The sequence below is a fragment of the Meriones unguiculatus genome, chromosome 7 (assembly GCF_030254825.1).
Source record: "Meriones unguiculatus strain TT.TT164.6M chromosome 7, Bangor_MerUng_6.1, whole genome shotgun sequence".
Taxonomy (NCBI): Eukaryota; Metazoa; Chordata; class Mammalia; order Rodentia; family Muridae; genus Meriones; species Meriones unguiculatus.
The window spans coordinates 115,656,726-115,785,230 of NC_083355.1; the positions used below are offsets into that span (position 1 = coordinate 115,656,726).

Below are 128,505 nucleotides of genomic sequence, written 5' to 3' on the forward strand. Positions count from 1 at the left end.
AAACTGAAGTAGAGCCCTTAAAAGAATGCTGCTTTCTTCCTTGCTTGCTCAAATATATATAATATATATAACATATATATTATATAATAAATATATATATTTTTTACTATAGCTCAGGCTTTCTTGCCCAGGGTTGAGACTGCCCCTAGTGGGCTGCATTCTTTCATGTATCAGCAGTGAAAGGTTTTCTCCTTTGCTGGTGGGTCCAGGCTGTGTCTAGCTAACAAAACCAGCACATCTTAATTTTTTTTTTTCCAGACAGGGTTTCTCTGTGTAGCCTTGGCTGTCCTGGAACTCACTCCATAGACCAGGCTGGTCTTGAACTCAGAGATCCACCTGTCTCTGCCTTCTGAGTGCTGGGATTAAAGGTGTGTGTGCCACCGACCCACTGGAAGCTGTCCGGCCAGCTGTCCTGGAGTATGCTAAGCAAAGGCAGGAACAAAAGCTCTTGTCTCAACCAGGTGGAAAGCAAGAGCTGACTTTTGGGAGTCACATGAGCTACCATAAGGCACCCCACATGCGGAAGGCATGCAGTCACTGCTGGAGGTGCAGTGGGTTGGGGCGGCTCTGAGGTGCCAGGCAGCTGGGTCTGCCCCTGTGGGCAAGAGGGGGACCCATGGGATCCAGGCTGTCCGCTGCCACCCTCACTTTTTCGTGCAATCAGCTACTGGAGGCAGCTTGGCAAAGGCTGCCCAGCAGGCTGGGCTGTGGCAGAATTATTCGGCTCATGGGCCCTGTGCTCAGGACCCTCAGACCCCTCTCATGGTTTCCCTGCCCTTCGGCTTTGAGGTAGACTCCTTTTAAGCTGGCACAAAAGTCTCTGTGGCACCTGGAGTTGAGACGGAAAACATAACTGGTATACCTAGCATGCACGCAGCCTTGAGTTTAATCTCAGTGCCAAAGACAAAACAGACAACACTACACCAAATAGGCTGGCAAGGCCTGCCACTGGGTATCCACTGTGGGGTTTGGAAGCCCACTAGGTCAGCTCTTGGGTAAAGGACAGCTTCATCACCCGTCCTCTGGCTTTAAGGAAGGGCCCAAGGGTTTCCAGTGCTGAGATGCGTGCTAGGTGCTTGTTTCTGTCAAGATGGAGTTGCCTCTCTTCTGAAGGCTCTAGATCCTGTCAAGATGGAGATGCCTCTTTCCTGAGGCTCTAGATGCTGGCCCACACCCGCATCTATCTGCAACTTCTCTGTTTCCCAGCTTCCACTTGCCAGAGCTGACTTCTTGTGGCACAGTAAGATAATGTACCATTGTTGTTCCAGTCTCTATGTGTGTTTATTGGATGAGAGAAAAAGAGCATAAGGTTGATTTTAATGGCCTGCAGGTTGGCACTTGAACTGGACAGTGGACACCTGCATCCCACATTGGAGGGAAACCAAAGGCCTGTCTGTAACCTGCAGGCCCCCTGCCCTGCACCCCTGGCTTTGCCTCTCCTCTTCCTTGGATTCCTGCCCCCCCACTCCTGGCTGTAGTCACTCTGGCCTCCCTGAATGCTTTGGTTTTCATGCCATAGTTTTCATGTGGTTTTCATACCACACCTTGTCTGGTTCCTTCAGGTCCACATTCTGCCCATTCTCTGCCTCCTTCCCTGACCCTTGCTCAGGCCTCCTCTCCCTGCCCTCCCTCAGCTTCTCGTCATGGAGCAACTTGTGGTTGGTTTATTTTTGTTTCTACCCACTAGACGGTAAGCTCAAAGGAACCAGTAAATCCTTGGCTTTGAGCTAGCAGGACTGGGCAGGGTCACTGCTGGGCGAGCAGGTACAGGCAGACTACATTAGGAAAGGAGGAGGTGGGAGAAGGCACTTCCATCTGCAGCGACGTGGCATTTCAAACTCCGAAGATGAGGAAAGGCACCATTCCCCCGTGTTTGCAGGGAGGAGGAATGTTGTGATGCCCAGGGTCAGAATGATTCTTGCAATTTCTAGATGCTTCTTTTCTTTTTTTCCTGGGCTTTCTGTGGATGCTGTAGCTCCTCCCTCCTCACTTCCTTGGCTGCTGCTGTGTGGGAGGAGCCGTGCCTTTTCCAGGACCGTTTTTCAGCAGCCATCGGCTTTTGTTTGCTAAGGGCTTGGGGAAAGCCAAAGGAGCCAGCATGGGCCTGTGGGGAGGGGAGAGGACCAGCAGGGAGGGAGGGATAAACCTCTGGGATCCTAAGGAAGGCTTCGAGATGGGAGCTGCCAGTCGTCTTCTGGGGCTTGCTGTGGGGGGGCTTGCAAATAACGCCCCTGCTTCCCATGACACCCATTGAAGATTGCTTTTTCTTGGGAGTGGTGGGGTGGGACCTATCTTCAGAAAGTGTTAAAGATAGAGGCAGGTGGAGACAGGCCACAGACTCTTCCGGTGTACAATTCCAGGCAAGTGTTTGAGAAGGCACAGATGGTATATATGTGTGCACACGTGCACACATGACTCCTAGGGTGGACCCCTCAAACAAGGACCCCTTTGTTCCTGATTGGCCCACGGAGATGAGAAAAATAATGGAACTTTTTATGTGGCCCATTTCCCAACCTCCCACTTTCTCTCTCCCATCTCCTCCGCATCCTGCAGACCCCGGAATGTGCTCTCATCTTTAGGCCTGCTCTGTGTCTCCTGTGTCAACTGTCCTGGCCTGCAGCCTGCTCCTTTGGTGGTGTGTCTCTTCTGTGCAGTGGTCCATTGAGGGACAGGGATGGGATGCTGAGTCACCTCAGAGCTGGGACCTTTCCACCACACCAGCACCTTTTAGTCTAAAGTGCTGTTTTGGTCATGAATTGAAAGTAAGTTTAGAGGGTCATGATCACCATTAAAAGAATAAACAGGGGCCTCTGAGATGGCTCAGTGTGTCAAGGCACTCAGCCTCATCCCTTTTGACCTGAATTTGATAACCAGGACTTACATGGTGGAAGGAAAGAATGGACTCTCCTAAGTTGTCCTTTGACCTCCAGAAGTATGCTTTGACATATGTGACACACCTCAAATAAAAATAAGTTAAAATATAATAAAAATAAGTAGTGGAGGCTGAATATAGTGAAGCATGCCTGTAATTTCAGCACTTGGGAGGCAGAGGCAGAAGTTCAAGGTCATCCTCAGCTACATAGTTAGCCTGGGTTAAAGGAGAGAGAGAAAGAGAGAGAGAGAAAGAGAGAGAGACCTTTAGAGCATTCCAGAGACCCAAGCTTGCTCCGGAGCAGAGTGGCATTTCCTGTAACTCTAGCTCTTGGGAAGCTGAGATAGAAGGAGTTCAAGTTTGAGGCAAGCGTGGACTACATAGTGGAAGCCTGCATTAAAATTAATAAATAGGTAGGGCCAGCAATCGGCTCAGTGGGTGGCTGTCACGCTGGGCAATCTGAGTTCCATCCCAGGGACCACACGGTAGAAGGAGAGAACTGACTTTTTCAGGTTGTCGTCTGACCTCCACACTCTGTCATCGCGGGTGCATGAATGCACTGCCCTCCCACGCACACAAAATAGACACACAAGCAATTCAAATTATTTAAAAATTAACAAGTGGAACAGAAATATCAGAGCACATCTTATGCTTGGGATTAAGCATTGATGTGTATGTGGTTATATGTCTGCCATGTATTCAACAGGTTTGAAAGCTACTTGCTGGGAACCCTTACCGCAGCTATAATTTTGCTGTGTGTTCCTCCTGTGGCATTATTTAATGTGTTTTAGTGAACGAACTGTCAGCTCACTTCACCCACATGTGCCGCGCAGGGGCAGGCGGCTTCTGTCCCGTGAGCTGTCATTTGAGGCGCTGGGAGGGCCCTGAGACACCTGTTCACAGGCACGAAGCCCCCAACACCACGCAAAGAATACTTGTCCTCCTTAGCCCAACAGATGGGAGCCGCCTTCTGGGTGACTGCGCCTCCGAGAGTCACCCCAAGATCTGCATGCACTCTCAAATGCAGCAAACTGAACATGTTGGGCCACATAAATTCCTGAGAGAAATTTCTTTGTCCAGAAACAGTGTCAGCGTGTTGTTCAGCGTTGCCATAGGGAACAGCCAGCTTTGCTTTTGAAATACCCAGAGGAGCGTGCTCTGATTGGCTCTCCGCGTTGCTCATCACTTCTGCCCAGCAACCGGCGCTGCCGCGGCCAGAACACCCGCCCCCAAAGCCCTGGCCCTGTTTGGGGCAAACTTCTTTATGCTGCCCGCCCTGGTTCCCCAAAGCTGGGGGTCTGCAGCTGCTGAGTGGGAGAAGAAGGACCCGGGGCGGGGAGAGAGACGCCCAGGAGCTGGTCTCAGCCGCCGAGGGCTCCACGCGGGTGACTCAACCTCCTCTTTCTGAACGAGGCTTACTAGTGCCTTGGCAGAGAATAAAAGGAGCCACGCAGCCACAGGGAGCCCCACGCACGGGTCTTTGTAGCTCCTGCCTTGTGGCTTCTTTGAAAAGAATCCAAACGGTGCAGCCTAGAGAAGGGAGCCTCTCTGGATCTGGGCAGTTCCCTGTGCACACAGTGTGAGGAGAGGAGCACAGGCACGCTGCGCGCGGACTGCGCCCTGGCCAGGGCTGGGCTGCACAGCCGAGGCCTGAGCACGCCTGTAGGAGGCAGGGCACCTGAGCCTTCCGGGTCACTAAAGATACCCTCGAGCCAGAAGAAGCGACCCCTCTGACCAGGGCTCGGCCCTGAGCCCCGGAGGCCGCGGAGGTGGGACTGTCCCTCCAGCTGCTGCCTCGGCGTGACCCTCCATCAAGCCTCCTGACTCTCAACTGTGGCCTTGTGGCCCAGGCGGGGGCGCCGCTGGCCTGACTGAGCGCGGCTGAGCCCGGCTGGCGAGGCCTGTCCACTGGGCTCTGGTACAGGCACCTACCCCTTGGGCTCATGTACTCAGAGATGTCCTGTCAGAGCATGTAGGCTTCTAGAACATTCCATGAGGTCAGCTGGACAGAAGATGCTGGACTTCCTGCCTCTGTTCACTGCAGAACACGAGGAGAGGGACGGCCAGCCCGGCACACTAGCGTCAGCTTCGGCCTGGGGATCCTACGGGCTTTGAAGGGCGCTTTGAAGGGCAGGCAGTGTGAATTTTTGGCCTGACCCTCCTAAGGATAGGCCCTCGCTCGCTCCCATCTTGCCAGGGCAGTGGGGACCATCTGGGGGAGCCCTGCGAGCCCTTGGTGACCCAGAGCAGGATGAAGCCTCTGGAGATCTAGAGAAGTGCCCTGGGCAAAGTGGCCGCCCCGTCCATGCTGGGCCAGCGTCGCTTTCCTGGGTGGGTGTAGGTGGGGAGCCAGGGAGGAACTCTGCTAAATCTCCGAGAGCTGGGTCAGATGGTGCCAGGCCCGCCGGTGAGCACGCGAGGGGCACGCGTGGAGGTGGCGAGCCTGGGAGCGAGGACGGCCTGTGTGCGAGCTCTGTCGGTGAAGGCGTCCGTGTGTCCCCGAGCAGGGGGCGCGAGGGACGAAGTCTGCCCGCGTGTCGGTGGGTGCCCGCGAGCGAGTGCCGCCTGGAGGTGCGAGGACGTGAGCGCCACGGTAGGCGAGGGTGTCGGGGCCGCCCGTCGAGGCGGCACCGCGAGGAACCTCCTCCACCTCGCTCTGCTTGGCTGGCTTTTTGACCCGGAAAGACCGCGAGGCGGGCGGGGCGCGAGGGCGCAGGCGCGCGCGGGCGGAGGGGCCCGGGCCCCGAGGGCCTGGGGCGCGCGCGCCGCCGTTGCTAAGGCCGGCGGCGAGCGCGGGGCCGAGGGTCCCTAGCAACGGGCGCGGGCGCGCGCCGGCCGAGGGGAACGGGGGGGAGGCGGGGAGGCGCGCGCGGGCGGCGGGGGCGGGTGCGCCGGGGCGCGCGCCAGCGGCCCGCGGGGATTTCCAGCGCGCGAGAGGAAGTGCCAGCGCGAGGGTGCGTGAGGCGGCGCGGCCGGCGGCCGCCGCGTGCGCGAGCCGGGTTGCAGCCCAGCAGGGACTTTCCAGCCGGCGGCGGCGGCGGCGGCGGCCGCCGGCCCTTCCCCGCCCCCCGACATGGGGCTGCCCGGGGAGCTGGACGCCGCAGACGGCGGCGGAGGATGCGCGCGGCGCCCCTGAGCCGGCCGAGCGGGCGGGCCGCGGGGTAAGGTCGGCGGGCCGGGGCGGCGGGGCGGCGGGGCGGCGGGGCGGCTGCATCCCGGCGGCGGCCCGGGGCCCGGCGGCTCCTGCGCGGCCAGGCCCGGCCGCCTCCCCGTCTGCGGTGCGGCCCGCCCGCCGCCCCTACTTTGGAAACTTTGTGTGTGGGGCCGGCCCCGGGCCCGAGGCGCCGGCGCTCCGGGCGGACGGGGCGGCCAGGCCTCGCGCCCCGAGGTGCCCGCCCCGAGGGGCGCTGAGCCGTCGGCGCCCGGGGCTCTGGCGCGGTGCGGAACGGCGGAGCCAGGGTGCCCGCATAGACGAGCGTGCTCGCCCTGGCCGGTGGAGGTGGGTTTTGAGCCATTATTTAAAAGTTTATACTGAGTCATTGCTCTGCAGATGAATGACTGATTCATAGTCGAGAGCTGCAGAGAGGCTGGAAGGCAGGCGGCTCCGGGATCCGGCTGGGGCCGAATGCACACCTTCCACCTTCGGTTAACACCAAAGGTCAGAGTGGGCTCCCACGAGCGAGTCGTTAAGACGATCCCTGCCGCGGGCTTGCAGGTTCTGGAGGCGCCAGGCTGTGGCTCACGTAGGTTTCGCCACGTTTCCACACTGTCATCACCCCCGGGTTAGGGACGCGGGTTTCAGGATCAGACCTTTAGAGAGGATTCTGCGTGGAAATTCTTTACCTTTAATTTGAAACGGCAACAAAATGCAAATGGGTGAAGTGCTGTGGACGTGCTCTGAAATCTAAGAAGCCTTCAGATTAATGATCGGTTGAAGGAACTGATTTTATTTTCACGGCTTTTGTACTGAGCTCTGACTCAGTTTTGAGAATGAAATAGAAGGGTGTGTGTGTGTGTGTGTGTGTGTGTGTGTGTACACATTTGTAAGTATGCTCTTTTTTGTGGAGTCTTAAAGGGTATATCGAGTGTTGTATTGTCGTCTTAATTTACATTCACAGCATACAACTGAAGAGGAGCCATAATTTTTTTTTTTGGTAGCATTACTGTGACTAGGTGAAATCTTTAGAAATGCCGATTTGTGTTGTGTGTAAAATGCTTATGTGGAGAAATGGCCAGGTGGACCCTCAGCTGGGCTTTAAAATCTTTTCCCGTTTTTCAGGTCTTGGAAAATGGCCTGTTGAAAATACTGCATCATTGTAGGGTGTCTGGCTAAATAGTGTACAGCCATCCTTTACTCAGAGGAGAGGAAATGTTTCCCTTTTCGCCATATTGTGACATCTTATATATTAAGAATTAGTCTGAAGGTGAAAATTCTCTGGCCAAAGCAAATTGAACCTTTAAAGTGTGAAAACTGGGAAAAATTTCACAGGAGTCAGAAATCCCTGTGAGTAGGTGCTGGTGATAAATCTTGACAACCGAGGGTTCCAGCCTCACTGGTCCAAATCAGACCTCATCACCGACAGGGTTTAAGATGTAAGGTGTCTCACCCAGACACCATCTGTTCCAGCTGTCACAATGCAGAAGCCAGGCAGGCAGAGAGCTGGATGGGTAGAATTCCAGCATTTTTTAAAACAAGACATTCATGTGAATTTTTCTGTGAGGGGAAAGAAGACCAATTATTTTTCTTGGATGCTATCCATTCTTTTTGGAATTAATAAGATGGCCTCAGTGAGAAGACTGCGGAGGCATTCCGGTGCAAACAGGCAGTGGCAGCAGTCAGTTTCTGCTACTCTAGCTGGTGCTGTGAAGGAAGTCCTTCGTTTAACTGGAATCTTTGCGCTAATGCTTGTTTTCCCTCAATTAACTGAATCTTTGAGCTAATGCTTGTTTTCCCTTCTAAATACTTCTGAATTCCTTAGAAAAATTCAGTGTGTAAATGAAGAAGGACTTTCTGGGGTATTGTCAGGATAGGAATGCTAATGAGCCAAAAAAGATGAGCATGATTTATCATTCCCTTAAAATCCTTTTCTGTAATGCTGCAACTACTTCGGGAGAGATGAAACTGCCACTGTGGTGTTTCAAGCCTGAGCTAGCTCAGACACACAAAGGAAACTGCTTTAAATGTGCCCATCTTTGTTTTCTCATCTTGGATAGTAAGACTCTCAAACAGCAAATGAGCTAACCTGTCAAATATTATGCAATAGCTCAATTTCTTCTCAATGGTCAATTTCAGAATTATTAACAGAAGTCTCATAACCCAAGGCCATAGTATGATTTTGTGGAATTTTGTTTTGCAAGTAGTAACTGAAGAAAAATTAGGGTTTTTTTTGTTGTTGTTGTTGATGTTTGTATATGTATATGTTTATTACATTTTAGATAGGGAGGAAAGCTGAGAAGAAAGCTAAAATGAGGAGGGAGGTGAGGCAGGAGGATTTGGAAGGTGACCAGAGAGAGGCAGCCAAGGCCTGAGAGTGGGATGATGCTTAGGCTCAGAGCCAGAGTGAGGGCGGCCCAGAGGCCTGCAGACAAGAAGGCAGCAGAGAGGTAGCTAGGAATTGGTGCGGTCCCAGAGGAGGTAACAGAAAGAAAAGAAGATTCAATTTTAAAAAGAAAAGTATAGGAGAAACATTAAATGTATTTGTGTAATTTCTGTGATAATTAATAAAAATATAAAATGCCATTTTGTTTTGGAAAACTAAATTATTTTGCATATTTCAGGAATGAATTGGGATGGCAGGCCAGTCTAGGAAGAAGAAGGTGAGGTTCCTATCAAACATGGAACCTTTGTTTAGTGAGACTTGTTGGTGCTTACAGACTTGAGGCCATCTGTCAAGGAGTGGGACGTCACCAGCGCAGGTGACTGTTGGCTTCCTGCCCCCCAGCAGTCAGGTTGGCATTCTTGCTGCGTTCAGACAAGGACATTATTAACCGGGGCTTGGGAGTCTTCTGCTCATTTAATTAATGTTCAATTAATGTGCCCCGAGTTCCCGTAATCTAGTTACTACGCTGCGAAGAGTGAGACATAGCACCTGCTTTTAGGGTTGTGATCTGTAGAAATCTGGGACATCTGGGTCCCTGTGCACAGTGAAGGACAGTGCCAGAACTCACCTAAGATTGCCTGAAACACCAGGACAGGAACTTTCCACAGGAAGAGTGAAGAAAAAAAAAAAAAAATCAAGTCATTGTCTAGCCCTCAGAGAGCTGATTCTTTGCACAACTGAAGACGTACCAGGAAAAGCAAGGAAAGTCATCCACTTATGAAGGAGGAAGTGTACAGAGGTGTACAGAGGTCTGCAAGTGTCGGGGTTCTGACTGGAAGCGAAGAGCTCCTTGCTTCCTGGACTAGTCAGGGAGGCCTCTGGGAAAGGCACCCCAGTTGAGCACAGCCTTAGGAAGTCTGGCCCCACGTGTAGGGTGCTGAGAATGGCAGTAAGAGGACCCGCCCTTCCTACTGTGTGAGATGCTGTCCTGATGCTCCCTGCTGTTGTGAGTGATGCTGCTGGCCAGAGTTCTGTGCTGTGCTGCCCTGCAGCTCCCACACGCTCTTGTGGGACTTGGAGCTGCCCTGGTCTAGCTGGCTGACTGAAGGGCATGGTTTGTGGAAGGGGAGAGAGCAATGGCACCAGTTGGCCTGTAGCACATTGCTGTGCCTGTTGTTTCCTTTTGTAGGTCAGTGCTTCTCAGCCTTCCTAATGCTGCGACCCTTTCATACAGTTTCTCATGTGGTGTGACCCCAACCTTAAAATTACTTCATTGCTACTTTATAACTATAGTCTCGCTACCATTATGAATCTTAATGTAACTATCATATATGCAGGATATTCCATACAGTACCCCAAAAGGGTCATGACCCACAGGTTGAGAACCACTGTTGTGGGTAGAAAATTTGAAAAAGCTGTGGTGGTAGGGAAAGCATTTCTCCCAAACTTACCACTCTGGTCCTTACTGGTGAACTTGAAACATTTTAATTTTCAAGAAATGAAATATTAGACCCTGTGTTTCACTTTTTAAAAATTATTCTATTTATTATTATTATTGTATGTGCATGAAGTGTGTGTGTGGCAAGGGGACATGTAGTGGTCAGAGGACAACTTTGTGGAGTCAGTTCTGTCCTTCATAGTCACATGGGTCCTGTTGCTTGAGCTCAGGTGGTCACACTTACATCTTTGGATGGCAAGTGTCTTTACCCACTGAGCTGTCTCACAGTCCCCAGCGCTTCTTTCTTTCTCCTCCCACCCCTTATTTTTTTTTTGGGGGGGGGGGTTTCAAGACAGGGTTTTCTCTGTGTAGCCTTTGCTGTTCTGGACTCGCTTTGTAGACCCAGTCTGGCCTGGAACTCACAGCAATCCACCTGCCTCTGCTTCCCAAGTGCTGGATTAAAAGCGTGCCCAGCCAGTGTTTCATTTTTAAAAGATTGGTTTTATGTTGATTTTAACCCTTTGAAAATCAAATAGAGTAGTGAGAGTGCTCAACAGAAAAGGGTGGCTGCCACCAAGCCAGGTGACCTGAGCGTGGACCCTGGAAGTTATGATCAAAGGGAAGGGTTGGGGGAAGGAGAGTTGGTGGAAGGGTTGGTGGAAGGGTTGGGGGAAGGGTGGATTACCCTCTGACCTCCACACATGTGCCTCTCAACTCCACAAAAAATGTAAAGGAAAAAAAAAAGAGATGGAGGTATTTCGTGACTTCTCATGAGGCCATTTTATAGAGAAAGGTGTCAGGGACTGTAGTTCTGATGCCAATTTCATCTCCAATTCAAACACACTGATTATACATCCAGACCATTAAATTTTCATGTTAATGAAAAGCTTGATATCTTTTTCGTGGTGAGAAAGGCTACATTGAATAACCAAGTGGAATGATACAGCCTTTCATACAGTCCTAAGTAGCATTCCAGTGGTGAAATATATCTCTAGGAGTCATGATGATTTTTGTCTGTTTTTGAGACAGGTTCTCACGTATAGCCCAGGATGTCTTTGAACTTGTGGTCCTCCTGCATAAGCCTCCCTAGGACTAGGTGAACCACCATGTCTGGTTAGTCATAATCCTGTGTTGTTTTTTTTCCTAAGCAGGGTTTCTCTGTGTAGCCCTGGCTGACCTGAAACTCACTCTGTAGATCAGGCTGGCCTGCCTCTTCCTTCTGAGTGCTAGAATTAAAGGCCTGTATCACCACCACCCGGCTGAGCCATAATATTTTTGAAGAGGTTTTCCAAGGTTAACTTTTACTCTGGAAGGCTAATGGGCATTTGGAGACCTGCATGCCAGGCACATAGTAAGTGCTTGGTAAATGTTTGTGTTCAGATTCTGTAAGGTGGGAGGGAAGGGAAGAAGGACATGACAGATGACCACAGTGTTCCACTGGGCTTGGAGTCTGTGTGCAGTAGGGCAAGTCTAATGTCTCCCTTGGTTATTTTTCTCAGTGCTATTCTCTTATCCTGCTGCCCTGATACATTAGAGGTAGTTACACAGTGCCCTTTTGTTGTTGTTTTGAAACAGGGGTTCTCTATGTAGCCCCAGCTGTCCTGGAACTTGCTGTACTCACACTCACTAGAGAGCTACCTGTCTCTGTCTCTGCCTCCAGAGTGCTGGGATCAAGGGTGTGCACCATCAACCTGGTAGGGAAGCCTCTTGATACAAAGTAATAATTTTCTTGGAAGAATAGGGAAATGAATTCTGGAGCACTTTGCCCATTAATGCTTAGAAGTTGTAACTTTATACTGGAAATTAAATTCTGTGCTTTTGAATTAATGCAGTCTGCTGTAGCCTTATTATGGGTGTATGTATTAAATTATAAGTGTATAGGTTTCAGAAGGCTGCTTTTCTGTGGGACTTTACCCCCAGAGGATGGGGCAAGCCCTTGAAGTTTTAATGTAAATTACACATTGTATTCAGTAATCTGTTTTAATATCAACATATTCTACTCCTAAATCTTTTGGTAGAATTTATTCTCCAGAAGATGCATTGTGTTTATTCGTGGCTTTTTGGAGCCCCAGGATCTGAGTGCTCCTCTGAAATACTCTTCTTTCCAGGGGTTTTGAAGAAGGGATTTTCAACCTATATTTAATCAAAGTACATTTTTTTTCTTTCTCTTTATTTCCTTTTTCTCCCCTTCCTCCTCTTTCTTCTTTCCTTCCTCCTCCTCCTCTTCTTCCTCTTTCTCCTCTGTTATTTTTTTCTTCTTCTTGAGCATGTACTATGCTGGTGGCTAAAACTAAAAGTTAGGTAAGATGCTGTGTGATCCCTGGCCTCATGGAGTTTCCATGCCATAACCAACCAAGAAGAACACTTTGGTAACACAACATGGAAGAACACTTTGGTAGTAACACAACGTGGTAGGTGCCGTGACAGGTGAACAGAAGTGCCTTGGGGTTTGGAGCCCGTGCTATGCAGGAATTTTCTTGGAGTTTAACTGGAGTAAGATGAGAGAAATGAAGAGGACTTGTGCGCTAAGTCCCCTGAGGCTGAAGTGATTCAATGGCTGCCCTTCACAGGAAAGGGAACTGACCAGTTGTCAAGGCTGGAGCTGCACCCCTTCACAGGGGAGGAAAGGAAGAGCGAGAGGTGTTTCTAGAGGTCCTGTTTTCACCTCAGCTCTGTGGGCCTGCAACCAGGCAGTTTGTTGTGCTTGTGTTTGGATTTGGAGTCTCCTGTGTAGTTCACTTTGGCCTTGCACTCAGTGGATTATATGGAACTCCCAATCCTCCTGTCTGAGCCTCCAAGTGCTGGGGTTTACAGGCCTGTGTTACTGCATCTGGCTACAGTGCAGGTGTAGGTTTCATTCAGTTGTAGGTTTTTTGGTTTTGTTTTGTGAATGTAGATTTTGTTTCTTTATAGTGTTTTTCAAATACATTGTGGATTGTTTGAGAAGTTTTTCAATTGCTTGCCGGTGTGGGCTCCCCCTCCCTAGTCAGTTTTCATTCCTTTTCTGTGTTTTAGGCTAGTTTCTTAGAGCAGCAGCAGTGTTGTATCCTTTAACAAGCCTAGCTGGGGCCTGGGGTTGTAGATCAGTGGTAGAGCCCAGCACATGCAAGGCCCTGGGCTTCATCCCCAGCTGTGAAGACAAATCAGTTAGGATACTCTTTACCCTTGTGGTTCACATATTGCATACATCTTGCTGTGTGTAGCAGTCCCTAGCCTGATTTACTAATGTGTTTTCTTTCTTCTTTATCTCTCCTAATTTACATGTAAACCAGTAGTCTACTAATAATGATAGTATTTAGTCATCATGTCTTTACAGAGTTTTACAAACATTAGCTTGTTAGTGGTGAACAAGTCCCCGAGGCCTGGTCACTCTGTGGAGAGCATCATGGTTTATACCCAGCACCCGTTTATCTCAACTTAATTATAACTACAGACAGCTTATGGGAATATAAGTTAAAAGCAAAGAAGCCTTTTCCCCAATTAGCAGGGAAGTGATGTTGGTTGTTTCAGAGGATCTGGCTTTCCAGCTAGAACCACTGTGAAGTTTTTGATGTGGAACCAGGAATAGTCAGAGACTGCTGGGCCAGAGGTGTAGGGCTTGTTTTATGGCCATGTTCCTACTCCAGGGAGGGCTGGACTCCAGCGCTCAGCCCAAGCCCCTTAGTTGACAGGGGATTAATTTTTTTGTTTTGTTTCAGACAAAAGTAGGTTACAGGCAGTCATATGTGAACCAGGTGTCTGAAATCCTCCCTGCCTTTTCCAGGCTTGGGGAAATTCTGGTTTACCCTGACTGATCTCTAGGTTGAGATGACAAAGTTTTTTTAATTGTTTTTTCAAGACAGGGTTTCTTTGTGGAGCCCTGGCTGTCCTGGAACTGTCCAGACTGGCCTCTAAATCAGAGATCCACCTGCTTCTGTCTCCTGGGTTCTGGGATTAAAGGTGTGCACCACCATTGCTCACTTGTGAGATGACAAACTTTTTTTTTTAAAGCTTTATTTATTTGTTATGTATACAGTGTTCTGTCTGCATGTACACGTGCATACCAGAAGAGGGCACCAGATCTCATTGATGATTATGAGTCACCATGTGGTTGCTGGGAATTGAACTCAGGACCTCTGGAAGAGCAGCCAGTGCTCTTACCCTCTGAGCCATTTCTCCAGCCCCCTTGTCAAACTTTTTAAGGGGTTTGTTTTTCCACAGTTCAGTCTGTAGTGTAAATGAAAACGAGACACATTTTGGGCTAGAGAGATGGTCCAGTGGCTAAGAGCACTGACTTGTCCAATCCTTCCAGAGGACTGGAGTCAATTTCCTGTGTCTATGATGTCTTGCAGCCATTCTTTTTTTTTTTTTTCGTAGCAGCTTTTTTTTTTTTTTTAATTTTATTTTTTTCTTATCAGTTACATTTTATTAACTATTGCAGCCATTCTTAACTCCAGTTCCAGGGATTCTGGTCTCCATGAGCACCAGGCATATATACAGTGCATATACATGCAAACAAGTAAAACACATACATGGAATAAAAAGATCTTTTTAAAACAGCCACGTTCTTGTATGGAAGGAGTCAGAGACCGTTTGGATACTGGTTACTTCTTTAGCTGACAATGGTGTCAAGTTACTTATCTTCTGTGGAAAGCAGAGCCCTGGTGATGGAGCCTGGTGATAGCATTATGACTGATTTCACATCATTAAACTATATGCTTAAGATAGCTGAGATGATAAATTTTATATTCTGTGTGTTTTACAACAATAGAAAAGTAATAGTGAGGTGTAAAAATGAGATGTCATGGGGGTGCTGGAGAGATGGCTTAGCAGTTAAGAGCACGCACTGCTCGAGCAGAGGACCAGAGCTCAATTCCCAGCACCTGTGCCAGGTCTCTCACAACTGCTTGCCACTCCAGCTCCAGGAGGATCTGACACAATTGTCTTCTAAGGGCATCTTCACCTGTCTGTGTATACCCACACAGACATGCTAAAAAGAAGTGCTAAGTAGTGGAGTGTGAGAAACTAGCACATGACAAGTAATACTTTCTACTCTTGTTATTGCAATCCTAGGACTTGGGGGGCAGAGGCAAGGGGGTCAAGAGATTGTGTAGCCTAGGCTGGCCAGTTTGAGGCCAGCTTGGGATAGTTAAAGACCTGTCTCAAGAAAGAAAATAATTTAAAAGTGATAATTGCACTCTCTGTTTTTCCTTTTCTCATGTTTTCAACAAGGTAACAGGCAGGCTCTCTTGGAGTACATGGGCTGGGCCGGAAGAATACCATATATGTGGGGGTTGAAGTAGAGCATTATTGGACTATGAAAAGTCCCCCTTTCTTTTCTTTTTTTTCTTTTTCTTTTGGAGACACGGTCCCACTTTGTAGCTGAGGCTGACCTTGCCTTTGTAGTTGTTTTGCTTCATCCTCCTGAAGTTGACTGGTGGTGTTAAAGACATAAGCTACCAAGCCCAGCTAAGAAAGTCTTTAGAACAGAAGAGAAAATATCTGGAAACCAAAGTCGTATTTTATTTGCATACAAGGAACATTTATATTTAGGTATTTCTTTTTTTTTTTTAGAAAGCATTTTTTGTAGATGATTGTTGTTTTTTTTTGTTTTGTTCTTGAGACAGGATTACTCTGTTTATTCTTGGCTGTCCTGGACTTGCTTTGTAGACCAGGCTGGCCTCGAACTCACAGAGATCTGCCTGCCTCTGGGGTTTACAGGCACTTGGCAATAAGTTGTATTTTAACCTTCTTCATTATTTATTAGGAATGATGTTTTTTGATTTATTAGGTCTCTTTAAAAATATTTGAAGGGTCTTCTTTAAATTCTCTTAAAATAGCCCATGTCTCTCATAATCTCTTAGCTTGCTTTTTTTTTTTTTTTTTTTTTTTTTGTAGAAAAAAAATGTTTATCACCTTAGTGAAGAGAGTTTCTGGTATATCATTGGTAGTCAATTATTTTGTATAAACGAATCCATAATTATAGTCCAACATTTTCTTCCATTGAGATAAAATTCACATGACATATAATTAACCATTCTATAGCTCAATGGTATTTAATGTACTCAAAATTCCATTCAACTATTGCTCTTTCTAGGTCAAAACTTGTGTTCCATACCCATTGCGTAATCACTTCCCCCCCCTCCCAGGCCCTGACCTAGCCTGCTGTCTGTGTCCATGGAGTTGCTTCTTAATATGTCATGTGAGAGGGATCATGCAATAAGTATGTGACCATTCATGTCTGTGTAATGTCTTTGAGGCATATCCAAGTTGTAGTATGTATTGTTATTCTTTTAGAGGCAGAATAATAATCTGTTGTGTCTGTTCTTGCATACATGTGTGCATCCGTGTTTGTACTTTGTTTATCTATTCATCTGTTGGTGAACATTTAGTGTTTGTCCTCTTTACTGTTAGGAATAATGCTGCTTTAAGTTGGTGTTTAGGGTGTGTGTGTTCCCTTTTCTCCTGGATGTATCTCACAGAGCAGTTGTTGGTAAAACTTATTCCCTCCGGCAGTGATCCAGTTTCTGCACATCTTCATCAAAACTAACTTCTTTTAATGTAGTATGTGAATTAATGTGCCAGTGTCATTTTGATTTGTTATTTCTTGATGACCAGTCATATGTCTCTCTGTGCTTGATGACCATTGGTATATATTTTTCAAATGTCTGAGCCCTTTCTCTCTGCTTTAGTAGGGCTGATTTTTTTCTTGTTTAGTCATAAGAGCTCTTATTATAGACTAGACATGAAACCCTTTAGCTACACGATTTGCAACTATTTTCTCCCATTTAGTAGAATGCTTCATAAATGTGGTGGTAGTATCCTTCGCACAAAAGTTTTAATTGGAGTTCTTTTTTTTTTCTTTTTTTACTTGTGTTTTTGGTGTCAAGTCTAAGAATCTACTGCTCAACCATTAAGATTTTTACCACTGTTTTACAAGTTTTGTAATTTTAGGCTCTATGTTTAGGTCTTTGTTCCATTTTGAGTTCATTTTTGTATATAGTTAGGAGGCCCCCCCCCTTTTTTTGGTTATCCAGTTCTTCCAGTACTACTTTTGAAGAGAATATTTTTTTCCCTGATGAAAGGTCTTGCCTCCTGTTTATAGTATATTGGTTATAGTTATTTTCATTTGTTCTGGACTCTTGTTTCTGTTCTCTTAATCTGTATACCTATTCTTACTGTCAGCACCTCACTAATTTGATTGCTGTAGCTTTGTAGTAAGCTTTGAAAATTAGAGTATTTCAACTTTTTCATTTTCAATATTGTTTTGACAGTTTTGAGCCCCTTGATGTTTTATGTGAATTGTAAGGGTTGCTTTTCTGTTTGTTTATGAATGGTCATTGGAATTTTAATTGGAATTGCACTGAATCGGGTTGCGTTGGAGTTACAGTCTTAATTCTGCCTTCCATTCCATGAACATGGGTGTGTTCCCACTTGTTTCCTCAGTTCCCCTCTTTCCTCCCCCCTTCTCTTCTCTTACGGTGCTAGGGATTGACTGAGGTCCTCATGAAAGGTGGACAAACATCCTACCACTGAGCCACATCCCAGCCTTCTCTCGTTCATTTTCCATCATCACCCTGTAGGTTCAGTGTACAAATACTCACCTCCTTGGGTAATTTTATTCCTTAATTAGTTTTGTTCTTGTGGCTTCTACTATAAATAGAATTATTTTATTTTGGATTGCTGTAGCACAACTTTTTTTTTCTTTTCTTTCTGTTTTGATGTACTACAACTATACTGAGTTTATGTGTTATGGGACATTATTCCTTTTCCCCCTGCCCCCTTCGAGAAGATTTCTTTGTGTAGTCCTGCCTGTCCTGGAACTTTTTCTGTAGACCAGGCTGGTCTTGAACTCAGAGATCCACCTGCCTCTGCCTCTCCAGTGCTGGGATTAAAGGTGTGCGTCACCACCATCTGGCTTTTTTTTTAATGTGTTTGGGAATTTTGCTTGTGTGCATATCTGTGCATTGTGTATGTACATGCCTACTGTTTACAGAGGCCAGAAGAGAATATCAGATTCCCTGGGACTAGAGTTACAGATGGTTGTGGGTTCTGGGCATTGAACTTAGATCCTCTGGAAGAGATCTTAACCTCTTAGCCATCTCTCTAGGTCCTTGTGGGACATTTGTGAGTCATTTTGTATGTAAATGGAGATCCTTTGCATCTACTTTCTAGCCTGATGCTTTATCTTTTTTTTCTTACCTAATTTCTGAATCTTTAGTATCCAGGATAGGGATGAAGGTCGTAGTGGAAATGAACATCCTTGTATTGTTTCTGATCTTAGAGGGAGCTTTCGGTCTCTCACTGGTTCAGTGCTTACCCTATGTAAGGCCCTGGACTTGATTGCCAGTTTGAGACAGGGGTTAGTGCAAATACTTAAAGCCTCTATTATATAAGGAAGTTCTTGTCTGTTCCTAGTTTGCTCGTTTAGTTTTGTTTTTGAGACAGTCTCTCTGTGGAGTCTTGGTTATCCTAGAGCTTACTTTGTAGACCAGGCTGCCCTTGAACTCACAGAAAACCTCCTGCATACTGGGATTAAAGGTGTGTACCACTACTCCCAGCTTTTAGTTTTCTGTTTTTAATCACAAAACGTTGTTGAATTTGTCACGTTCTTCTGTAGTTTGAGAATGGACGTCTATTTTTTTGTCGTATTAATATACTGTGTTATATAGTGATGTGTGTGTGTGTGTGTGTTTACAAGTCTGCATATTTGTTTGTATAGGAACACTGAAAACATGAAAAAGGCTTGGAACACACTTAGCTGTAATTTCTCAGGAGCAGCCTGCCTTCTTGTTTGAACCAAGATCTCTTACTGGAACTTGAGTTTTGCTAGTTAGCCTTCACTGGCTGGCCAGCGAGTCACCTGCTTCTCTGCCTGCTTTTCCACCTGCCTTGTGTGTGGTAGGGATCAAATTCAGGTACTCATGCTTGCGTGGCAAGCTCTCTTACTGACTGAAGTGTTTCTCTAGCTCCTGTGGTTCTGTTGAATCATCTGTGCGTTTTTGGGATAAATCCTGATTGTCATGTATGCAGTCCTTTTAACAGAGACTGGATTGTGTGCCACAGTTCTGCTGAGGATGTTTGTGCTTGTGTTCATAAGGAATATTGTTTCGTAATTTTCTTTTCTTGTGATATCTTTAGCTTTGTTATCGAGGCACCAAAAGGAATATCATGTTTGTATAGAATTTTGTTACCTGGTCTCCCATATTCCCAATCATTGTTGTAAACAATAATTAAAAAAAAAAACCAAAAAACGACTGTTGGGCTGTATAATGTTTATTATTAGCCCTAAGATTATCACGGCAGTATTATTTAACCTGCACAAATAAGACACAGACACCTGTTAGATTTTATAATTGCTTTATTTACCTTGGGCCAGGCAGATATTTCACCTACGCTGGCTCAGTAACCTCACCATCCATCTCCTAGCTCCGATCCAGTGCCATCCACCTTAATCCTCCTTACCTACCTTCCATCCATAATCTCATGGTACTTGCTTGTATTCTTTATCTGGGCCTTTTCACACCATTATTGGAGTCCCTCCTGTTGGCCCACGTGTTTTTTTGTTTTTTTCTCCACACTAGCACATTGTGACGTTCTCCTTCCCTCCTCTCCTCCCATCATCTCTCCCATGATTCTCCTGTCGTCTCCCAGCCTGGGACCCTTAGCCACATCTACTCAGTCTAACCTGCCAGGTATAGGCCTTTTAATCAACCAAAAAGGTGTGTCTTAGGCAGATTTACAAAACAAGGATAGGTGAAACCATATCTTTAGGGCCAGTAACATACATCAGACCAACCTCCAACAGATCATATAGAAAAATTTAGGAGGATTTCAAAGCAGACATGGTGATAATATCACATAGCTTCTTATTTCCCATACTTCTCAGCACATGACTGTAGTGTTGGCTCTAAGGTCAGGAGTTCATGTAACAGCTGGCAAAATCATGGTTGGCATTACCTCTGTTACCCTGTGCTACCAATAGAGATTCAGGAAGGGAGTGTGGTCCTTGATGCCTCGATAGCAGAAACATGTTCTTCATTTATTTGGTTCTCAAGGATCCAAGATGTTTGCATTCACGTGCCTGTGAGTCAGAAGGTCTAGCTAGCTCAGTGTTTACTTTCTCTTTGTGGTCTCAGGTCTGTTGTTACTGATGTTGATGTCGTTGCTGAGTGTGGATGCTCAGAACTCTTAGTGAGCTCTTTCTCTAAAGAGCAGCTGAGTTTGGTTCTTCATGGTCTGAGGTCTCTTGCCACAATAAAGTTACAAATGTAATTTTTGACTCCCCCCCCCCCCCAGTTTTTCTAGACAGAATTTCTCGAGACAAGACAGCCTTGGCTCACTTTGTAGACCAGGCTGTCCTCAAACTCACAGAGATCCGCCTGCCTCTGCTAGGATTAAAGGTATGTGCCACTAAGCCCAGCTGGGTGGCTGCTTTTCATTTTGTCTTATTTTTATTTTTATTTTTAATTCCTTAAATTTACCAGTTTTTGGAATATCGTATGGGACAAAATAATCTACTCTCTGTAAGCCTCTGGCCATGTCATTTGATCCCATGTTCCTTCCTTAGCCACTGTTATCTTAACGGTTTCCTATACCACAGTGTGGTGACTGTGGCCCAGGGCTGACCAGAGTTGGGGCCAAGGTTGGGTAATTAGTCTTTGGGGAGGATGGCAACTGAGGTATGAGGACAACAGCGTTTCACAGAGTTGATGCAATGACTTAACTTCCTCCTGCAGTCAGGTGTTCTAGCCCTGAGCTACCCCAGCTAACTTGCTGTACTTATTTCTCAGTTCTGGTTCTTACAGCATGGTTTGCCTTGTCTTAGGATGTATCAATATAGTTAACCTTTTGTTTTTTTTCCCAGGTTCTTAGGAATTGCTTCAGGTTTTAGTCACTTATGCTTAAAATGAAATCCCTCAGATATGGTTTACCCTTAAGAAACTTTCTGAGTAGTCTTCCTTGAGCCCACACTTCCATATATAAAGCTTTGGCCATCTGTTTTTCTAGGCATTATTATTTTTCTTTTTCTTTTTTCTTTTTTTACTCTTTGAGATATGGCCTCATTTAGCCTAGGCTGGCCTTGGACTCAGTATGTAGCCAAGAATCACCCTAAATTCCTCCTGAATCTATTTTCCAAGGATCACAGGTGTGCCCCACCAAGCTCTGTTTGTTTTGCTTTTTAAGACAAGCACAAAAAAAAAAAAAAAAAAAAAAAAAAGACAAGGTCTCACTGTGTAGTCCTGGCTCATACGGAACTTGTTATGTTCATGAGGCTGGCTTTAAATTCAGGGGATCTTGTGTCAGCCTCTGCCTCTGAGTGCTGAGATTAAAGGTATGTGCCACCATGTCCCGTTTATTTAATGGACCTGTTTCTGAGTGTTGACATGTTGGGGTAGAAGGTGTGATGGTTAGCCATGGTGTTAGCTTTGACTGGGTTTAGAGTCACCTAGGAAACACACCTCTGGGTGGATCTGTTTAACTGAGAAGACAACAACCACTCTGAATGTGGGTGACACCAACACATGGCCTTGGGGCCTTGGGCTGAACAAAACAGAAAAGGAAGAAACCAGAGCACCAGTGTTCATCTCTTTCTGCCTCGCTACTGCAGATGTTCTGTGATTGTCATGGTCTAAGTGATGGACACATCGAAGTCCCACCATGTGACAGAGCTCACGTGGGAGGCTTTTTGGGGAGGGCTTTACAGAGGCTGCCTTTGGGCCAGGGTGGAGGGAGAGAGAGCAGGGGAGGAGAAACTGGCTTTTTATATGGGGATATAGCGCATTAGCATAGGGAGGACAAGTGACTCAGCTAGTGATGATGTATCCTGCTGTCACTAGGTCCCTGGGGCAGGCCTGGTTGCTAACAGTGACCAGGTACCTTACTATGCTGCCACCTGTGCCTTCTGTGCCAAGATGTACTGTACCCTTAAACCATTAACTAAAATGCTTTTTTTTTTTTTTTTTTTTTTTCAAATTTTTTTTCAGGTCTTTGATGACAGCAATAAGAAAGTAGTCAGTACAGAAAAATAATGCCAAGGAGTGGGGCTGTTGCCATGGGTAGATCTGGCTATGTGGTTCATAGGCCTTTGTAACTAATTTGGGGGAAGAATGTGGAAGAGTTTGGAGTTGTGGGCTAGAGAAGCCCTGGAGTGTTGTAAGCAGGACTTAATGGGACCTGCTGGTAAAGTTGTGGAAGATGAAATCCTTCTAGAAAGGCCGATGGTAAAGACTCTGCCACTAGGATCCATGGGAGCCAAGGACCCTATTGGAAACTGGGCTAGTGATCATTCTTGTCATATTCTGGGGGGAAAAAAATCTAGCTACTTTTTTCCATGCTCTAAAAACTTGAGTGAGGCTGCATTCAAAGGCAATAAATTGTTTGGTGTAGGTATTTAGAGATGGGATCTCTCTGTGTAGGCTGGCTGTCCTCAAGCTCACTGCGTAGATCAAACTGGCCACTGAGATCCTTCTACCTTTGTCTTCCTAGTGCTGGGATTCAAGGCATTCGCCACCAAGCCTCGCCAGTACAGGAAGTTTTAAGACAGTGTATCAAGGCTGGCACCATTACTGCTTACTACTCAAAGAACCCTCAAAGTAAATGTCCCTCCCTTCTCCTTATCCATCCTTTTGATTTCCTTACTCTCCTATGTTGTTGTTGTTTTTCTTCTACATTCACTTCCTGTCCGTTGATTGCTTGTTCCACTTGTTGGCCTATGGTTGACGCTATGTAATCCTGTTTACAGTATTCAAGCAGAAAGCTCTTGGACTAAAGGTGTGTGATAGAGCTGAGCCACACCACAACTAGAAACAAGTTTTTTCAGTAAACAACACAATCTTGGGGTTCATAGTGTGATTAGATATCTTGTAACACTTCCCCCCTTTTGTCTAAATAAAAAGAAAAGATTTCAACTCTCACACAGTAAAACCATTTACAATAATGAAGCTGTTTCTGCCAAGCATTCCAGGGTCCAGCGTGGTTGTATTCGGCAGTCTTAGGATTAAGTATTTTTGAGTTAAAAGTTCTGTAAAAGTTCATGACTGTTTCCTATGAACTCAGCAATTGAAATGTCCTGAGCAGTTGATAGGCTGAACTTGTTCTTTGGGTGGGTTTGTTAGCTTAGTGACAATCCAGGCGAGGTAGAACACAGCAGTCAGCCCAAAGGTGCCCACTGTTTGCACAGAGCCTGGCAGCAGAAGAGGCCTGGGGTAGTTTTTCCCAGTGGTTAGTGTTACCACAGTTAAGGTGGAGTCTTCATGGCAGGGCCCCATCTTCTTCATGGAGACCTTAAAGGTTACTGTTAGGAATGTCACTGTTTCTTGTAAAAAATGTAAATGTTCTAAGTGCCATTTTCAGCATATGTCCAAAAGGTTTGAGGACCACAGCCTGTTAAGTACATCTGGGGTTCACAAACTTTGTTCCTGGTTACATGCTAAAGACTCAAACCTGAAAACATATCCAGAAGCTAGATGGAGCTTATTTGTAGAATGAGTGAGTGAGTGCTAGTGTCATGACAGAAAATTTATGTATACACAGTAATCTTATAAATTTTGAGATAATATTTATATTTCTTTTTAAAAATATATTTCTTAAAGACATATTATACCTTATGAAAAGTTTTAGAGAGTCAAATGAAAACCAAAAGATTATGAGACTGGTGGCAATAGACTAGTCCCTTATTTTTTGTTTTTCTCTGCTCCATACCAGGTGGCTCTTCTGACATGAGACAGATTTTGGATTTTCTTAGTCAAGCATGAGTGGGTTTAGAGAAGGATCGAGCCACACTCCAACCCCAAAGCCAGCTTTAATTGTTAATTGAATTGGGACCACATAAAGACCACTTGGCACATTTGTCTGTAGATGGCAGCAGAGACGAGCTGGAGGTGGGTGATACCACTTGGCCAGTTTACTCTTTTTCTTGGGACATTTTCTCTGGATGACCCATCCTTTTTCTTCAGATGTTTCACTTGTCCCATGGTCTCCGGATTCCTTAGTTGGATGCTTTTATTTTCCTGGAAAGATAAACCCACCCAACCCTAACTCTGGGGGGGGGGGACCTTTTTTGGCAGGTTATGGCTTTTCTAGGGTAAAATTTTTTTGGCAACCAGAAAAGTATTACCTTTCGATTGGAATTTAAAAAAAAATCTTGAAAATTTGACACTAAATAAATCTTAGTTTGTGTAGATTGACATATCTATACTCCCCTTTCTCTTTATATAGAAATTTAAGGCTCAAGTGTATTTATTTCTAGATCACGAAGGACATTCACTTTGAACTTCAGCCTGCCTTTTGCATGCAGATTTTAAGTTTAAATCACTGTAACTCTTCTGTGTCTGCCTCTGCCTCTCAAGTGCTGGGACTAAAGGTGTGAACACCACCTGGCTGTGGATTCCTTATAATAGTTATCCTCCTAGGGTTGTTCTGGTTTAATTTGGCTCTTCATTTCCCCTTATTTTTTACTGTTAGGGGTAAACTTTCAGGTTTTTCGAATGTGTGATTTATCGTTCTTGCTGATTTATTATGAAATTGTTCCCTGAAAAATTTTAATATTCTAGTCTTAATTAAACATGGTGCCAATTTGTTCACTGCTTCATTATTTTCAGACATTTTGTCTGTCTTGCTTGTATGAGCTACATAAAATTTGATGTCTTTGCTAAGCTCTGCTAGGTTTCGCCATTTCCATTCATGCCTCCCATGACCAGTTATCTTTGCCATTTATCTGCCAGTTAAAGGCTTTTCATTTTGATGACCATATAGCCATACCGTTGCACACACATGATGGATTGAAGAAGACAAGAGATTTTCCTTCTGCTTTCCTAGTTGTTTGTCTTATATCCAGTAGTGATGCACTGATTTTGCGGTTCTTTCGTCTGTGTTGGCCATTCCATCCCCTGGTCTATAGCTCCTGTTTTCTGTTAGTTTTGATTCTATTGGTGGTTGATGAACCATCAGTAAACCATGCATTAGCCAAGGATTGTGACTGGTCTGTCCATTCCCACAGTTTAGTGGCTGTGTCTTTTGGGAGCGGGTTGAGTGGTTTAGGGATGAGGATTACAGATAACTGAGCTGTTTTCCTTACCAGTTCTTCTGGAGGCACGGTCCATGAACCCCACTGGTAGTCTCTTCAAAAATTACTTGATGCACTTTGCCAATGTTCATTTTCTGTCCATAACGAGGCAGTCTCAGCATTAGCAAAAGGTACCACAGTTTCTGCTGGGTCTATTTCTGTTAATTGATGAAGTCTCATTTTTCTTTCAGAATCAGAAACCTTTTCTTCACAGGTCTTTAATTTTTTATTCTGTTTGTGTGCTAAAAATATCCACTCTATTATGTTCTCTGCATAAGAATTTCTTTGGGAAGATCAGTAGAAGGCAAGATCACTAAAATAATTGGCTTGTATTTTAGGTCCAAGAGATCCACATGTGCATCTTGTAATCTCTTTTCTACCAGATCCAGTTCTTTTTTAGCTGCAGGCGATACGTTTCTTGAACTGTCTTGAACCTTATTACCTTGTAAGGTTTGAACTAATTACTTAGTTTGTAATCCAGTTGTGGTCTATAGCCAGTTAATATCTCCCAGGAATTTTTAAAAATCATTAAGAATTTGTGATTGATCCCTCCTGCTTTGTACTTTAATTAATTAATCAATCAGTCAATTAATTAATTATAATTTTGGCTTTTCAAGGCAGGGTTTCTTTGTGTAACTTTGGCTGTCCTAGACTCACTTTGTAGACTAGGCTGGCCTCAAACTCACAGAGATCTGCCTGCCTCTGCCTCTTTGAGTGCTGGGATTACAGGTGTGGGCCACTGCACCTGGCTGATTTCTACTTTCTGTAGTTGAATTTTCTATAAAGCTATCTTATATCCTAGATAATTGATAGAACCCTCCTCTTTGTATTTTTTTAGGCACAGCTTCTAATCCCTAGCAACACAAAATTCTCTTTACGTCATCAAACATTTTTCTTAAGGTAGCTACATCTGAATCATACAGTAAGATAATGTCCACATAATAAATTTTATATTGAGGAAACTTTATGAATTATTTCTGATTACAGTTGTACGAAATGTTGGTACATGTAAGACTTTCCAATGATATCTCTTTATTGGACAACTATTTTTATAATTAGGTACTGAGAAGGCAAACTTTTCCCTATCATGCTCATGCAATGGGATTATGAAAAAACAATCTTTTGAATCAATTACTGTTAAAGGTTATTACTGACTTAGGTAGTGAAGGGCAGTGGGATTTCAGGCTGTAAAGAACTCATTGGCTGAATCATCTTATTTATGGTTCTTAAATCTTTTTAACATCCTCCATTTTCCTGATTTCTTGATTATAACAAACACAGGGGAATTCCATGGGCTGGTAGATTTCTTAATGTGTTGAGCATTTAGCTTTTCTGGTATCAGCTGTCCTAGTGTGTGTAATTTTTCTTCCATCATAGGCCATTGTTTTACCCATACAGGTTTGTCAGTTAACCATTTTAAAAGTAGGGTGGTTGGTACCTTTGTAAGGCTAATAGCTGTTGTGTCCTGCTTATGTACAACCTGGACAGCCTGTGATTGTTCTTGATAGTACCTTTTAATATTTTTTTTCAGAATCATAATTTTATGGTTTGTTTCTAAGATTGGAGGAATGTCAATCTGTGTTTTGCATTGCTGCAACAAATCATGTCTTCATAAATTCATGGATATACTAGCTACATATGGCTTTAATTTTCCTATTTGTCCTTCTGGCCAAATACACTTTGACCCATCTTGCACTTTGTTTTACTTGAGATAAAGTTACAGTTCCTAGAAGATGACTGTTTATCTCCTGAAATGCCAATCTGGATGCCAAAATTTTGGTGAAATTATTGTTACATCTGCTCCTGTGTCTCACATATAGTTGATCCACATTCATTAATCCAGTGCCTGCTTTTGCCATACCTTCTGCATACTCCAGAAGAGCTTTTGAATTATATCTAGAAAAAAACATTATTTCTAGAAACACCTTGCCTAAAATATCTTTTCAAATGATCTGGCTTACCACAGTTAAAACATCTGACATTTGATTTTTCTTATAACTTTTAGGAATTACTTCCCTTACCATAGTAGCATGATAAACATGAGATCCATTATCAGCCATACTTCAAATCCATTCATCAGTTGGTGCTGATCTTGCCTTTAAAGATCTAATCACCCTTTTGCATTCGGAATTAACATTTTCAAAAGCCAAAGATCCAAATAGTATTTTCCTGACTTCTAAATCTGATACTATTCTATTTATAGTTGAAGTCAGTCTGAAAAAAAAAATCATTGAAGGCCTTTTTGAGGTCTTGTATAATTTTAGTAAATAATTCAGACCTCTTTTTTGATTCTTTAGCCTTGTCCCAAACATTTAGAGCTACTAAACAACATAGTGCCAAAGTGTGATCATCAAATTCAAGCTGTCTTTGTAACTCACTATATTGGCCTTCACTTAGCAAGTGATCTTGAGAAATACTAATACCTCTAGCCCTATTTCTTTGTTCTATGCCCCTAGCTTCCTCTTTCCACCATGTTTACCAGGGTAACTGAGGACCAGCTTCCAATATTGCTGTTATCTAATATTTCCAGCTTTGGGGGGATAATTCTGTTCTGAGTTGCTCACTCATGAATTTAATATCTGCTTCACATAGGGTGAATGCATACTATAAGAAATGTGTGCTTCTCCACAAGGAGAGCAACAGAACAAGAAAATTTGAACACAGGGAACTTCCCAGAGACTCATACTCCAACCAAGGACTATTCATGGAGATAACCTAGAACCCCTGCACAGATGTAGCCCATGGCAGTTCAGTGTCCAAATGGGTTACATAGTAATGTGAAGAGGGACTGCCTCTGACATAATCTGATTGGCCTGCTCTTTGATCACCTCCCCCTGAGGGGGGAGCAGCCTTACCAGGCCACAGTAGAGGACAATGCAGCCACTTTTGATGTGAACTGATAGACTAAGATCAGAAAGGAGAGGAGAACCTCCCCTATCAGTGGACTTGGGGAGTGGCATACATGCAGAAAGTGGAGGGAGGGTGGGATCAGGAGGGGAGGAGGGAGGGGCTTATGGGGGGATACAAAATGAATAAAATGTAATTAATAAAAAGAAAAAAAAGATGTATGCTTGTTTAAATCTCTGCAGATCTAATATTTCTCTAGGATTCCATGTAACTTCTTCATAATCTTGGGGGTACCTATTGTCTTCTGGTAGTTCTTGTATAGTAACTGGGTAAACTAAGGTTGGTTTTCTTTTTCTTTCTTTCTTTCTCTCTCTCTTCTTTTCTTTTTTTCTTTTCTTTTTTGAGACAGAGTTTCTCTGTGTAATAGAGCCCTGGCTGTCCTGGGCTCAAACTCACAGAGATCTGCCTTCCTCTGCCTCCTGAGTCTGGGATTAATCTGTCTCGCTTTTTTTTTTTTCTCATTCTCTTTTTATTCTTTTTGTTTCATCCTTTAAGAGTTTATTGTTGGGAGCTGGAGAGATGGCTCAGAGGTTAAGAGCACTGGCTGTTCTTCCAAAGGTCCTGAGTTCAATTCCCAGCAACCACATGGTGGTTCACTACCATCTGTAATGAGATCTGGTTCCCTCTTCTGGCCTGCAGGCAGATTACTGTATAAATAATAAATAAATCTTAAAAAAAAAAAGTTTATTTTTGAGAGATGGCTCTTGGGCAAGTGACTTCATCTCTGGTATGTGTTTCTCTATATAGAAGCAGAGGTAACAGTGCCCGCCTCTTAGAGAAATAAGATGGAAAAAAAAAGTGTCTAAGCTATGTGTGATGGCGTATACTTATAATCTCCATACTTGGGAGGACGAGGCAGGAAAATAGTGGGTTTGAAACTAGGCTGAGCAGTATAGCAGATTTCAGGACGGCCTTGGCTATACAGTAAGAGCCTGTCTCAAAATAAATAAGTAAAATAAAATAAAATAGTATTTAGCACAAGTAAGTGTTTAATTGTAAACTAGTGGCCTTCTGGTGTAAGAATAGTAATAGAGACTAGTGACCAATTTGGGACTCTAAGTGGAATATTCTTGCTGGGATTGGGGCTGAAAGCTAGAGCCAGTAGGCCTCCTGGCTTGTCTCTTACATCTCTCTGCTTTTGTAAGTTCATATTTTACAGTTAATTAATTAGCAGCAGAGTCTCTTGTATCCCAAGCTGTCCTTGCACTCATGTAGCTGAAGAAGACCTTGACGGGCCTCTTTGCTTTTGAGTACTGAGATTGTATATGTGGGGTCTGTAGGTTGAATTGAGGGGCCTCATGCATGCTAAGTACTTCTTGAGCTGAACTCTGTCTCTAGCCTAGTTTGTCTTTGAGCATCTGATGATGGCTCCATGTACTACAAAAATATGCATTAATAATTCTTGCATTTGAGGAGGTAACCACATGAGGTTCACTGAAGAGCTGATTGAAATTTCAGAAATACTAGCATTTATTTATATGTGTTTTTACAGATTTACTGATTTTCTCTATAGAGACTTGGACTCTTCAGTTCCCTGGAGTATCCTTCAGATTCTTTACTCTGTAATTGACCTGGATTGGGAAAATAATTGGGACATTTTCATTGCATTGAAAATGACTATAAGTATCTCCTAAACTGCCCACTGTGGGGGCCTCCAGTGACAGAGGAAGGTAAACATGTGACCTGTGCTCTTGCAGAGGGCCAAGAACACAACATTCTAAAGTAGCTTTTTCTTCATACTGGGTTCTGAGGACTCTTATTTAAAACGTGTGAATTTTTCACTCTGGTGTTGTAAATGTGTATTTTTATCGTTACAAACATTTGAAATCGTCCTGTGTGCTGCAATGGATCTTTTAGGACAAGACATAGCCCTGTGCTCACCATACAGTCCACACTTTTTAAACTAGCGCCAGGGAGGCTTTTGGCTTTTCTTGAGCACAGGGGACTGCACTGAGATCAACACTTCTAATCTCGTAATCATTTGTCTTCTGTTTTCCTTTGGCCTTTAAGGGTATATTTGTTTAAATAATTTAGATAATTGGCAACTAGTTTTGATTCCATCAAAAATTTTAATCACCAGCCCTAGTCCTGTCAAGGGAAATGTGGAAGTCCAAAAGGCTCACAAATGCCTGATTTGTGTGATGTCTCTTCTTAGATAGTGGAGGGAAAAGTTAAAACCTTTAAAAATGGTAAGCTGGAAAAAACAAAACAAACAAAAGGTAAGATGATGTGGGCATCTTGATACTACAGATGTCTCAAGTGAGATCAATTATACAAGAGATACTGAGTTTTCTGCAGTGGTGTTCATGGAAATGATGGCAGAGAGGAGAGTACCTGCGTGAGACTCATGCTCTTGATCTGTGGATTCTGGGGTACCTAAGCTCCTTGAGTAGAATTCCACACTAAATTCAGACAAGTGCCCCTGTGGGTGTTGCTGGGGCTAAAGGTGTAGACTTGTACTGACTCTCGAGGCCTGTCACCTCTGTGATTCCACCCAGTGTTACTTGTGGAGAGAGAATGATCTTCAGAGCTTTGCTTTCCAGTGTATCTGTCAGCCTTAAAAGGCTGTGGTCAGCCAAGTGGTTGGTGTATTTGAGGGCCTTCATCCTGTAGCATTGAAAAGACCACAGCCTGTTAACTTCAGACGAACTCTCCAGAGGACTTGTCAGCTGTTCTGACACGGTCTCATTAAGATGGTATGTGTCTGTGGGCTTTCACTTTCATCAGAGGCTGTAGTTCAGCTGGTTTCTTTAGTTGGTATATTAACATAGTGTGGGCTGGCCAACTACTCTCTTAAGTAGTGGTGACTAGCTTTGAACTCATGGTCCATCTACCTCCACCTCCCAAGTGCTCATCTGGTTGTCTTTAAGGGACACTTAAATTTTAACTGAGATGATCACTGTCCTCATACTTTGGATTATACAAAACATCACTTGGGGGACTGGGGATGTACCTCAGTTGGTATAGTATTTGCCTAGGATGCACAAAGCATATATTGAATGTAGTGGCACATACCCATAATTCCAGCACTCAGGAGATAGAGGTAGGGGGATTTGAAGTTTAATCCTTGGTTACTTAGCAAGTTTGGGGCCAGCCTGGGTTACATGAAGTCCTGTCTCAAAAAAAAAAAAAATTTTTTTTTTTTTTAACTTGTCCACAGCAGTCATTCTCATTCGGGGGCTCCAGAGGATGGCTGGGATTATTTGAGAATCTTCTGAATTAGAGGATATTCTTGTAATAGCTAGTAAGAGGCTAAGGATGTTTTAATACATACAGTTCATGAATTGTCATTAGTGCCAGTGTGAGAAACCTTGTTCTAGAAATTGTTCAAGGACATCTTTTCTTGCATCTGTCAAATGTGTGACCTGGGGCTAATGTATACAGGGTCTCACTGTGTAGCCTTGGTTTGTCCTGGAACGCAGAGCTCAGCCTGCCTCTGGCTCTTGAGATCTGGGATTAAAGGTATGCATCACCACACCAGGCCTCAGTTTATTGATGTTTTGAGGTGAAGTGTTTCTGATAGAAATTCCATCTATAGTCATTAAATGACGTCAGCATTAAAACTATTTTAAATATAGCAGAGCTGGAGTGAGTTTGTGTTAAAACTGGTAGGGGGGTGGGGAGGAGGCTATAAAGGTGGTTTAGCGTTTAAGAACACATGCTGCTCTTTTATTTTGTCTTTTTTTTTTTTTTCCAGAGCTGAGGACCGAACTCAGGGCCTTGCGCTTGCTAGGCAAGCGCTCTACCACTGAGCTAAATCCCCAACCCCCACATGCTGCTCTTTTAAGAGAGTTCAGTTTCCAACACACAAGTTGAGTGGATCACAACTGTCTCTAACTCTTAGCTCCAGGGGAATCTAAATTTTCTGGCTTCCACAGGCCCCTGCACTCATGTATACCTACCTGTGTTCAGATACACATCATATATATAATGAAACTAAAATTAAAAAAATTAAATTAGCAGAGGGAACTGGAGGTTAGAGTGCCTGGGATAGAAGCCCAGATGTCTGTAAATTCACCTGGATTCTCGGCTAAGATTGTGTAGTCTAGAGCAAAACTTAGCTTAGTAGAGTGGGAATTTTTGAGTAGGCACTATTAGAAAGATAATAAATTTCCATCTGTGGTTCCAAGTTCCCCAAATGTGTGTTTCTTAGCTTGTACCCATGAATTTTGCTGTTGGACTATTGCTAGAGCCCTGAGTATGTACTAGGCACCACCTAAGTACAGCATGTTCAGGAAGCCATGTAGACAGCTTGTTATGAAGGACAAAAAGTGTAGTGCTCACTCAGAAAGTAGAGGGGGATTGGCAGGGTTGTGACAGATCAAATGAACGTTTCACACAGTTGATCTGGGAGGAGTCAGCTAACTGGGATCTGTAGGAGAAATGGTTTTTTGTTTATTTTGTTTTGTTTTATTTTATTTTAGTGTATGGGTATTTTGCTTGCTTGTGCATCTGTGCACCATGTGCATACAGTGCTTTCAGAAGCCAGAAGAGGGAATCAAGATTCCCTGGCACTGAAGTTACAGAAACTTATGAGCACCAGTGTGTACTGGGAATTGAATCTGGACCTCTGAAGAGCAGCCTGCTATAACCACCGAGCCATCTGTCTAGCCCTAAGAAGGAATTGTTTCACACACAAGCTCCAGAGGGAGTGATCAGGCAAAGACTACCTGGGTGTTCACTTGTCTTTTCCTGCCTCCTTTCTGTCCAGAAGCAGTTGCTAGGGTTCTTCATTGACCCCTCCTCTTCCCTTCTGTTTGGTTCTTGGTACTGTTTTTAACCCTGCTACTCTAACCAGTCTGGTCCCTCAGTCCAAATGACCCCTTTTGTCATGCTTGTGCTCTTAACTTCTCTCCACTCTAGTCCTGCCTCATTGTCTTCATGATGTGTCCTCCTGCCCAGAACACCATTTTCATTCAGCCTGCCTGCTGTGCCCATGGCTTCATTTTTCCTGTGGAGTCTTTATCCATCTGCACTCAGGCCTACTGATTTGCTTAGTGCAGGAGCGCTTCAGATTCTTCCCTCACCTCGGTTCTGTGTCCCTGGCTGTTGGCCTCTTCAGATACAAAACCACTTACCTGTGCCACCTTTCAGTAGAGGAGGGATGATTCACAGGGACCCACCCTCCTTCCCGCAGAGTTGGGACTTTTGCATAAGGGGATTTTCTGTCATCTGCTTTTTCTTCACCATTTGGAGTATGAAAAGAACCGAGGCTTAAGTGATGAGGGATGGGGAAAGTGACTGCACTTCTCTGATCCCTACAGCTGGCCTGTAGTTCTCCTGTCTTCAGAATGGAGTTGTGTGATGTTAGAGGCTTTTGAAGTTGCCTTTCTCATTACCAACAAGGAAATGGAAACTCAAGACACTGCATTGCCATAATTACTCCAGCATGTAAATCGCTTTGCCAACAAAGTTGAGGTGTTGTATTTATGTCCTCTGCTGATCTTTTAGTCTTAACTCGAATGTGTGGTGCCATTGTTTTAGAATGCCAGTGCACAGTCCAGTCTGTGCTTAAAATGGCACTTGTTTGGCTCAGTGTCTTAGGTGGGTAGGACTTGAAAAGGGACAAAGAGACACTTTGTTTTGCCCCTTGTTTCTGACAGGCTGTGCTGTAGCATTGTGAAATCTCTAAAGGAGGAGAACAAGATATAGTTGATACAGGAATCCTGAGGGGCTTCAGAGAGAAGAAACTGGGAGACATTTAAGATGATTTGTAGGTCATAGGAATTTCCAGATTGATTTAAGAGGTAGGTCTTGGGTGGACACACACAGAGACCTTTTATAAAAAGGGCTGGAGATACTGAAGGTAATTTTCCTACTGGGAAAATACACATTGTAAGTGTAATGGTTGGTTGCTGTATTCTAGGCTACTCTGTCGCTATAGCTGAAGTTACCTTTGAACACCTAATCCTCCTGCTTCCATCTTGCAAGTGTTAAGATTACAGGGTGCTCCACCACATCCTAGGTTTTCTTTTTTTCAATCTTTTGATACAGTACCTTTTTACATTTTTATTTCTGGTCGTACTGGGGACTGAACCTCAGGCCTCATGCATATTAGGCAAGCACTTTACTACTGAGCTATGGCTTCACTCTTAACTTTTTAAAAACTTCTGTATAGTCTAGAAACTGTGTGTACCAAGTATGGATGATTTATAGTTCAATTTTTTTAATGTTTAATTTTATGTATATACATAAAAGTATTTGCCTGCATTATGCTGTATAGCATGTATATATACCTGGTAACTATGAAGGCTAGTTTTGGGCTCTCAGTGATTTCATAAACTGAGGAGCTTGAGAGAACATAGAGACACATGGAAATATTCTTGCTGAACTCATTATCAGCTTCAGCTGCTTCTGTGTGTAGAGTATCCATGATGGTGTGTTGGGGTCAGCACACCTGTGCAGCTGGTTCTGCTCTTTCAGAGGAAGAAAAGATGCTGTCAGACCAGGAGACGGTCTGACTTTTTAGTGATGGGCCATTTCTTGAGGACAGAGCCTTTACGGTCACTTATGTCAAGTTTCTCCCCAGAGAAGCTGATAGAGGAACCACCACCTTCTGTAGCTACCTTTGTGGGAGTGGCCTTGAGCAGGGTCTTCATGCAGACTGTGGCAGCTGTTAGAGTAGGCTTCATAAGGCACAGACGATACAAATAAACAAAGGCCTCAAAAATTAAAGATACGTGAAATATTATGTCAGGTTAGATAATATTCATTAAATAATCTTGTAGATTATTTCAATATGCCCAATAAAAGATGTAAAATTATGTGAATAGTAAGTAGTGAAATGGCTTAGAGAGTAAAGGTGCTTTTGGAGAAAGTTTGGTGATGGGAACCCATGTAAAGGCAAAAGGAAAAAAACTGACTCCAAAGTTGTCCATTGACCTTCATGCATTTTGCATATATATATATATATATATATATGCACACATAAATAATAATAATAATAAACAAAAATATGTCCTTATCATTTCTGTCAAACAGAAATTTTACCTTAAAAAAGAAAAGCTACAAGCTGGGTGTGATGGCACATACCTTTAATCCCAGTACTCAGGAGGCAGAGGCAATTCCATCTCTGTGAGTTTGAGACCAGCCTGGTCTTCAAAGTGAGTCCAGGACAGCCAAGGCCACACAGAGAAACCCTGTCTCGAAAAACAAAACAACACAACACAACACATGCTGGAGCTAGAATTCAGGGTGCAGTAAGAAATCGATATACCGTTGAAGTACATCCCAGTCCTTTAGAAGTGTTCTCTTCTAATTATCATTTTATTCTTAAATTTTTTGAGCTCACATAATTACATAATTTTCCTCTTCTATTTTCAGTCTCCAAGCCCTCTCATTTATATACCCCCTTTCTTCCTTTTTAAATTTTTTTTCTTGTTCTCCCCAAGACAGGGTCTCACTACATACGTAGTCCTCGCTGTTCTGGAGTCCCAAACTCACAGAGATCCTCCTGCCTCTGCCTCCCAAGTGCTGGGATTAAAAGTGCCATCACACCTGGCCCTTTTTTTCTTTCAAATTCATGACCTCTATTTTTTTAACTGTTACATGTGTGTACATGTGTTTGTATATTTTCTTGAATACGCAAGTATAACCTGCTTAGTCTGTATAATGTCACTTGTATTTATATATGTTCTGGACTGACCATTTGGTATTGAATAGTCAATTGCTGTGCTTTTCCCAGCAACCCCTGCAAGACCACTTCTCCTGCTTTCAGCATTTGTTCCTTGCCTATAGTTCTTTTTCTAAGGTTGAGGGCCAGAGGTATTTCTTAATAATGTGGTTGGTTATGTAATGGCAGTGCCATGGTTTCATGACTAAGTTCTGTATTGTTGGACATGTAGGTTGTTTCCAGTTTTCTCTACTTGACATAGTGCTGTGGTCTTCAGCCTCCTGTGACTGCTTTCAGGACACTGAATAAACATGTTTGTGTACTGGTCTGTGTCATATAGTCTCTTCCTAATGCTAAAAAAATTGTAGATGTTTTCATTTTTAACAAAAAACTGGTTTTAAAATAAGGCTCTGCATTGAATCACTAAATGTGTAGAGTCCCTATGAGGGTTAGGAACAATTTACTGAGTCCAAATTCTGGTCTTCTTGAAGTTGATCTTTTGATGAATGAAAGACTGGTCAACAAGCAGTAAATCAGTTCATACTAAAGGCGGCACTAAGAAAAGGAAGCAGTTTGTGATTAGACTGGGCAGTGCTGGCTCTCTTGGTACATTTGCCCGGTTTCTGAGCAGATCGTGTTTGAATGGGCTAAGGGCAAGGGGTGCATGCGAAGACCTGAAAGCAGAAAGGTGTAGGCAGAGGGAGCAGGAAGTGTGAAAACTCTGAGGTGAGAGTGTGCTTGTTTGGGTGTTTGGTTTTGGGCATGTAAGAAAGGGGAGCCTTTCTTGTCTGAGCAGTTCTGTGGTTCTGTTTATCTGAGCAGGGGTAGCTAGAGACAGATGAGAGAGAAGAGGGTACTGAGGTCAGTGTTTGACCTACGACGTTGGAAGAGCCTTTTGAGTGCTTAGTTGGAGATGCTGATGTGGTCATTGGATCTGGGAGAGTTGTGGCTCATAACTGGAAGAGGGTGGAGCAAGAAGGAGAGGAGGGGATACAAAGAGCAAGCACAGCAGGAAGGCAAGCTGCCCATTTGGCAGCCAGTGGGAGGGGAGAACATCTGCCTGCTGCCTCTCTTTCCAAGAGGGTAAGGATGACAGGGGTGGGCTTGAGGGGGTATATTTCAGTTCATTGTAAACTGTGAATTTTTAATAAAAAAGGTAGGGATTCATGTCAATTGAGTTGCTTCAAAGTGCTTCCTCTGAGGGTTTTCTCTTCTGTGCCTTGGGGGTGCTTTGATGGAAAAGTTTGAGAAGTCACTTCATTATTGTAGTCTGTTGTTGTGTTATTAAATCTTACCCCAGTGAGTGTTTAACCTTAAAGACTTTGAGATTCACTTACCCATTTTGTTATCCCTAATAGAGCTTTTGCAGCTGCTCCAAATATCCCTCCAGTTGTGCATCTTAATGGTTAAGCTAAACATTCCAGATGCATTTTATATGTATTTTTAAAAGTTGGAGCAAGGTGCAGGGTTCCCAAGTGCTGGAGAGGAGAAATTGGCAAGCCATTTCATTCTGTACTGGGGAAGGTCTGCATGACATGCTACAGTGGCCTTTCAAGAGTCCCCCCAGCCCCCAGGTAAGGATGTGAAGGGAGTGGGTCCTGTCTAGGCTACAGAGTGCATGGCTCCGTGTGGACAATCTTAGGGGCTCTTTTTTTCTGTGTTCTCACTTTTAATAGAGATGTTGTTGCTCCTAATTCTGGCAGGAGGTTTGGGTGAGCCAAGTACAGGGTTCCTAGCTATAGTTTACAATAGTTAATACAAAGCAGTGATTAAAAGTTGTTGGCAAAGCTTGATTTTTTTTTTTTTTTCTTTCTATACAGTTAATGTGAGTAGTTTCCCTGGCCATTGAAGTCTAGCCTGATGTGGTACATGCCTGTTACTTCAGCACTTAGGAAGCTAAGGCAGAACGATTTAGAATTTAAGACCAGCCTGGATTATACAGTGAGACCCTGTCTTAAAATTTTGGAGCCTTTATAGTAGAAAATGCTAGCTGGGCAGTAGTGGTACACACCATTAATCCCAGCATTTGGGAGGCAGAGGTAGGTGGAACTCTGAGTTGGATCTACAGAGCAAGTTCCAAAAAGAAAGGGAGAGAGTGAGAACAAGAGCAAGAGAGCTGTGAACAGTTTGAGCTAGTCACAGAGAGCAAATATCTGGCCTGTTTCCTTTTATTTTTCGAGAAAGGGTCTCACATAGCAGAGGCCCTCCTGGAGCTCCAAATCCTCCTACCTCCATCTCCCTCCTCACTGGGAAGGAATACAGTGAGTGACTGGACTGCCACATCAACTTTGTCCTTGTTCCTTTTGAAAGATAACATGACAGAGGCTTGGAGGGGGGTTGGTTAGTAATTAATTAGTCCATATATGTGTAGCTAGGTCAATAGCCCTTTACTTTTATCACATTAATCAAGTCTCAATGCTAACTGAAATTTTGTGCCCCTGTGACTCATATTTCTCCTCTCCAGCACTTGGGAACCCTGCACCTTGCTCCAACTTTTAAAAATACATATAAAATGCATCTGGAATGTTTAGCTTAATATTTGTAAGATTCCTCCATGGCCATGTTACTAATAATGGCAGTTGCTAAAAGAATAGATAGTGAATGGTTTTACAAAAAAAAAAGGTGACATGATGGGTATGCCAATCTTTTCACAGTGAGAACATATATACCAAGACATTGTTTGAATCCTTAAACGTCTACATTTTTCATTGGTAGTTAAAATTTAATTTAAAACTCTAGTTGGTGGGATGCATACCTGTAATCTCAGCACTCAGGAGGTGGAGGGAGGATTCCAAGTTCAGGGCCAATCTGGCCTATATATAGTGAGACTGTCTCTTTCCACAGAAATTCTAACTGCTCTACCACCTCCCAAACGAACATGCTTCTCCACTCCAGGTGCCTCCAAGTTGGGCTATCCTGGGCTCTAGAGGTTTTACCTGCTCTGGCACACCTTTTGCCCACTGTAGTCTGTGATCCTCACAGTTGTCTGTCCTGGAGAGGCCTTCCATGCCTCTCTCTGCCAGCTCCTTTCTAGTGATTCATCAGCCCCTCTCCTTGCTGTCCTATACTAGGAACAGCTGTGTGAGACCAGTGCAGCCTCCTCATTCAGGGTCTCTCCAGCCAGGTACGGATATAACCAACATCTCCCAGGTACATGCAATATATATACTTTTGCCTGACTATCTCCACCCGCCAGCTCCCAGTAACGACATGGAGACCTTTTATTCTTTAGGAAAGCTTAGGCCTATAGCTTAAGCTTGTTCCCAATTAGCTTGTATAGCTTAATTAACCCATTTATTCTAGCCACATTTGCCATGTGGCTTGCTACCTCTCTTCAGTCCCAGTATGTCCACCTTCCTCCATGGCTGGTTAAGCTCTGCTCTCTCAATTCTTCTCTCAGTTTCTATCCCTGCTGTGATGTCCCACTTTTCCTCTTCTGCCTAGCTGTTACCTGTCAACTCTTTATTAAACCAATCAGAAGGGTTTACGAAATACTAAGGTAGGTGGTGCTTCATAGAAAGAACAATACCAAAGTCTGGCCAGTACACAGCTCTCTGCTGGTACAGGAATCAACATTTGAAGACTACAGCCTTTACCCAGTGCACAAAAATATTATCCCAGTGTATTCCAACATAAACTGGTACTGTTTCATGGCCAGTAAAGTGCACATCCTCATGTTGTCCTTGGCATCTCTAGTGTATCATGACTCAGCCAGAGCTTGTCTTGCTGTTGCCGAATGCTCTAGAACCACAGTCCTTTAACTGCAGGTTTTATGAGTAGGTATCCTAAAGTTTGGAATTTTTAAGTTTCTGAAGAAAATTAATGAATATTGCATATATTGTAGACTATCCTAGATAGAACCTTGTCATCAAACAGATACACACAATTAAAAAGTAGTTTACACTACAGAATTTCCCTTTATTGTACATTCTGACTTTTAAGTAATGATGCTAGGGTAAGGAGGTGCCATTGTGACTTTATGGTTGATACTTGCAAACAGTTTATTCAGCTGGGTTAAAGAGTCTTGCTGGGACTGGTAGATACTGTAATCTCAACATTTCTGTGGGGAGGAGATCAGGAGTTCAAAGTCATTCTCTGCTATATCGTGCTAAAGGCAAACCTGGGTTATGTGAGATTCTGTCTCAAAAATAGTAAATGTTTAAAACGGGCATAGGCTTTACTCTTTCCTGGGATCTAACCTCCAGGGTAGAGGTTATGGGATTGCTGTGCATATGGTGCAGATGATTGCCTTCTGACTCTCGGAGTGCACAGTAAGCTGTGTAGTATGGAGTGCCTGTCTCTGTGCTGTGCATGGACATGGCTTTTAAAGAAGAACAGAAACGGTCCATGTCTTTAATTGCTTAAGTATCTGCTTTCATTGGTACTGGAAATGATGAAGCCAGCATGTGGAATGCTGAATGGCTACAGTATCACAGGAGTCTCCATAACAATGCTTTGCGGTGAAGCACCATGGGAAGGCTCTATTGATATTTCTTATGGGATCACAGTTTTGGAAAATCATGTCACCATTTTGTTGTTCAGTAGCCAGGCATTGTGCTAGATGCATCTATAACCCTCGTACTTGTGAGGCTGAGGCTGAGGCTGAGGCTGAGGCTGAGGCTGAGGCTGAGGCTGAGGCTGGAGGATGGTTAGTTTGAGGCTGTCTGGGCAATGTAGTGAGATCCTGTCTCAGAAACAGAAAACAGAATCTGAAGCCATCTCAAGGTTTTACTTTGCCTCACTGCAGGGATAGATAGCAAGCAACATAGTGTCTAAACCAAGTTTAAATTATCTGTGTTACCAACAAGTAGGTTTTAAAAATATTAATTTACTAATGTGAATAATTAGGAATACAGCCACAAAAGAATTTGGTATATGGGACCAAAAGTGTGCGTATCTGAAGTAGTTTTTTTTTTTTTTTTTCTTGATTTTTGCCTCAGTTAACTTAACACAGAAGTAGCTCTACATCTGAAACTTCTGGTAACTTAATGAGAAAACCCTGAACTTTCAGGTCACAATAAATTTTCCCATTATGTAAAATATTTTAGCACACTGGCTGACTCATTTTGAGTTGTGAGTAGATGTGATTTTTTTTTTCCTCCACCAGAAAGTCGAAGCACATTATTGTAATGATGATTTGAGCCAATTACAAAATTACACTTAAGTTACCAAGTGGCTCAGTTTTTGTTGTTGTTGCTGGGTTTTTTGTTTGTTATTTTGGTTGAGGTTTTTTTTTTTTTGTTTTCTTTAAGATTTCTTTTTGTTTCTTTAAGATTTAGTTTGTTTGTTTGTTTTTATGTATATGAGTATATTGCCATATTTTATGTATATGAGTATATGTATGTGTGTACGTTGGATCTCCTGGAACTGGTAATACAGATGGTGGGGTCATCGGGTGAGTGCTGAGATCAAACGGGTCCTCTGCAAGAGCAGCCAGTGCTTTTAACTGCTGAGCTGTCTCTGTCTTCTGTTTTGCTTTTTGAGACAGAGCTTCTTGTAGCCCAGGCTTGTTTCATTCTCCCTTCCGAGCGCTAGAATGACAGACATGAATCAGATTTTATGTGCTTTCTATTCAGGCAGTGTACCACTGAGTCCTATCTTTTTCCGGGTTAATCTTGGTAACTTGAGTTGTGGTTTGGAGTTATAAGATAATAGCAATGCATTTTTTAGCTTTTGTTTTGTTTTGTTTTTAGACAGGGTTTCTTCTTGTAGCCCTGCCTGTCTTGGAACTCATTCTATAGACCAGGTTGGCCTTGAGCTCACTGAGATCCACCTCCCTCTGCCTCCCAGGCGCTGGAATCAAAGGCGTGCACCACCACTTCCCAGTGCATTTTATTCTTTATGTAGCTACCTATTTTGCTTGCATGCATGTGGCACTGCATTGAGTGCCTCTTAGTTGTGAGCCACTGTGTGGATGCTGGGAACTGAGCCCGTGTCCTCTGAAAGACCAGCAAGTGCTTAATCACTTAGCCATGTCTCTAACTGCCTTTAGCATTTTTTTAAAGTATCTCAATGAAACCTCCGTCTAGGAATTATAAATTCATATCCAGTCCACATAAATGTGTACTAATAATAATTTGCCTGAGTTAGAGTATTAATTTCAGTATGACTGTTTAGTGAAGGGGTGGGTCTTACTGTGGTCATTCCAAGGACTCTCATGTGTTTAAACCAAGCTAGACTGGGAAAAATAACCCAGTTTTCCAATTGTATTTTGGGACAATTGGACTCCATTTTGAGACAGCCTGACCTTTCACACCCACTGTCAACTGAAAGTCAGGGCATCTCCATGGCGTTGATAGTGTATGCCTCATTCCTTTCCTGGACAAGGAGCCTGGGAGTTAGCATAGGAGCAGTTGTTTGAGGAGCCAGCTCACCAGCATGGTGAGGGCCCTTTCTGCTCTACCTACAGTGTAGACCAGCGGGTCGGGAGCTGCTTTCCTGCCACAGGTGGTGGCACACAGAGCTGAAGTGAAGATGCACTGCTTGAGTGCTGGCACACCTGGAAAGCTCTTCCTCTGTTGGAGCTCTCTGTAGAGCACAGGTAGCAGGGAGCCACCAGCACAGACCTGTGGGCCCAGGCACACCCACACTGAATGTCCCTACCCTAGGCCTCCCCAGCAGTGGGCCACAAGATGAGAAGCTCTTTGTTTTCCGTCCCCATGTACTGTACACTGACTAGCTGTTGGCTCCAACCCGTACGTGTTCCCAGGAGGCTCAAGAGTCTTGATATAAGACATTGGCCAGTCCCTGCAGTACCCTGTGGGGACATCCCAGTCAGCTTGCATTGGGGGGCATTGGGCTGCATTGGGCTGGTCAGTTCAGTGGGGAAGTTAAGCTATGCTACAGCTGACGGTAGCTGGTGGGATTAAGACGACCACAGAGCGTAAGTAAGCCTTGATCCCTGACTTGAAAGGTAGAGCTCTACTGGGACTTCAGTGGGGAGTGCCCAAAGTGGCACCTGAATTTGCCCAGCTGTGTGTGATGAGAGCTCTGAGGGTTTAAATACTCCAGTGAGTCTCTAACGCACAGTGATAACAAAGACATTTCCTCATGTGGTCTCTGCTCATTGCCTACGTGCTGTGAGATTTTCCAGGTCAGTCTGCAATTTACTGTTGAGTCAAATCAATGGTCATGCATCCCAAGAAGATGGAAGAGATGTTGGCAGAATGTGCCAGTGGTTAAAGAGCGAGCATCATAGAGTGCTCACTTCAAGACAGCCAGCACACACTATGAATGTGGCCCTGGGACACAGCTCTCCAGTGGTGCATTGCTGACCAAACATTGTCTTGTGGGGAGACTGTATTCATTTATTTGTAGCTTGCCTGGAAAAAGACACAGAGCAGGAAGATAAGAAAACATTCTTGTAGCTGGGGGCCGTGGCGCATGCCTGTAATCCCAGTACTGTAGGGATTTTGTTATTATCTCTGAGTTTGAGGCCAGCCTGGTCTACAGAGTGAGTTCCAGAACAGCCAAGGCTATACAGAGAAACCCTATCTTGAAAAACCAAAAGGAAAAAGAAAAAAGAACTGAAGTTTTTTTGTTTTTGTTTTCCATTAGGCCAACATCCTCTGTTCTAGTTAGTATAATCAGCCCCTGCAAATGCCCATACAAGCAGGAAAGACCCTGGGTTTCAATACTGGCTCCCACTTAGACCATAATTTAGGGCCCTTGTGCCTCATTTCCCTCTCTGTCAGGTGAGGGTGGCACTAGAAGCAACCTCACATGGAGCAGTTGAGTTCCCTGAGTGGGATTGATAGTGTCTTCTGCAAATGGCAGCAGTACACATGGACATACATGTCACAAGCACCGTGTGCTAAACCTTTGGGATGACAGAAGGGGCCTTGCTGCGGGGCTTGGGAAAGGAGTTTCTGAAATTTTTCTGGAAGTGTTCTTGGAGCCTGTGGATAAAGCACAGGCAGGTAGACAAGAGAGGTGAAGGAGTGCTTTCATGATGCCTGCAGGAATGCGTGGGAGTGGCCAGCAGAGCTTCAGTTGTTTATTCATCCACCCAGTCCTTGACCTACTGCCTGTTCAAGTTAGACTAGGCCAGACACAAAATAGAACAAAGAACGCCTAGACAGAAGCCACTGCAGACAGGAATCCCTTCCAGGGGTCATTCACCAGAATCACCAGAAACCACCAGCCTGCTGAGGGCAATAGGGTAAGATTGCCCTCTGCCTGCTAGGCTCACATTCTGGCCCTCCCACTTAATCCTCAGGAGTGTTGAGTGTATGCCGTACGGTATAGATATTCTGATACCTTGTCAGCTGTGGGCGCACAGAGCTGCTCAGGGCTCAGGGCTGCTGTGAGTTTAGAAGAATGTAGTGCTTTGAATGAAAGTGGCCTCCATAGACTCTTAGGCTGTTAGGAAGTGTGGTCTTGTGGGAGGAAGTGTGTCACTAGGGTTGGGTTTTGAGGTCTTAGGTACTCAAGCCAGGTCCACTGTCTCACTCTCTTCCTGCTGTCTGCTGATTGGGGTATAGAACTTTCAGCTACCTCTCCAGCAACATGTCTGCCTGCATGCCACCATGCATCCCGCCATGATGACAGTGTGCTAAACCTTGAACTGTAAGCAACTCTAAGTTGAATACCTTCCTTTATAAGACCTGCCGTGGTCATGGTGTCTCAGCACAGCAAGAGAAACCCTAACTAAGACAGAGAACTCAGGCCCTAGCAGTGGAGTGGAGCTCATGAACCCTTGCTGAGGGCCCATTTTCTCATACCAGGATGCAGAGCTGTCTGGAGAATGCATCCTCTCATCCTTGCTCTTCGCAGTTAGCCCACTCCTTCAGCTCCACCATAGGTTTCTTTCTTATAGGACCTTGTCCTGATCCTTGTCTGGATCCCCAGAGTAGCTCCTGTTCTCAATTGTGGTATGCTGTCCTCACACTTGGAATAACTTGTTCTTCAGTTGCATTCTTACTGGATGGCCTGTCACCATCAAAGTGGTAAAGGTGTCATTCACATCCCTTTACATATAGTACATAGTTAGCATTCACCAAATGATTTAGTGAATGAATAAGTTAATTAATGCAAAGTAAAAATCATTAGGAAACTGTGTGTTCAGTGGTTTAACAGTTCAGGTCTTCTGAGCACATACTGGTTTTTAGGATACTGGGTGTCTGGGGTGAAAGCAGCTTGTACAGGAGCTGGACATGCTTTCTGTGTTGTGCTTTGTAATGAAAGCTGTGGTTCATTCTCATAGTTTCTCAGCAGGGACCTGGAAGCTGTCATTCTTGATAGCAGATGTGCACAGTCCTCACAGGCAGCTTGAGCAGTAAAGATTGTGTGTCACTCTGTACATTTCATTTATTTCAGCATTTTCTCCTGGCTCAATCAGTTGTCTCAGCCATACCCCAATACAGACCACAAACCACCCAGCTTTAGGAAACAGGTCAGAAATCCAGAAATACCTAAAGAAGTTTTAAACATTTTTTAAGGATTAAAAAGAAATCTTCATGAATCCAAAGGCAGCTGCCTCTGCTGAGAAATCTGTCTCCAGCGCCTTTGCTTCCGAGACTGGTAGCTTTTTAGAAAGACTGCAATGCAGCGCTTAGCAAAGCCCTGGTAATATGGAAGCTGCCCGCTCCCCTTCTGACTGCTGCCGCCGCCTGTGAGTTGCAGGAGGAGATGGTGGGTCTAATATGCCTCAGGACCCATGCTTCTGTGATTAGATGCAGCCAATTTTGTGAGTGCCTTGACTAGCACAGGCTTGTCCTGCAGCAGCTCTGAATTTCTGGTGCAGTGGGCTTTCCTCGGAATGTGAAACTGAAGATGCCTTTGCAGTTTGTGCCTGGTAATTTGATTTTCATCTATGAGTTCATATGGTGGGTTATACAAAGGTAAGGGACTTTAAAAATCGTGCATTTTTATATATTTTAAGTATTTATGAATATTCCAAATCAAAGTAGTAATTGGAATAGATCTCCACTGAATCTAAAATAAAACTTTGTATCTTATTAATGACATTTGAAGAATTGTCTTATTTATCGTGGACTAATGCCCTCTAATGAATTACTCACGATGTTCTTTGAAAAGGGTTTTCTTTTACTTTAGTTTTCTAAGAAACAAGCTTACCTCTCAGAAATGTAGATACAGATTATAAGATTTGTTTCTTTTAGACAATGACAATTTCATTGATCTGGCTTAGGATATGTCACCAGCCATACGATGATAGATGATAAAGTCCAGTTCCCTGAGTTCTTAATTTTTCCCCAGATAAGATCCTCAGAGATCATTTTCTCAAGTGTGGAGCTCTGTGCTCATGTATGGATGAGGTGGGTGCTACCTTCAGCTGGTCCTCTTTTTTTAGCTAAGAGGGAGGCTAAAGCCAAACTCAGATTGGTTTTGCTATAAATTGGTGACCCCAAAATGTATTAAATGCATCATGGTTGGTAATTTTATATGTCCAACACCAAGAAATATAATGTCAGGGTTACCATGGCAACTGCATGTATTCTGAAAAGCTTGTGAATGGGCTCTGAACCTCCTGGCATTTTAACTGAGATTCTCCAGCTGAGAGCCTGAATACATAATTAGTGTAAATAAATTCAGCTTTCTGTGGAAAGGACATCCTTTCTCTGTGCTCACCAGAGTTGACTACCCGTGCTCAGTTCTTTCTCTGGTAACATCTCCCTTGCCAAAAGGTTCCTGGCTACAAACTATAGTTGAAAGATTGTTTTCAGCCCCAGGTTGGGGAGCCATCTCACCACAATCAGCCAACAGAATTGGGCTGGCAGTGCCTGATAATCCCCCATCCCAGATTGTGGTAGTGCCATGCCCTAGTGTGGTTGGTGCGTTGGTGGTGCTTCCTGTCCATCTGAAGAACTTCTTCCCAGAAGCTGCCAGGCTCCGAGGAGCCTGACTTCATGTTAGTTTGGAAGTTGTGGTGATTGGTTGGGGGAAGGAGACCCAGTGATCAAGCTTGTGAAAATTATAGGGGAGGGCTCCTTGGCTTCACTATCAAAGGATTGTTGGCAGCATTCATAGCTAGTTCATTCCCCAAGCTGAGTGCACACGTGTAATCACAGCACTCCGGAGGCAGAGGCAGGCAGATCTCTGTGAGTTCAAGGCCAGCCTGGTGTACATAATGAGTTCCAAACCAGCCATACTACAAAGAACTGTCAAACAACAAAAAGCAAAACAAACAGTCCTTCTTGTCCATTTAAACCACATTTAATTTTTTTGGAGACAGGGTCTTTCTTTAAAGCCCCAGTGAGCTTCAACTTGTGTACAGTGGTCTGGGCTGGAACTCAGAATTATATGGTGTAACTTTTAATTTGAAGGTAGGCTAATCTTTGAGTTACCCATTAGTGGGTATATTGTGTGGCTTACCGTGGCCTCATTTGTCTAGTTCTACTCTTTATTTTCAGATGAGGAAACTGAGGCTCAAAAAAATTATCCACTTGGTTGAAGTCCAAAAGTAGATCAGAAACCTGCTCCTGGCTTCTGGCTGTCTGCTCCCCTGAGGTTCACTTCCTGACAAAGTTTGCTCTCAGCTGATACTTTTGTTTTCCTTTTGTCAGAAGGGGGTCTTTCATAATGTCAGGTCGCTAACTTAGAGATATCAATTTAAATTTTAAAAATTCCCATGTTTTTCTCCTGCATTGTTTATGGACTTCTGCTTGGTATGCTGGCACTGGTCCATCCGGGGGAAGGGCATGGCCTCTGCCCTGTGTGCCGCTTGCTGCGATAAGAGCCATGAGCAGTTATGCCTGTCCAGATAAATTTTGGATTGAGGGGCTGGGGAGGGCTCATTTGGTAAAGTGCTCACCATGCAAGCGTGAGGACTGAAGTCCGGATCCCCAGCCCCAGGTTTAAAAAGTGCTAGGGCTTGGGGTGAGGGGTGGAGACAGGAGAGTCCTCAGGGCTTGATGTTTAGTGAGTCTCCCCAGGCAGCAAGCTCCAGGTTAGTAAGAGATGGAGAATGAGAAAGGTGGACCAAGACCCTATGTCAGCCTCCTCCCGTGAAAACACACCCCCTCACAACTCGTCTCTCAGTCACTGTTGTGATACCACACTGACGAAGGCAGAATGGCATGATAGTAGGTTCAGTCTATTTATTGCAAAAGTAGTAAGAGTCTGTATTCTCAGAAGTTGAAATGCAAATTGATTTTCCAGCCAGACTGTGGTTAACCCTGGTTTTTAATTTTCTAGTGTTCAAAAAGTTAAGATTTCAGAGGGTTGGAGAGATGGCTTAGTGGCTAAGAGCACTGATTGCTCTAGTAGAGAAGCTGGGTTTGGTTTCCCACTCACAGGGCAGCTCATACCCATCTGTAACTTCAGTTCCAGGGGATCCAGAGCACTCCATGGATGCCAGGCTTACATATGGTACATGTACATACATGCAGGTAAAACACTCATACACATAAAAAAAAATTTAAGTAAGATTTTTATTGTAAGTAACTTTCTTTTTAATTTTTTTTTTTTTTTTAAATTAAAGACAGGGTCTCTCCAGCCTGGTCCAGCCTAGAACTCACTGTGTAGACTGGGCCAGACTTAAACTCACAGAGGTGCCTGCCTCTGCCTCTCCAGTGCTGGGATTAAAGGCATGCACCACCACACCTGGTTTCTTCTACTTTAAAAAAAAAAAAAAAAAAAAAGGTTTTGCTTTTGCTTTTGCTTTTTTAATTTTTTTTTTCTTTGTGTGGGTGCTATGTGTAGATATGTATATATGGCTGATACTTACAGAGACTGGATTTCCTGGACCTGGAGTTATAAGGATGGCTATAAGCTGCCATGTTGGTGCTAGATACCAAACCCTGATCCTCTGAGAGAGCAGCAGGTGCTGTCAGTCACGGAGTCATCCCTTAAGTTCTTTCTCTGCTGCTGTGCCGTTACTCACGGAGCTAGCTCATTGGCCCAGAGTGTGTTTTCAGTAGCACAAACTGTCCTGTTATACAGAGGTAACCAGGGTTGTTTTGTTCCTAGTTATTCAGAATCCTATTTAATTTTAGAACAGTTTTATTAGCCTAAAGTTATAAACTCTTAATTTAGTCAGCAGACAAATAAGAATGAAAGACCAGCAGCATGGCACATTATCTTGAACTGTGGCCTATGCCTTGCCCTCTAGGCAGTTTTTCTTTGCCAGGTGTGCATGTACCTGTTTGACCTGCTTTGCGCCCCTCAGTTCCCACACAGACTTGTTTAAAAGATCACATCAGAAGCAGAAGTAAAGGCATGGCCCAAAGAGGAAAGGGCAATTTCTCTGAAAATGGCCATTTAATTAAATATTTGTGAGTCAGTTCTGTGTGTCTACCTCTATAAGACCGGTTCTAGCATTAGAGGCTTATTTTCCACTAAAAATCAATTCAGAAGCAAATAATCTTATTAAGATTTTTTTTTTTTGTTTCGAAGAAGAAAGTACAATAATTGAAGGATAGCATCTTTACTTATAAAAATAGAGATAAGAGCCAGGCATGGTGGTGTGCACCTTTAACCTCAGTATTTAGGAGGCAGAGTCAGGTGGCTATCTGTTGGTTTGAGGTAAGCTTGGCCTAGCTAGTGAGTTCCAGGTCAGCCAGGACTATGTAGTAACACCTTGTCTCAAAGCATGCTGGGCAATCCCTGTAATGGCACAGGCCTTTAATCCTAGCATTCACAAGGCAGATAGAGGCCAGCCTAGTCTACACAGTGAGTTCCAGGGCACAGGGCTACAGAGTGAGACCCTGTCTTGAAAAACAAACAAAATCAGAGAGAAAAGGGTCGAATTCAACAAGGAATTTAGCTTTTCATATTCAGATAAGCCCTACATGTGTTAGAGAATAATGCTTCACAAGCAGATTCATGGATTCCACAGTTTTGAAAGAGTCTAGACCCTCAGGTTGGTGAACACATCCTTTTTGTGTCCTCCTCAGTTGGTATCTTATGTTCAGCTAGGATGTCTGTTTTCCATAGAGAAAAAAGGCCATAAGGATCACAGCTGCCATTCCCATAACAAAACATGGGTTCACAAAAGGAAAGCACGGGACGTTGACTGAGGGTCAAGAAGATGGCCCACCAGGTGCCAAACCTGATGAGCTGAGTTTGTTTACTAGAACCTAGGTGGGGGAAGGCGAGAACTGACTCACACAGCTAGTCTTCTGATGTTCACACACACAGTGGCCTGTGTGTGCACACAGGAGCATAAACCTCTTAAACACTTCCACAAGAAATAGGAAAATTTCAAGACAGGGTTTCTCAGTGTAGCCCTGGCTATCTTAGAACTCACTCCATAGGCCAGGCTGGCCTCGACCTCACAGAGGCTCTCCTCTGCCTCCCAAGTGTTAGGATTACAGGCCTACTGGAGACATCAGGGATCAAGAGTCAAGCTGAGCATGGTGGTTTATGCCTTTAATCCCAGTACTAGGAGGTTGAAGCTTGGCTTAGACTTTGAGACTACAGAATAAGTCCCAGGCAGGTCTGGCCACAGAGGTGAGAACCTGTGTCAAAAAACAAAGAAAATTTCTGGGTAGAGCACACTGGCAACCCCAGCATCTGGGAGGCTGAGGTAGGATTCTTACAGGTCAGGGCCAGTCTGTACTACATAGTGAGCTCGTCTGGGTTGCAGAGTGAGACCACATATCAAAGGGGAAAAAATTGAGACCCAAAGCCTCCAGGAAAGTCACCTTAGTCTTGTAGGCTAGACTGGCTTCAGGTTTATAATCATGTTGCCTGTGAAACTTTCTTTTATTTTTAATATATAGCTTAGGAAATAATGGACAGTGTGTAGACAAGACCAAAGGCCTTGGTCTTGGTCAGGAAATTGAAGAAGACCCAAGGAGGCCTGTGTATGCAGATTCTGCTTGTCCTCTGTGTGTATCACTGTCTCCTCCTGCCTGGGGACACTCAGGAGTGTCTTAGGACCTGCTATCACATGAAGTAGATTTGGAGCAGAAATGGGGGTTTAAAGTAATGTTTATAATTGATGTGCCCTGCCTTGGGGAAGAAAAATTGTAGTTTCTGTGAGTCATTGTTGGGGAGAAAGGGCAGATGACAAACTTGCTTTTGAGGCTTGCTTCTAGGGCCCTTGGCCTATGTTTTTCAGGTCCAGAGGATTCAGCAGATCAGAGAACCAGACTTTGGATTGTCTTTTCATTTGTTTTGTTTTGAGTCAGGTTTTCTCTTGTAGCCCTGGCTGTCCTAGAACTCGCTCTGTAGACCAGGTTGACCTTGAAATCACAGAGATCTACCTGTCTCTGCCTCCCAAGTGCTGGGATTAAAGGTGTGTGCCACTGCTGCCCACCCCAAAACTTGTTTTTTGTTTTTGTTTTGTTTTTTTTAAGTTGCAACATTTTTGAGTAATTTGTACCACAGCATTACAACCATGTCTCTGTACTTACCAGGATGAGTTAAAATATTGTAAAAGTGTTAATGTGATATCCAGTTTGCCACGCCATGTAAAGTTGCCTCTCTTATATTCCAGACTGTACAAGACAGTCAAATCCAGGTGATGGTCTTGGTATGCACCTCCTGGCCATCCTACCTGGCCCAGGGCTATGTGTGCCTGTATGGGGATCTCCTACCTTCCTTCCCTTTTTCCCTCCTTCCCTTTCTTTCTTCCTTTCTCTCTTTCCTTCTCTTATCATTATCTATCTGTCTGTCTGTCTATCTATCTCCCCACCCATCCATCCATCCATCCTTCCATCCATCTATCCATCCATCCATCCTGGAACTTGCTCTGTAGACCATGCTGGCCTGGAACTCAGAGATCCACTTGCCTCTGCCTTCCACAGTACTGGGATTAAAGGCGTGTGTCAACACAACCCATGAATGTCTTTTCTTTTAGACCTAGTTGTAGGTCCCACTGCCCAGAATACAGGAGATGTGCTTGGCTTGGGACCTTATCTTAGAACCAATGATTCCTCAACAGCGCTTCCCTCTTTCTGAAGATAGTATTGTTACCATCATCATCATCATGGTCAGTCTGACCACTAGAGCAGCTGTCTTTAAACTTGTTTAATTGTTTCCTACTTTCAAGTTTGCTCATCTAAAATACTGTTGGTAATATCAACTTAGAGCAAGTTTTTGATACACGGTTTAAGAACACCTTTAATCCCAGCACTTGGGACAAGGTGGAGGGGATCAGCCTGGTCTATGTAGAAATAGTTCCAGGGCAGCCAAGGCTGTAGAGTGGGACCCTGACTCAAAAAAGACACCTGGTGCCCCTCACTAGTACTGATGCACATTGTCCTGAGCCCCATGTTGGGTCCCTCCAGCATTGCCACCACAAAGAAGGTGGCTCGAAGAAGGCCAAACTCAGGCGCATGAAGGTTTCCCTGGCAGTCGCAGACGCAAAGCAGTTCTATCTGCAGAATGTTCAGCATGACCCTCTGTTGACTGAAATGTCTTTTTATATAAATCCCGTTAGCCCAGAAAATCTGCTTCTTTGTGTAGTCACATTTTTCAGAGGTTTTTCAAAGCACTTTTCATAGTCAAGAGAATAAATCTGAAGTCTGTACGAAATGCTTGGCCTATAATCTTGTCAGTTTTTATCATCTACCTCTCTGAATGCTCATGGATTTCTGTTTCACAAGGTTTAACTTCTTTGTTTTTAAGACAGGGTCTCGGTAGCCCTGGCTGTTCTGGAACTTACTATGTAGCCCAGACTAGCCTTGAACTTAGAGATCTGCCTGCCTCTGCCTCCCCAAGTGCTGGGATTAAAGGCCAGGTTTATTTACACTGGCTGCAACATACAATAAAACAGCAAACAAAAAAGTTTAAAAAAATCAAGAAAAGCAACTATACGTCACCTTTAATAAAGGTAATTTAAAAATACCATTTCATATCATGCGGTCATTTGACATAGAGGTTTCATTTTGTGCTTGGAAAAGATGAGGGGTGTCCTTCCTCTTTTTCTTTTTTCTTTTATGAAGAGGTGCTGGGAGATGGGGTGGTTTGTGCAGACATGTATGCCCATTTATGGCCAATGGAAGCCAGAGGAAGATGTTGGGTGTCGTCCTCTGTCACTCTCTGCTTTATTCCTTGGAGACAGGCTCTTTTGCTGGACCTTAAACTGTATTTTAGCCAGACTGGCTGGCCAGCAGTCTCCAGAGTTTGCCAGTGGTAGGTGTGAGTTGCAGACATGTATGGCCATACCCAACTACTTATGTGGATATTGGAGATTCAAACTCAGATTTTCATGCTGGTGGAGCAAACAGTCTTACCCATTGAGCCATCTGCCCAGCCTTGAGAAGTAGCCTTTCAGCAGACACATTTTCTAAGCTTAAGAGTACCCTCCCCAATTCACCCAGCCATTTATGAGTCAATGTCTACATGTCCTACACTTACACACACCTACCTAGATGATATAAAACTCATGCTTTCTGAAATGTGAGGCCTAATACTTTTCTTTCTCTTTTTCTTCCCCAAGGCAGGGTTTTTCTGTGTTGCCTTGGCTATTCTGGACTAGCTTTGTAGACCATGCCTGCCTTGAACTTTCAGAGTGCTGGGACTATTGGTGTGTGCCACTGTGCCCGACACATTGACTTTTTCTTACTCCATTTACCTGTGTGCATTATTTTCAAATCTGAAGATTAGGGAGCTGGAGAGATGGCTCAGAGGTTAAGAGCACTGGCTGCTTTTCCAAAGGTCCTGAGTTCAGTTCCCAGTAACCATATGGTAGCTCACAACCATCTATAATGAGATCTAGTGCCCTCTTCTGACCTGCAGGTGTACATGCAGGCAGAACACTGAATACATATTAAATAAATAAATAAATTTTTTTTTAAAAAATCTGAGGATTAGAGAAAATGGTTAATTTCTATATATACTTTAGTTATGCTACATGTCTTCTTTGTGAGCTCTTACCTATAGCTGTATGCATAGGAGGCATTGCTCTGTATTGTATCTCCCTTTGGTAGTTTTCATGTTGTACATCTGGGAACTGGGCTGTCCCCCTTCTTGGCCAATCAGTTGTTGAATACAGGACCTCTGTCCTTACTCTCGTCTTTACAGTGTCCCCAACATGGACAGACACTCATTATATTTTAGGGTGATGTGAGGTCTATGTTAATACTTTCCTTCATAATATTTTCTCAGAGGTTTTTAATGTCCAACCAAAAAATCTTTTTTCCATGACTAACTTTACTGGTTTTTCAAATTATTGATTACTTCTGTTTTCTTCCTCATTGGAATAAATGACTTTTTATGTCCTGTGCAAGTCTTTCCTCGTTAATCTTCTCTTTGATTTGCATTCAAATACAGAGTTGAAGAGGATGAGGTAGTTTTTAAAAACTAGTAAAACCTGCCCAGAGCGTTTGGCATTCTGATTTATAGGCAGTCCTTTTAAAGTTTTGTTTCCCTCTAAATACCAGACCAGGTAAAAAGTATTGACATTCAAAAATAGTGGGTGCTGGGTTTCCTGCTGGTGTCTGGCTCGCTTGCCAGCCTGCATGTGAAGGGTAGGCCTGGCCTTGCCACACTGCCTGTTGTGTCTTTTGTCTTCCAGGGAAGCCTGCCGTGCGCCGGTCTTTCCTAGACTGGCTTAGTAACTGTCTAAACTGTCTTCAACCTTTTGCCCTCATACTTTCCCAACAAAATTTAACTTAGCTATTTTATTTGTATAAGCAGTGCTGACAGAATATTTGAAAACACCTTTTGCATTGTGCCTTGGAAAAGGAATAAATAATGTAGAAAATATGTGGGAACTGAGTGAGAGTTCCTTGGTACTTATTTAGATAGATGACTTTTTTTTTGCTTACTAAATGCTTTTCAGTGAAATTAGGAGATGGGACTATTTGGGAGAGGAGATGGTTGATTTCAGAACTTTAGTTATTCTGTAAAACCAATACAGTAAGTTTTTTCAGTTTCTTTGCTTATATTTGAACTGACGAGACTAGGCATTGAGACGTCACAGTCAGTAATGCGCGATGTGAGTGCCAGGTGGCTGCTTGCTGTTTCTCATATTTTGAGGTAAATTATGCTTCTGGTGGTTTATTAAGTGTGGCCCCATATGCTCATAATGCTTAGGGGAATGCTTTAGTCACCAGGGAGTGGCACATTTGAAAGAATTTCTTGTTGGATGAAGTGTGCCACTAGGGGTGGGCTTTAAGGTCTCTCTTCCTTCTCCCCCCCTCCTTTCTCTCTCTCTGTCCCTCTCCCTACCTCTCTCTCCCTTTCTGTTAATTAAGTGCTTTTAAGAGTGTGGGGCTCAGAGGTTAAGAGCACTGACTGTTCTTCCAGAGGTCCTGAGTTAAATTCCCAGCAACCACATGGTAGCTCATAACCATCTATAATGAGATCTGGTGCCCTCTTCTGGCTAGCTGGCCCATGTGCAGGCAGGATACTGTATAAATAATAAATATATCTTAAAAAAAAAAGTTGTGTGGTCATGATATCTTCTCATGGCAATAGAACAGTGACTAAAATGTTACCTAAATCCTACCTGACTGCATTTTGCTTTATTTACAGCCATGCTTGTGTGCCTATATTTCATGGTTATAGGAAAGTTTAAATTCTCTTAGTAATACCCTGCCTGCCTGCAAAGTGCTTTTTAAAACTAATTTATATCTGTTTGATAATTGCTTTTGATAGGGTGGGAACATGCACACATATATGTGACTATTGGCTGCAAAGAATAGGAGCATTCTTTTGTTTCCAAGACATCAGTAAGAAGAAAAACACTGATGGTTCCTGTTGGCATTGGTCTTGATTCTGCTTAATGGGAGAATTATTTCTGGACACTTCCTGTTTGCCCTATGATGGAATAACAGGGACTAGTTCACTTCCAGGTCCAGGGAGGCAAATAGAATAGAATTTAAGGGGACACCAAAACGTTAGGAATTAAAATTAATGACATTTTAATGTAATACGTAAAAAAATAAAATTAAATGAAATCTGTGTTGAAAAATAAACATTTTAGGTAAAGATAATATTAGTATTGATTTTTTTTCTCAAATAGTACTGTGACTGGTATTGTATATAAAATTTTGGTATGTTGTTCCTTAGGGCCTTCTGCATTTATTTTGATGTTCTCTGTTACTATCCTTTTTACATATTCCCTTAAAATTTGTGCCTGAGGCAAGTCTTCTACTTCACCCAAATCCAGAACAGACCATCTTAAACAACTTAGAAACCAGGCAGACTGTGAGAGACAATAGCTTTTAGATATTTGTACAGGGCAGACTAGGACAGTGTCCCCTGAAATGGAACCATGTGAATGCACTCTGTCGTACCTCGATCACTCCCCAGAGCCAGTACTGTGTTTTCCTTTGTAAAGGGCATGGAGCAAGAACAAACATTCTGGGCTTATCAAACCTCTTGGTTTCTGTCTTGACCATTCTTCCATCACTTGTGCTTCCTCTTTGACAGCAAGAATGTAAATGAACAAGTGTAGATTTGTTCCAAAGAACCTTCATTAGAAAAGCAGCAGCAGAATGAGTCTGACCTTTGGGTAGCTTTTACCAGATTCAGGGTCAGTGTCTACACTTCAGGTGACGGATGGGAGAAGCCAGAGTCCTCCTGCCTCAGCAAAGTGGGAAGAGGGTTAGAACTACAGGTCTGCACAGTGACCCTGAAGTCTTGCCTGATTACCACACGCAGCCGACATACCTCAGAGCCAGAAAGAGCAGACCATCATAACAGGTGCTAGTTAAATCCTTTAAGGATTGCCTTTTCACTGTTAGTGGGGAACAGAGCGGCTTTTCACCTAGGGCAATGGGTCGCTAGCTCAGAAGGATATAATCTGTAGGGTGCTTTAGGTGTGCAGTAGGCTGCTTCAGGTCTTCTCCAGCCACCTCTAGGAGGTGGTTTATCTGTGTGCTAAGAACAAAGCCCAGGAACTTAAAAAGATATGTGGGAACGGCTGGGGCTGGCACAGTGGGAGAAGTGCTTCCTGTGGAAAGGGCTCCAAGTTTGATTCCCGCCACCACAGGAAAACTCAACAAAAACAAAGGAACAGCTCATTGTGTTAGAGAAAGCAGCAAGTTTTCATAGTACTAGGGAAGGAGTGTAGCTCAGTGGTGGAGTGCTTGGCCAGTGCGCATGAGGCTCTGTGTCCAATCTCTGTCACTCCAGGGGAGAGGGTAGCACAGCCAGATCTAGGATTTAGTAGTGTGTGGAAGCATTTGGTGGGGTCTGGAGAGACGTCAGGGACTGAGAGCAGTTGCTGCGCTTTGAGAGGACTGGAGACGTCCCAGGCACTGTGTCAGGTAGCTCACCAGCACCTGTAAGTCTGGCTCCAGGGGATCCTCTGTGTGTAACAGGGATGTACGTGGTATACATACATACATAAGGTAAATCATGCACACACACATAAAGCAAATGTTTTTGCTTTTGTTTTTTGTTTGTTTGTTTTGTTTTTTTTTTTAGAAAAAAGGACTGATCTTAAGCACTTATTAGAAATGCTCTTTTATAAGGGAACTAAGGTAATTTGAACAGCGTTTATCTGGTCAGATCTTTTGTAAGGCAGAAGACAATTAGCTTATGTGTGAAATACTGAAAGAAAACCAAAACCTTAATTCCAAATCTTAACTTCAAGTTTTGCACCCAGCAAAAAGATCTTTCTAAAGGACCTGGGACTCAGGACATATCTTAGTTGTAGCACACACAGCCTAGGACTCCAGTCCCAGCCCAAGAAGAAAAAAAAAAAATTCTGTCTGGCATGGTACCCATAACCTGAGCACAGAAGAGTCTGAGGCAGGAGGATTGCAAGTTCAAGGCCAATTGGGGCTACATAGTGAGACACTATCTTAAAAACAAAAACAAATAAGAAACCCCAACAACTCTAAAGAAAGACTAACACTATTGCCAGCAGAATTACTCTACAAAAAATATCAAGGAACATTCAGGTAGAAAGATAAGACAATGTGGAAGCTTTTGTAAGAGAATGGTAGGAACCCAAAAAAATCCAGAAAGGGTTTGATTCGCCTTTAATCCCAGCACTCAGAAGGCAGAGACAGGCCAGCCTGGTCTACAGAGTGAGTTCCAGGACAGATAGTTCCAGACACAGCGTAATCCTGCCTCGAAAAAACAAAAAGAAAATTACTATTTAAGATGAAAAATAATGTATTTTGGAAGTTGTAACACTTGTAGAGGTAAAATAAGTGATGACACAAAAGATGGAGGGAAGAAGATGCAAGTATAGAGTTCATAAGGTTTTGCTTTTTGAGACAGTTTCCATGTATCTTAGACTGACATGGAGTCTGTGATCTCAGCTTCTTGAACATTGGGATTAGAGGCAAGTACCCCTATGCCTAGCTGTAGAGCTATTAAGGCTCTATACTGTGAAAAGTTGAAGATGCATGTTATTATCAGGGAAATATTTCTTCAGGGAAAAAAAATCATTAATTGCCAACAGCAGAAATATACAATGGGACACCACCATAGATCACATGCCAAAGAATGAGAATATAAATATCTTTATGCCAACAGTTTGACAAAGGTATATAATCTGTATATTTATTAATTTGAAAGCACATATTTAGGTCTAGTACGATAGCACAGCATACAAAGGCTGAGGACCTCAGAGTTCAGTCTCTGGTGCTCACATGGTGGAAGTAGACAGCCAGCTCTGCAGGTGTCTTCCGACTCCCACACATGATCCTTGACACATGTGCATCCACACATACACTAAATAAATGTAATTTAAATGTTTTGATGAAGAACTTGGCCAGGAGCCTTTAATTCCAGAACTCAGGGAAGCAGAGGCAGGAGGATCTCTGTGAGTTCGAGGCCAGCCTGGTCTGCAGAGCAAGTCTAGGACAGCCAGGGCTACACAGAGAAACCCTGTCTTGAAAAACAAACAAACAAAAAAAGAAAAAGAACTTAATTTTATTGAAATTGTCTGAAAGAAGACTATGTACACAATGTTTTACTGGTTGTTAATATTATATAAAATGTTTAAGAGAAAGAATATGGGGACTGGAGATCTGGCTTAGTTGTTAGAGCATTTGTTACTTTTGCAGAGGACCTGGGTTCACTTTCAACACCCACCCTGGTGCCTCATGACCATCTATAACTCAGGTTCTAGGGGAGCTAATGTCCTCTTCAGACCTCTGTAGGTATCAAGCATGCACATAATGCCCATATATACATGCAGGCAAAACATTTATAAAAATAAAGTAAATCTAAAGATAAGAGAAAAATATTAACTAGACAAAAGCTTTTTTCAAAAAATAGAATAGAAAATGTTTTCTAATAAATTCTGCAAAGCTGGCACTGTCCTAGTTATAAGACAGACAAGACATAGTGAAGACAAATTTCCATGACAGATCTGTAAAACACACACAGGAAAAAAAAAAACACCATAGATTTGGCAAGTCAAATCTACATAGCAACAGATAAAAAGGTTACTCCATAATGGCCAGGAGAAGTTTATCTTAGGAATGAAAGGTTAGTTTAAAACTGAAAAATTCATTGTGACCAACTGGAGTAATAGAGTAAAAGAGAAAAGTCACAGTGATGTAGAAATGGAAAATAGAAAACACAGAAGGCAGAAGACAGATAAAATATGCCTTGAATGTCAGTAAAGAGGGAGAGGAAAGGAGGGATCTGGGTGGGTACTGAGGTGTCTTGAAATGGTCGTGGTTAAATGTTCATATCATGAAAGGTGTCAGGCTGAAGGCAGGAGGATCAGGAGCTCAAGTTCATTCTCAGCTACATAATTGAGGTTGACATCAATGTGGACTACAGAAAACCCTGTCTCAGGAGCTGAAAAGATGGCTCAGTGAAAAAGAGCACTGTCTGCTCCACCAGAGATCCTGAGTTCAAGTCCCAACAACCACTTGGTTGGTTCACAACCATCTGTACTAGAATCTGATGCCCTCTTCTGGCATGCAGGTATACATGCAGATAGAATACTCAAAAATAGATAAATTCTTAAAGAATTAAAAAAAAAACCTATCTCAGACAATACAAAAGTTCAGTATTAGAGATAGATGACTGTCATAGTAATAACTCAAATGAAAGAGACTACTTCAGTGAGTAAGAAACAGGGGCAGGAATGACAACTAATCAAAAAAAAAAGGCATACGAGCAGTCATTGCTGGTGTAAATGGATTAAGGATTCTAATTAAAATACAGAAGTATTAAATTGGGTTTTAAGAAATGTAGTCAGTCGTGCTCAACTAGAGACCCTTCTAGGGCATAAGAATTCAGAATGTGGAAATCAAAATCAAGGAAAACACACTATGCAAACACTAACCAGATGCACAGCAAGTGAGGGCGTCACCATCTCAGCAGCTTCTTGATGTGCTCATTTCCTGTCACATGGAGGTCCTGTGGGGGCGGGGGTGTGAGGGCAGGTTTGCCGTCGAAAGTGTGTGGGGATCAGGAGACAACTTGGCTTGTTTCTCTCCTTCCGCCTTTGCATAGGTCCCAGGGATCACAACTCTGGTTATCAGGCTTGCACCGCGAGTGCCTTATTTACCCTGTGCCTTCTCACCAGCCCAGTTCAGTTTTTTCTGCCTTTCCACATCTTTTAGAACCTTTGTATGCTCTGCCGGATCACCTCACCTGGGGAAGAGGGCAGAGAAATCTACGTAGTTTAGGCCAGGCCTGAACATGGCATACATTTCTTATGGCTTATATTTCACTAGCAGAACTTGGCTCATGAACCAACAGGACTGTGGGTGGGCTTGTATCTGTGTGCCAGAAGGCTGAGGGAATACTTGAGGCCTTATTAAGCTTTCCAGTTTGTAATGATAAAAGTTTCATTTAGAGCAAAACAAATTACAAATGTGGATAAGCCTAACAGCATAATTTCAGAATGGACAAGTAGACACTGAAATCAGTTCTAAGAAATCTGGGCACATTCATAATCATGATAAAGATTTTGCCTGTCACTACAGATAGAACAAGTAAAGAAAGTAAATGTAACTAGCATCTAAATCTCTGGTTTGATGTTACATATATCTTTTTTTAAAAGCACCATAGTTATCTTTCAAATATGCAAAAGTATTTCTAAGAACTGGCCAGTCTTGTAGTTCGAATCAGTGTCAGTACATTTCAAAGCACTGTTGTAATACATATTGTAACATACAACCTCTGTGAAGTTATAAATCAGGAATAAGAAGGTAATTGTAAAATACTAAAAGTTTAAGAACAAACTTTTGTGGGGCATGATGGTACACACCTGTCATGCCACTACTTGGGAAGCAGGAGGAGAAAGAAGATTCCTGCAAGTCTCTGGACAGCCTCAATTGCACAGTCAATTCTAGGCAAGCCAGGCTCACGTAGTGAGGCTCATTTCAAAAATAAATAACGTTTTCACATAACTCGTGGTTAAAGAGCATTAGTGGAAGCTAGAAGATATTTTAGGTAGACTAATTAAAACTGCATATCGCAGTTTTAACATCAGGTAGGCCATCTGTGCCTACTCCAGCCAGGTTAGGCTCTTTCCTGCATGGTCCTCTGGGTTCTCTTTGTTCTCAAGGCAACATTTTACCCAGAGTTGGCTGAAGACACTGTCAACTGCAGGCTTCTCTATGTTATGTTCAAGTCCTGTGGGAAACAGTCTCTTTAAGTAAAAACTCCATAAAATTTAACTTAGGCCATGTTCAGAGAGTGGGCAGACAAGTACCTCTGTAGGCCCAAAGCCTGGAAGCTGGTGCCCAGAGTGGGAAGTTAAGTTTGGTGATATAGTGGGGTGCAAGAATCTGAACATCCTTAGTCATAGAATTAAATTTCTATGCAGTGATCACCAGGTGTAAGTTATTATAAAATTTATTCAAATAACCTAAACTTTGTGTTAAGAATTCATGAGAAGGGGCTGGAGAGATGCCTCAGAGGTTAAGAGCACTGTCTGCTCTTCCAGAGGTCCTCAGTTCAATTCCCAGCAACCACCTGGTGGTTCACAACCATCTATAATGAAATCTGGTGCCCTCTTCTGATGTGCAGGTGTACATGCAGATAAAACATTGCATAATAAATAAATAAATAAATAAATAAATAAATAAATAAATTTTTTTTAAGGAAAGGATTCATAAGGATACCATTGTTTAGTTAGAAGGATTAATACACTGATTAGTTGGAAAAATGAACAACAAATCCTTTCATGTTCTTCTAGGAGTGAAAATTATTATAGCTGCCTTGAGAAATGCTTGGCTTTCTATAGAAGATGTTGAATTACGGACTTGCCTGATACAGAACTCACTCTTCTAAATGTATGTGTGCACCAGAGAAATATGTAGCTATTTGTTTGAAGTAGATGTAGCAGAGAGGTCTTACGGGGCTCGTATTTTCTCTGAAGCAGGGACTTTGGACCAAGGACTGGGTAGCTAAGCTGTGTATCCACACGCCAGTATTGCATGATATTGGAAACAAATCATAGCTGCAGCAATAAAAACAAAATGAGAATATATGCAGCACAGTTAGGGACGGTGGCTTTACCCCAGTGCTTGGGAAGCAGAGAGAGGCAGGCCTCTTTAAGATTGAGACCAGTCTGCTGTACACACACAAAATATAACTCTATTTGTATAAAATTCAGAAGCAAGCAAAAATAAGAAAACCCCAATATGTGCTAGGGTTGTTCAGCTGCATTTTAACTGTATTAAGAAAAGCAAAGAAATACAACCATGAAAGTTAAGATAGTGGTTTCTTAGAGGATGCAAAAGCGTTGAGATCAGAGCAAGGTATTCAGTATTTCTGGAGTTCTGGCAATGCTCCATTCTTGGCTAGGGTTGTAGCTAGGCTTTCTGTGTAATCACCATAGCAACGCTGTGTGGATGTTCTCAGAACTTTGCTGTCTGTAATAGTTTAGCATAAAAGAGATTCAAAGGAAAAAAGAACCTGACTTTATAATGCATGCTGTGATTTTTAAAGTGTAGAAAAATTATAGTACATGTGTGTATAGAATGATTACTTACCTTGAGCTTCATCATTTTATAAAAATGTATGCTTTGAAATTCTGCTTTTAAAGCTTTAACATTTTCCAGATGAGAGCTGACCAGGCCTTCCTCTTGATTCCAGGTACAGGGTCCCCATTACTTGAAGGATAAGGCTGGCACTGCTCCAACGGCTTTGTGGAAGCTTCTCCCTCACTCCTGAGCTTTCCTAGACCACCTTCCAGCGTATGACACAGGTATGCTGCTAGGAATTTTTAATATGGTCAGGCTTCGTTCTACCCATTTCTCCCTTCTTTCTATCTATCTTTATACAAAGCTGCTACCTTCTTAGCTTTGTATAAGTTAATCAAGATACAGAACATGCTGAACATGGTTTTCAGCCATAGTGATTTCAGTCTTAGGCAGTTGTGTTGAGAGACTGCAGATGTGCCGCTTATTTGCTTTGTGCTTGACCATATCTTCCAGCTTTCTTTTCTTCTTCTTTTTTTTTTTAAGATTTACTGTGTGTGTGTGTGTGTGTGTGTGTGTGTGTGTGTGTGTATGGGTGTGTGCAAGCGCGTGTACCTGCCTGTGTGTGTGTGTGTTCTGGGGTTTGTGTGTCAGAGTGCAGGACATCTGTGGGGTCCGGAAGAGGATGAAAGGTCCAGTGAAGCTGGAAGTACAGGTACTTGTGAGCCACATGATGAGGTCCTGACCTCCATAAAAGAGGTCTAGCTCCTAACCACTGGGCCATCTCTGCAGCCCTCTTTCAGTTTTTTAAAGCCAGCATTACACTGTGATTACAATGGCCAGGGCCTCTGGGACTCAGGAATGATTTAATAACTTTCAAAATCAAGAACAGCCATGTTGCCTTGCCAGGCCCACTCTGAAAGCTCTCCACTGTGCTGCATCCCACTCCAGAAGAATGCCTCCTGGCCACCTGCTGGCCACTGTGCCACGAGGGGACTATGCCTTTGGCTCTTTAGCCATCTTTATCTAGGGACTTGAAAGAGGAAAAAACAACACTTTTAATTTCTAATCTGTGATTATGACATTTTACACTTGGAATGAAGAATCTATAAAATGTTACAGCATTAAGGTTAAAAAAAGGGGGGGGCTTGAGGTATTTCAAAATGAGAGTTAATATATGGCTGCTTTTGATCAGTTAAAAAGCATGCCTTTAATCCTAGCACTAGGAAGCAGAGGCGGGTAGATCTCTGGGTTGCAGGGTAGCCTGGTCTACAAATTGAGTCCAGGACAGCCAGGCCTTTGTTACACAGAGAAACCATGTCTCAGACCCCTAACACCCCCCCCAAAAAAAAAAGTAGCAAGAGAACTGTCACTTAAGTTTCATTTCTGATTGCAGTGTCCTCACAGTGCCACTCATCCCTGCAGCTAACAGTTCTCTCACTTTGTGAAGTAGGGCTAGTAGCCAGTGAGTCTCCGTATTCATTATGGTAAAGTCTAGGCTGATTGTCCTGTAGCCAGCGCTTGCCCTGCCTGGCTTCGGCCATTGGCACTGAACATGTGGCAGGTGGGTACATGTGGAAGCTGGCCCCCTGGCTTCCTGTGCGCACTCAGTGTTGGTGTGTGTCCTAGTCAGCAGCCGCAGCTCTGCTCAGTCGCGAGAGCCTGCAGAGTGCTGCTGTTCTAACTGTCATGCATTCTTCCTTGAGGAACTGAAATGTTTCTGTATTATTGTATCAGTATTTGCTTACCCTAAAGGACAGTTCAAATAGGAAAATTAGATAAACACATGCCTGAGTGTTTGTTTCTATAAGTTTTCAAGTTCTCAGCCATATGGTTCTACTGTCACTTGGGTTATAACCAGTTGTTACTCACAAATTGAATTGTGTTTTCAGGTATTCTTAGAGATGGTCAACACCACTTCTGGCCAGCACAGCCTCCTGACTGTTAGCTACCGTGTTTGGCCTGTGGCAAAGCTTGTCCTTCTTGCTTTCTGGTCTTGTAGGTGTTCTCTACTCATCTTGAACCTTCTTTGCTGCCTCCTGCCACTGTTTATCTCAGCAGTTCTGGCTTACTTTGTGGGAATTGGGATCTTGAGGCCTTAGGACTCTTGTTGCTGTGGGCACTCCTGATGTGGGAGCTTGCAGCCATGGTCACATGCCACTGTGTGCTCCCACTGATGTGACTGCTCCTGCTAAGCATCTCTGGTCCTGGAGACCACGTATGTTCAGTCTTCACTTGAGATTTAGGAGTGTTTGAGTTTTATTTCTTTGATTTTATATTTATCTTTTCTTTTTCTCTTATGCTGACAATCTTGGTTCCTAACAGATTTAGCATATTCCCTCAGTTGTTTTAACCTGTAAAAGTATATGGTTCTTTCAAATAACAATACCAACAAATCACCAACACGATGCTACCAACATAGGTTTTCTGCAGTTCTTTGTGTCTTTGGACTGCCAAACAGCTGCCTTTTTAAATTTTTTGAATCATGTGGTGTTTGAATGAAAATGGCCCCATGGGCTCCTATATCTGAGCACTTGCTCTCTAGTTGGTGGAACTGTTTGGGAAGGATTAGGAGGTGTGGCTTTATTGGGGAGGTGTGTCACTGGGGATGGACTCTCATGGCCTCTTTTCCCATCTGTCTCTCTCCTGTCTATGGGCTGAGCTGTGAGCTCTCTACTACCCCAGTGCCACGCGTGCCCACTGCCGTCCTCCCGTTGTGGTGGTCACGGACTCACCCTCTGAGATAAACTGTTTCTTCTCCTCGGCTCTGGTCTTTTGTCATAACAATAGAGAGCCTAACCAAGACAGGCCATTCCCTTGCAGTACCATCAACTGGTTACACAGGTAGATGCACTTATTTCACTATTTTTTTAGAGCAAGAGGTTCTTTTTCATTTTACTTGTTTTGTGACTTTATAAAACTTTTTTTATGATTCCAAGTCACAGTTAAATACTTTCCAAAAACTTTTGCAGGACACTGGGCAGGTGGTGAGTTGTGTTAAAATCTGTTTAAAAGGAAGGGCTGGAGAGATGGCTCAGAGGTTAAAAACACTTGCTGTTCTTCCAAAGGTCCTGAGTTCAATTCCCAGTAACCACATGGTGGCTCATAACCACCTTTAGTAAGTAAGATCTGGCATGCAGGCAGAATATTGTATAAATAATAAATAAGTCTTAAAAAACAAACAACAACAACAAAATACCTTTGCTTCTATACCTAATCCTTTTTCACAGTGACCAAACAATAGGTAGCTAACATTTTTCACGTGTTTCCGATGGAGAGAAAATGCTGCTTTCTTTCTTAAGGACCCATGCCCTTCCCGGGTACAGCAGTGCCAGTGTTCAGAGGGGTGGGGAGGATTTGGATTAGAACTCGCAACAGAAATGGGGAGTCTGAGGGAGAATGCAAGGAGACCTGAAAGCTCTTGACTGGAACACCACATTTTATTCTAAAGTTTGATTTAAACATTGTAAGCACCTCCTTAATATGGTCATGTTTCTTGTTCTTTGGATCCATTTTCTTGTAAAATTAACACTCTAGGAGAGGGAATCACAGCCCACCTCCCCAGCCTTTTTATTCTCTTTCGGTTAGACAGGCAGAGCCTCCGCTGAAAAGATGCTGCCTGCTATTGGAGGCCTGCAGAGTAGCTTGAGCTTTGGGCTCTGCCCTTCCTCTGACCAGAGGGCAAGACTCCAGCCATAGGCCAGGAGAGCTGCAGGCCTGCATCTACGAGCAGTGCTTTAAAACTCCTGAATTGTGAGGCTGGAAAGATGCTGCAGCAATTAAGAACACTCACTATTCTTGTAGAAGACCTGGTTTGGGTTCCCAGCACCAGCATTTAGTTACCAGTCACCTGTAACTCCAGTCCCAGGGAATCCAATGCCATCCTCTTGCCTCCCTGAGTACCATACATGTGGTAGACATATAGGTAAGATAAAACAGTCTTATATAAAAACTAAAAATAAGTAAATCTTAGAAGTAAATGCCTAAACTGTAAATCAAGGAGTAATGTCGAGCAGCAAGTGGCTGCTATTTTCTTATAGTTGCAAGCTTTTTTTGCCTTTTTTTAATATAAATTTTTAATTGATTATACTTTATTCACTTTGTATCTCTGCTGTAACCCCACCCTCTTTCCCTCCCAATCTCATCCTCCCTCTCTTCCTTATCTCCTCCCATGCCCCTTCCTGAGTCCACTGATAGTGGAGGACCTCCTCCCCTTCCATCTGATCCTAGTCTATCAGTTCTCATCAGGACTGTCTTTCATAGTCTTCCTCTGTGGCCTGGTTAAGCGGTTCCCCATTCAGGGGGAGGTGATCAAAGAACCAGCAACTGAGTTCATGTCAGAGACAGCCAACCAAGGACCATTCATGGAGATAACCTGGACCTCCTTCACAGAGGTAGCCCATGGCAGCTCAGTCTCCAAATGGGCTCCTAATAATAGTTGCAAGCTCTTATCTGTAATTTAGTTCTTTGCTCCTGTCAGTTTGGGTGAGTTGGTCTGTGCCTTTCATTCTGTCTCTTTCTCTCTGAACAGTTGTCTGAATTAAGAATCACCATGGAAACAGGTTCTGGATGTGTTTAACAAGGTGTTTCCAAGAAGGTTTACTAGAGGAGGAAAGTCCACCATGTATGCAGACTGCGTTATTTCCTGGGCTGAGGTAGTAGAATAAATTAAAAGGAGAAAGTGAGCACCAGCACTCTCCTCTCTGCTTCTTGACTGCTCATGCAGTGTAACCAGCTGCCTCATGACACCCCCCCCCCCCAATGTTCAGCTGAACCTTCAAATTGTGAGCTAAAGTAAACCCTTCCTTAAGCTGCAATGTTCAGATCAGTGATAAGACAGCCACGGACAGGTAACTAAGACAGGTGCTCCTGCTCTCCTCGCCTGTCTGCAGTGTGGGGCCAGTGGTGTAGCGCTTGGCATCAGGAATCTTGAAGGGAGCTGCTGCGCCAAGGCCCATGCGGAAGTGTAGGTCTTCAGCAGTTATCCTTGTCAGAGCACACCTGCCTTCTCATCACCCTCCCTCCCCTTCCTTGCTGGCCTCACTAGATGGCACAGATTCCCTGCTGGACTAGATGTTAAGCTTGTTCTCTGCATGAATGCTGTCATCCTTTCTTGCTGGCAGGGGCCATGTTCTTTATCTGATGCTTCCGTTTTTTGGTTTTCCCCGGGCTTTCCAGTTTTTTGGAACACTTTGGCCAGCAGATGTGCTTTTGTTTCTAGTTTCTAAGATCCAAAATTAAAATGTAGCTGAATCACAAGAGTAGAGCTTTCAGTGATGAAGATAGAGGAAGTCTGACATCACCATCCATTCTGCTGCATCACATGTATAAGCCAGGTGTCCAAGACAGCTGCCTGGACACTGTGGACAGCATGTCCTCAGGTTAGAGCTATCTTATGTTGGATAAAATAAGGCCTTCAGATAAATATATGAAATGTGAAAATCCAGCAGATGGTAAAGAGCAGAGCACTGAGTCTGCTTGCAGGACAGCACAGAGTTCCGGTTCTAGAACTAGATTACCTAGCTGTGTTATGCAGTCCCCTTCACTGTAACTCCTTGCCTAGAGTACCATTTCTGTTCCGCAAGAGCTAGTTCTTCATGTACTGGAAGCAAACTTTTTTTTCCACTTGCTTTCCTGGGGATGGAAGGGAGGTATCGGCCAATAGTCTCAGGCTCCATCATGTGGGTGACCTGCCGTATCACCCAGATTTGTGTGTATAGTTTCTCGGCATTGGACACTCCATGTTGTTTCCCTAGCTCAGGCGGTTGCACATTAGTTGACAGACCCGAAAGTTGTCTCAAACTCCCATCTTTAACACATTTTACTGAACCAATATAATTTTTCTTTAATACAGTTATAAATATGAAATTTTACTAGCTTATAATTGTTAAATCTAAATTTTAGGGCAGGTATACTGTATCTATAGCCATGCAAAAATAAGTGAAATAAAAGTATTCTATCCAATAATGAAATCTAATCAAAGGTTTTCACAGTCTTCTGTGTAGAGAGATTCCAAAGACTGATTCTGCATTTTTTTTTTCCTGATGCTATTGCATGGTCTACAGGTGGGACATGGGGATTCCTAAGGATGTCCTTGTGACAGACATTTTAGAAATGTAGCTGTCTGACTGTAGGAACTTAATTTATACAAATGTTTTTGTTTTAATTTGGAAGTCTTTGAACTTAAGTCTTTGGGTGCTGAACTTGTAGGTGCTGTCCCCATCCACGATCAAGAGACAGATGTGGTGTTGAAGTGGCCACTGTTGGAATCTACTGTCCTCACAATCCATGCTCCATACCCCACGCGAGCTGTCATCTTGGCCCCTTGTCCTTTGATTGCCCATGTTTCGTTTACACATCTCCTCAGGGTCACTTTCTCAAAGATCATTTCTAGGATCTTTACTCTTCTCTGCCTTTAATTCACTGTGTGGCTGTGGGTAGTGTGCTCACTGTTTCCTGAGGGGTTTACCAGACCTGGATGTCCTACCTCCTCACTTTTAATTAAGATTTCTTTATTAATTTAATATATGATGTGTGTGTTTGGCCTCATAGCACTTGTGTGGAGACCACAGTACAACTTGCAGGACTCAGTTCTCTTCTTCTGCCATGTGTGTCCCAGGACTGAGCCGATAGTCAGACTTGACATAGAGTCCTTCCACCTGCTGAGCCATCTTGCCAGCCCTAGTTGTTTTTACATATTTATTTTATTTAAAAAAATGTTTATGTGTACAAATGTTTTGTTTGCATGTATGTCTATGTTATGTGCATGCCTAAGGAGATCAGATACCTAAGGAGCTCAGAAGAGAGCTCAGACCACCTAGAGTCAGAGTGAACTGCCAAGTGAGTCCTGGGAATTGCACCTCGGGAAGAGCGGCATGTCTTCTTAACTGCTCGCCATCTCTCCATCCTAGTTTTGGTTTTGTTATTTTGAGATGAGGTTTCAATGTTTCTATCTCTGGTTAGCCTGAAATTTACTATGTTTATCTAGCTGGTCTTGAGCAAAGAGCTACCTAAGCTTCTTTTTTTCCCCCCCCTTTTGAAAAATGTTCAAGCCAGAGAGTGTTCTAAAGAGAAATCCTGGCTTAAAAAAAATTATAGCTGAGTGTAGTAGCACATGTCTTTAGTCCTAGCACTCAGGAGGCAGAGGCAGGCAGATCTTTGAGTTTGAGGATAGCCTGGTCTACAGTGTGAGTTTTAGGACAGCCCAGGCTACACAGAGAAACCCTCCCATCCACTCCTCTCTCTCTTCCTCTCTCTCGCCATATATATATATATATTTTTTTTTTTTCTCGTGATGTGTTGTTGGTGTGTAGGTGTGCTTGCCATAGCACATGTGTGGAGGTCAGAGGAAGGCTTGGGGGAGTCAGTTCTCCTTCCACTTTGTAGGTCTCAGGGATCAAACTTAGACTGTCAGATTGTTTTTGGCAGATGTCTTTACCTACTGAGCACCTGCACTGTACTCCATACTTTTAAAGACAGGATCTTATATAACTTGGGCTAGCCTCAAACATGCTCGGGAGTCACTGAGGTCCATTTCTAACCACCTTCCCTCCTCTGAGGTCACAGAAGGCTTCTGTGTTTGCTGTGGTCAAGAGGCAGAGGAAACCGCTTCTTCTACCTATGGTTGGCTTGGCAGAGTTTGCAGAGGTAACTCCACTTGTGGGTAAGGCTGCTTGTGGGGGTACGGATATCTCAGGAGAGTTCTCTGGAATTCCCTCATGAAGCTGGCCATTTCTGCAACCTGGCACCAGCAGTTTCTCTGCACATCTAACACAGTTCAGGGCTAATCCTACCACACTGTTGCCATAAAGAGCAAAAGTGTCAATATGCCAGGTTTGTGGGACCATCTGTGGTTTTTATTACATGGTCTTCGTTTTGTCTTTGTATTTTAAAACCTAAAAATCATTCTGAGTTTATGGCCTTAGAAAACTAGGCTGCTATCTAGATTTGACATGAAGACTTTATTTGCTAATCCTGGAATCCTTAATCTATGGTGTGTGCTCTAGAGAAGTTTGTCCAAGTGCCTCAAAAGAGATGAGTTAGGATGTTCGGAGCTGACTGAACATAATGTAGAAACTGGAACACCGTTGTGCTTGGTAAGTACCATTACTGCAGCAGCAAGGTGAAGTGATTCCCACAGTAAACATGGAACATTTTTATGATAGTGACATGGCAGTGTATTTATAGAAAGAGAGACGTGAGCTGGATATGGCAGCTCACACCTGTAATCCCAGCATTTGAGGTGTAGAGGCAGGAATATCAAGGATTCAAGGTCATCCTCAGCTGCATAGTAAGTTTGAGCCAGCCTGGACTATGAGTCTCAATAAAACAAAGGTCTGAGAGAGGGGGACCCTGGTTTGAGTCCCAGCACCCATAAGGTAGCTCACAACTATCTAGAATTCTAGTTCCACTTTCTTCTGATTTGCTGGGCACCAGACATGCCTAGACCTTTCCATGTAGCAAAACACCCACACACATAAAACAAAAATTTAAACATAAGAGTGCTAATAAGAGAGAGAAGGACAAAAAGTTCAGGTGATGTTTACATTTAGAGAGACATGGCAGTACACGAAAAAGGAGCAGCACACAGGCTATGACTGAAGTGGTCATTTCATGGCTCTGTATATGTTACACATGATCACAGTATGTATTTGGGATCACATAGTCCATGTTCCTAAGCAAAGAAAAGATCTGACCCAGAGAGATCTTAGAACTGACTGCTTGGAAGGGAAGGTGGAGACAGGTGTCTAAGCATCTTCTAACCAGTGACCACTACCAGCCCTTCAGCTCTGTGCTAATACCAGACCCTGAATGCTGATCTGAACAGTGCACTTTAAAACCAGAAAGTGTGAGTCTCACTCTTTTTCAACATTTGTCTACTCTAGATCTCTTATATTTAAAGTTATCCTATTAATTTTTGAGTTAAGAAGGATTGAGGATTAGTTAAGGCCCTTGCCCGTGTACTCTAGCACCACCCTGCATCCCAGGCTCCTTCCTTCTTATGAGGGAGCGCCTCTGGTCTGTGGTCAGTTAACTTCAGGGCACTTTTGAACACAACAACTTGTAAGAAGCTTTCTGTTGCAAAACAAACAAAATATTACCTTTATTTGTGCATAGGAATCTGGGAAAGGCACTGGAATCCATGTTCTGAGAAGGACTCTCAGGTTGTCATCAACCTCTGGAGAGTAACATGCCACTGACCCTGCGTGTTCTGCGAAAAGCAGACTCCCTAATTGGGGTAGAGAGCATGGTTAACCTTTTGGCTTAAATATATTGCCTGTAGAAACACAGTTACTATACCCTGTATGTGTGTGTTTTAAGAAATGCAGCTAAACATTTTGCTAGCTTTGCAATTAAAAAGAGACATGGACATGGTAACACACGCCTTTAATCCCAACACTCTAGAGGCCAAACAAGGCCCATCTCTTAGTTCTAGGCCAGCCAGTGCTGTGCACGTGCATGCATGCACAAAGGCTACATGGAGTCCAGTAAGATGGCTCAGTGGGTAAGGACTCTTGCTGCCAAACTTGCTGACTGGTTTGATTCCTGAGACTTATATGAGGGAAGGAGAGGACTGACTCTTGCAAATTGTCCTCTGATATGCTGTGACGTACACTCACTCTCCCTTCCGCCTCCCCCAATAAATAAATGTAATTTAAAGAAACCACAGGCTGGGCTTTGGTGGTGCATGCCTTTAATTTCAGCACTTGGGAGGCAGAGGCAGGGTGATCTCTGTGAGTTCAATACCAATTGGGTCTACACAGTGAGTTCCAGGACAGCCAGGGCTATACAGAGAAACTCAGAAAAGAAAAGAAAAAAAAATCCATGTAATTACTGTGGCATATCATCCATGTGTAGTCAGTGTCCCTGTGTAAAAACATTATTTACTGGTAAAAATAGTTTAACTGTCAGTATTAAGCTATATGGTTAAACTCTTCTGAGGTTACCATACGTGAGTAAAAGACACTTCAATAAAAAGTAGCATAGAATAAGAAATAATACTAATTCAGATGCTCATGTGCTGATAGAGTTTTTCAGGTACATTGTTGGAAGCAAATGTAAACTATGGCTTAATTCAGATGTTTGACACAGTTTGTGGAGGGAGAAATGGCTGTTTGCCTGCTTGTGTGTTGGCTGAGTTGTCTGTGCTGGGTAGTTGCAATCAGGAAACTTGGAATTGTTCCTGTCTTGTTTGTTTTCTGAGAATGTGGACTATTACAATAAAAATGAGAATCTTGTGCTCCTGAGGACAAGGTTGTCCACAGCCTGCAACTCTGTGTAGACCTTTAGCACTAGGGGGAATATGACCTGCTCTGTCTGTTAGGTATCACAAGCCAATCAAATTTAAATTGTATTATTTTGAGTAAATTATTTTTATATTTGTTTACATCCAGATTTTACATTAAGATGGAAAATTCACTCCCTTTAAAGTATAAGCTCAGTGACTTTAGTCTACTTTTAGAATGCTATAGCTGCCACTCTAGTTCCAGAATTTTCCTACCTTCCTACCAAGAAGCCTCACGCCACCTAGCAGTCCCAATCTTCTTCTCCTGGCTCCTTGCAGAACTGGTCCCGCTGTGTCTGGGCTCCTGTCCTAGGCACTGCACTCAGGTGGTTTTTCAGGTTCCAGTGCTGGGGAAATGTGTAGCACAGTGCTACTGCACCATTCCTTGGTTCCTGTTTTCTAAAGCTGGTTACTTGACAACCACTGAGCTCGCGAATGGCTCTGTGAGGGTGTGGACACTCTGGGGGTGCCTAGGACCTGCGAGGTGAGGCCTGACACACCTGCCGGCCCCAGGTACCTGTGCCTTTTGCAGCAGATTGCTGCAAGGCTTCTGTTAATATGCTTGGTGTAGTTTTGTTGTTTGTGTGTGTGTTTGTTTTTCTTTGGCGTCTACAAAAACAGAGACTGCAGTTGTAGTCTGTGCATGTTTGTGTAGAGCACAACACACCATAAAAGAAAGACGCTGACCCAACAGTAGCTTGGCCCCTCAGTGTGGTGGTTTGATAAGAATGTTCCCCATAGACTGACACCTCCATGCTTGGGGGAATGGCATTAGGAGGTGTAGCCTTGTTGGAGGAAGTGTGTCACTGAGAGTGCACTCAAATGCCTGCACCAGGCCCAGCGGTTCACTCTCTCTCTGCTGCCTTTGGATCCAGATATAGAACTTAGGAGTTGCTGTGGTCGTGACATCTCTTCACAGCAATAGAAACCCTAACTAAAACAGAAGTCGGAAGCCAGGAGTGCAATATTGCTGTGACAAACCTGACCATGTGGCTTCTTCTTGTCGAAATCTGGACTTTGGGGCTTTGGATTAGGAAAGCAGTTAAATGTTTTAAGTGGGGCTTATACTTTTAGAAGCATGAAAGACAGTCATGCTGAGAGCAATGTAGGAAATGATGGCCTGGCTCAAGAGGTTTTAGAGGATAAGAATATTAGTATGTAGACTAGAGATTGTTCTTGTGATGTTTTGGTAACAAATGTGTCTGCTTTCTGACCTTGTCCAAGAAAAATCTGCCTGAAGCTAAATTGAAGAATTATGGATTAACGCCTTTGGCAGAGGAAATTTTCAGTCAGCCTAATATTGACTGTCGCTTGGTTATGCAGCTCTATAATGAAAAGGAACAAGCTAAGTAAGAAAAAAAAATACAAAATGTACAGTTTGAGGAGAGAAGGAGCACCAGGAAGTATGGAGTCAAGTCCAGTGTTCAAGGAGATAAACAGATTAAAGAAAAGACTGATGCTAAATGGAAAAAAAGAGAGATGACATAAGAGCAAGACTCCATTCAGCCAAGCATCCAATTTTTGAAAAGGAATTAAAAAAAAACTTAGGGCAGGGAGTGGTGGTACATACCTTTAATCCTGGCATTCAAGTAGGCAGAGGCCGGAGGATCTCTTGAGTTCAAGACCAGCGTTGTGTATAGATCTAGTTCCAAGACAGCCAAGCTTATAGTGAAGGAAACCTAGAGAGCTGTTGAAAATACATTTGAACAAAGGGCCATGTTCCTGCCCTAGCAAGAATCAGAACTTGGCAGCTTTGGTCAGGCGATTCTGGCTTTAGAATCAAGGACAGAAGAAACAGGTTTTGGAATCCCCGTACACGACAAAGGAAAGCCACTGATGCCAGGCTTGTGTCAGAGGTGTCCCTGCATAGAAGCCTAGAGAGGCCTTTTCGTGAAGCTGTGCAGGTGAAGCCAGGATTGCCTTGGAGACCCCAAGATGTTGGAGATGACAGAATCATGGAATACCTGCCAAGGAAAGCTGCAGACTGGGTGTAGGATCAATCAGAAAAGAGAAGTGTGTGTTTCAGTCAACAAAGCTGAAAATAGTTGGAGATCTGAAGAGCCCTTTGACATTGGACATGGAGATGCAGAGTTGAGAGTTTGCCCAGCTGGTTTTTGTTCTTGCTGTGGTCCAGTATTTCCTCACTGTGCTCCCTTTCCTCCCTTTTGGAATGATAATGTGTATTCTATGCTATTATATGTTGGAAATATGTGATCTGCTTTTTGATTTTGATTTTATAGGGAATTATGCTAAGAGATTGCCATGAGTCTCAGAAGAGGCTTTGGACTTTTAAAGAGTGGACTTTTGAAGTTGGACTGAATGTGTTTCTGCAAGCCTGTGATGGTCAGGGAGTAGAATGTGATGATTTGAGTAAGAGTGTCCCCCACAGACTCATATATTTTAATGCTTAGGGAGTGGTATTAGGTGTGGCCTTGTTTGACTTGGTGTGGCCTTGTTGGAGAAAGTGTGTCAGTAGTGGTGGCCTTTGTTTCAAATGTCCAAAGCAGGCCCAGTAGTTTGCTCATTCTGCTGCCTTTGGATCCAGATGTAGAATTCTCCCTCTCCAGTATCATGTCTCCCTGTGTGCCGCCATGCTTCTTGCCATGAGGATAATGGACTATAAACCTGTGAACCTGTAAGCAAGCTTCAGTTAAATGCTTTCTTTTATAAAAGTAGTTGGCGTGGTCATGACTTCTTTTCATAGCAACAGGAACCATAACTAAGACACTCAGAAGTAGAAACCGGTATCTCTTGTCATGAGACTGTTACTTGAACACAGTTTCTTGAGCACTGTAGATCACCAGATTGAAGCTATGAGTAGCTGAAACCCTTGTTGGTTTTCATGTTGCACAAAATTAGATCAGTTACGAAAGTTCTCTGTTCCTGCAGTCAGTTTTTCACAGAAATCACTGAGGTGAGTAACCCAGACCTTGCCTTTCTCTTACCTCAGTAAGTGATACCAAGCCCTCACTACCTGATAGGCACTGCTCTGAGCACCGGGGGGGTTTTCAGGCAGCCGAAGAGATCCAAGTCCCAGCCCTGTCCTAGTCTGTTCTTCTCCAGGGGGAAGTCCCAGGGAACAAGCACACAAAAGAATGGCTTTGAGCTCTTTCAGAGGAAGGGGACACTGAGGTTGGGCTGTTCAGGGGTACTGGAGTATCAGCAGGGGCACAGAATGGTTGCTGCCAGTGAGCTCCCTGGACATCTTCCATGCAGGCCACTTTCACATAGAGCTCAGAAAGGTAAACTGTCATTTCTGTGAACAAGCTTCTCAGATGCAGACTGCAGGACTCAAATGACCCCTTAAAGTCATCTTGAAAACTTAGTTTTACACATCTGTAGATTTCACACAGGCTTCTTCATTTTACCACATCAGCATTCTTTTTTATTAAAGCTTACCCAGGTGTGGCTAGACTCAGTTCACTAATTTGTCTGCTGCTGACAGCCATTTTGTACATCCCTAGCCAGGAAACATTTTTTTCCTTGCACCTCAGAAAGAGCACCAGAAAGCAGTACATGAGCAGGGCTTTAGGGAAGAGGATGACTCAGCCCTTCTCCTGAGCACTTGTACTTGCCCTGTGGTTTGTGGGGGTTCCTAATCCTAGTTCATAGTCCTGAGTCCCACACTGACAAGAGAAGTGAGGGAGATCCTGAAGGGAGATCCTGCAGGAATTGTGAGCTGAAAAGATCCATCCTGTTCGGGTTTGGAGGGTTTTGTTTCTATGAGATGGTTCTCATGGATCCCAAACTGGCCTCAAACTCACTGTATAGTTGAGGCTGACCCTGAACTCCTGATCCTTTGCTTCCTAAGAGCTAGGAGTACATGTATGACCTATTTTATATGATACTAGGGATCAAATCCAGACCAGCTCTCAACCAAGTGAACTATATCCATGCCCAGTCAAACCCAGGTATTTTTTTTAAATAGTAAAAATAAATAAATTAGTCGGGAAAGAGCACAATGCTTTTTTTTTTTTTTTTTTTTTTTTTTAAGGGAGCTGGTAACTTTAGAAAGAGCGTGTTTAGCTAGCAGGCATATAGCATCATGTGGAAAAGGACTGGGAGTAGAAAGACAAGAAAGGAAACTTTGTGCTTTGGAGACCACCACAGCGTCTTTCTGCAGGTCTTCTCTGACCTGCATCCTTACTGAGGAGCACAGGGAACAGGGCTCGGGCTGTACAAGCTGAGCTGAGACAAAGTGTATCAGTGCCTGACAGGTCACATAGAGGTGGAGCAGGGCCCACTTGGCAAGACTGTCTGAGGACCTTCACTGTTTACTAACAGACTGCAACTGTCCATCATTCACAACTCCTTGTTACAAAACCTTCAGGAAGTAAGAAAAGAGCAACCAGCTTTTCTACCACCATCTGGGCTCATTTTATCTGTGCCATCAGCAAGTACTGGCAGATACTGAAGGTGAGTAGTCAGTGCTAGTGTGTGTTTATTAGTGATGGCTATGATTTTTCATTAAAGTCAATGTTTTCTCAGGGACCTGGTCAACTGCTTTGTGTTCATGCTTATTTTTGCTTACTTGATCTCACAGTTCAGCTGGCAGAGCTGCCTAGTCTAGAATCTTTGTGGCTGATTTGGAGAGTGCTCTCATTGTCCGTCATGGTGGAAAGCAGACAAACTGGTAGCCAGGTGTGGGAAGTGAACCTGCCCAGGGGCTCAGGAGACCCATCCAGTTCCATGTCCCTCTGCCAGGCCTGACCTGAGCACCTTTGTACCTGCCTGGACCTCAGCCCCACAAAACCTGTGCTTCCCACAGGCTCCATGTGACAGTACTGTGGCTCTGTTGTGTGGGGCCTAACTAGGGTTGATCCAGGTAAAATGAGAGCAGAAACAAGGGCCCTCCCTGCATCCTGCAGGCACACTCATACATGGCTCTTGTGTTCTGGATGTACCTCATTTACAGTAAGTACTACTGCTGGAACAGAGATAGTGTTTTAGACACAGGCCTGAGTTGGCTTTATCGGTGTGGTGGGTGTTATGATCAGGGAGTTAACCAGAACACAACTGGCCAAGAAAGGCTGTTGCTGGAGAAATGGCTGAGGGGTTAAGAGGGCCTACTGCTCAGTAGAGGTCCCAAGTCAGATACTACCATCAAGTAATTTACAGCTACCTGAAACTCCAGCTCTAAGGGATCTGATGCCTTTTGCTTCTAAGGGCACCTGAACTGACATGTGTGTCTTCATGTGTAGGTCACACACTCTCTCACACACGCACAATTAAAAACAAAATAAATAATAGCAACAACAGTGCCTGTTGCTTGAGCTAAATGGTTGGAACAAAGTTTTGGCACAGAAAAATACTATGTGTATTTTAAAGAATTTTAGAAATACAATTTACTAAGTATATTTTTCAGGAAGTATTTTGAATAGCATTATTACCATACCATCTGGATAAAGTAAAAAGAAGAAAGTCACTTGGTCATGATTCCATGGCAGATTAAGGCTGGGAAGGAGTCTGGTGCACTGTTTAAATACTGAGAGTACGAACCTTCCACACTTCGGCTTTTCTCAAACATGTTTGTTAGGCCTTCCCAAGGGATACGGGGATGACTGACATTTATCATTGCTTTTCTCCTGGCAGAATTCCTCTTTCCTAAGATGGAGGCAAGCAAAAAGATGGATGCTTCTGGCTCACTGCAGCCCAACCCACCCTTGAAGCTACAGCCCGATCGCAGCGCAGGGGCGGTGCTCGTGCCGGAGCAAGGAGGCTACCGGGAGAAGTTTGTGAAGGCAGTGGAGGACAAGTATAAGTGCGAGAAGTGCCACCTGGTGCTGTGCAACCCAAAGCAGACTGAGTGTGGGCACCGGTTTTGTGAGAGCTGCATGGCTGCCCTGCTCGGGTAGGCGCTGCACAAGTACTCAGGCTGCCTGGCTCGGGCAGCTGCACCCATCCTCACCTGTTTCTCTCAAGACCTTTATTGTTTCTAAGTCCACTTGGGAGGCCTTTAGGAAGACTTGGGCAGATGTCAGACTTGGGCTGAGCCCTCCAAGGCTTCTGTACCTGTCCTGCCTACACCACATCTCCCTCCCCAGGCTCTTCCTTGAACTCTCCTTAGTGGTGTCAGCACTGTCTATAGAGCCTCTGTGTCCCCCATCTGTGTCAAACTTCTGCTCAAGAAGTTTGTGTTTTACGGTGGTGATGTCAAATGATTATAAGTTCTTAAAACAGAAGGGTGCCACTGGGTCAGGGTAGATGAAGAGAGCAGGTGTAAGCCTGCATGCTTCCCTAAGGGAAGACCCTAGGAAGCTCATGAGCCTGGTGGGTTGCTATGGTAAAATCACAAGGGCGAGTTGGAGTTAGAGGACAGAAGTTGAATTGGCCGGGGAAAAACTTCATCCTGCAGCTTTGGATATTTGCTGGGCATTGTGCTTGGCACTCCGATCAGTACAGGACATACTGCACCATCAGTACCCTCAGACACTAGCTTGAGAAGGACACCAGTTCCTCTTCCCAACTGGGTGCCTGAGACCTAGGCCAAGCCCAGGAGCCAGTTTCCTGTGCACCCCACGCCCTCACTGTACCCACTCATGGACCCATACAGCCCACTTGGTTTTCCCTGCTGAGGGTGAAAGGACCCGAGTTGAACTTGGTGATGATACAGTTGGCTCACCCAGTTCCTATAGAACAGGACTGGAAGCCACTGAGGCTCTGGGCAGGCCTATGGGGGGAGGGAGGTTCTGGAGAGTATAGAGGCAGCTTCTGTATGCAGGTGCCATTAGCATTTTTATACATACTGAGCTTTTCTGTAGCACAAGACCAGAGCATCGGAGGCCTTCAGACCTGTGGGTGCTCCTCTCAGAGGCTCATCTCTGAGAACCAGCGTGGCACCACTAGGATGTCACTTTTGTGTTCTTTAAGTCTTTCCAGTGGGACTGAGCTAGTGAATGTAATAGCTTCTTTTTGAAAATTTATAATTATTTAAAGTTTGCTTCTTTTTCTTCTGTGAATTAGTATTTAAACTAGATTTTCCATGGCATCCTGGAGTCATGCCTGTTGCCGCAAGCTAGAGCAGGCCTGAGTACAAAGGAGAATATTCTGTGTGCCTAGTGGGCCTGGGGGAGGGAATTGACTCCTGCTCTAACATACTTATTCTGTTTCCTCCAGCTCCTCAAGTCCAAAATGTACAGCGTGCCAAGAAAGTATCATCAAAGACAAGGTATTCTTATCCTCTCCTTCCTTTAGACAGAGGCTTGCTCTCTCGTCCAGGCCCCTCACTTAATGGCTCTTCTTGCCCCAGCCTCTGAGTGCAGGGGTAGGCCACCATGCTGGGCTTTTTAGGAGGTTAACACATTTCACATTGCTTGTATTGATGCTCTGGAATTCAGTTTAAATTTTACCTTATTTATTATTAGGGGGAGGTGCACATAAGCTATAGTGTTCATGTAGAGGTCAGAGAACAACCTTGTGGAATTCTCTCCTTCAAACCTTTAGTGAGCCCTAGGGATCAATTCAGGTTGCCAGGTTTTCACAGAAAACATTTTATTCTCTGAGCCACTGTATTTTTACATAGCTTTTGTACAATGCATTAAAATTCAATTTTATTTTACTCTTTAAAGTTAAGTGGGCATGGTGATGCACACCTTTAATCCTAGTATTTAGGATTCTCTGGGAATTGGAGGTCAGTCTGGTCTACATTGTAAGTTCCAGGACAGCCAGAGGTACATAATACAGAGACCTTGTCTCCAAAAAAAAAAAAAGTTAATATTTTTATGGGGAGGTTAGGGTAGGAGGCTGGCTAGCTCAAACTAGCCTTGAACTCACTAGCTGAGGTCCTTCTGTCTCTATCTTCCAAGTTCTGGGATTACAGGTATGTACTCCCATATCTAGTTTATGCAGTACTGAGGATCTATCCTGGGGCTTCAAGTATTCTAGGCAAGCACACCACCAACAGATAGATCTCTAGTTTCTTGGGTTTTGTTTGTTTTTTGAGACAGAGTTTCACTATGCAGCCCCTGCTGGCCTTGAATTCACAGAGATCTACCTGCCTCTGCCTCCATACATGACAAGTCCCTCATGTTTTTGTCTTTTTGTTTGTTTGTTTTAATTTTTTGAGATTGGTTCTTTTTATGTAGCCCAGACTGGCCTGAAACTCGTGGCAGTCCTCCTATCTCTGCCTCTTAGGATTGCAGACATGTGCCACAATGCTCAGCCTCTAATTTTGACAATGGTGCAGTAGGTTCAAGGCCTTGCATGTGCTGTTGAGCCTCTGGGCAGACTAGAGGAAGAGGAAAAGTCAGACACTCTTCAGCTATAACTCCTGCAAGGCACGCTGTCCTCTGAGCCAGTTGCTTTGCCTATAATAGTATCAGCACGACCTTTTAACTCCACGGGAAGGTGTACAAGGAGTGGCGAGTTGTACTGAGGTGCCTGTTACGGCAGTGACTGTCTGTAGTCAAATCACTGTTGTCATCGTAGCTTTCTGTCTCCTATAGCTTATTCTCAACTTTGACACTAGCTTTTACCTCAGACATGGCAGTGGGGGGGGCCTCTTTAAATTTGCTCTTGCTCCCTTTCACCAGTGCATTGAAGTGCTTAGACAAGGAATGAGGTCAGTCTCCTGTCTGCCTGTGTGAGTGTCAGTGTTGGCACACTTAGAGAATGGATACCACTGAGGCTCTCCCCATCTTCCTCCTGAGCCCAGTGTAGACTCTCTGGCACATGGCCACCCACATGCTGCTAAGCCCTTCCAGGCATACTTGTGGCTTGAGACAACTCACCCTTAAGAACTTAAATATCAGTAAAAATGTGTGGGATTCCAATATTTTGATTAATGAATTTAACATTTTTTTAATGTAGGCTATTAACTTCCACAGTAAGACTTCCTCTGGGGCTTCCTGTCAAAAGCATGTGCCAGTGCTGGACTTGCTGGTCAGGGAAGCCCAGTGGAGGCTCCTGGCCACAGGGGTCCCTGGCTTCTGGGATGGAGGGAAAAGGGCATCTGGTGGATCTTGTTGAGGATAGTTAGGAAGTTAGCCAACCATCCATGCTTTTTCTTAGCACACTAGCATATATCTGTTGCTGAAGACTCCAGTCATTTGTTATAAGCAGCAGGTCACTTACCCCACTCCTTTTCTTAACATGGCAGTACCTTCCTTGTTCACATGAATTGACAAGTGACTGAAAGAAGTTAAAGCCACAAGTTAAGATGACTTTTTAAAGTATCTGTTTCATTCACAATTGTGATCAATATTTCTTTTCCTTTCTTTCTTCCTTCCTTTCTTCCTTCCTTTCTTTTTCTTTCTTTCTTTCTTTCTTTCTTTCTTTCTTTCTTTCTTTCTTTCTCTTTCTTTTTCTCTCTTCCTTCTTTCCTTCCTTTCCTTTCCCTTTTTTTTTCTTTCTTTCTTTTTTATTGATACAGGGTTTCTCTGTGTAGCCCTGGCTGTCTTGGAGCTCACTGTTAGATCAGGTTGTTATCAAACTCACAGAGATTCATTCTTCTGCTTCTGCCTCTGCCTCCCAAGTGTTGGCATTAAAGGTGTAGGCACCATGGCAGCTTCCATCTTAGTTTTTAAAACAAGCTCTGTCACTGACCCTGCTTGGAGCGTGCTGATTGGCTAGAGTATAGACTAGCTGGCCAATAAGCTCCAGATCCTGTTTCAGCCTCCCTAGTGCTGGGATTACAGGTGCACACCACACTTGATTTTTATGTAGGTGTCAGCATTCAAACTCAGATCTTCATGCTTGCACACCAAGCACTTTACTGACTGGGAGCAACTCTGTTTTTCAGTCTTACCAGCTATTGGTTCTTTTTCTGCCTGGATGTTTGGAAAGGGCATATTAAGTGCCCTCTCTTCCTGACATTGAGTGTTGATGGGTGAGAGTGTCTCAGAAATGACCAGGACTAAGATGCTGTAGACTGTTGTTAGAGGCAGATTGCTTGTTTTCTAAGCGAAAATAAAACTAAAGGCAGAACAGGTGTCCATTTTTAGGAGAATAGTTCAGTACCACCTCATCCTTGTGACACTTATTTAAGGCTTTTTTTGGTCGAGTATGTGGTTTGGTGGTGGAGTATTTCCCTAGCATGCTCAAAGCTCTGGGACTCTATCCCCAGCCCTGAGGGGGAAAGAAAGTAAAAGAAAAAAGTGTTTTTGTTTGTTTGTTTGTTTGTTAAAAACTGAGTTATAAGCAGCATACACCAAGAAGGAACCACAGTTGTTGTACAGATTGTCCCAAAACATCATCTCCACAACTGTTGGTCTGATTCTCTAACATGCTTTTTGTACAGGGTATTGAGTTGCCAACATGTTGCTAAGTCCTTTAGCAAGAGGTGTGGCCCAGGGCCGCCTGCTCCTTGATAGCTGGGAAATTGAGCCCGCCTTGTCCAGAGACCATGTCAGTACTCAAGGACTATAATGCTCTAAAATGTCTTCACCCCAAATGTCTTTTGGTTTACCTAATAAAAGATAGTGGTTAAGGTTATATGAGTTAAATGGTGTCTCTTAGTGGGCCGGCTCCTTCATTCTACTTATGGAAATTAAGATGGTCCTTAATGCTTTTTGAGGCCCACTTAAGAGTTGCTCTTAGGATTTTTAGAGTGGTTTTGCCTTGTCCAAAATAGCAACATGTGGAGATTAGGAAGTGCTAATCCTCTAACTACTCTTCAATTCAGGTGTTTAAGGATAATTGCTGCAAGAGAGAGATTCTGGCCCTTCAGATCTGCTGTCGGAATGAAGGCAGAGGCTGTGCAGAGCAGCTGACCCTGGGGCACCTGCTGGTAAGTGCCAAGTGGCACCAGGAGCATACCTGGTAGGGTATCGGCCTCGCACCATCATGTGTCTGCCTGGGCACCATCATGCTGTGCTTATTCTTTACAGTAAAACCATGCAAGAGAGTGTCCAATCCATCAGACACACATCATCACTTTTCATGATGTCAGTGAAGGGTCATTCTGCACCTACTGCAAGTCAAGAAAGTGGAGCTAGGTTTTAATTTCAGAGGCACTTTAGAACTTTATTTCTGCCATGGCATTTCACATAACTAAAGGTTGTTATTGTTTTTAATTTTTTTTATTTTATTCAGAGTGGATAATTGAATTAGAATAAAGAGTTGGTGTGTGTGTGTATGTGTGATGGTGTTTTTGTGGATGGGAAGGTTGACAGGTTTTAGTCTCTATTCCCAAGTGTGTGGGGTGTGTGTGTGTGTGTGTGTGTGTGTGTGTGTGTGTATGGATGTAGCTTTTAGCACTGGGTCTTGCTGTATAGTTGAGGCTAGCCGTGAACTTAGGATCCCTCTGCCTCATCCCATTCTGCTAGGATTACAGGTCTGCATTGCCACACCTTGCAAAATTAGTTCTAACCAGAGATGTCCCACCCCGGTTCTAATAACCGTGTGTGTTAAAGACATGAAGTGAACACGGTGATCCTGTCTCTTCCTGTGCTTGCCTCTTCTGCACAGAGCTGTTCCAGGAGCAGCCCGTCACAGTGTTCTGCAGGACTATATTGTAAGGCAGTTAGTCTACCATTTCACACGTAGACTTTTTGCCAGTTAAAAACTTCGGTTTCTTCTACAGGTGCACCTAAAAAATGAATGCCAGTTTGAGGAACTTCCCTGTCTGCGTGCTGACTGCAAAGAAAAAGTTCTGAGAAAAGACTTGCGAGATCATGTGGAAAAGGCCTGTAAATACCGAGAGGCCACGTGCAATCACTGCAAGAGCCAAGTGCCCATGGTCACACTGCAGGTGCGCTGCCTCTCCCTTCCTCTGCTCGGCTCAGGTGCTCAACCTCTGAAGAGAGGTTAAATAGCAGTCTTCATCTAACTTTATTTCACAGTAAAGCTGTATTTGTTTTGCCTATTTTGATTTAATTGATTAACATTTTTCATTGCCTTGATTGACTCATTTAAGATGTCAAAAAAAATGAAGAATGATGATTCAAAAAAGGTAGAATTTGTAACTTGCCTGAAGAATAGCCTCAGATTGTGATGGAGGGCTTATCACAGCCATCACTTAAAGCAGGCTTATCCACCCTGCACTGTCAGAGGAGAGAGATGAGGAGTAAAATGTTTTCCTGCCTCGTTGTTTTGGCACAGTCTGTTCTGTGTGTGCAGTGGAATCATCATTTCTGTGTAAGAAATGAAAGAAATGTTGAGGGTAGAGGACCAATTTTAAACACAGTTATTCATTGAGTAAACACTAGTTGTGTACCTACTGTGTGCTGTGCCATTCCAGGACATAGACTGCTTTCACTTTGCTAAGAAGGGATTTAGGAAGTGTCAGGAGAGCCGGGGCGGGGAGGGGGGGCTGGCCAGGCATTGTTGAGAGGCTAAGTAGGTAGGGACTGTTCTTGGTAGTGATGCTGAGGTCATCAGAGAGGGCCTAGTGTTGTGTAGCCAGGGCTCAAGGGCCATTGCTGAGTTTCTGGAGTCTATCCTGGGACACGTCACAGTCACCATGTAGGAGAGTCTTCTCCCCTGTGCCCTACTGTCTCAGCACTCACTCCCATCACCAGCTAGGCCTACTTCTGGGCCTCACTTTATCTGAAAATCTTTTTCTTTTAGAATAAAGCATAGACATTTCCAATTACTAAGAACTTTTAAGGACTGTGTCTTCTGCTTTCGGATATAGCATTAGAATGAGTCATAATTGAGCAGTGTCTTCAGTAACAACTTACAGTGAGTGAGACACTCATGTAATGAGCAGCCTTTTAGGCTTCACACGTTATTACACTTTGCTTCACAGCTTCATACAGAAATCAGTTCTTTCCAGAGTAGAATCAAGTAATTAATTTTCATTTGAGAAGGAACTGAACATGTCAGTTAAACACCACATGTGTGGCTGCCTCTGAACACCAGGTGAGGCTGTAAGAGTCAGGAAGGTGCATGGTTAACCACAGGTTGACAGCCACGGGGATAGATAACTTGATGTTTCTATCCTCAGTCTGCAGTCTGAGAAAGGAGAACCAGGTACACAGTTAAATTCCCGTAGTATGGAAAGTACGTAGACCATCATATGTATAAAACACCAATAAGGAAGAGTCAGTTCGTGTGACAGGGCTGGGGAAGGTCAGTGAAGTTCTTATTTCACTGGAGCTTATAATTGGCAGCCACAGATGGGAGAAGTTAGACTGACTTTTCCACAGAAATGACTGTTCCTTGTAAATCTCTGGAGGCCTTTGTGATGGAAACTAGCTGCAGGCTGCTTTAACAGTGATGCCAGGATGTTTTTGTTGTTGCTTTCATTTTGTTTGTGTTACTCAGGATTGAACTCAGGACCGTTCTCAGAGACCACTTCGTAATTTTTTTTTAATTTTAAGACATGGTCTCACTGTCCTTGAAATCACCCATTTAAGGCTGGCCTTAACTTTGGTATCCTCCTGTCTTGGCCTCCTGAGTAGCTAAAGTCACCAGGATGTGACAATGCGATGGCCTTTTGTTGTCATTTTTGTTTTGAAATAGGTTCTTTTTTAAATCGCCTAGGCTCGTCTTCAATTCACTACACATCTGAGGATGACCATGAACTCCCGGTCTTCCTGCCATCACCTCCTAAATCCTGGGATTATGGGTGTGTGCCACCACTGCCTGCCTGTATTACTTTCTCCTTTGGTTTTTAGTTCTTTACACCCATACTGAGATCTGAAACCAAAGCACACTGGGCTAGGCAAGCACACTACCTATAAGCTATATGTCTCTAGCCCCAGCAGTGGTTTTACCTAGCATTCGTGTTTCACATTATTGCATATTCACCCCACTATGACACTGGCAGCTCAGGTACACACTCCTTTCTTTGTCTAACTAGGAAGGTTCTGTGACTTGCTTCTAGACCTCTTCTTCTAGTTAGTGCCAGGACTGCATGCTCAAATCTTTTGATTTTTCAGCTCTTAATATACGCAATCTCTCAGCTGTGAAATGCACCATACAGTAATACAGACTAGGACCCGTAACACACACTACATAGCCAGCAGCACATTACTGCCAGTGTCTAGTGCAGGATCAAACTACATACAATTCCTGGAACAAATTGTATTTCAATAAAATCTGAATACAACCCAAATGAAAGTCTTTTGTTAGGCACACATAAGTGTATTACGAAACTTTTAAGTGAAAGGCAGAAACAAAGAATTCAGAATTGTTTTAGTAGTCACTTGATTGAAGTAAGGATGAGATAGGTGGAAAGTGTTGATCATGTGTACATGCGTGTGCTCAAATCTGCATTCATGCTAGTCATGGTAGTGTATACCCACAGTCCAGTCCTGGAAAGGCAGAGGCAGAGATTCAAAGCTAAAATGTTTTCTGGGTAGCCAGTCTTCCTGCAAGCTGCTACAGATGTATCAAGTTTTTGTTTTGTTTGTGACAGGGTCTCATTATGTAACCCCCAGCTGACCTGGAACTTGCTATGTAGATCAGGCTGACCTCAAACTCACAGAGATCTGCCTTCATTTCCCAAGCACCAGGATTAAAAGCATGTGCCATGTGCATGTTTGGCCCAGGTTTTTGTTTGTGTTTTCAGTGGTGCATCTTTTCCTTTGGCTGTTATAACACAGTATTAGCAAACATCACATGCTGGGTTATGGCCATCTGTAACTCCCTCTTCTGATTTCCATAGGTACCTGGCACATATGGATACATACAAGCAAAACAGTCATACATTCATTAAATAAAATAAAATTTAAAAATAGGAATCAGAAACCAAGGTGTTGGCAGGGCCGTGTTCCCACCAGCAGCTCTGAGAGAGCACTTACCTTTCCCTAGACTCACTTGGTTGCCATCTACCCTTGTCTAATAGCTACTCTACTCCTACTGTATCTCTGTGCTTAGGTGACTGCTCCCAAGTTCTTGCCTCTCTAAGGATGCCAGTGAAACTTAGGGCCTTGTCCTAGTTCATGACAGGTACAGGGAACCAGATCCCATACAGTCCCATTCAGAGGTTCCAAATGGACAGAAACAGTTTTGTGGGTGGACACCATCCGGTCACTTTTATGGGGAGAAGCCCTAGGCAGGCAATCCAATGCAAAGAAATATTCATCTTCAATAAGAGGAAACACACCAGTTCACAATTCCTGAGCTGCAGGACCGCCACATTGTATCCTCTCTGTTAGATTGTCCTAGAGTAAAATGTGCTATAGAATTGATAAAGTTCTATAATTGATAACATAAAGGAATATGCCTCCTCTTGATAATGGGATCCCAGACTGGGTCAGGTTATTGTAGGGCAATTTGTTAACAAATCATCAAAATCTGACTTAAAACGTGCATCCTTTGATGCTTTTTAAATCTTCTAGATATTCTCATATAAGTGCAAAAGTGCATACAAAGATACCAAGTGGGTGTGGCGGCACAAGCCTTTAGTTCCAGCTCTTGGGAGGCAGAGGCAGGTGGATCTCTGTGAATTCAAGGCCAGCCTGGTCTACAGAGCAAGTTCCAGGACCACCAGGGCTACACAGAGAACCCTGTCTTGAAAAACCAAAAGAAAATAAAAAAGGACACTGGCTTTTCTGTCCATTGAGCTCCCAGTCATTCTGCCCAGCCCTCCTTTACCTTACCTCCTCCAGTGCCCCCTGCTCGTCTCCCTCCACGATGCTTATGTTAATGAGTCATCAGGCAGGCATCCAGCCCAGAGAATGAAGATGGGAGTGTATGGCTCTGGGAGCCGACAAAGCCCTGTGGTTCCTTCACCGTGTTCAGAGTCCCTACTCGGCTCTGTAGACTTGTGGCCTTGGCTCTTGGGAGGATGGTTTGATTGCACTTGGTTTACAGATGTGATAGGTATCAGAGAAGCCAGGCTAGTTACTAGGGTTTCTCTTCTGAAACAAACAGAATGCCTAGACTTTGTGGTACTTGAAAACTCTGGATCCATGCAAACTGCATATGATATGCAGGCTATCCACTAAAGGAGCTCTGTGATTAAGCTCTCCCTATCCAGCCAGTGGGGAATGGTAGTGGACATGCCCACCCACTCAGAGACCCTGCTCTGCAGATGCAGGGTACACACTCAGAAGGCCCAGGCCTTCTGCCACCCTCCTGGGTCAGTGTTCTCTGTTAAACATGCACTTCCCTTGTGTGAGCCACTGTCTTTGGCCCTGTATTTGCCTACTTAGACTGAGGCTAGAACAAGTGACGTGCATGCATCCAGCTCAAGACAGGTTTCACTGAAGGCCAAAGCAAATGGAAAACCTACTGAGACCTGGAAGTGTCCCGGGCCTTGGAAGGACTGCTGTGTGTCTTTACCTGGCAGTAGTTGCTGTACTGGCACTTCTGTCTCCGCCTTTGCCTTCAGTGTGGATTTTCTGTGCTTTTTAAGCCCTTGGGTGTGACGTTCTCCACAGAGTTCTTCCCTTGCTTTGTTTATAGGTGCCCTGGCATTGAGATGAACAGGGCCTATCTATCTTCTACAGACCTAAAGATCACACCATTTCAATAGGGCCTCGACCAAACTTTATCCATACTTATATGCTAAAGATAGTCTGGGTAAGAATTCAGGATGGTATCCAGTAAACCTTGCCGTTTTCACTTATTAGAGGGTGTTTTGTCCAGAGGGAAATCTGAGCATGGCCGTGTGACCAACCCTACCTGTCCTCAGGGCTCTTGACCTGTGGTCTGCAAGGGAGGGAGCTGGCAGTAGGGTGTCACAGCAGTGTTCTCTACAGGTTCCCTCTGAGTCAGATGTGGCCTGCTGTCTCCGGGTCTCAGACACTGTAATGTCTGCTGTGAGTGTAACGTGGTAATGGTGGGCCGAGATTCCTTTGTGTGTCTGTTGGAGAGCTGACAGGCATTGCCAGGATGGGCTCTGGTGTTCCAGAGTTGATGTACTTCCTTTTTCTTTGTAGAAACATGAAGACACTGACTGTCCCTGTGTGGTGGTATCTTGTCCTCATAAGTGCAGTGTCCAGACGCTTCTGAGGAGTGAGGTAAGGCACAGCAAGGGCTGGGTAGGAGCTCAGGGACATTGGTCCAGTGTACTGTCTACTCTTCCAAGCCATGGGCGTCTAAAGTCCTCATGGTTGAGTATGGCAATGTGTGTAACAAGAAAGACAAAACTGACAGGAATTTTTTCGAAGTCTGAAGTAAATAATCAAAAGCTACAAAAAGGTAAATTCATGATTGAAAATATTAATTGAAAAAACATGAATAGTTTACCTACAAATGTAAGTAAAGGTGACACTCTAGGTGTTTTTGAAGCAGTGTTTTTGTCTGTGGCCGTCTCACCCTGAACGTGCCCGAGCTCTTCCGAAGCACTGTTTCTAAATGTGCAAAACAATGAATTTCTGTAAGATTTTCTCAGAAAAGTGGGTTTAGACCTTCTAGAGCCGTTCTGACCACCTCGTGGGCAGGGCCAGTGCGAGATGAGAAGGGAATGAGTGAAGGGCTTCCACATTTTACACCATCCTTAAGGGCACCTATGAGGAGTCCCAGCGACTGCTCATTGCTGCTCTCAGGTACTTCTGTAAGATGCGTAGATTTTATCATTGATTTCATTTGTTCTGTTCAGATGAATAGATCCATATGGAAAACTCCAGGGACTCTAGGGATTCTGGACGTTTTTGCATGTGACCGGACCTGGAGCCCCTTGATTGCTCAGTACCCAAGGCTCTGATCTCTGGAGCCTGCTCACTAGAGTCTTCTGCAGCAGCCTGTCATCCTCCTGGACAGTTGGAGGAGGCAACTGTGAAGCAAGCTTGTATGGAGAAGGAGGGTCGGTGTCTAGTGCTAGGCCTAGTGCTAGGGGAGGACCCTGAGAGCTCTGCTCCCCCCGATACATCCTTCCCGGGCAGTAGTGGGTAAGGTTGGTGTCAGGCCTCTGGGCCCCCAAATGTGCCTCAGGGAGGACCTGGGGGAAAGCACAGATAAATTATCCACATTGGGACACTAGAAGATTCTCTGTTTAAGTCAATATTGAAGAGTCTAACTGCTGAAATGATTCCTGGAAGTTAGAACCCTCACTTCAATTCTGTCTGCTCAGAGCTCTGAATTAAGATGAAGATTTGCCTCTAAGTTACTTTTATTTCAAAATAAAATTTTAAACTAAATTTCTCTTGGTTTCCTGTGAAAGGAGCTGTTGAACTGTCCATTAGTCTTGCTTCTGTACCTTCTGTACATTCTTCAGGGCTCTGAGTGTACTGCTAATAAAACCAAGTTGAGAAAAGGTAGGACAGTGAGTTTATAGTAGAAATAGCATGTCAGAACAGCGTGCCCTGGCTGTAGCATTAGAAGTGTTAGCTGGTCATGCCTGTAAGTGTAAGCAGTGGCCCTGAAAGACTGTCAGACAAGGTTTTAAACAGACTTTGTAAAGAGTTTCCCTGTGCGGTCCATGCTGACCTGCCTGCACTTCATCAGGGTCCAGCCCGTGGCAGCCTGGCTGGATTCAGGAAACTGCAAGGACACTAGGCTGTTGATCTCTCTGACTGTCTAGCTAGGCCCTTTTCTCTGTGGTTGCTGTAGTGAGGGCCTTAAGGCCCTTTTCCGGGTTGCCTTTCTCCTGAGCTGTTAACAGGGTCAGCTGTTAACAGGGTCAGTGAACGGAGGGGAAATGGATCCCTGTTTGCCCCGCGTTCCTACATGCCAGTCATTGAGAAGAACTGCCTTGGTCCTGGTAGACTGGGGAAAATTCCTAAGCTACACAAACCTGAACCTACCCATACCTGCACAGATGACATAGAATATGAGCTGTCAGAAGAAGGCAGTAGACACACAGGATGTGCGTTCTAGCCCACAGTGACATAAGCCCAGACACAAGTCTGTCTTTAGGATATGTCTTTTCAGGTCCCTCGTCTCCTGGAGCATCCTGGAGCTAAACAAGAGCTGTTTTCTCTCAGGATAGCTTAGACTTTTCCAGGCACTCCTATTTTTTTCTTCTGTCAGTTGAGGAAACAGGGTGAGATTTCTGTTGTTAGAATGGCTGCAGGGACCTTTGGAAAGCCTGCGAGCCTCTGAACATGCAGGGAAAGGCTCTTCAGTGGGGTGACTCACCTCCAGCCAGCTCAGGTGTTAGCAGTGATGGTTCTGTGTGTGAGCTTGCTTTGAGGTGGGTTTATTTTTGTGTACCATATAGTAGGCGTGTGACCCAGTTGTATCCCGAATGCTTTCTGATTTTTTTGTGTTTCATACAGTTTTTGTTAATAGTCTTTAAGTGTGCATTTCAGTTGTTTTTTTTTTTGTTTTGTTTTGTTTTTTGTTTTTCTTTTTTTAACTCTGGCACTTCAGACGGCATGTCACAGTTTGAATAATTCGTTCTAAAAAATTTGAAGTTTAAGAACTGTTACAGTAAATGTATTTATGTATATTGGTGTGTATACGTGCATACTTGTGATGGAACTGTATTTTACTGCCTGAAGTCCAGCAAGCAGATGATGCGTACACTCCTGCAGCTAATAAACAGCCTTCTTAACAGCACAGCCTGGATGCTCTCTGTGCCCTGATATGTTTGAACATTTTCATGCAAATGTTTGTGTCACAACTCACGTCTCTTTCCCGTTGCAGTTGAGTGCACACTTGTCAGAGTGTGTCAATGCCCCCAGCACCTGTAGTTTTAAGCGCTATGGCTGCGTTTTTCAGGTCAGTATCCAACATTTGTCCTTCCCAGTTACTGACATTCTGCCATTGGAGAAAGTTCTCATAATATTTTAACATCTGAGTTCTCACTCTTTTTACTCTTTGTCATGAAATCACCCTGCTGCATGGGTGAAAAAAGCCATACATGCAGCAGGTATGGGTGCTCCCTTGCTAGGACAGGGTGTTTTGAGACGCAGGTGGTACAGCATGGGGAAGTCAGGAGAACTGCTGCCTCCCAGACAGCTCCGATCAGTAAGGATGCAGTGACGTCTGCTAGAGTTTCTGTGGCTAACTTAACTATTCATTACCGAGTATAAGTGACATTTAAACTAGATGGAGCTTTGACATTGCCTGTCAGTTCTTAGCTGAAAAGAATCACACATGGATACCCATAATGCTTTGTTTACACATGTGTGTGAACCCCTGCCAGGGTTGGATTTGACTGAGCAAAGCCTGTAGAAAATCTACTTCCTGGGAAACCGTGTTAGCATCAGACACCTGCATCTGGTTTTCTGTTTATTTTTTAAAAACATTACCTGAGATTGCTAGCAAGTTAAGACTGAGCTTTTATTCAAATATATATCCTAAACTTTTATCTACTAAAAGGCAAAATATGTTACAAAGAAAGTGTGTATCTAGTGTCATGTATGACAGTGTGATTTATGGGGTCAGTGCAGAGACAGTGAGCTGCATTGTATTTTTTTGGAGAAGATAAAAAGCTGAAGATGAGAGTGCCGTTCTCCCTGCTTTAGGCTAGGAGAACCTCCTCCCTGTTCTGTCGTGCGTAGTGCCATCCATCCTCTGTGTATGTTCGTATGTATGCTGATGCGGAGCCAAGCTCAGATCAGCATATACAGAGATTCTATGTACAGAGTATATGTTTTGGAGATCATGAAAACGCTTTTTCTGATTTCTTAATTTTCTGGTATCAAAACAAATTATATTCTCATACTGTTTCCTTGAATATGCAAAGTACTATTCAGTGTGCTTGCTCATAATGTGAATGGTCTGCATCTTATGTACTCTGTAGATTGTTTATGTTTTGTATGTAAATTTCTCAGCACACTCAGCCTGGTGAGGCGGTGTCTTTTTGGATACAATGCCGTACCATAGTCACTGGACAGCTGTAGCAAGCAACTGGCTGCAGCTGTGGGTTCCAGAACATTCTCTTTGTATATCTTCATGAAAATGACTTGTAAAGGAGCAGGATGAGTTTCAAATTTAACTCCTTGGTTTTGCAAGTATGAAACGTTGATGAGAAGCCACTAGCGAGAAGAACTTGAGGAAGGAGGAGCATGAACTTGAGGTTAGCTCTGCAGCATCGCAGTGTTCTTGCTGTGCTCCCTGCACTGTAGCCTAGGAGGCCCTAGGGGATTCCCTGCACATCAACAAGCCCCTTCATGTGTAGTGCTGCTTCTAGAGTTGTGTGTTAGGTTTTTCTGTCCTTTGAAAGGAGCGATTGGTTTAGTGTCACCCACCATTGCTCTTGTAGGGTACAAACCAGCAGATCAAGGCCCATGAGGCCAGCTCCGCGGTACAGCACGTAAACCTGCTGAAGGAGTGGAGCAACTCCCTGGAGAAGAAGGTAGGCATGGGACTCTTGGTTTTTGTCAGGTTTTGTAATTCTTCAGACTAGTTAAAGAGTAAATCTGTTTTGTAATTATCAATGGTGTTTGAATGAAAGGACCAGTGTGAAGAGATTGCCAGTAGAGTCAGTCCTGTTCAGGAATCTTGAGCTTCTATGGAGAGGTGTTTGCTCCTGTTTAGCGGCCAAGCAACATGCAGTCCCCGCTTTCCTTTTCTTTTTTTAATCAATTTTTGGGTTATCTTACCCCCGATCTAGAACAAAGATTGTCCCAGCTTCCATACTCTAGTCCTCAGCTGCATTTTGTGAAAAACAGTCACCCCACAGGTGAACTGCCTCTGGCTGCTTTGGCACTGGTCAGTGTGGAGACTGGTGGTCTGGACTGCTTAACCCCAAGTACTGGTTGGCTCCTCCCAGAGCAGGTTTGCCTGTCCCCATGTGTCTGGTCACATGATCTACAGCTAGTCCTTTGTGCGACCCAGGTAGGAAGACAGCTGCCTTCTCTGCAGCTGTTGGGTCTCTCGGTGGCTGCACTGGCTGCTACCAACGGCCTCTTTTTCCCCTGAGAGGCTGTGAGCCTGGAACAAGGTTCTTCGAGCCATAGTGCGCCTCTCTTACAGCGCCTGTTCCATGAGGGAAAGGTGAACCCCTCCAAGAACTGATAGGAGAAATGGTTACGTGCTCACATTCACTGTGGCTAACTTGTATACATTGATTAAAAAGTTAGCAGAAGACTATTGAGAATTGATACGGGTGGGGGGCACAATTGATAGGAGCCCAGCAGTGGTAGCTTTTGAGCCCAGCACTTTGGGAGGCTGAGGCAGGAGGATCTGTGAGTTTGAGGCTAGGCTGGTCTACAGAGCAACTTCCAATTCAATCATGGCTGTAAAGAGAAGGGTCTTCCTTTTACTTAATTATTTAGTTTTAATCCAGGTGTTGTGGCCCGTACTTGTCATCCCAGCCCTCAGGAGGTATAGAAGGTCAGAAGTTCAAGGTCATCTTTAAATACATAGCAAGTTCAAGGCCAGCCTAGGCTTCTTGAAACCCTGTCTCAAAAAAAAAAAAAAAAAAAAGAACTAGTTTTGTTCATTTGTTTTATTGCCTGTACTATATATAACAGCAACACAGGAGTTTAGTGGCTCTGAGGTGTATGCTGGCTATTCAGTACCCCAGCTGTGGAGTTAGGTCCCTGTTTGCACTGACAGGGGAGTGAGTATGCTCTGTTTCTGAAACACAGCTCCCTGCTACCTCGGTGGTGGTCATTTGAGAGCCAAATGAAGGCAGCAGTGTGCAAGAACTCCAGGGTTTTGCTCTCTAATATAAGTGTGATTCATAGTTCAAATAAGGGAACTCTAAAGGAAAAAAATTAAGACCAGTTGGTATGATGTGTGCACATTACAGCTAGTTGTTTCTGCTCAACCGATACTTGATTGCTGCAGGAAAGATTTTAAAAGTATCAATGAGATCCTTGTTAAAAATAGTATCTCCACCTCCTGAGGTTAAGAGCCTTGGAACTCAGTCTGGCTTTGCCAAATGGGAATGATGGAACAGGAATGTCAGAGAGCTCTGTAAAGCTGGTCACCCTTTTGTGGTAGTACGGGTGGATGCTGTCTGAGCTTACGGCCTCACATGGTGGAACAAAGCTGGAGTCGCTTCTGTAATCTTGGAAAGCGAAGGCATGTTTGACTGTGAGACACACAGCTTTAGTCTGTTCCATTTGCCTTCTATTTTGGTTGATTGGGTGCTTTTGTTTATTCGTTCAGTTGTTTATTTGTTGGTGGTTTGGTTTGATTTTGCTTTTTCAAGACAGGGTTTCTCTGTGTAGCCAGGCTGGTCTGGAATTCACTCTGTAGACCAGGCTGGCCTTGAACTCAGAGATTCACCTACCTTTGCCTCCCAAGTGCTAGAATTAAAGGTGTGCACCACCATACCTGAGTAACTTTACTGAGTTTTTGTGTCAGGGTCTCTTCGGGCGTGAGCTCAGTCTCTTTCTGAGGAGATGGTGTGCTGGCCCAAGGGTGAGGTAAGGCTCCTGTGTAACCTCAGTCAGCCACTCCTCCTTGTGCTTGGGGAGGTAGCACGCCTGGGCGGAGCCACTTGCAGGGTTTGAGAGCACATTCATTGGGCTGTGATTGGCTTTTCAAAAATTGACAGTGTGATGTTTGGGTGTGCATATATTAGGAAATGATTAAAACAAACTAGTTGATGGGCCCATACATTACTTCACTTTTTTCTTTTTTTATGGTGTGAATGTTTCAGGTCTGTTCTCAGCAGTTTGGTGCTCAGTACACAGTTAACAGTGGCCACCATTTTGCACAGAATATCTTAGAAACAGTTCTTTAACCGAATCTTTGTGTGTTTGTGGCAGTGTCTCCCCAGTGCCACTGCCTTTCCCTTTGCTTCTGGCTTCAGCTCTTAGGTTCCAGTTGTGAAAACAGACAGTATCTATAGCAGATGAAAAAAAAATAAATCAAAATATCAAATACATTGTGTTTTTAGAGCAGGTAAGATTCTATGAGGCCCATTTTCAGGTATATACAGAGTGCTTACGCAAGCTGGATAAAATACTAAAATGTTTCTTACTATGTGTGCTGGCCAAAATTTGGAAGCTACACCTCTAAAAGGTTTTTTTTCAGTGAGTACTTTATAAGCAAGCCCCTTCTTCTGATACTCAATTGACCCTGCCCCACACCTCCCTCCCTTGGGTGAGGAGAGACAACAATTGGGCTCTCTTACAGGGCCCCCTGCTAACTCCACAGTTCTCCTTTTTATGAATGTTTAATTACTATCATTACACCAAATTACTTTTTGTTAAATTAATTAAAGACTTTCTTTCACAGGTTTCCTTGCTGCAGAATGAAAGTGTTGAAAAAAACAAGAGTATACAAAGTTTGCATAATCAGATATGTAGCTTTGAAATTGAAATCGAGAGACAAAAGGAAATGCTTCGAAACAATGAATCCAAAATCCTTCATCTGCAGGTGAGTAGCCTGCCAGCTACACGGAGTGACTCTCTGAGTTCCTCCTCTCTGGCTTACTCCAACATTCAGGGACAACTTGGGTCAGCATGGCTCAGCCCAGGAAGCTGACCCTGTCTTCAACCCACTTGGAACAAAGTAAAGCTTAAAGACCTTGTTTTTAACTTAGCGGTTTTGGATGGGGTGTAGCTCAGTGGTCGTGCATTTATCTAGTTTGTGCATGACCCCAGGTTTCATCGCCACCACTGCAGAAAAGAAAGGAGAGATTAAAGTCTGTTTTTATTACTACATATTGATAAGACACGTTGCTCATTAGTACTGCGTGCCAAGTTTCACTTCCTAAAGTGAATCAAGCCAAGTGCTCCATTCTGAGTTTCTACACACACATGTCCAACTTTATTTCACCCTGATAATTCAGAGATACCACCAAAACAACAAATATATAAGCTTCAGGATGAAGAGCTATTTCTGTGACTAAGAGCACTTGCTGCGCTTGCAGAGGACTGAGGTTTGGTTCCCAGAACCACATAGGTGACTCACAGCAGTCTGTAACTCATGTCTGGGGACTCTTTTGCCCTCCCCTGGCCTCTGTGGGCACTGTATGCATGTGGTGTTGAGGGCGTTAAAGGAAGTAGAATTGAGGTATCTTTATGTGCACTTTGCTGGCTCAGGAAGTGTTGTTTGTTTTCTAGTATTTTTACATCTGTTTGTTTGGGCGGGCAATATTCACATGTGCCACAGTGTGCTTGTGGAAGTAGAGTCTTCAGGGGCCAGTTCCCTTCCCACATGTGAGTTCTGGAGACCTTAGCAGCAAGCTTAGTGCCACTTGAACCTGCTGAGCCCTCTCTCCGGCCTGAAGGGTTGTTTCTTAATAGAATTTTAAAGAACAGCTGAGTGAGGTAGCACATGCCTTTGATCCTAGCACTTGGGAAACAGAGGCAGGAGGATCTCTACGAGTAAAACAGACCATATTTGGGGCTAGGGAGATGGGTCATGGGTTAAGTGCTTGTCACACAAAGTCTAGTTCAGATCTCCAGGATCCATGTAGGTGCTGGGTGGGCATGGCAGGCTGCCTGTAATCTCAGCGCTGTGAAGGCGACATCCCCAGACAGATCTGGCTACCTAGATTAACCGTGTCGGTGAGCTCGGGGGTAAGTTGAGAGACCCTTCTGAAAAGAATAAGGTGGAAAGCAATCAAGGGAGACTCCCAGGTCAACTTCTGGCACTTGTGCACTTATAAATACATCTGCATACACATACACACACTAAAAAAAGAAAATATGTTTGTTTGGGTTTTGACGCCCACACTCCCATACTAGGATTGAAACCATTACTTTTATTTTGAGATAGTGTCTCGTTAAGTTGCCTAAGCTGGCCTTTAACACACTTCGGAGCTCAGGCTGGCCTTGAACCTGTGATCCCCTTTCCTCGGTCTCTTCAGTAGCTGGGATTACAAAGCCAGGTGTAGTGGTGCATGCCCTTAATCCCAGCATGTGGGAGGCAGAAGCAGGTGGGTTTCTGTGAATTTGAGGCCAGCCTGGCCTACAGAGTGAGTTCCAGGACAACCAAACCAAAACAGAAAAATCCTGTCTCAGAAAAACAAAACAAACAAAAAAGCTGAGATTATAGAGCTTTACCACCAGGCCCAGCAAACCAGTTCTTCTGTGTCAAAACGGTAGCCTAGGGGCTCTGAAGAGATGGCTCAGCAGTTGAGAGCACTGACTGCTCTTCCAGAGGACCTGGGTTCAATTCATAACACCCATATGGCAGCTCACAACTGTCTGTAATTCCAGCTCCAGAGGATCCAACGTCATCATACAGACATACATATAGGCAAAACACTAATGCAAATAAAATAAAAATAAATTATAGCCTGGATAAATAAATTGTAGTCCAAGGCAAACCCGTGTAATTTAGTGATGTCCTGTCTCAAAATAAAACTAAAATGGGCTCAGTGATACTGTGCTTGCCTAGCGTGCCCAGGGCCCTGGGCTCCATCTAGAACACTTTAAGGGATATTAGACAGAAAAGAGAAAAAGTGCTGTGAAGTGGCTCAGTGGGTAAAGGTGCTTGTCCCCAGAACCATGGTAGGAGGAGAAAATCAACTCCTGCTGTGTGCCGTGGGACACCCACTCATACACTCTGAAGGAAGAGACAGTTGGGTTCAGTAGCACATCTGCAGTCTCAGCTTCTTGAAAGGATAAGGTGGGAGGATCTGAACCAGCATAGTGTGATTCCTGACTCAAAAAAGGAAAACAAGCCAGCTGAGTCATTAATATATCTCCACTTGCTGCTGCCAATTGCTGAATGAATCAGGGAGCCAGGCAGTAGGGCTTAGGTGAGCAGCCACAGGCCACACATTTCCATACTCCACATGGAATACCATCATGCTCTCACTGCACATGTATGACTAGGGCCTAGTGATCTGGAGATGATAAGGGATAGCAAAGGACAGTCAATGCAGCCCTGAAGTTGAAGTGCATACAGCTGGTCATCTGAGTCCTAAGAAACAGGCCTTGAGTTGGGGTTATTTATTCAGTATGAGACTGATGCTTCCCAGTTCCTGAACTCGTAATTAAACTCCGCACCTGCACTTAGGCTGTACATTTATAGAAACACTGAAGTGGCTGAGTGTTCACCAAGGCACTTCAAGCATTAAGTCATTTGCTGTTCACAGAGAAGGCTTGACACTGACTGGGATTCTGCTTTGAAGCTGTGTTGTTTATGCAAGGAAAGGTTTGTCTGGAAGAAAGTCTGTCTGAAGTCCTTTGCCAGGATGCAGCTTCTAAGCTGTTTGGGAGCCCCTTGTGTAGAGCATGGGCCCACACACAGAATGTGCGCCCTTGTCTCTGCATTGGCTAACAAGTGGGAGGCTATTTTATAGGCAGTGCAGTGGTCTCCTCCTCTCCTATGCGGTCCTCTGAGTAACCAAACATCATCTCTTATACCATGGTCAGGCTTTTCCTTCTTACCAATACCCATAACAGCTTGCTTTATGGGAGAAGTTCATTCAAGGACACCAAAGCTGTGTCCTTAGAGTCAATACAATTGACCCCTAGAAAACAGTTCTTGTAGAGCCAAATATTTCTCTGATTATACATTCTAATTTAAAATAAAGAGACATAGGGCTGGAAAGATGGCTAAGTCATTAAAGGCTAGCCTCACAACCAAATATAAAATAAAGAGACATCTACATAGCAGGTTTTTTGAAGACTGAATAAATTATCAATGCTGGCGTAATATGTACAAATATATGTACATATGTATGCCCAGAGGGTGGAAGAAGTTAAGTGTCCTGGTCTGTCACTCTACCTTAATCCTTTGAGACAGGGTCGCTCACCAAATGGAATCTAAGCTGGTGACCAGTAAGTCCCAGTAAGCCTCCTGTCTCTACAAAGCTGTATTTACAGGCCCGCATACGGCCATCTCCAGCCTTTTACGTGGATGCTAGAGATTTGAGTGTGTGTCCTCATGTTTGCACAGCAAGTGTTCTCACACATACTGAGCCCTCTCCTTGGCCCCTTCTCATTCTTCTTCAATATCGGGTTCTTGGAAAAAGCCAGTCACATTAGCCCTTTGCCGTATAGTGAGAACGCCCAGACCTGCCTTATTTGTCCTTCCTGGTTGGTTGCAGCCAACAAAGGAGCGAAACCCAGAATTTCAAATATAGATTTCCAAAAGAAGAAGTGAAGATGGTAGGTTGTCCCTGGGGCTGCCCCTGAGCACCCTGTGTGACCAGCGGCTTCAGAGAGACTCTGCTGTAGGTTCTCTGTGTGAGTGGAAAATGTTCAGTCCTTGGCTCCATCACAAGGGGACAGACAAGCTGGAGCACGAGACTCCCCATTATTGTCACAGGAACACACACAGCCCTTAAATACCCACCCGGAGCACAAGTCTCTGCTCCCATCACAAGTGTAGTGGTGTGTTCCTATAGAAAGGTTTTCTGAGTTATTTAAATTAATACAGTGCAAAATTGGGCCTTGCTGTTGACAGGCAGTGTGTCAGGACATACATCCTGGTGCCCCTGAGTGCAGAACCTACTCTCATGGGCCAGCCCCATTAGCTCTTCCTAGGCTTGAGGACCCACAGCAAGCCTTCTCTGGCCACTAATGCTTGGGGTCTCTGCTAGAGGCAGGATGGAGGGAACTCTTTGTTTCCCTGAGCTAGGCAGCAGGATAGGCAGACAGTGCCAGGTCCTTGTGATGATGTAATTCCATTATCCTAAACCTTGATTGATAAGGGATAGGGGTCTTGTGCCCTGAGAATCTTCACTAACTGGGGGAGGCTTTGACCTCAGTCCCTTCTCTGTACCTGTGGCCATGTACCAGAGGAACGTGTGGGACAAGGTGCGAGGCTTATGGCAGTCTGGTGAGATATTTGTAAGGAAGATAGGAAGATTACACCTGTGAGTGTGAGCTCTGAAAGGAGAGCTGATGGTATTGACACGATGCATGGATGCAGGTATGTGACAGACAGGCAGTTTGCCATCCCAGAAAGGGCCTAAGGTAGGGAGGCTAGGTAGGAGCCAGAGCAGGAAGAGGGAGAGCTACTCTGCCGTGTGCTCGCCTGTGGTGTTGGATAGTGCCCCTTTCATTTGGTCGCCAGTCCTCCTGGTGACTTGGTGCAAGCCCTGCAGGCCTGATATAGTGACACCTTTCTGAGGTCTTTTGCATGAGGCAGGTCATGATCTGTCTGCTTCCAGCTTCACTCTGTGTTCTGCACAAGTTCTTATCCCCAGAGACTCCCAGGAGGCCGGTGGGTCTCAGTGGGTACACAGGGGTTGATGGCTCCAGCTTGTATTTCGGGGTGACAGCATAGCATACTCAGAGTTCTGACTGGCTTTTATCCTTAACCCCTTTGGTCTGGAAGCGAGTAATAGACAGCCAAGCAGAGAAACTGAAAGAACTCGACAAGGAGATCCGTCCGTTCCGGCAGAACTGGGAGGAAGCAGACAGCATGAAGAGCAGTGTGGAGTCCCTCCAAAACCGTGTGACTGAGCTGGAAAGTGTGGACAAAAGTGCAGGGCAGGCGGCTCGCAACACAGGTGAGGGCAGTGGGTCTGAGGCAGCTGCTCCCAGTCACATGCCACAGCACTGGGACCCGTGGAAGTGCTATATCAGGCACAGCACATGCTGCCTCACAGCAGTCTCTTCAGGCACAGGCAGTGCATGCTGAGAGCCCTCCAGTAGGGACAGTTTTTCATTTAGAGTTGTCCCTCCACATGAGGCCCAGCATGGCAGGGTGCAGAGCCCCCAGAGAGGCTGGACTACCTGTGAGCTGCAGGACACAAGGGTGTCAGGGCCCATTGACACATATGAGGGCCCAGGGACAGGGCCAGACCAGATGGGCAATGGGCAGCCTCGTATTGCCCAGGCATTTCTGACATTGTGAGCAGATGTGTGCCTATAGCGTTGAGCCTGAATGAGCACAGGGATGATTTACATGGAAGGATTAAGGAGTAAGGATGGATTATTGTGCTCCGTGGGTTGGATTAAGCAGATGGAAGGCGTGTGGTTAGAATGGACTAGGACACAGCTTAGACTCAGAGCCTAGTGTCCCTGGGGAGGCCAGGGCCATGGGGCAGGGGAACATGGACAGATAGGCAGCCTGGCTCTAACAGCTGTAGCCTGACAGGTGGTGCACTGTGGCTGCCCGAGGGGAGGGAGGATACAATGCAGATGCCCCACACCTTGTCCGTCTGTACCTGTCCACCTTCTGCAGTCACAGTGACGTCTATGGGCTGCTGTTCCAGACGCTGGTACAGATGTGCCTCTTTGATGTTTGCATGTATCGATTGCCAAATGTTTTCTTGCCTGTGGCAGGCTTGCTGGAGTCCCAGCTGAGCCGGCATGACCAGATGCTGAGTGTTCATGACATCCGCTTGGCCGACATGGACCTGCGGTTCCAGGTCCTCGAGACTGCCAGCTATAACGGTGTGCTGATCTGGAAGATCCGTGACTACAAGCGCCGGAAGCAGGAGGCTGTCATGGGGAAGACCCTGTCTCTCTACAGCCAGCCTTTCTACACAGGTTATTTTGGCTACAAGATGTGTGCCAGGGTCTACCTGAATGGGGACGGAATGGGGAAAGGGACACACCTGTCGCTCTTCTTTGTCATTATGCGTGGGGAATACGATGCTCTGTTGCCGTGGCCGTTCAAGCAGAAAGTGACACTCATGCTGATGGATCAGGGGTCCTCCAGACGCCATCTGGGAGATGCGTTCAAGCCTGATCCCAACAGCAGCAGCTTCAAGAAGCCCACTGGAGAGATGAACATCGCTTCTGGCTGCCCAGTGTTTGTTGCCCAGACTGTTCTAGAGAACGGGACGTACATTAAAGATGATACAATTTTTATTAAAGTCATAGTGGATACTTCTGATCTGCCTGACCCCTGACAAGAAGCCAGGGAGGCGGATTCAGCAGAAGGTAACTCCTCTGGGGGGGTTGAACCGGTCTGTCTTCACGAAGGTCTTCGCCCTCAGAAAGGACCTTGTGGAACAGGGGAAGCAGCCGGAGGAGGAGGAGGCGTGGCTGGCAGGAGGAGCCACATGTGAAAACAGACCCCAACAGATTTCCTAATAGACTAGCCACACTCACTCTGAAGAATTATTTATCCTTCAACAAGATAAATATTGCTGTCAGAGAAGGTTTTCATTTTCATTTTTAAAGATCTAGTTATTTAAGGTGGAAACATATATGCTAAAAAGAAACATGATTTTTCTTCCTTAACTTGAACACCAAAAAAGAAAACACATGGAGGTAGCTGGATGTGTCAGCATGTTAATTTAAAAGGAGAACTTATGAAATAATAATACAATTCTGATATATTCATCCTAAAATTCAAGAGTGCAATCTTGTTTCAAATATAGTATATTGTCTATTTTTAAGGCCTCATCTGGTCTCTGTTTTAATAATTTGTTTGTCAGAAGACCCTGAGTAGGCATAAGGTCTCAAAATTCAGAAGTCATTTTTAATTTAAAGTTCTACAAATAATTGTTACTGCAAACATTTTGTTTTAAAACGTTGATAGACTGATACTTCTTGGAAGAAAATGTAAACTATCAAACACTGGTTATCACTTGTGATAGGAAAGAGAATATCCAACCTGTTGTTATTTCTCGTTAGAAATGTAACCCTTCAATATCTGTCGTAGTTAGTGACACTACTTCACAATGACTATGAGAGGACAATGCTCATGGATGCTGTGCATCATTTCAGATTTAAATTGTTTTCACCCTAAAATAGGGCATTAGTTGAACTTTGGAGTTCTAAACAAAATCCTGTAGGTTTTTAAAATTCTGCCCCGTGTTTAGACAAGCTCTGTGTTGCTGACAGCACCAGCCTTGGTCTCCAGTGTCCAGTGTCCGGGGATAGGCAGGTGACCTGTGCTGCAGGAGGCCCCAGCAAGCATCTCTCATCCTTCATACTGCTGCATTTGGCTGATGATCTCCGAAGGCAACATCTGCGCTCAGAGATGGTGGCATACGGTACATGTGCCTTAGATGTGACATGCTGCTTCTTGTCCCTGGGTTTCATCACCATGATTCAGAAAGTGATAGTTTAACCAGATCTCTCTCTCTCTCCACCGCCAGATCTTTGTCTCTCCCAGGGCCCTCAGACAATTCTGAACCTGCCTGGGGAAGCCAGGCCTCCGTTGGTGGCTTCTGAAGCCTCTGCTGCTAAACATTCAGAGTCCAACTCTAGGCCCCCAAGAGCAGCTCAGTTCCACCCCAAGGGAGGGAGGTGTGAGCAGAAGCCACACCCTTCCAGGTCTCCACAAGGGTCCTGAAGTCCCCCACAGCATGAAGGAGAAGCCCTCTGCCCCAAGCATTCTCGAGACCACTGGTCTGGGCCCTGCTCAGGCTGGCGGCAGCAGCCCTGGCCTCCCTATTGGAAGGTGGCCAGCTGGTGCCCCAGCCTGTCCTGTCCAGACGGCACTCCCAGCTCACTGTTTACGTCTCTCTTGATGGTCCAACTGTGATTAGAAGCCTGGAGCCCTGCCCCGGTGCCCCTTTTGCTATGCACCACGCTTCATGGTGCTCTTACACTGATGGGTGCTACACGCGACAGGTGCTTCTTAGGCAAAACCAATGTGTGCGAACCACCGCATCTGTGCCACTTGCCCAAAAGGCGCGCCCACAATTGGCCAGCTGGGCCCGCGCTTCAGACTGCCTGCCTCTGGGCTCTCATGGTCGCGCGGGGACAGCTGGGTTGGTGCCGGTGGCCCACCTTATCTCTGGTGCTGCCATCTGTCCTGGGTGTGCCTTCGCCCCAGTGCCTGCTGGAAGTGCCCTCCTCTTGCACACCTGTCCCCACGCTTCCATGAGCGACCTCCTGGTTTCAAGCCCTCGCCCTGCCCTTCATGCCTGAAACATTTGGGTCTTCACCTGCTCCTCCTCTCCCCGCTCTGCTGGGACCGCTTTGGGGTAAGTTGGTGGCTTTGGTTCTGCTCATAAGACTGCAGAGCCCCCGTCCTTTCAAGGGTACCTCTTCTTCCTGCAGGCTGTCCCGAGGGTTCTTCCCCCAAAGACACACCCCCCCCCCCCGGCACTCCCTAGCTGGCCCTGGGTAGCTTTTCCATGGCCAGGTGTCAGGGACATCCCTGCAGGCCCCCTCCCCCCTTTGAAGAAGTCAGTGCAGTACCAATAGGTATAGGCCAACAGCATCCTGCTGACAAAAAGCATGCCTGTCTTTAGTTTCAGAGCCTGGTATGAGGGTGACCCTGAGGTGTCCTCAGGCACTCCCTCCCTGCTGGTGAGACTTTACACGGCTCCTTCCTATGTGAGTGGGCCCTCCTGGCCTCACCCGGTGCCTGCAGGGTGTGAGTAAACTGAGTAGCTTTGTCCCCTGGGATGAGGGCCTGGCATGTCACAGCTTCCTGTAGTGTGTCTGTTGCATTGTTCAGTAACAGTAGAATAGCGGGCAAGCTCATACCTCTGTGCCCTGTCTTAACTTGTGAAGGACGTGCTGAGGTGCATCCCCTGGGTGGGCCTCGCTCTGCTCCGTCGCAGCATTCCTTGGCACCCCTTTGGTGCTCACCACCTGGGCCAGTGTTAGGCTGTGGTCTCAGCATAGTTGAGGCCCTGTTGCCGATTCTGGCAGCCAGCCCTCACCATTTCACAGGGTCCTGGCCACAAGAAACACAGGTGGTTGTGCAGTGTGTGTGCCTGGCTGTGCAAAAGTGTCACTTGCTCATCTTTTAAAGGGGCCGTTTGTTCCATGACCTCCATGAGGAAATTGGACACAACTCCTGCTTGCCTGGGGGCAGTGATCAGTGCCTGCTCAAAGCCCCTGGGAGGATGCAGGCCACCACGTGGCAGTGTGTCCTAAGGCCTGGCCCAAGGCTTTTGTGAGTAGCTGAAAGCCTGTGTCGGTAACCACCCGGGACCAGACTGGGAATGAGGGCTTTGCACCTCCATTGGTCAGGGAGAGGAAGGTAACCTCCTGACTGCGGCTCCTGTACCCCTTGGGGGTAGACAGACCCAACCTAGGGCATGCAGCATGCTAGGCTGCGGGCAAGACGGGGCTGGATGAAACGTGAACAAGCGTGTGTGCTGGTCTCGCGCAGGAGAGCAGTGCCCCACACCCCAGCCCACCCTGCTATCAGTTTCTGTAGAGCCCAGGCCCAGCATTGAGAAGAGCGATGGGCTGTTGAAAGGGTCTGCATCTCGGTCCACATCTGTCTCCCCTTCCTGGAGTAGCCTGTGACAGATGGCAACTTGTCCCTAAGACAGCACAACAGTCAGCCAGCACAGCCATCAGCTGAGGGAGGTGTCTGCTTATGGCCACCACACCGCCTCCTTCCTTTTCTCTGCTCTATCTCCATTTGTTCCAAGGACTGGGACTCCAGGGAGCTGTGGCCAGCAGCGCTGTGGCTGTGTTCCCCAGGCAGCCTCCAGCAGGGCCTGCAGACCACCACCACCAGATCTGTGGCCAGCCTCCTGAGAACCTGGCCACACTCAGACACAATCCCCTGTGGGTAGCTAGCTGCTTTCCTGTACTCCTCGGTCTGCCCCGGAGTCCCAGCTGGAGTTGGGACCATGTGCCTGCTACCTTGGGCCTGATGTTAGTGATGCCACCGTAACTGAACTATCTGCATGGTAGCAGTCACCCATGGCAGGCCTGGCAGCTAGTGGACAGCATCCAGCAAAGAGTAGGATGTCTGCGCACACCAAGCAACAGTGTCCTGGGTTGGACCACTCCTGCCAGCCCCAGAGGAGAGTGGAGGAGAGCCAGTGCCGATAGTACCACCCTTGCCTCCTCCTTCCCCCTGCACACTGCCAAGCATTGCAGGGACTGCGCTTTGTCCTTGGCCACGACGTTTCCCACCTGACAGGTTGACAGGGTGGGTCAGTCCCTACCCTCCCATACATCCCCGCTGCTTGGGAGTAATAGTGTCGGAGAAGGGCTGGGTGGAGCTTATGATACATCTTTTACTTTGAGTCCAGCCCTTTACTGGCTAGACTGCAGGAGAGCTAGTGTGTGTTTGCAGGCATGCCATTGTGTCTGAGTGTGTGACAAGGGTCTGTCCCTCCCAGATCCTCCCAGACTGAGATCATGGTTCTCTCTTCCGTTTGCAAATACATAGCAGCTGTTTTCTCCAAAATAGAATGTGCCCACAAGGGTCTTGGGTGAGGTGAGGTGATAATTGGCGAGTGACCCGGCCATTTTGTCAACTGCCCCACCCCAGCTGGCGCTGGCTGCCGCAGGCACTGTAGCACCGGGGAGCCAGGTTAGCAGGGACGGTAAAAAGTCAGCAGCCCATCCCAAAGGCCTGGACATACCCTAGCCTGTTGTCCACTTGGAGGGTTCCCTGAGTACCATTGCTAGGCAGGTGGGCAAGGCAGTGACCCACGCCAAGGCCAGCCATATGGCTAAGCAGCCCCAGTAGCCAAGCAGAGTGTGTGATCCATTTCCCGAGCCACACCACGTCTAGAGTCTTTCTTGTGAGTTCACTGTGGAAAGGAGGTTACAAGTCCAGGGTCACTGTGCCACTCCGTAGTCAGTGGTGACTGACATACACCCTTAGTCCCCTTAGTCAAGTAAGATAACCTTCAAAAGGCAAATAAATGACCTAATTGGAAAACACAAAAGCCGGCCTTCCTTCCAAGGATTTCCCTAAGAATCTGTGGGTGCTCTGACTGATGGGGGTCAGTGCAGACAGCTGCAGACTGTTCTAGCGTTGCGTTCTTCTCTCTGATGGCACACCTCTTGTGTTCAGTTCTATTAACCCAAAACAAAGACCAAAGAAGGCCAATCTCTCATTCGACTGCGTTTTTAACCTGCCTGTTTTGACACTTGCCGTCTGTAGTGGCCGCTCGCTGTGAGGCCCCATCTTGACAGTCCAAGTGATTGTGACCAGTGATTAGCGTCCCGTGTTTTCTGCTCTTCTAAGAAACTGAGACAGTCCGAGTTGTTGCGCAGCAATAGCCCTGTCACCGGAGTTGGCAGCACGTCTCCTCTGACAGCATTACGATGTTTCGTATTCTGTTTACCGTGTGTTATGTGTGGTTTCATTTGGTATTTATTTGTGTTTTGAGGTCTTGCAATGTTTTGTTCTGCTGCTAATAATAAAAGTTTGTAAGACTGTAGAATGCAAAATTTTGCAATGCTAAAGTGTCTATTAGAGGAAAATAAAGCTGATTTAAGAGTCCCGCTTTCTTATTGCAGCCCGAAGCTGCTGAGGCTTCAGGGTGGGCCCCCAGCTGTTCTCCAAGTGGCTGGGTGACAGCTGCTGGGGACAGTGTGGCTAGAAGGGGCCACCTTCATTCCAAGATTTGCTGCCACCATCCCGAGATAGCAGAAGGTTCTGAGCAAGGCCTGCTTGCTTATGTCACCCTAGGGCTTGCCTAAGGCTCACCACAGTGTGTGGCTTGGTTCAGGGTGAAGAGCAGAACACAGATGGGAGCCAGAATAGATCCGAGCTGTGCCCTGCCGGGGAGCCCAGTCCTGAAAGGTCTGCCTTAGAACAGGAGCCTGGCTTAGAGAGGAAGGCAGGCCCTGGGCTGTCTGGGGCCGCGCGCTCTGCCCTGTGGAGGATGGCTGCCTGGGGCTAGGGATCACTCAGGGCCCACTGCCTGTATGCAGGTTGCTGCCAGGTAACTAGAACTACAAAAGGGGACGTTAGACTGGGGAGTCTGGCATTCCCCTTGCTTGGAAATAGACTGTAGAGTGATATAATCCCACACGCCTCATTTTGAAAACCCTGGAGAATTTGGAGCTGGTCCAAACCCTGTCACTGTGAGTTCTCTCCTAAGTGCTTGAGGGCCACCCGCAGCAGAACCCTGAGGGCAAGGTAGTGGCCCACAGCTGAGGGTGAGGGGGAGAGGCCTGTGAGCCTGGCCAGGGCCGTGGATGGAGGGACCTGGGGAACTCCTGGGAGGCGACAGGGCCAGTGGGCCCAGGCTGAGGGCAGCAGTGGCCGAGTGCTGACCTCTGGAGAGGGGATATCACCAGCATGCAGACACCTATGAAGGTTTGTCTGGGGTCATGAAGCATCTGTTCCCAAGGTCCCTGGTGGCCTTGGACTGCTGGAGCCTTCACCTCTACCCTGTGGTGCTTAGATCACGGGGTGCCCGGTTGCACTGCAGCCCCAGGTGGAGCACACCAGGCCTTGAGCTCCAGAAGGCTCCGCCTGTGTGGCCCCTAGCTGTAGAACCTGGGGCCCAGCCACTGAGCTGCCCCGCCCTGTGACCACACTGTGGGTGGCCAGGTCACTGGAGCCGCTCCTCCGTAGGATGCCAGCAGTCAGACTGCAGCTAGTCAAGCAGCCTTTGTCCCTGCAGGGACCCACCCAAGGAGGAACAAAGAGTGTTCAGGCTGGAGTCAGGAAGCCTGGCCTCCAGCTGAGGCTTCCCAGGACCCAGATAGCTATGGCCATCCAGTGTCAGGGCAAAGGAATGTGAAGGAAGGACCGAGAGGGCTGGCTCCTCATCCTGACAGACATCAGTGACCAACTTAATGGCCTCTCTCAGCCCAGGACTCCTTGGGGCCTCTGCCTCTCCACAGCCCTTCCCCACTGCCCATGGGGGGAAGAGGCAGCAGGCTCCAGCACCTGCCAGAGGCCGAGAGGGTGGGCAGCTGTTCCCGGCCTTCGGACCTCAAAGTACGCTTCGCCCCAACCCATCCAGCTCGCCGAGGCTGGCCCCAGCGGCAGTGGTCTAGCCCCTCGCCAGCCTCCTGTGTCAGCTCTTTATTTCTGCAGACACCCTTGTCCATCTCTTCCTTGTTTACCCCTCCTCACAGCACTGCAGGGCTGTCATTCAAGGTTCCCACAACCCCTGGGCAGGCCTGAAGCTACAGCGGCGGAGAATAAAGCCAGCTGGATATAGCCTTCCTGGCACAGTTTGAACAAACCAGTGGGGAAGCCTCTTGGGGACTGTTTCAGTGGCCTAGTGAGGCCTATGGCTTCCCTGGCGCAGGGAGGTTGCCTGTGTAGACAGTTTGACAAGCCCCTGGCCCCATCCTCACCCGCGGTAGCCACACTGTGAGTGCCTCTAGTTGTCCTTTAGGGTTCTGCATTTCTCCTACTTCCTGGGGAGGGCCTGACCAGTATACAAATGTGTGTCCACGTGTGCCTGAGGCCTGGGGACCTGTGTGCTGTGGAGAGCGTTCTATAGACATACTGCCCGCCCCTGGTCCCGCCCTGGTCCCGCTGCTGTGAGCTCTTGCTGCTCTTCCATGCTGCCTCTCACAGGAAGCCTCTTCACCCAGGCGCTCTCGCCGCCCTTTCCCGTGTAGCCACCGTGTGCCTCTGTGACCCACCTGGCCACTAGTGCCTGTGTCCCACAGCTCAAACTGGCTCAGCAGTGAGAGCCAGAGCCCAGTCTGTGACAGTGCTTCCTCTCAAGAATGTGACCCCGAGGGTCTCCTTCATTCCTGGCCTAGCTGGAGGCAAGAGTAAACCCTCTCAACACTTACCCTGCCGAGCCCGAACAGCGATGCCCCCTTGAAGGCAACTGTACAGGGTAAAGGGTGGACAGAGCTGGCTTCCTGCACAGTCTATGCCCAACCTGGGTGTGAAAACAAGCGCCCCCTAGTGGGAGAAATGCCCTCTGCGCGGGAGACGGCAGCGTGGAGGGGGAGGATTGGGCTCAGCACGGGAGTGGGGCGTCCAGGGAGGGGGCTCAAGGAGCCCCGAGCTGAGCAGCTCTTCCATCAGCACCTCTGTTCGCCACCCATCACCCGCACATCCCTCCACTCTCACAGCACCAACAGCCCTGCGGTGGCAAAACAGCGGACAGAGGCAGCCGCCTCGGGGAGAAAGGTGTGTTTGGGCATAGGGCAGGGAGGGCCTGGCGGCTGGGGCAGGAGGCGGCTGGTCATGCTGCCCACGCTGGGCTTTCTGAGAGGCGGGGATGATGCAGCCCGGTCCCCGGGATTGTGCTGCCCACGTTCAGCGCACGTGCTGCCTGCCTTACCTTCCAGAGGTGCTCCCGCGGTGAGGCGCCATAGCCTGCCACCTGCCTACCCTGCCACCTGCCTACCGTGGGCACGGCCCGCGGTTCCCCACGTTCCTTCCTGGCACCTTCGCACTCACCCTTTCTGCCCTGCGGGGACTTGTGACTGGCGGGGCTGCATCACAGAGACAACTCCCCAGCTTCATGTAGACCTCTGGACCACGGGAAGCCTTCCCAGCGGCCTCTCACCATCCCCGTGCGCCCATTCTCCATCCTCCTCCCCGCGCCGCCGAGTGGTCTAACCTCACCTACCGTCCATTTCCACCTGCTCCCACAGAACTCCCTGGTACCTCAAGCAACCTTCCCTCCCTTCCCAGCATCTCCCTAACCTTCCCAGTTAGCTCCGTCTACCCCGCTGCCATCCGTCAGGCAGCGTCTCAGCCCACTGTCCTCTGACACCCGGCCACAGCCCCCCCCCATCTCCACACAACCGGAGAACCAAGACGGCCGAGCGCAGGGCTGTGGGCCACCCCACACCACGGCAAAGCCAGGCAACACCCTCTTCCTGGGCGCCCAGGGCCCTGGGTCCTAAAGGGCGGATGCTGAGGTCGCGGAGGGGGCCTCGGGAGACAGCTGGGCGGGTCCCGAGGTCAATGAGTAACGTCTGGGCGCCCCCTGCCCCTCGCCCCGCCCGGTCACGTGGGGCCCTCAGAGCAAAGTCCGCACCCCGACGTGAGGCGTCCTCGCCGGCGAGATGGGCGCCCGGGGCCAGGTCCTTCTGTGGCTGCAGCTCTGCGGTAGGCCGCGTCACCCGGGTCTGGACCCGGGGGCCGAGGGTCGCGGTCTCGGGAGAGGGTGGGCTATGGATGGAGGCGGCGTTCGCGGCCTGCCTCAGTTTCCCCGTGCTCTGGCGTGGGCGGGGGAGGCCCCCAATGCCCAGGAGGTGGCGAAGCCGCAGTCCTGTCCCTGTGGACCATCGAGCCCCTCGTGGCTCCTCTGCGCACAGCTGGGACAGGGCGGCCCGCTCCGGCCTCCGGGCTCCCCTCTGCTCCCTGTGCGCGCCCCACCAGAGCGCCCTCCTGCGGCCTGTTTCCCCCCGAACCTGCGGACCCCACCCCGGACAGCCAGCGTCCCGTCTACAGGGGTGACGTCCCGTGGGAGGGCGAGGGCACGCTTGCGTGGGCTCTGCAGATCGGCTAGGAGTGCACCAGAGCCGGCCGCAGCGGCGTCCGCGCAGGGGCTGCCCTGGGCGCGGGAGAGCGGCGCCGGGCCAGGGTCCCCTCGGCACCCACCCGCAGCTAGGCTGCGAGCACCTCCGCGCGCTTCTCGGGACGTCGTCCCGGAGGCCGACCTCAGCCTCCCTTCCTCTAGCGCTGACTCGGGCCGCGGACAAACTTTGGGTCCCCGACACCTACTTCGATACTGCCTCCAACTGGAGTCAGAACCGGACCCCGTGCGCGGGAGATGCGGTCCAGTTCCCGGCGGACAAGGTGCCTTGCGGGGGCCTCGGGGGGCGGAGGGGCGCGGGGGTCGGCCAGCCCCGCGCCTGACGCCACCTCTTGCTGCAGATGGTGTCGGTCCTGGTTCGAGACAGCCACGCCATCTCGGACATGGTAAGGCTCGGGGCTGTGGCCACAGGGGCCAGTGGCTGGCCCAGGGTCGCTGGAAGCCCCTTCCCGGGTCTCTGTGCGCCGCCACGGGGGCCTGTGGGTGGGAAGGGACCTCGGAGAGCGCGTGGGGATCTCTAGGCTCCGCTGCGCCGTCCCCTCCCCTTCCTTCTCCCTCCCCTCCCCCAGCCTGCGCCGCCGGCGGGGGGGTGGGGGGCTCTGGGACCCCTTCCCTCCCCAAGCCTGCCCTGCCCTGCTCGGGAGGCCGTGTCAGCAACCTGCCTGCAGAGCCGGTGAAACAGCTGGCCGGAGGCTTAGAAGCCAGAGGTTCAAGGCCTCGGACTCGCCGCCGCGCAGGCCAAGGCTTCAGCGCGCTGATGGCGGCCTCCGCCGACCCTACTCGGGCCCTGCGGCTGGAGCTAAGAGGGAGGGGTTTGTTTCTGGTCTTGTTGTTAAGAGTTTTTTGTTTTGTTTTCTGTGTGTGTGGGTTTTGTCTGCATGGTACAGCTGTGCTCCACGTGTGCGGGGCGTCGGGCCTCTTGGAGCTGAGTTACAGACGTTTGTGAGCCACCACGTGGGTGGTGGGATTCAAACCCAGGTCCTCCATTAACAGCCAGTGCCCTTAGCCACTGAGCTGTCAGCAGCACCCACCAAAGCAAACCAAAAGAACAACGCTCCGTGGCAATGAGAATATAAAACCCCCATTTTGTTGCCCATGGGTTTGTGTGGGTGGGTGTGTTGTTTTTTTGCAAGTTAGGGTTTCTCTGTGTAGCCCTGGCTATCCTGGCATTTGTTTTTATAGACCAGGCTGGCTTCAATCTCAGAGATCTTCTTGCCACCAAGAAATCATATTTTCTATGGGTCAGGGTCTCAAGTAGCCCAGGCTGGCCTTGAACTCATTCTGTTGACGAGGCTGACCTGGAACTCATGATCTTCCTGCCTTGCCCCCAAGATTACAGGTGTGAGCTGCCAGCCATGGCTTGATACCCAAGTTTAAACCACATCCAGCCCTCACTGAGTATGTGCTGGGGCTCACAGGTGTGCTGACCCAGAGGACAGTCCCTGTCTGCTGTCCCCACCCGTCCAAAGCACCATTCCCCAGCCTCAGGGACAGTGATGTGTCCATGTTCGTGTCCATGTGTGGCCAGGTGTCACTGTGTGTGTGTGAAACCCTCAAAGGCAGTGACTCCTGGAGGCCGTCTCTATTACCACACAAAATCTTATAAAGATCGTCTGTCCAGCAAGCAGGTCTGAGCCCCCTTTCCTCCTCACTTCCTCCTCTTCGGCATTCTGGCCCAGGGCCCAGGGCGTGAACTGCCTCGGGATGTCTATTGACACACAGGGGCATGGACGCGTTGGGGAGCCGTGTCACCTCTTTCCGGAGTCCCCTCCAGCTCCTCACACACTCCTCCCTGGCAGAGAGGACCTCCCTGGGGGTTTTCTGCCTCCTTGCGTCTCCATCTTTGCCTGGGTTGGTAGGAAAACATGCGCCCTCCCCATTTACTGACGTGGCTCTGGTTGCTGCACATCGCAACAGAGCGTCTGTGTTGCAGTGGAGTTCTCCTTGCTAGGCCATGGGCTGTCTCCCAACATTCCATCAGCTTCGCTCTCCCACGGCCTTAAGATGCTCTCTGCAGAGCAGGTGTGGTTGGAGCACACCTTTGTCAGCCTGGTCTGCACTGACTGCGACCTTTTGTTGTTCTGTTTTGAGACAGGGTTTCTCTGTGTAGCCTTGGCTATCCCGGACTCTCTTTGTTATCAAGGCTGGTCTCAAACTCACAGAGATCCACTTGCCTCTGCCTCCCAGAGTGCTGATGGCAACCCTTTTAGCAAATCCTCTATCTTCAGAAATATCTATATCACGATTCATAACCATTCATTCATAACATAACCAAAATTACAGTTATGAGGTAGCAACAAAAAGTTTATGGTTGGAAGGCACCACAGGAGAACTGAGTTAAAGGGTCGCACGTGAGGAAGGTGGAGAGCCGCTGGTCTACATAAGTCTTCCAGGCCAGCCCGGGACACACAACAGCAACAGAGTAACAAGTGCTCTGAGTATAACAAGAACTGACTCCCAAGTGCTCTCCAGAGTTGGGGTCATGAAAGGGGCCCTTAAAAATGACATTCTGTAGTTGTTGGTTCTTCTCAGATGAAAAAATGGTAGCCATGCCTCTTGTTTTCAGGTCTGCTTACTTCTTTTCCTTTCCTTATTGGCCGTGCTCACTCCTCCCATGGACATGCGAACCTTTGTCATGTTGTAAGCACGTCACATTTCCCTCCTGGGTGCCTGCCATGTTGGCTCTGTTAGAAGACATAAGCTCTAGCACACTGTAGAAACTCTATGGCTAAAGCTAGCAGCTTTTTCAAAATGGAGTAAGGTGTTGAAACTTTCAGTGTTGTTTCCTAAGGGGCTGAGATTGGAGTTCACCTTGTTTTAATTCTCCAAGAGACTAATGTCCTGCAGGCAACATGATGTGCATGCAGTACCGCTAGAGGCCAGAAGAGGGCGTCAGCCAACAGGCTGTGAGCCACCATGCGGAAACGCAGCCGGCCGCCTGCAGGCCGAGGCAGTGTCTATCCACTGGGCCATCTCTCCAGACACCTACTGTCTCTCTGTGCTTTGCTTCCTGTCTGTTCTTCCTGAGGCTAGACTATTGTCTTTGATATTAAACACGCTGCACACATGTTCCTGTGGATTGGATTCTGCTTGTAGACACCAGCTGCAGTTTCCCGTTTCCGGTCTAGAGGGCGCCTTACTGTTCCTGTTTCTGCCTCAGCCTCCCCCAGCCCTCACTCGGGCGTTTGGTACTCAGATGTCTACCTGCTCCTGGACTTCTGTGGAGCCTGGGCGTGCACACCTGCCACTGAACACCAGAGCTAGCTCAGCCCTGCTGTTTCTCTCCATCCGCTAACGACTGTCCTCGAACGGGTGACTTCCACACTCTCCGTAACTCTTCAGTTCTGTTCCTCTGTTGTGATGCGAGGGACAAACGCTGCCTAGGTCCACTCCAGCCCTATCTACTCCAGCCCTGCTCTTCAGGAAAGTGCATCCAGTCACATGGCTGTGTCACCTCCTGGGCTGAGGTTCCGCTCTGCTTACAGTATGTCACGCCTGTCTCCAGCTGTCCCCAGCTGTGGGTGTAGCTGCCTGTGACACCGGTGCAAGCCTTTGAAAGTGCCTGGGCTGTAGGTGATGCCTGATAGCCCGATGGCCCCACAAAGAGCAGCTCCCACGTGCCCCTATCTTCTCAGCTCTGGGAGAAGGATGGAGGGATGCAGGTCCTGAGGCTTGGGGGCCCGGGAAACAAATGGTGTGTCGGGGGTCATCCCTTCCCTTCCCCACACAGCATATTCCTAGCATAGAGCTGGGTTCGGGCGGTGAGAGGCTCCCATAGTGGAACCTCGCCTCCAGCGACAGTCACTCTTGCGTTCCCTGCTCTCTCCGGCATCCCTCTCCCCGAGACTGAAGTCCCTTCCCCACTGGCGTCTGAACATTTGAAGCTCGGCTTCTAAGACCTGGGAGAATCTTACACTTTCTCCAGAGTGACGGGTGCAGGCGAATGTCACCTCCTGCCCCAAGTGTTCCACAGGTTCCCGGGGTCTCTGCTCTGTCCTGCTCCTTAGCACCAGACTTTGCCACCTAGGCCTAATGTGACCCTCTAGTCTCGGCTCCGGCTCAGCGCAGCCCTGGCACATGTTGGGCCCGGTGGAGAACACCTCCCCTTTTCTTTCCCTGGTGAGCCCCTCTTCCTGTCAGCCTCGGCCAGGTTAAGGTTCCCGGGCCTGACCTCACCTAGATCCCCTCCAAGGACGCAGCTCGGGCTCTCCCTGGTGCCCGGGAGGTGTTAGTTGGTCGCAGTGCGTGCCTGGACCACGTGCCCCCTCAGCCCGCGCCTTCCGCAGCTCCTGCCGCTGGACGGGGAGTTCGTCCTGGCCCCGGGAGCCGCCTTCAGTGCTGCAGGGCTCGGCTCGGACCCGACTTGCAACTCGGGTGAGAAAGACGGGCGTGGTTAGCGGGCGTGGTTCGCAGAGGGCGTGTTTAGAGGGGGCGTGGTTCGCACAGGGCGTGGTCGGCAGGGCGTGCCCTGCGGAGGGCGCGGGAACGGCGCCCGGGCTGCGCCGGTCTCAGCGGGGCGTGGGCTGGCGCGCCCCTCCACAGACGCCCCGCTGCTCTTCCGCAACCCCGACCGCTTCTCCTGGCTTGACCCACACCTGTGGAGCTCCGTGACCCAGGCGCGCGGCCTCTTCTCCGTGGACGCCGAGCGCGTGCCCTGCAGCTACGACGACGTCCTCTTCCCGCGCGACGCGTCTTTCCGCGTGGCGCTCGGCCCGGGCCCCAACCCAGTGCACGTCCGCAGCGTCTCGGCCGGGGGCCAGGTGAGCAGACGCGGGAGGGCTCGGGTCCCCTGCGCCGTGCGCGCCCGCGTGGCGCCCCGCGCACTCAGACTCTCCCCGCTCCCCCGGCCGCCGCCGATGCCGCCACCCGCAGACGTTCACGCGCGACGAGGACCTGGCCGCCTTCCTGGCGTCCCGCGACGGCCGCCTGCGCTTCCACGGGCCGGGCACGCTGAGAGTGGGCTCCGAGGCCTGCACCGACGCGTCGGGCTGCGTCTGCGGCAGCGCCGAGGTGAGCGAGCGGGGCGCGGGGACAGCGTGGGGCCCGCCCCGGCCGCGGGGGCGTGGTCGCCGCGGAGGGTGTGGCTGCCGCCGCGGGGGCGTGGCTGCCGCCGCGGGGGCGTGGCTCCCGCTGCGCCTTCCCGCACTCACCTCGCCCCCTCCCAGACGCTGCCCTGGATCTGCGCGGCCCTGCTGCAGCCCCTGGGCGGCCGCTGCCCCCGGGCCACCTGCCGAGACCCCCTGCTGCCTCAAGGACAGTGCTGCGACCTCTGCGGTGAGCGCCTCCGCCCCCCACCAGCGCGCTCCTCGCGGGCTCGCCTCTCCCGCTGGGGTCCGCGGCGTTGACCTGTCCTCCCGTCGCAGGAGCCGTCGTGTCGTTGACCTACGACCCCACGTTTGACCTGGAGCGCTACCGAGCGCGGCTGCTGGACCTGTTCCTGAAGCAGGTAACGAGACCGCGCGGCGGGGGCCAGCTGTTGGCAGCTGAGCCCCGGCTCTGCCGCCCCCCTCGGCCGAGGGCCAGAGCCCGAGCCAACCCTCCCCCTCCCCAGCCCCAGTACCAGGGGCTGCGGGTGGCTGTGTCCAAGGTGCTGCGCGAGGCCCACAGCGAGATCCAGGTGGTGCTGGTGGAGACCGGGCCCGAGCCGGGCGCAGCGGGACGGCTGGGCCACGAGCTCCTTCAGGACGCGGCGGCTCAAGGTAGCCCCCTCCCGCCCTCCGCCCCTCCGAGCCCGGCCGCCCGGCCCCCGCTGAGTCTGTCTCCTTGCAGGCACCGTGCTGGGCGTCTCGTCTGCGACCCTGCGGCTGTCGGGCCCGCCCACGGGAGGCTCCGCGCTGGACGGGGAGCGGTCGGGTGCCGGGCTGGCGGGCGGCGTGGCGGCCCTGGTGCTGCTGGCGCTGCTGGGCGCGGCGCTGCTGCTGCTGTACCGCAGCGGGAGGCTCAGGTACGCGGCCCCTCCTGAGGGCGGGCCCCCAGGGGCTGGCCAGGCCAGGCCGGCGGGCCTCACCGCACCCGCCTGCTCCCGCAGGTGGAGAAGGCATGGGGACGCTGAGCTCTCCTCGGCTGGGCTGCCGCTGGGTTTCCGAAACCCGATTTTCGACGTGATCGTCTTCAAGCAGCAGGTGAGACCGAGGGGAGAAGCCTGGGCGGGGTGGGGGCTCCCGGGGGGCTCCCCAGGAGCTGGGACCCTGACCCTGTCGCCCCGCAGCCCTCCCAGCCCACCGTGGAGCTCTCCGACTCAGCCCAGAAGGTGGACTTGGACTCAGCCCAGAAGGTGGACTTCGATGCCAACTTCAGCTACTTCGTTAACCCACTGTTTGCCGGGGAGGCAGAGGCAGAGGCCTGACCTGCTGGGAGGGCACCAGGCTCCGCCCTGGGCACTGGCCTTGCCCTCAGAGACCATGATTCTCTCCTGGTGGCAAGGACAAACCTTGCCCAATAAAGGGTTGGGTTTTTTGTCGTTGTTTTGTTTTGACCTGCTAGCAGATGGGTGGCTGGTCCTATTTGCAACCTTGCTTTACTTTCAGTGAATGGGATCCGAGCACAGGTCCTCAGACCCAGGCAGCAAGTGCTTTTATCACCCAGTCGTGGGTCTGGGTTTGAGGTGGGCGTTTCACCATACACCCTCGGGAGACATTAAGCTCAGCCAGCTCCCCGTCTCAGGCTCCTGCATTAGCGGGGTTTCAGGAGGTCTGACTCCCCCAACCTGGCAGTGAAATGGCCATTGAAGCTGGGACGGGGCTGTCCCAGTCAGAAGGAAGCAATTGGTGACCTTTAACCGGTATCTGCCAGGTTCAGTCTCAGGTTCAGTTCAGGGACTAGGGCCCCTCTCCCTCAATACTCATTCCTGTTTGTACCTGCTGCCTGGCTGCTGGGGCGAGGGGCAGGGGTTTGTTCTTTGTAGCCACACAGTGGACAGGAAGCGTGTCCCTTCAGTCCACCTCGGGTTGCCCAGCTTAAGCTGACAGGGTGTTAGGAAAGAGCCCTGTGGCCAGGCATGGTGGTGCAAACCCACAATCCCAGAGATGCTGGAGTGCAGGTGGGGTCAGGATGATGGAGGACAGCCTGGGCTGTGTTGCAGTAAACAAAAGCAAAGAAACTAGACAATGGGGTGGGTGAGGAGATGGTTTGGTGGGTGAGGAGATGTTTTGGTGGCTGAGGAGATGGTTTGGTGACTGAGGAGATGGTAGGTGAGATGGCTGGGTGGGTGAGGAGATGGTTTGGTGGCTGAGGAGATAGTTTGGTGGCTGAGGAGATGGTGGCTGAGGAGATGGTTTGGTGGCTGAGGAGATGGTGGGTGAGGAGATGGTTTGGTGGCTGAGATAGTTGCCCTGCAGGTGGGATGAACGGCTTGATTCCCAGGCCCCACAGAAGACTGCCAGGCCTGGGCACAGTGTGTAAGCTCGGCGCTGGGAGGCAGCTGCCCGTGTAGTCTACGTGAGCTGCAGAGGAAGGCTGCTGCCCCACAGCCTGCGTTCCCCTCTACACAGCTGAACATGCATTCATGCACGTACTCTCCTGAGAAAAAGGAAGAAAATTAGGTTGGCGATGCATGTGAGGATTTAGGATGGATTCTAGTCTAGAGGTAGAAACAAACAAAAAACCCTAAAAGCCAGAATCAGGGACTAGAGAGGTGGCTGAGGCACCAACAGGGCAGCTCACAACCACCTGTAACGCCAGTTCCCAGGGATCTGGTGCCCCCTTCTGACCTCTGTGGGCACTGCACACATGGGTATCCAGCCCAGCAAAGTAAATTTTAAGCAACAGTAACAACAGAAAACCAGTGTGTTATAAGGGGAACAGAGGGTCGTCTGTCTGCTTTATGCAATCTCTGTGTGGACAGCGTGAGCCTCCTCAGTGTGAGGTCGCAGCGCCTCTGAGCTCGGGATTGCGTGTGTGGAATATGTGTGTGGGTGATCATGGAGGTCAAAGAGCACATAGGTGGATTCCTTGGCGCTGGAGTTCCAGGCAGTCCTGTGGGTGCCGGGAACCGAGCACAGGGCCTCTGAGAGAACAAGGTCTCACCCTCTGAGCCACCTCTCCAGCTGCCCCTCTGCAATGCAGCGCTTCTTACGTGGGTGCTGAAGGACCAGCCTCTGCTCCCTCACGCTCAGTGGCAAGTCCAGCCTGAGGTCTGAAGTCCGTTGCTGTTCTCTTGAGACAAAGTCTCACTATTTAGTCCTGGCTGGCCTGGAAATTGCTGTGCAGACCAGGCTAGCCTCGAGCATACAGAGCTCTTCCTGCCTCTGCTTTTCGTGTTTTGGAGTTAAAGGTGTGCGCTACCATGTCCAGCCTGAGAACTGTGATCTGTTTAGCGGCTTTTTGTTTTGCCAGACTACTTTCTGTTGTATGTGACCGCCTGAATGCCTGCCTGTGCATGTGCAGTGTGTGTGTGCTTGGTCCTGTGGAGGCCAGCAGAGGGCGTTTGATCTTCCGGAACCAGAGTTCCAGGGAACTGTGGCCTGTCTGGTGCCCAGCTCCACCCTGGAGATCAAGTGTTTTTCACCCTGAGCCATCGCTCCAGCGCCTGCGTCCTCCATCTCAGAGTGATCAGAGGGCTGTACCCAGAGTGTTCTGGAACCTGATGGCCAACATCTCAGAACTGGGTGCGACAAGCTACTTAGAACAGCCACGGTAGAGTTTTGAATTTTGTCACTGACAAGCGAATTGGTTTTGATGGCGTTTTTAATGCATGGACCATCACATGGACGGTTCGGCAGTTTTCATCAGTGCCATCTATATGAAGAGCTCAGAGTCTGCATTAAAGGGCTCTTGAAGCCCTTTGACAGCACTCTCCTGTGTGATCCGGAACCCCACACCCACCTACTCAGCCAGTTTCTACAGATGGGCGAGGCGTCCGGAGTTGGGGTGTCTCATGGCCCAATGTAAAGTCAGTGCCTGAAAGACTCCAATACTAGCCTGGCGGTAGTCCCAGCACTGGAGAGGCAGCGGCAGGCAGATCTCTGGGTTCCAGCCCAGCCTGGTCTACGGAGGGAGCTCCAGGACAGCCAGGGCTACACCGAGACACCCTGTCTCACCCCTGCCTCTCCCCCAAAAGACCTACTGAGTCCTTCTGACAGTCATCTGACTTCGGATCTCATGGCTCGCTCTAGATGAGGGAGGTTTCCCAAAGAACACAGGAGAGCTGCATCAAGGGCAGAGGCCACGGCCTGTTCAAAAGCTTTAAGCAAAGGAAATGTTTTAGAAGCAGTATTTTAAAAAAAAATTTAAAAAACAAGAAAGAAAACTCCTTGGCTGGAGGACTTCCCCGGGATGGGGCCAGCCTGGAGCTGAAGTTAGTCTCTGGGTGAGGGTGCACCGAGGCCGCCTTTGTGGGAGGCTGACCGGAAGTTCTGGACGTTCTTACCAGGGGCGCTGCACACACACCTCCCGCCTCGTGACTCCCACTCTTACCCGTTTAATTGTGGTTCTGGTTCCAAGCAGGAACCCATCTTGCCTTTGAAAACTGTTACGTGCCCCGCTGCAAGGCAAACCCCACCGTTCCCCGAGGGCCGTCCCGGACTAGACGCCGGCCAGCCAGAGCTGGAGCAGACAGTGGGCAGGCGGCGGCATCACAGCGGCAGAAGACGAACAAAGCGTGTGCACATGACGCTGCGCAGGGGCCAAGCGCCTGACGGGCACAGGTCTACAGTCAGCAGCCGTTTCTGAAATGCACTGTCCCGTCCCAGACTGGCCCACGGGGTTGGTTAGCTGTGTGGGACGCCGTGTAAACGAGACGCCTGCGTCACCCTGCGGCACTCTGGTGGCTCACCATTACTGCGCTCGGCGGTGTTCCAGTGTGAGCACTGCTCGCGGTGGCCCGGGTTTGAAAAGTGGCTCGCTCGCGCTTGAGCGGTTTCAGACCAGAGCGGCCAGCTCACGGCCAGTCCTTTCCCAAGCCTCAGGCCTACCCCGTGCAGCTCATATGCTGGGGGAGGGGGAGCACCCCACCCGGCCCAGCTGCTTGCTGAGCTCCCTCTGCCCCAGCCAGCAGCCCTGAAAACAGTCGGTGTCCTAACAGCCTACTATGTCCCACCTAAGCCCCTCTAGGGCGCACTGGAGGACTGCTCTGTGCTCCCCGGGAAGCTTGTGGGAGATCATGTGAACCCCTTGTAGGTGAGACAGTGGGGCTGGCCTTGCTAAAACCACATTGCTTGCTTGGCTCCTGACATTTGCCCCAGTGAGGCCTGGTCTGCAGGGCTGTGCCGGGCTGCCGCTGGTGTCAAATGCTGGCTTCCACCCTGCCCGTCACTCTGTGTGTCTAAGCAGGGCCAACAGGGGGAAGGGGAGGACCCAGGTGCTATATAAAATAGCTAAGCCTGAGTCATGGACTCAGCCACCCTGAATGGACGAATCTGTTATTTTCCCCCTGCTTTCAAGAACCAGGGTGGAGGCCACCATTCCTAAGGCAAGAGAGGGCAGACGGAGGAGCGGACGCCCTGCTCCTGTGGGGGAGGGGAGGAGACAAGGATGCTCTACTGGGCACACCTGGCAGAGTGCGCAGGCTGGCCAGGCCTCGTCACTGCCTCCTCGCCCCAGCTGGCCGGTGGGGGCAGCTGTGACCGGCTGAGGGCGGGCAGCTGGGGTGGGAAGAGCCACTCAGCTTTCCCTACTGTTTCTCGAGCTGATCCAGAATGCAGGCGAAGCCTGACTGGTGAGAGGGAGAAGGTGCCCGCCTGGGGCTTGCTCTGAGCGGGGCATGTGTGGGTAGGGAGAAGGCCCTTTAGAGCAAAGCCTTGCTGGGGGCTGGCGCAGCTCACAGGCTTTGGCTGCTGGGCTCGAGCCACGCGGCTGCTGGAGGCTGTCCCCTTAAGAGCTCTCCGGAGGTAAGAATGTTGGTGAACTCTGAGGCAGAGGCCTGGGGCGGCAGGGACAGCTAGACTGGGATGACAGCTGTGGCCTTGCAAATGCACACATCTCCAGCCAGGCTTCCTGTTGTGTGTGTGTGTGTGTGTGTGTGTGTGTGCGCGCGCGCTCTGCTGACCTCAAGGGGGCACCGGACTCTGGGGAAGAAGATGGCAGGAGCAACCATGCTGCACGTGGGCCTGGCGGGGGGGGGGGGCTCAGCACGCCAGAGGCTAGTCCACAGAGAAAATATGTTTACTGGTGTCCAAAGGGGCCAGAGAGCTTCCCAGCCAAGTTGCACCAAGATGGCGTGGAGGCGTCTGTGGGTCTGCAGGAGCCCGGGAACACCTGGGGGCCTCGGGGAACACCTGGAGGCCATGCAGGCTCTGCCCACCAGGTGGGAGGTGGAGGCGGCCTGCTGGGTGTGCAGCTGGGTCTGGCGCCGTCCGAGCCTGGTTTTGTCTGACGGAGATGGACTGCTCCTCCCTCCTTACTGCCTGCTTGGGGCTCTGCACCACCCCCACCTCTGCCCCTCTTCTTCAGCTGCTGTGACATAGCCAGCCTAAGGAAGAAGCATCCTGTGGCTTCTAATATTATGGATCCGTGGGCCGAGCTTTTTGCTGAGGGCCTGGCGAGCTTATCCGTCAGACATTTGAAAAAGGGAGGGTGTTAAAGGGAAGTTTCCTTCAGAGGTTTTTGTGAATGGTGGTTGTTTCATTAAAGGTCACAGAGTCACGTAGACCAGAGCTTACAAACAGGCTCTCCTTCTTTCCTTTCTCTTTAATTTTAAAAATATTTATTTATTTATTTATTGAGATAACTTATCATTTCGCCCTTTCCTGTCTTCCCTCAAAACCCCTACCCCGTATACCCACCCTTTGCCCTTTCCAATTCATGGTCTCTTTTTAATCATCGCTTCACATATGTGTGGGGGGTGAGGAGGAGTGGGGGTTATTCCTAAATACATAAATGCAGCCTAGTCTTTATAATGCCACTTGCATGTGTGTGTGTCTGCAGGGCTGACCACCTGGTATTGGGCAATCAGTGGCTGTGCTCGTCTCGGGGAAGGATGTTTTCCTACACTCAGCATCCCTTAGTTACCTGCAGGGCTTTGTCTAGGGCTGAGGCCTCATAAGCACCCCAACACCCCTCATCCCCATCAGCATATCTGTTGGTGGAGACCATTACAGAAAACCACAACCAATCAAGATGAAGAGTTACGGAGCCCAGGCTCACTGATACACGTACGACACAAGTCCTGCGCCCGAGGTTCGAGATCACTGGGAAAGAGTGAGCAGGAAGCATCTAAGCCAAAGGGGCAGAGTTTGCTGCAGTTGTGCCCTCTAATGCCGGAAGCTGCAGGCATAGTCTCACCAACATGGCTGCCCAAACACAACCCAAACAAGGACCATCCCCCTCCATTCATGATAGGTGAGGAACAAGAGGACACAGGTCCGAGACAGGGTTTCTCTATGTAGCCTTGACTCTCCTGGACTCACTTTGTAGTCCAGGCTGGCCTCGAACTCACAGAGACCCACCTGCCTCTGCCTCCCTGAGTGCTGGGGTTACAGGCATGTCACTTTGCCCATGGTCCTTTGCCCACGTTGTAGCGCCTCCAGCAGACCCTCTGGAGGGGGAGACGAGATCCAGATGGTCCAGTACACATTTGTCTACAAAAGGACAGCTGTTAGCAAAGAAGAGCAGGCCCTGGTCCCTCAGAGCTTAAATGACAAATCAAGTGTTTTGAGGAGTAGTGACATCAAATGTCTCAGGGCCGGGCCTTAGTCCCTGTGGGGAAGGACGACAGGGTGATGCAGGCCCAAGAGAAAGCCAGGAAGGGACCAGGGAATGGCAGGAACCAAGCCATGGGCAGTGCAGAAATGCCACTGCCTTGTCCTGGGACAGACTGACGGATGTCAGGCTGGAGCTGCCCACCAGTGGACTAGGGCTTGTGGGTAGGAAGGAGCAACCCCGCCCTGGTCTCCTGTCTGTCTGCCTCCACCTCATGCAGATGCTCCCAGGATTTCTCCAAAGTCACTACTCAGCTGACTTCCCAAACTCAGGACAGAATCCTACACACACACCCCTACACCGGATTAGACACACATACACTCCTACAGCTTCCCCTAATTAGATGCTCGTGGACACAGACACACACACTCCTACACCTAATTACATACACAGACATTCACAGGTCCCTACACCTTCACCGAAGTAGATGCACACACACCCACACCTAATTACACCCCCCACACACACGCCCACACCTTCACCTAATCAGATACACACACACACACACACACACACACCCCTGCACCCCTACCCTCCTACATCTTGACTTTGGTCAGGAGGCATGTCTCCACATCCCCTGTGATATTACCCTTGCAGGAGATGGGAGAATTCTGACCCACCTGTGTTCAGAGCTTTCTCATTAGCAGAGCAGAAAGAAAAAGCAGGGCCATGGAGATTTCCAGGTCGCCTGCCTCCATTTGCACACACACAGGCTGACTGTGGGTAGAGGCTTCCAAGGGTCCCCAGGGGTGGTCTGAGGCTAGACTCTGGCAAAAGTTTGATCTTGCTCAATTGTGGGTGTTCACTGCCACTCAGCCATGAACATAACGTTTAAAGACTCTCAAAGGAAAGAGAACTGTCTTCTGTTCCCTGCCAGTGTTCCCAGTGTGTGGCCAGGGCTGTACTGGTTGGAAGGCAGGTGCTGTGGGTCCAGTGGGTTCTCACTGGGCTTGACAGTGAGTCTCTTGTTTAGTGAAAACCTCTGGGATCAGTTTTCTAGAGAAACAAACAGTTTTTGTTTTTGTTTTTTTTTGTTTTTGTAAAGTATGTGCTGTTTAAGCTCCCTGAGAAACTGGCTCTGGAGATGGGATCTGGCCCTTCCAAATATCCTCCAAAGCCAAGCTCGACCCTGATTCTGACAGAAGGGACAATGAGATAGACAGCCAAAGATAAAGGCACTGTGGCTGCTATTTATCTCATAAAGACCCAAAAACAACTACAAAACAACAAAAGCTCTCCAAGCGGCCAGTGCACCAGTGGAGGTCCAGCTGGCCTTCACACTGAAAGCAGAGGCGAGGCTGCAGCCAGCACTCTGTGCCGAACCAGACGCTCTGTGTCTTCTATCGGGTACCTGGGAACTTCCCAAGCCTCACTTTAGCAGCTGGATGTACACGTATGTAGTTTGTTTCGTTGAGGTGGGGTTAGAAGGCATTGTCTTCCAAGCCAGAGAGAGGGCAGCCATGACAGCAGCTGTGGTAGCTCATTGATGGGCTAATGTCATTAAATCTCATCTATGGTGGCTCGACGGTTTTCCGGAATGAAGACTAAGCTAGCTAGTTTTATGTTAACTTGACACAATCTAGAAACCTTTGAAAGGAAGGAGTGATCGAGAAAATGCCTCCATGAGACCTGGATGTAGGCAAATATCTAGGACATTGATTAGTGATCGATGGGGAAGGGGGTGGCCCATGGTGGGTGCTGCCAGCCCTGGGCTGGTGGTTCCAGGTTCTATAAGAAAGCAGGCTGAGCAAGCCAGTCAGCAGCCCTCCAAGGCTTCTGCGTCAGCTCCTGCCTCCAGGGTCTTGTCCTGCCTTCCTCCAGTGATGAGCAGCGCTGTGGAGATGTCAGCCAAAAAACCTCTTTCCTCCCTGGGGGACTTGCTTTGGTCCTGGGTAGATCACAACAGCAACTCTAAGTAAGACAAATAACAACTACAAAAAAAAGACTTAAGCAAGTTACAAGGTCTGAGCAAGTTAGAGAAGGTTTGAGAAAGATCGAGAAAGCCCAATATAGTGATGCTAAACCTCTGCTTAAATCAGTGGAGTTCACAGCTATACAGAATGGCTTAAAGAACAAAATGCATGTCTAATCCAAGTCTACTTAAGAGTCTGGTTTTTGCCTGAGCTTTATCTGAATTGCTCGGTGGTTAAGAGTACCGCTGTTAACCAGCCTTCTTTCTGGGCGTCTATTAACCACACCTGGAGGCCTATGGCAGCGATCAGAGGAATTCAATCTTTCCCTTGGAGGCCAGGGTTCTCCAGGGACCGTGGGACGTGATTAGGGGATCACCTGCTCTCCTGTTAGGGGAGGCCATGGAGGTCCACCTGGGGAGCTCTCGTTAGTGTCCAGTGTATAAACAGGAGGGTGAACACAGATTTCCTCCATGCTTTCCGGAAAAGCCAGAGCCAAGTGAGGCCTCCGACTCATCCTCACAAAGCTGGAACTGCAAAAGCAAGGCTAGAGAAGCTTTGAGGTTCCTCTCAAAACTCAAGGGAACTGTAAGGACCAGAGCCTCAATTGGCCTTGATAGTAAAAAATAAGCGATTAGTTTTGGCCACTTGCATGGTCTCGGACACCAGCAGGAAAGCATAACCAGAGACTAGCATGGCTGCTTTTGTCTCTCCTTCCCTTCCTTCCCCCCCCATGGTCTGTGTAGCTCTGGCAGGTCTGGAACTAGCTATATAGACCAGGCTGGCCTTGAACTCAGAGATCCTCCTGCCTCTGCCGAGTGCAGACTGGTGCGTTTCTTCAGTAGTCAAGGATCACAGTCCTTAGACATTAGGCTTAAATCTGTAGCAGACGCTGCAGACAACTCCTTCTTGCTATATTCTTGTGAAAAATGCTCCCAGATATGGGACATCATGAGTTTGGCTTGACTCACACTCCTGCCAAGACAGGCCCAACTGTTTAAACCTAAAGGGTGTGTGTGTGGAGGGGAGCAGGAATCAAATGATGGTTAGATTTTTTTTCTCTTTCTAGAAGCCATCTGGGAGGGAGCTCACCTGTGCTTCTAGGCACAGCTCCTGAAAGCAGATCCTGGGTCCATCATTCTCAGAACAGCCCTTATGGGCCAAATTCCCCGTGCTTAGGGTCTAGAAGTGGTTCTCCAACTGGTCCCTTGGACTGTCCAAACCACAAGGATTTACATAGCCCCTTGTGGTTTCAATGGGAATGGCCCTCATGGACTCCTGTGTGAATGCTTGGCCCAAAGGGAGTGGCATGCTTAGGTGCGGCCTTGTTGGAGGAAGTGTCACTGCGGGGGTGGGCTCCAGCTAGGCCTAGTATGGTACACACTGTCCTGCTGCCTGAGGATTGTGCTGTACAACTCCAGCTCCTGCAGCATGTCTGCCTGCACACTGCCAGGCTTCCCGCCTGGATGATAACGGACTAAACCTCTGAACTGTAAGCCAGCCCCAAAGAAATGTTTCCTTCATAAGCGTTGCCATGGTCACGGGGTCTCTTCAAAGCAATAGAAACCTTAAGACACCGCTCTTATCCGGACCGGCCTTGGCTCACCTAGGCTTTGTGTCTTATGTCATATGGTCAGGGCTGACGCTGAAGGGGAAGGTGCAGCCAGAGCCGAGGGGACCCAGCGGGTGTCTCAGGCTGCAGCTCAGGCCTGGGACCACAGCCTGCCGAAACGGCCCCCGGAGCGGGCCTCTAGGAGCTGGCCTCAGAAGACTCTTTCTTGGACTGGCACTCCCTAGCTCCTGCCCTGCCTCAGCATGACGCAGCTGGCGAGGCCATCACCTTTCCCTGATAGCAGCTGGTGTTGA

The 128,505-nt window shown here is 46.7% G+C and overlaps 2 protein-coding genes across 10 annotated transcripts; both read left to right on the top strand.

The window, feature by feature from the left end:
- Nucleotides 1–5,773: 5,773 nt before the first annotated feature.
- On the top strand, nucleotides 5,774–108,117 carry Traf3 (TNF receptor associated factor 3). Of its 9 annotated transcripts, none has more exons than XM_060388205.1 (13): nucleotides 5,776–6,033; nucleotides 61,400–61,496; nucleotides 62,302–62,413; nucleotides 78,004–78,262; nucleotides 79,528–79,579; nucleotides 83,033–83,137; nucleotides 83,933–84,100; nucleotides 89,184–89,264; nucleotides 91,834–91,908; nucleotides 93,398–93,490; nucleotides 96,331–96,471; nucleotides 101,338–101,512; nucleotides 102,291–108,117. In XM_060388205.1, the coding sequence occupies exons 4-13, from the start codon at nucleotides 78,021–78,023 to the stop codon at nucleotides 102,860–102,862; spliced, it is 1,704 nt and encodes a 567-aa protein (XP_060244188.1). In that variant the 5' UTR covers nucleotides 5,776–6,033; nucleotides 61,400–61,496; nucleotides 62,302–62,413; nucleotides 78,004–78,020; the 3' UTR covers nucleotides 102,863–108,117. The 9 variants fall into 9 exon arrangements, with proteins under 9 accessions (XP_060244195.1, XP_060244188.1, XP_060244189.1 ...); XM_060388207.1 differs by lacking the exon at nucleotides 5,776–6,033 and adding an exon at nucleotides 36,926–36,989; XM_060388212.1 differs by lacking the exon at nucleotides 91,834–91,908 and having other exon boundaries at nucleotides 5,774–6,033.
- Nucleotides 108,118–111,574: 3,457 nt separating this feature from the next.
- Nucleotides 111,575–118,549, top strand: Amn (amnion associated transmembrane protein). Its single transcript, XM_021645533.2, has 12 exons — nucleotides 111,575–111,663; nucleotides 112,238–112,356; nucleotides 112,435–112,479; nucleotides 116,380–116,467; nucleotides 116,636–116,853; nucleotides 116,966–117,103; nucleotides 117,259–117,367; nucleotides 117,457–117,539; nucleotides 117,645–117,792; nucleotides 117,863–118,037; nucleotides 118,122–118,215; nucleotides 118,302–118,549. The coding sequence occupies exons 1-12, from the start codon at nucleotides 111,621–111,623 to the stop codon at nucleotides 118,437–118,439; spliced, it is 1,398 nt and encodes a 465-aa protein (XP_021501208.1). The 5' UTR covers nucleotides 111,575–111,620; the 3' UTR covers nucleotides 118,440–118,549.
- The last annotated feature ends 9,956 nt before the right edge of the window (nucleotides 118,550–128,505 follow it).

Bases quoted from the DNA above. Each gene is read 5' to 3' on its own strand.
- Amn (XM_021645533.2), top strand. From the start codon at position 111,621: ATGGGCGCCCGGGGCCAGGTCCTTCTGTGGCTGCAGCTCTGCG. The intron at 112,357-112,434 runs GTGCCTTGCGGG...CTCTTGCTGCAG, and splicing joins TCCAGTTCCCGGCGGACAAG to ATGGTGTCGGTCCTGGTTCG. The intron at 117,368-117,456 runs GTGAGCGCCTCC...CTCCCGTCGCAG, and splicing joins ACAGTGCTGCGACCTCTGCG to GAGCCGTCGTGTCGTTGACC.
- Traf3 (XM_060388205.1), top strand. From the start codon at position 78,021: ATGGAGGCAAGCAAAAAGATGGATGCTTCTGGCTCACTGCAGCCCAAC. The intron at 83,138-83,932 runs GTAAGTGCCAAG...TTTCTTCTACAG, and splicing joins TGACCCTGGGGCACCTGCTG to GTGCACCTAAAAAATGAATG. The intron at 93,491-96,330 runs GTAGGCATGGGA...TTTCTTTCACAG, and splicing joins GCAACTCCCTGGAGAAGAAG to GTTTCCTTGCTGCAGAATGA.